The sequence below is a fragment of the Melanerpes formicivorus genome, unplaced genomic scaffold (assembly GCF_026170545.1).
Source record: "Melanerpes formicivorus ecotype bairdi unplaced genomic scaffold, bMelFor1.0.p_v2 SCAF_11, whole genome shotgun sequence".
NCBI lineage: Eukaryota > Metazoa > Chordata > Aves > Piciformes > Picidae > Melanerpes > Melanerpes formicivorus.
Window position 1 is genome coordinate 6,710,828 of NW_027142363.1, and position 144,179 is coordinate 6,855,006.

General features: G+C 40.3%; 2 protein-coding genes across 7 annotated transcripts; one reads left to right on the forward strand and one right to left on the reverse strand.

The window, feature by feature from the left end:
* The first annotated feature begins 1,255 nt into the window (after positions 1–1,255).
* Positions 1,256–31,197, forward strand: CHODL (chondrolectin). Of its 3 annotated transcripts, XM_068144827.1 has the most exons (8): positions 1,256–1,470; positions 18,214–18,526; positions 19,255–19,412; positions 24,162–24,209; positions 24,593–24,676; positions 27,042–27,144; positions 29,415–29,493; positions 31,033–31,112. In XM_068144827.1, the coding sequence occupies exons 1-8, from the start codon at positions 1,380–1,382 to the stop codon at positions 31,033–31,035; spliced, it is 879 nt and encodes a 292-aa protein (XP_068000928.1). In that variant the 5' UTR covers positions 1,256–1,379; the 3' UTR covers positions 31,036–31,112. The 3 variants fall into 3 exon arrangements, with proteins under 3 accessions (XP_068000928.1, XP_068000926.1, XP_068000929.1); XM_068144825.1 differs by lacking the exon at positions 29,415–29,493 and having other exon boundaries at positions 31,033–31,197; XM_068144828.1 differs by lacking the exons at positions 24,162–24,209; positions 29,415–29,493 and having other exon boundaries at positions 31,033–31,197.
* Positions 31,198–37,440: 6,243 nt separating this feature from the next.
* Positions 37,441–100,513, reverse strand: TMPRSS15 (transmembrane serine protease 15). Of its 4 annotated transcripts, none has more exons than XM_068144453.1 (28): positions 100,321–100,513; positions 97,203–97,333; positions 96,318–96,385; positions 94,439–94,480; positions 91,496–91,638; positions 89,744–89,785; positions 88,897–88,938; positions 88,492–88,533; positions 85,264–85,383; positions 80,892–81,000; positions 78,909–79,018; positions 76,103–76,240; positions 74,756–74,905; positions 72,926–73,028; positions 72,265–72,415; positions 70,287–70,428; positions 65,877–65,966; positions 64,489–64,614; positions 63,659–63,790; positions 59,781–59,891; positions 55,982–56,114; positions 49,129–49,224; positions 45,405–45,454; positions 44,096–44,270; positions 42,003–42,184; positions 41,659–41,754; positions 40,610–40,749; positions 37,441–38,835 (listed from the first exon to the last, which is right to left on the reverse strand). In XM_068144453.1, exons 1-28 carry the CDS (start codon positions 100,463–100,465, stop codon positions 38,680–38,682), a joined length of 3,165 nt encoding a protein of 1,054 aa, XP_068000554.1. In that variant the 5' UTR covers positions 100,466–100,513; the 3' UTR covers positions 37,441–38,679. The 4 variants fall into 4 exon arrangements, with proteins under 4 accessions (XP_068000554.1, XP_068000552.1, XP_068000553.1 ...); XM_068144451.1 differs by having other exon boundaries at positions 88,897–88,941; XM_068144452.1 differs by having other exon boundaries at positions 89,744–89,788.
* Positions 100,514–144,179: the final 43,666 nt, after the last annotated feature.

Consider the following 144,179-nt stretch of genomic DNA (forward strand, 5'->3'; position numbering starts at 1 on the left):
GTTTTAGATCCCAGCTCAACTTGCCTATAGATACGAAATTAAAGAAAAATAGTTATTGGCTTGGAAGCCCAAAATTGAGGTGGAAAAAAAATCTCTGTCAGTCAAATAAATAAATAACTCTGTTATTCAATCCAAAAAGTTGGTAACAAAACACGGAAGTGCTCGAAATAATTTTCCTTTGCTACTTAAAACTTCTAAGGGTTTTTTACTAAGAAACTGATAACGGGGTAGCTTTAAGGCAGCTAGGAAATCCATCAAGTGTTTTAAAATCCATAGTAATCTGAGATGTATTGACTTCAAAACCGGGTTATAAACATCCAAATGGAAAATGACTTACCAGTATGCCAGATATATATATCTACCTGAGTTCTGAGAAAGTTGACTGGCAAACCCTCAAATCATTTGCATACAAAGTGTCTTTTAAACCTATCTACAATGGTCTATCCCATTTAAAAGCAAAGTGTTCACAACTACACAAGTAATAAATCTACACACTGTGTTTGTAGAAAAAATCTTAACGTGACTCTGAAGAGAGTCTTTAAGTGTTTCTTTGAAGAACTCCAACGAATTAGCACATTGTGTTTGCAGTGACAGTAATAGAAATTTGAGTACAGTTATCTCCTAGGGCAGTGAGAAAGGGGAATTTTGCAGTATGTATACCTGCGTTTATGTATGTATACATTTTTAAGCTGGCAATAGCACTTTTATATTCTTGCTAGGGAAAACACAGAACAGAAAAGTCTGTAAAGACTTTGACCGGTATGGAATCCCCAAGGACCTGATCGTAATCACATTCACCAGCCGGCAGGACAGCTACTAACTCCGAGCGACCCGAGGGCGTTGGGTTCGACGGCAGCCCCCGCTCCGAGAGCCTCAGGCCCGGAGCAGGAAGCGACAGCCTCGACGGCAGCCAGCTGCCTTTGCGGTGCTCGCCCGGCTTGGCTGCGGCCGGCGAACAGGGGCGGGCATTCGCTGGACACCACTCCTCTGCACACCGGCAACTGGGTGGTTGCCCGGCGAGACTCACGGCCCCAAGCGTCCCCTCCTATCCCCCACCGCTCCCCGCGCAGCCAGTAATCCCGGGTGCTATGTCCCCATCCGTCCCACCCCCACGTTGGGGGTAGAGCTCTGGCACGGTCCAGCCGCCGTCGGGGCCTGCCAGGGGGCGGCGGGGGGCGGTGCGGGGGCGGTCCTGGCCGCCCGCCTGGGCCGGCCCTCGGCGAGGGGAGCAGATATAGACAGGGGCACGGCACGGAGGGAAGGCGGTGGTGGGTAGCAGCGTGAAGCTGCAGCGGCGGTGTTTTGTCGCTGGCAGGCATCAGCCTGCCCTGAGCGTCCGGGGTGCTTCTTGGAGGGGAGCCGGCAGCGCGACCGGCGCCATGGGGTCCGGAGGCGGGCTGAGGCTGGCGGCGGTATTGGCGGCTGCCGTACTGTGCGGACCCGGGGGGCTCGCTGGGCGCGTCCTCAGCGGTGAGTGCGCCGGCGAGGGAGGTGCGGGGCCGGATCATGTCAGCGCTAGTGCGGGTGCCGGTGTGGGAATCCAACGCTCACAGGAGCAGGAACTACGAAGGGGAAGACCTGGGACCAAACCCACTCCTTACACGACTCGCGTGTTAGAGCACGGGTTCCTTAGCGCGCCGCGCTCCAGCGCTCCGCCTGCTTCGGAGCTGTCCTGCGGCGCCGGCCGCTGTCAGCGGGTCCGGCCCGGGTGAGTCCAGCCCGGCGCCAGCGCACCTGTCAGAGCGGGGAGCAGCTACAGGCTTGGGTCTGCAGAGACTGAAAGTTAGGCTGTCAAACTTCTGCCGCGGTTTTAAGTAATCTCCTGCCAATCCAGTGTTGGTTTGTACAGGCAGGCTCTTAGATTTGGTTGACTGCCTGGGTAATGTAGCTCCCTTTTAGTTGTTTGGAAAGATAGTGCATGTACTTGCTGCAATTGTCTTTCTGAGCAACAGCTATACATTGAGATTTGTTTGCATCTGTACAGGAATATACCTTCTTTGTAATACAGTTAAGAGAAAAAAGGGAAACTTTTGAGAGTGTACAGCATAAATAGTTTTGTTGTGTGTGGGTATATCTGCAGCTCTCAAAGCTAAGAAGCCAATGCTTCAGAAATCTAAATGCAAATTTGAGCTTAGGTTTAAGAATTTTAAGATCATCTTGTGTATTTCCAGCACACAGGTGCATCTGCTCAGAAGCTGCTAGATCTAATGAAAAGGCTATTTTTAATTGCACTTTGGCTTCCAAGCTAAAGCTAACAGGCTGTTGGAGGCATGCTGTGTGTGAGCACATCCATGCTTTTGTCTTGAAACAAAGTTTTACACACTGGACTGTACTTGTGAAGTTACATGTAAATCTCTGTGTATGTAGGTAAGAACATATTTCTTTACAAACTGATTGTGGAACAATGCAAATTATTTTCATACAATTGCTTTGGAAGCTGTAAAGGGAGCACATTAAAAACATTTTTGGAGCTTTTTTGTAGCAAGCGTTTAGTTGCTGAATTCAGATAATTAGCTGCTGATGGAGTACAGTCATTTACTATCCTGGTGATGTTTTATTTGAAGCAAGTTCATGTGCAGACCTGAGATGTACTGTTGAGCTTTTGCTGAAACTCACCTTCCAGGAAACAATAGCTAAGTAGTAGTACAATTTTGAAATGGCTTGCCTGCCTGAAATGTACCCTGGAACATTTAATCTACCTTTGTTGTAAAGTTTAACAGTGTATGAATATTATGCTGCACTTTCATTATTTTCAAGAATAGTGAAAAATTACTCATCAGGAGATGCATCTCAGGACTTACTTGAGACAGTAGATTCAGTACAGATGTCTATGTGTGGCTGAGGAAACCTAGTCCCTTAAGCTTCTAGCTGAAGCTTCTGTATTCAAGTGATGTAGTAAACAGAGTAGAGGTCCATTTTTTCAAACAATGTTTAATATGTATATACTGCTTAGTCAAACTGTTCCCAGATGCATATAAGGCTTTGAGGTCCTTAGAGAATACAGACTCTACCCTGTATTTCTCAGAAGCATTTCAAAGCATGTGATGAGTCTTATGTCACTGTATTTTGCAGCTTATACTTGGCTGGTAGAATGCAGGAGAGGATTTGAAGCCACATACAGAAGGAACTATTTATGTGCAGTCAGGTATATTAGCTGAAGTAGTATTTATTAGATAAAGATTCTCTAGACAATAACAACCGAGTATATTTAATATGCTTATGCCAGAATACCCTCATGCACTGGCAGGGGAACTCTTTTTTGTTTTCCCTCTCAAGGACCACACCCCTATCCTGCAACATACACATGGATCCCCTATCCTGCCACAAACACATGGATAGGTCTAGTACCAGTAGTAGTTGGCATTTTTTGAAACAGGAAATAATGTTACTGAATTGTTGGGCAGTGTGTGCTGTGTGCCTGACTTCCATCTAGCTTACCTGTCTGTCTTATATAAGAACCAACAGGTTGGACTAAAACAGGCTTACATTTAGCATGGTTAAGTCTACATCTTAACCAGATCTGTTTCTGAAAAACTGGTAATTTATACTTAAATCATGGAAGCTTCACTGCTCTCATTCCACATAAATTAAATATCATTCCCATCACTTACATAGAAACTGTTCCTGAAACTGACGTGAGTGCTGGCTGGCCCCTGTGGAAAGATTCCCATAAAGTACAATAAGTTTGCAGTAGAACTAGCAATAACTACAAAATTGAGACTGTGTTGATCACAATGTCAAGATGTGAGAGAAGGCAGGGTCTGCATTTTCAAAATGCCATTTCATTAGGTGAGGGTTTTCTTCTGGCAAGTATGATAATTTTTTGGGGATGTAAATAGAATGATAGTTGGCATAAAACGATTCACATTTAGGTGTTATTTCTTGTCATCTTTAATATGGGAATTGTTGAAGAAAAGGGTCAGAAATGCTTTGCAAGTGTTTGGGGTAGTTAGACAGATGCTTTGTGACCAGTGCTCACAGACTCCCTATCAGAATATCTACTGTTGCCAGAGAATTGATTCTTGAGAAGAAAAAAAAATAATCAAAGCTAACTCACCAGAAACTGCTGAGTCTGCCTTGCTGTCCCATGACATCATGAACAACATGAAATGATGATAATGCAGTTTGCAAAGATGCAATTACTTTAAGTATCTACTGGGCAGGGAAGATGCAAGCTAATCTTATTGCTAATCATTTAACAGCCTATGTATTAATCATAGATGTTATAGTTTAATGACTACTCTTTGTTGTCTTTTTGCATTTTGCTGGCTTTTTTATTTTTACTCTGCTATTGCTATGCATCAATAGGAGATTAAATACTGATACAATATTTTAAAGCAATATGTATCTATTTTGTTGTAGAAGTATTTGGATGCATAAAACAACAAATGAAGGAAACTATTTGGTGGGGGATGAAATGAAGAGTTGTCCCCAGACTATAAGCTTGTTTGCACCAGATGCCTTTAAGGATATGGATATGTTCTTTTGCACAGCTTATGACTGGATTTCAATTGGTCATAAAATATTATAAAATAAGATAGTTAAGGAAGTATCTTCATTGGTAATAAATTGAATAGAGATAGCAGACCCTTTCTCAAAAGCCACAATTTAATTTCATTCAATTGGCTTGACCTGCTTATTACACCTGAGTTTTTCTGTCATAGTGTAAGTATTTTCTAGAGATGCAAACTTCAGCTTTTTTGTGATTGAGGGTATGAACTGTTGATTTTAAGCAACATTTGTAGTTTGAAATTTGAGAAAGTATTGCATTATCTACATACACAACAGTTGTTTATAGAACACAACATTTTCTTGTGAATGCCCAGCATTCAGTTCCATACTGCAAAAGCTTTTAATGGACATGCTTGCCCACATAGTAGAAGATCCTTCTGTTCACTTGTAGGTCTCAGAAATCACTAAAGCTATGACCCTGAGAACTTCAAGGGAAGCTGAGCACTTAACTCCCCTAGCCTCTGTTATTGTCCAAGTGCCGGGTTCTACACATTGGCCACAACAACGCCATTCAGCGCTGGGGTCAGAGTGGCTGGAGAGCTGCCAGGCAGAAAGGAACCTGGGGATACTGGATGTTAGGAATAAATTCTTCACAGAGAGAGTGATTGCCATTGGAATGTGCTGCCCAGGGAGGTGATGCAGTCACCATCACTGGAAGTGTTTAGGAAGAGACTGGGTGGGGTGCTTGGTGCCATGGTTTATTTGATTAGATGGGGTTGGATGATGGGTTGGACATGATAATCTTGAAGGTATCTTCCAACCTGGCCTGGTCTGGTCTGGTCTATTCTATTCTATTCTATTAATTCGTCTCCTTAGGCACCTATTCTGAGGACTGTTTTCTTGGGGATAAACTAATGATCTAGGTTCTCAAAGTGAAATGAAGTGATAACCCTTGAATGTAATACATGTTTTTACCTCCTTGCTCCTAACCAAGAATTTCTATCGTAACTTCTGGAAAACCATTTTATATTAGGTAAATTGCTATAACTTGAAGTTTTGATAACCTGGGATGTGATAGTGGACAAGCCCATCTGTAGCAGAGTCAAAACACTGAAGTACTTAAATCAGTTTCAGGAATCAGACTTCTGTATTAGAGTCTATCCATGTCTATCTACCCTGTAAAACTTCCATTGCCTGTGAGGGAGAGCTGTTCATGTTGGCAAGACTGTGGCTCTGCTCAGTGGCTAAGAAAAGAGTGATGAAAAATACAGTGTTTGTCTCAGGTGAGCACGCTGCTTTTTCAGTGTCTTGTGCAAAGGTGGAGGAAGGTATTAGAATTCTCAAACTCATCATTGCCGAACCCCAGTACCCCATTTGGCCAATGGGCCCAAATGACAAAATATCTAGCATGGAGGAAGCTGTGATAAGTAATATGTAGGACAGAATGGATGGTCTGTCTTTCACATGGTTTCTCTTGCTTGCATCAAGACAAGGTTAGTGTGCTATCCCAGTGCAGTGACTAGGTACGGAACAGTCTCTCGCTGTATTGAAGTCTCATTCTGTACCTTAACTTCGCTTCTTTTTAGTTAAGGTCTCATCCTGCGTAGACCAAACTTCATTTATGTTAAGATGTTTGCAGGAAAACATGCTTTGGTTTACAAAGCACTCTATACAGCACATTTTTTTTCAAACTAATTCTCATAACAATTTTTCTCCTGGATCAGAAAATAATGTCTAGTACTAATGTGAAATAAGTCAGATGAATCAATGACTTGATAGTAATTTCTACGTTGTAATCCCGTACTTACACCTGTCACTCACAGCAGTATGACCTTCAATTCCAAGCAATCTTAAAATACTGAGTCCTAACTAAGCAGTTGATGCATCTCTAAATCTAAATGTAACTTCAGTGTACAGTCAATCACTCTAGGCTTACTTTATAAGCAGTGAAGGAAAAAACCAACCCCAAACTAAACAACTAAATGAAGACCAACAGTATTTTTTCAGGGGAATTAACTTCCTTTTAACATAGATCTTGAAAATTCTGCAGATGCATGCCTGTTTCTTTCATTTGTCCACACAGGGAGGTCAGTGAGCCAGCTCAGCTATGGACAGGTACACTGTGGATAAACTGAAGTTTGGTGAGGTGAAGCTCACTGTATTTATCTCAACAGTTTCTTCCCATACAAGGTTGTATCGATTACACTGTTCCTCAATCTGACTTTATTATAAAGGACAATTTACCACAGGAGAAAAATATTCTAACTTATTTCTCCTCCCCTCAAATATCCCATTTAATTTTGCCATTAGTGAACTGTTATGAATTTCAGGGTCCCATATGGATTGGCCTTTCCTGTGTTTTTTCACAGAAGGTGAATGAGCAGAGACTTGTATCTGTGGCAAATACAGGTATCTTGGTAACAATCCATGAAAATACCATTTGGAAAAAAGCTGTCAGATTTCACTGAAAAAGAATGAGAAAATGACTGATGCTTGCTCTGGATAACGATTGATGAAGAGTATAATTTAATGGCTCAAGATTTATGAGCTATTTCCTTCTAGAGACCAAAAATAAGTGAGCAGTCAGCAGAAATTCTCAGAAGTGAGAAATCTTGTTGAGGGAGTCTGATGTATATAAAATTAGGTATGTGTGAAAATATCTGCTGGTTTGGAGCAGGAGAATATTCCCTGCTCCCTTAAGTAGTTCAGAGCCTAAATTTTTGTTGTCTGTTCCACAGAACGCTAGCAGCTTACTAGCTGCCATATTATGCTTGTCTTAGAAGTATCTGGGAAATCTATTCTGGTCTTTACAGCTACATACAAGACTATCAGTGAAGTGACTTAAGTTGACAGTCTTGTCAAGTCTTTTGTCAGTATTTATGCTGTTTTACACAACATCTGAAGTGATGGAACATTCTTGGTGTGTCTTTAGGCTGTGCTGTATAAAAAATATTGTGTGTGTGTGTAAAACTTTCCTCAAAAGTGGAAATGATCAAGCAAACCACTGCTAACAGCTCGAGCACCAAGTGAGGCTTGCTCACAATGACAGCATTGCTAGGCCTTTCAAATACAGCCAGAGGGGGAAACAGGTCTGACACCAATCTCAGTTACTTCTCAGCATGAGGAAAAGGGAGGACAACTTGTAATTTTTAAAGAGTTGTCTTAGCAGCTATATTAGCACTTTGCATGAACACCTAGGACAGTGCAGTTGTGCACTGGGCCATTATAGAAGCAAGTGGCTGTCTGCCATGATGAGCCCTGTGATATATACCCTGAAAGTTCACATGACCAGAAGAGAGTAGAACAGCTCTTACAGGAAAAGCTAAATGGATTTCAGGCTTTAAATTTGGGATGTGCTAGATATCTGAAACTGAACTGATGCCAAAATGTAGGTATGCCTCACTTGGAAGAAAGGAATACTGTCAGGGCTTTAATGATTTGACCTGGGTGGGGGAGAAAGTACATGGGGAAATACTTTATAGATATTTTTTTCTCTTTTGGACACTGACATGTAAGTTAAATCAGTGACTAAAACTGTTTCATAAAAATGGGTATTTATTTTCCAGTTGAAGACACTTACCCAGTATTGATTTACATAATTGTAATAGTATGTTTTCCTGCAAGGGTAATTATGGATGGTGAAGTGTTGATTAGCCTCTAATGTGATTTAGATCTCAAGCTACTTCTTCACAGCTCAATCACAGGCTATGTGAGCCAGGACTGAGAATCCACCATAAGAAAAAAATGTGTGTTGTTTTCTTTGTGAAATGAGGGAAGCCTATCATAGCTTGGTGAAGATGGCATCCTTTCATGCAGGCAGGTATTGCAGGTCTCAGTACATAAGAACAAGCCTGTCTGAAACACAGTATCTCTGATTCTGACAAACTCGTAGTCTTCTCTGGGGGAGAAAAATTCCCTAGCACTTTGTTCAACAGAAAGAAAACCTTTTCTGTGTGTTGCAGGAAAGAAATCCTTGTTTGTCTTTCCAGGACCTAAATAGTGCAGGTTCAGAGCATATAGAGGCTTTAACAAACCTCCCCCAAAATAACCTGTTTAGGTCAATAATTGTCATCAGTATTCACACATATATGTTTTTTTTTAACCACCTGTTTTCCAATTAGCTATCTTGCTGCATTATTCAGGGAAGTGATCAGGTTTCATTTTATTGCCTTTGTATTCAGACAGATGCTCAAAAGTAAGTGTTAGTGACAAGTACTATTCTTTAATATTCAAACTGACGCTTCCCAGTGCTCCTTTCTAAAGAGTCTGTTTCCTTTCAGTTGTGCAGTGTTGTAAAAGTGTGGCTATTATTGGTCTATTGAGAACAGTTGTTATTCAGAAATAACCAAGTCAACTCCTTGTGCCCAAAAGCACTTGGAAACACAACTGCATAACTAGTAAAGGCTGACATACGGGTGAAAACTCAATTTCATCAATGAATGAACTGAAAATCACTTCCCATGGCAGAAAAGAAAATAAAGATATTAAGGACTGGACTGAGACAAGTAGTTTTTGTGTAGCTTCATATTCTGCATAACTTTACTAACTATCTAAATGAGTAGTATAATACAGTACTTACTTTTTACAGAAAATTGCCATCATCCCCCCTTTTTTCTCTCCACAAGAGCTGCATTAATCCTAGAGGTAGCTGTTTAGCTGGTGCTTGAGGTGGTGCTTGTAATCTTTGCTAATTCAAGATGTGGGATGGTTAATGGCTAAACATCTGGTCTGTGTTTGAGAGAGAATAGAAGATTTGCTTTTTGCCTGTCGTTCTCTGCATGCTGTCTATACATCTATAATTTTTACAAGCTAATGCCTAAGAATTTAGCAAGAAAGGAACTCCACACCAAAGACTGACTACGATGTAAGAAGTATGGCAAATAGATGAGCCCTAGTTGAGAGGTTGGGGCCAGCCTTTATTAAGGCACCTTAGACATTGTCTACTATGTGATGCAATGTATACAAACTGTCTGCCTGTACACATATGTACATGATATATCTGTATCACAGTCTGTGTTTGAATGGCAGATTTGTGAGCACATGCAATTCCTTAAGCGGTTCAGGAGCGTGAGCTGAGCAACATCTGTGATTTGAATACTGACTCAACTAGAGAATGATGTCTCTTCAGTATTACAAACTTTGTGAGGCAAGATGGCAATTTGCTTTAATCATAAATGAAGAAAGAATGTAATTATGAAGTCTTATCACAGTAGTATTTGTTAAGAAAAGTAATATGAATCATCAAAAAACCAAATTGAATTTGGTAGATGGACGCAAATATGATGCAGCAAAACATCAACAGCAGTAACATGATATATCAAAACATGACCAGCAGCTGAACCCACTCAGACTCTGACTGGATGATAGAAAGGTCAGTTGACAAGATGCATAAGCTTTGAATCAAAATGTGATTAGGATGATTTAATACCTTTTAGTATTTTACTGACCACATTCTGAAGTGCATTACTGAGACTTGACACGGAGCATATTGAGACACAAGGGCAAGTGAAAACAAATTGTACCCAGCGTCCTGCATGCTTCTTAGCCAGCCTCTGACGTTAAGATGCTCCCTCAAGCTCAAGACTAGTTTTCATAATGCAAACAGAGGAATATTCTCTAGCCAGTGGAATCTTTTGGTTAATTTATGTGTATTTCTCTCTTGCTATTTCAGTATCATGTGGCTTAAGTCTTTGTGTCTTTGTTTGTTTTCAGAGGCCTTCATCAGCCTCATACTGACCTTGGGGCCTCTGGTTAGTGTTAAATATATCACGTTCCTTTGTGCCCAATGCTCCTCCGCATTTTCTGCTGAGTCCATTATGTTAGGAAGAAATAAGTCACAGTATGAAAACATAATTAACTTTCCTGCAGCATTGTACATTCCTTTGTTCTCTCCTCACATATGCTATGCTCATGAAAGTGCTGTTCCCTACAAATCTAAGTGAATGCTAATGGTAATGGACCCTGGACTTTTAGGAGTTTCGAGAGAAAGAGTGATGGGATTTACCAGCAGGGAGCTTATCTTCTGCTTGACATCTTCAAAACATCCATCTGATTCATGTGTGGTGTTCAAGATAACCTTTGTGGCCCTTAGGCCCATGGAGGTGTAGTTCGGACTGAGGCTGATACGCTTAGGGAGAAGAATCTTTGAGCTGGGTACGTTAGCAGTCACTTTGTTTCTAACTTCTGGCATGCTAGATCTAAAGGAACCTATTAGTCTTGTTTAATGAAGCATCCTTACTAAAACATAGTGGGGGCATTTGCTTATTTCTCCTTTTCTGGAAGGTTATATATATTGATTTTTTTCCATGCAGAATTATCTGTAGAAATGCTATAAGTATGAAGCACTTTAACAAAAAGCTAACTTTGTTTTAATGTTGATACCAGAACTGTCTGATCTGGAGCTGCTATGTGACACCTAAAGATGAAAACTGATCCATATGGATGCAAAGGGTAGTTAGTATTTTGAGGAAGTACTGTACATTTGCTCTCTTCAACCAAGAGGATGAGGAGACAAAGGGAATTTCAGGCACCTCACATTCTCTGCAGTAGGCGACTAGAGCTGCTAAGGCTCAGGTAACAGGGCCAGATCTATGTTGTATGGCTTGTATACACAGGAAGGGAAGAAAGAACAAACCTAGAGACATTTCTGTTGGGGAAACTGGAGACACCTAATCTTGTGGTTTTGCAGCTGGGAAAAAAAGAGAACCATTTTTGTCAGTTATTTGTTGCTTCGACACAGCACTCTTCACTCAAGAGCAATAAAGCAGTTGATGAAAGGATAAGGTATGGGTTCATGACACCAAGCCCAGTGCCTGTTTTACTTATTTCTGTGCTGACATCTGACCAGGTTCTGGGCTGTTGTGCTTAGGTAAGGGAAGATGGGTCAAGGATTAAGGAATTGATACACTCCATGAAAGGAAGAATATTAGCATTTCAGCTTCACATTTGCACGTAGTCAGCTGGATGGTTGGAGTCCTAACTTGCCTGGGAATTTGTAAGGGAAAACAGTAAGGATGAGTTCTTAAGTGTTAAATTATTTGGATCTTTGGTGTCATGCTGAAGGGAGGACTAAATGCAATAACATGCCTTTTTTGTTGTTCTTTGTTGTGATAAAGTTTTCTTTTGTGTTTTCTTCCATCTCTCAAGCAGCACAGGGAAGATTTTGTGGAAAGGTTGTAAAGACCTCACTTGCCTGTATTTATTCACATTATATAGTGTCTTAGCTTGATTGATTCCAATTAGCTTACAAACCTAATTTTTTTTCAATTGTGGCCAAAAGAAAAGGAATACAATTTATGGAGCTGAAATAACAAATGTTCCTGTAGAATTAACAGTGGACTCATATCTGCTACAAATATGGTAGAAGAAGGTAAAATAGTCCATAGTTGATGTTTCCATGTTTGTCTTGTCTACTGTACAATGCAGTCCATTCTGTCATTTTTCACTGGTAAACTATTCCAGCTTTGTAGTTCAGAAATCAGCAGTGAGAGAAAGCTGTAAAAAACGATGCTTGAAAACTTGACATCTGGGCATGTTCGGAGGAGAGCACTGAAATGTCAACTGATTAAGGCACAACTGCAGATTTCCATTAACACATTGCACGAGCTCTGCTGCAGCAGATGAAAGTCCCCTTCAAAAGAAGAAAGAAAAGATTCACAGCAGGTCATTGCCTAAACACAGGGACTAAATTAACTGAAAAAACAAAATATTCACAGCTTCTCTCCGAATGCTTGCTACTCTGCATGGCATATTTCATTCACACCAGATGGGTCTTAATGCCAAATATTTATGTCTTGGTTTCTTGTAGTTTTCTCTGTTTAGTTCTAGAAGTGTATCCTTGCATGAATGATCAGTTTGTGAGAAGGAAGTTTTCTTTTGCCACAAGTGCAGAAAGCAGCAAGTAAAAAAAGTACTTTAGGAGCTGGATTGTATGCAACTTTTCACTTTAGCATACTGATTTTTTTGAGTTATTTAACCCCACAGTAACAATGGTATCTTCAAAAATGATTGAGGAAAAAGTCATCACACAAAGCTTCAAGATTTTGATCCACTACACCTTTCAGATAAACCCTTGGGTATGGATTGGGCCTTCACATCTGTATTCTGTATGGCTTCAAGAGGGCTATCTGCTCTGAGTGCATAACTGGACATGTATTGGGGACTGCAGATTAGATAGGCTGCTGTTGAGCTGCTCTGCTGCTGTTGTGCATTACAAGTGTCTGTCCTCCCTGCTCTTTACAGTGCTGCCTGGTTTCCCTTTGCTTGGAGAGAGTGATAGAGCTGAGACTTAACACTGGTGCAGCTTCTGTGTTGGACCAGTATACAGAGTAACTTGTGTCTTATGGGCATGACCTCTATAGTGGCCTAGAAGCAGCACGTGCCATTTGACAGCATGAATCTCCAGGCAGCAGCTGACTGGGAGATGAGTACCGTGAAGAAACTTGGTTGGTTAGCCAGCAAGGACCCTTTTGTCTTATTGGAGGGGTCATTTGAATCAGATTTTGGGAGAGTCACAGAAGACCAGAGACTGTGCATAGGAACAGAAAATATGGGGCACTGCAGCAACCTGAGAAGTGCATGGGAAGGCAGAGTGAATAATGTGTTATGGATGGAAAGCTAGCTTTATTTCAGGAAAGGGAGTACAGCACAGGAACTGAGATCAGTAGTGTCCAGCACATTTGTTTCAGTGGATTGAATGTTTCTGCATAACTGAAATAATGATGGAGATATTTTGGTGCCTGTATTGCTCATAACTTGCTACAAAAGACTCCCCATAAATCATACATCTTGAATTAATGATTTTAATCCAGTGTTTAGTTACATGGAGAGGTGTGGTCTGTTTTCCTTGTAACTGCTCAATGTCCCAAGTAATTAAGTACTAGCATTTTGATGTTTGTGCTGTTATGTACATAAAACTCTGGTAAGAAGCTGTTGTCACTTGTGTAGTGGTGAGAATCAGAATGTTGGTCAGCTCCTCCTGCACTGGGCACTCTATCTTGTCAATGAGACAGAGCTCCTGAGGAAAATAAAATGGTGGTGGTGATGTTAGCAAAGCTTGAATTGTAGCATTATAGATGGAGGAAATGAGCTGTGATTTGATATGCAGTTTTCATTCTTGCCCTTCCCTCTTTTGAACGTTCAGGGTTACCACTTTGTCACTTCGGTAAGAGGGGTAATTTTTCTTTATGTTCAAAGAAGTACAAAGAAACTGATTGTTTTATATGTATCTCTAACAAAGGGTCTGCTCCTTGATTCTTTAGCATCATGGCCCAGCCAGGACTATGGCTATTACTACATTAATTGATAGCAAGAGTCTTAACCTATATGAATAAAAGAAAATGGCATGGAAGGAACAAGGACAGATGTAGGACTCTCAGGACATTATCAGAAGTCCCAATAGGTACTCTCTCCTGATCTCAGAGCCTGGCTTTTCCCACAGTTGTCTGTAGTACAATCTTGTCCTTACATTAGATTATTCTTGTTCCTCTGTTGTTTTGGCAGATTAACTGCTGATAATCAAGTGATTTTTCAGAAGTCATGTCTGCCAAGCCTGAGTAAGAATGAGTCTGCAAAGATACAGTCCTCCCAGATAAGCTTTGATAGGGTGTGATTAAGAAAATATTTGAAGTGATGTGTTTTGGGAGGGGAAAAGGTTACAAGAATCATGGGAAACACCAGAAAATCATGGAGTTGCCATCATTGGAGGTGTTTAGGAGGAGACTTGATGGGGTGCTTGGTTGCATGGTTTAGTTGATTAGATGGTGTTGGATGATGGGCTGGATGCGATGATCTTGAAGGTCTCTTCCAACCTGGTTTATTCCTATTCTATTCTATTCTTTCTATTCTATTCTATTCTATTATTTTTCAGTACTACCTCTATAATTTAGTTTTTCACAATAAACAGATCCCATTAATAACAGTTACTTTCAGATTTAGCTCAATGCCATGCGTTGTCCTGTTTTTATGTTCCTGTATTCATGCAGCTTTGATACACTGTGCTTCTACTCTGTGCAAATATAGAGGAGTCTTCAGACAGCTCACGTGCTGTATGCAATCTGCTATGGGAAGTATGCAACCTGTCATTAAATACAAAAACTAAAATAACAATAAAGCATGACAAAATAACTTCATTGTATCTTTTAGGCTAATTTATTCAGTTCTATGTTTATCCTTTGTGTGTAGAAAAACACTGTTGTAAAAAGCCCAAGTACAGTTAAAGGGTTATGTTGCTGTTTCCCAGTGACAAATGGCAATTTTGTGAGGTAAAAAAAGGATAAAGCCTGTTCAAATGTAAATGATTATTTACCTGAGTTGTATGTCTGGGTTTGCTTAAGAGTAGGAGTAAATACAAGATTTTAAAATGAAAAACTGAAATGGTGTAATGAAGTAGTGGCCTTGCTAAATTATCCAGTAAAATGATGAAAATTGTTTCCAAACAATCTAGTTAATGTCTGGTAGTTCCTTATTACTTTGGTATCCTTCTGTGTGAAGCTAGGTGCCTTTAAGAACCATGAAGTCACAGACCTCCCAGAGGTCCAGAGTGTCCAGGAGGTGGACTGGAAAGTGTGTTTCATTCCCGAAAGTTGTTCAGTCTGGAGAAGAGAAGGCTCTGAGGAGACCTTCTTGTGTCCTTCCAGTATCTGAAGGGGACCTACAAGAAAGCTGAGGAGGGACTTTTTAGGGTGTCAGGGAGTGATAGGACAAGGGGAAATGGAAAAAAACCTAGAAATGGGTAGATTCAGATTGAATGTTACGAAAAGTTCTTCCCCATGAGGGTGGTGAGACACTGGAACAGGTTGCCCAGGGAGGTTTTTAAGGCCAGGCTGGATGTGGCTGTAAGCAACCTGATCTAGTGTGGAGTGTCCCTGCCCATGGCAGGGGGTTTGGAACTAGATGATCCATGAGGTCCCTTCAAACCTTAACAATTCTATGATTCTCTCCTCCTTGGCGGACACCCAGGATGGTGTTTCTTGCAGGGGAGGCCTGGTGTCAGCCTTGGCAATGCTGCCAGTTAGTAATAGAGGCTTGGAGCTGCCAAGTTGAATTTCAGCTGGTTTGGAATGGGGGATAGAGAGGCATGGTAGCGGGGTGGGGCATGAAAGCCTGGGTTTGTTGGCCTGTTGAAGGGAGGTTTGTGTGGAGCTTTGGCTTAATGGGGTTCTGTGTTAAACCCAGGCTATGGATTTTGTGTATTTATATATATTGTACTGGTTTATCAAGTTATGAATAGCATTTCCATTTAAATCTTCCAAATCTATCCAATCCTTTGTGTGTTTTTCTTTTACCCCTTTTGGAAGAAGTAAAAGAGCATCTGTCTCACTCTAAACTAAGTCATTCGGTAATTCTTACTTGGTTAGCAAAATAAACTCTCCTACTTTTCTTCTCCAATGATGTATTTCCATACTGAAGAAACTTTCTTTTTTTTAAGAGATGATTAGCTTATTTCCTTATATTTACATTCCTTCTCCTGTTCCTAAGTAAACACACTGGAGCTCAGTTGCAGCTGATAAGTAGGCTTGTTCATTCCACTTCTTGTATATGTTGAATAAATTCTAGAGAATATCACTAGTTGAAGAGGATAATTATGTGTTTTTCTTGGCCAAAGAACTCCAGGGAATAAACACTTTTTTTTTCTTTTTAATTCTTTCTATAGACATAACTCTGAAGGGCAAGGGAAAACTGGGGTGACTGTAGAAGATCTAATGCTTTCTCAAAGTATCTTGGGGCATCTTTATGGTTTCTGGATAGTAGAATAGAATAGAATTATCCAGGTTGGAAAAGACCTTTGAAGTCATCAAGTCCAACCTATCACCCAACACTATCTCATCAACTAAACCATGGCACCAAGCACCCCATCAAGTCTCTTCTTAAACATCTCCAGTGATGGTGACTCCACCACCTCCCTGGGCAGCTAATACATGGAGATTCTGTTGGCTGTGTTCAGGGGTGTGAAGAATCTGACTTGTCCTCCAGCACCTGCAGTCCCTGGATGTGATCCTGCCTGCCTGCTGGTGCCCACCCTGGTCCTCAGGGCCTCACTCTGAGCTGAGGGATAGGGCTACTGCTTTTCCTTTTGCTAGTCCAACTGGTGGCAAAGCTGAGCATGCATCTCAGTGCCACACAGACAGGATGCTGACACAGCCAGGATTCTGACACAACCATCCCACAAACTGTCACAGACAAGATGCTGCTGTCAACAGCACCTGTGTGCAGGACCCATATCAATATACACAGCTAAATCTCCTCCCTCTGGGCAGCTGACAGAGACAGAAGATCTCTAGGGAAGGCACATATCCAGGCAAACACACTTTGTTTTACATGGAACCTATAGATGATGGAGATTGGAGTCAATACAGCTGACCAATATGATGGAGTATTGTTCCTTTATTGTTCCAGTATTGCAGGCCTATAGTGTGAGTATAGCACAGTAAAATGAAGCATAGAAGAAGAAGAGAAAGGAAAGGCAGAAGTGCATAGCAAGGGAAGTTCTACAACTTCTATAAACTTGGAGTGCCTTGTTGGCATGGCTTCATTGGTTCCCTATGAGTGACCACACTGCATTTTGATTATTGGTGCATTTTGATTATTGGTGCATTTTGATTATTGGTGCATTTTGATTATTGCAGTGACCACACTGCATAGATTATTGGTCCAACTACTAATGACACAACAAGGTTTGTTGATGCAGGTGCATGTCCTGTTGTCCCATGATAACTTTCTGTGTTTATAGCTACCAGTGCCCTGTTCTAGTTACATGCTGCAGGCACAGCACTGTTTTGCTACACTGCTAGCCACTTCTGCACTTATGCTGAGCATGGCCTACCACCATGTCAGGCCCTAGGCCTACACTGCCAGATTGCTCATACTACTCGTCGCTGGCATTGCTACAGGAACCTGCCCCTATTTTACCTCTTTCTTTCTATTCCCCCTTTTTTGCTCCCCATTTTCTGACCCTCCACTGTCCTTCATCAGATTGCATAGTCCCACCAACTGCTCCAACATCCTTATCCTGCTGCAGAATCCTGTTTGCCTGCAGTTTCTTGACAGCCCACCAGTTAGTGTGTCTGAAGAGCTTTGGGTTTTTTTTCTTGTTTATGTTTTCCTTTCAGGTTTATGTCTGTATTTTGATCCTTTTCTTAACATTTCTCCTTGCACTGGAAAAGTCATTGACCAGATACCCTTAAAGGGGCATTCTCTTTCCACACACTTACAAGTTGTACTTAGCATGTTATAGCAAAGACAAGCTATGACATCATTCTGAGTACTGCTTCTCAAGGTTATTAGGTAGCAGAATCAGAAACCTGCCCTAAAGAATGTTAATTTTTGGTTTTCAATTTTCTGATCAGATAGCTTTGATAGAAAAATAAGAGTGGAGCTGGTCCATGAGTATGAAACAGTTAAGAAAATACCCTTCAGATAAATCCTAGCTGTAACAGAGGGGCCTGATGGTGCAGCCATTAAAGCAGAGAACATTTTTCTAGAAGTTAGTGGGAGACTACAGCATCTTGGTGAGTTTCACAGGCCTTAGGAAGAAAGCCATGGAAGATTCCCATGAACTCTGTATTTGCAATTTGAATTAAAGCTAATGTTTTCAGCAGGGTCAGTGTATCACAATGAGCCCTTTCAGGTGGGGACAGAAGGGAACAAAACACACTGTCCCTTTCCATCTCTGCATGCATGCTGTGCTATATTTATTTATTTGATTTTTTACAGTCATATTTATTACTTTACTCTAAATATTCTCATTTTTCTGTTTTTCAGGTCAGAAAGTGTGCTATGGTGACTTCAAGCATTCTTGTTATAAGTTAGCTTATTTCCAGGACTTGTCTAGACGTGTGGGCTTTCAGGAGGCCCGCCAGGCTTGTGAAATTGATGGTGGGGCTTTACTAAGCTTGGAAAGTGAAGCTGAGCAGCAACTAATAGAAAACATGTTGCAAAACCTCACTAAGTCAGGATCTGGGATTTCTGATGGTGATTTCTGGATTGGGCTGTGGAGAAGTGGTGATGGACTAGCCACCTCAAGTGCCTGCCCTGACCTCTACCAGTGGGCTGATGGAAGTAATTCACCATTCAGGTAAGTCCATAGAACTGCTTACTGAGGGGGTTTCATGGAAAAAATACAGAGTGAAATGTCCAAAAAGTCTACTAGAATGAAGCTTGCTGCCCCATGAAGTTAGTAGCATTCCTTCTTCTACAGATACAGGGGAGATGGCAGCCAAGGTTATGAATTTGAAGCTGTAGAAGTGTGGTATAGTGTGGTTTCAGCCTAAAGTTTCCTTTACTCATCTGATGAGTTGGCAGTTTTGCATGTTTTTCTGCCCCACATAGAGTCTTCAGGATGCCAGGTGGAAGCAGGCAGACTAATTCTGCAAGGCTCAGGTCACCTCAAATCAGGGGACCAGCCACCAAGTAAATTAATGCATGTCAGTACAAATTATTCTGTTTCTACCATGTCTTTTGAAATGCCTTTAATTTCCTGATTAAACCAAAGCAGCAGCTCACAGGACTTGGGACAAAGGGATGGGTAGGAGTCAGATAGGCATGAAAACAGGTAGGGTCTTAGTAGTGTGGGCTGAGCAGTAGGGTGTTCTGCGAAAGTTCTTTGGTCAGAATTTTTTTTAAGATCCTGAGAAGTGGAGCCCAGGCCCTGAACTTATTTCACAAAGGAGCTGTGGGAAATGCAGCATATATTTGAAGAGGATGGAGTTGACATGTCTTCCCTGATGTAAACTCTTTTCTTTGTCATCCTGGTGAATCTTGCCATCAAAATCTGAAAGTTTATTTCTATGTGTGTGCTACTAGAAATTGGTATACAGATGAGCCTTCCTGTGGAAGTGAAGCCTGTGTTGTGATGTATCATCAACCAACTGCAAACCCTGGTCTGGGGGGGCCATACCTTTACCAGTGGAATGATGATAGATGCAATATGAAGCACAATTTTATCTGCAAGTATGGCCCAGGTAGGTAAAATTAAAGCTGTGTTTCAGAGGTGGGGCACTTTCTGAGAAAAACAATTGGCCTGTTTTGTGCAAGAATCAGCAAGTGTCTTGTGGCCTGGAATACTGATTCCTGTGGTGTGTGAGTGCCTAAGCTGGCATTAACAGGGGATGCAATATAGCAAATCTGGGGATAAATTAAATAAATCTGTCTGTATCCAGCAAGAATGTTCTCAAGGTTAGCTTCACTGTCATGCATTCTCAGGTTTACTTGGATTTGACTCATTCACCAGTTATTTTGCTCCCCACAAGGTGTTTTAAGTGGCCATTTTCTATTTCTCTTGTTCTCTATCTAGTAGGATGAACACGACATGTCTTGGCCCTGCTGCATAAATAATTACACTGCCCTTGTGGCTGTAGACCTCTGGCATTATATGCCAGCTTGTGTGATGGCTGTCTCAAAAAGTTTTGGCTTAAACAATGAAGGCCTATATAGCAGTAAGACAATTCTGCATTCATGCATGTAGATTTATAGATAGGAAAAGCAGATGCAGGCTAGTTCAGATGGTGATACAAAAAAACAGCTCACAGAACTTTGGCTGTACTTCCAGGTATGACATAGGTTCTGTATTTGTCAGTAGAGGCAACATGGATTATAAGCTGGGACTTTGTGCAAACATAGAAAGGACATGGAAAATAAACTTTCAAGTTGAGCCTGTAACATTTTCTGCCTTGGGTGGTACTTAATGATAAATGAAACCCAAGTGTTTCAGCAGGATCATGCAAATATTTTCATATAACTTATGATGTGTCAGCTTTTCCAAAACTACTGCCTATGAAATCCTACTCTTAACAGCTATTTGACCTACCTAATTCTGCAGTTTCCTACATACCTACCTTCTTAATGCTCATGATCTAATAATAATCACACCCCTCCTACAGATCTGTCTGTCTCTAGAGATCCCGGCTATTTTCTTCCTTCACTTTTGGTGGCTAATAGCATAGATTTCTCATGGTCTAATATTTTAATGGGGATATTAATAACAGTTAACATTGCAAGCAAATATTTGGAAGACTTGATAGACCCTAGTGTGGGCTAGTGTGGGGTGTCCCTGCCCATGGCAGGGGGGTTGGAACTAGATGATCCGTGTGGTCCCTTCCAACCCTGAATGAAACTATGAAACTATGACCCACATATTTTACCCTCACCACCAAAATCTGTTACTGCTTCTTAATTTAGAATAGAATAGAATAATCCAAGTTAGAAAAGACCTTCGAGATCATCAAGCCCAACCTATCATCCAACACCATCTAATCAACTAAACCATGGCACCAAATGCCTTATCCAGTCTCTCCCTAAACACCTCCAGTGATGGTGACTCCACCACCTCCCTGGGCAGCCCGTTCCAGTGGCCAATATCTCTTTCTGTGAAGAACTTCTTCCTAATATCCAGCCTAAATCTCTCCTGGTGCAGCTTGAGGCTATGTCCTCTCGTTCTGTTGATGGCTGCCTGGGAGAAAAGACCAGTCCCCACTTGGCTACAATCTCCTGGTACAGTTCTCAATGTAAGTCATCCTAACCCATCCCTACAAAGTAATTCTGTACATGAATGGCTAGTGATCAGGCAGTTTACAAAGCAGTGCATGCTTTTGTAACTTCTAGCTATTTGTAAGCTTGAAGTAGCAAAGAGAAATGGTAATATTTGCCATATAGCCAGGTGTGTAACCACATCTCAGTAAATATTGCCCTGTTTTAAAGCATTTGCTCTTGAAAGTAAATTGACTTCCTTCAGGTGTTGATCTGTTAGAGGGTAGGAGAGCTCTGCAGAGGGACCTTGACAGTCTGGACAGATGGGCACAGTCTAACAGCATGAGATTTAATACAGATCACTATTTTATGGTAATTGGTTATCATCTGGGTCACATAGGCTGTTCAAGGATCTATAATGTACAATTTTATCACTTTTACAACAGCTCACAATTCTTCTGAAATAGGAAACCAGAATAGCAATGTTTTAAATGGTTAAAATAACATTTGCATGTGAGAAAACGCAGGCTTGATTAAAAGGGCTCACTTTCAAGTCTATCTCATACTTTTAAAAGCAAATTCAATAGAAATAATTATTCTGTACTCCTGAACTGCTTTCCATTCCAGTTGAGATGTGATAAATAATTGTTTTTTTTCCTATTGCTTTCACCATCTTAAAAAAGGCTAAGTATTGTCAGCAAACAAAGTGATAACAGTAAGAAGGAAAATGAGTTTCTATTTCTTTCATTATGTAGAAATAGCTTGCTAGCATATAAGGAAGTGTATAATAAGGCAAACGATATGTAGGTATATTGTTATTGGGACTGCCATTGTTGTGCAGCTAAATACAGCACCACTGAATTGTAGCTATTTCTGTTTTTCCAAGCTGCTGGGATTGTGCTCTTCAGGAAAACAGGCCATTCTCCAGAAATGCATTTTTCTATCACATAAAGGAGTAGATGCATAAATGTATATAAATAGGTGCACGAATTTCTTTCACTGCCTGAAGAAAGTACCACAGCGTTAGACAGAAGATTACATTTTCTATCTGAAACCTAATGAGACTTACAAATTGCCTTCCCCCCACCCCCGCAAATCACTGCAATATATTCAACAGAAGCTGTTTGTATTTGCAGTGCAAAATAATGTATCCATTTTACCAGGAATATTAAAGTGCCACATGCATATTGAATTTCACTTTGTTATCTGGGCATATTGTTTTTCACGACTTTTCTGTCTGTTTTGAATATGTGGTGTATGATACCAGTCACAAGCCAAAACACAGGGGGTTGCAGGTGACCATGAAGAAGTTGCATCTAATTTTATCAGTAATAAGCTCAGGGCAGTGCTCATTAGGCAGTTCAGTTCAAGCAGCAGCTACATTCCTGGTAGCCACTTTCATTTTTCTAAGCCCTTTTCATAGTACCTCCCTTGGCAACATTTACTGTTGCAATGTGCAGTCTGGCTTTAGATCATATTGATCATTCAGTGATCTTAAATTTAATTATAGGTTGGCAATTGCAACCACATTTAGTTCCTGCCCAGCTCCTGGAGGTTTGATTATGCAATCAAATTAAAAACTCATCTCCTTTTCTGCTGTCTAGAGCTAACAACTCAGTTCTTTGTGGTATTCTGATATCTATCTATGGCCAAACATAGCCAGTTTTTACCAGAGAAGATGAAATAATTACTTTTGTTCTCGTAGGCTTTATGTCCTTGGTTTCTCCCAGCTCTTTGTGTTTGTCAGGACACCTGAAACTGCAGGGTAATGACACTATTATGTTAATAAATGTTGATGATCAAGGGGTGTAATTCAAGCAATCACACAGATTGTGCTGTTATGCCCAATATGAGGTAATTCATTCTGTAATCTTTGCAAACTTTTAGGAGTAACAATAGCCATAAGTAAACACTCCATCTTGAATCCATTAAATGATTCTCCAGTTTCTGATGCATTGCAAGAAATGCAATGCTATCATTCCTCTTTCAGTTATTTCACCTCCTTATGGGATGTAATAGAAAGCAGTGCCCGTGAATTGTATTTCAGAGTTGCCAAACTATGTGAATCATAGAATCAGTCAGGGCTGGAAGGGACCACAAGGATCATCCAGTTCCAAACCACCTGCCTTGGGCAGGGACACCCCACACTAGATCAGGCTGGCCAGAGCCTCATCCAGCCTGGGCTTAAACACCTCCAGGGATGGGGACTCAACCACCTCCCTGGACAACCCATTCCAGGGTTTCACCACTTTCACGGTGAGGAACTTCTTCCTCACGTCCAGCCTGAACCTCCCCACCTCCAGCTTCATTCCATTCTCCCTAGTCCTACCACTACCTGATATCCTAAGAAGTCCCTCCCCAGCCTTCTTGTAGGCCCCCTTCAGATACTGGAAGGCCACAATGAGGTCACCTTGAAGCCTTCTTTTCTCCAGACTGAACAGCCCCAACTCTTTCAGTCTGTCCTCATAGGAGAGGTGCTCCAGCCCTCTGATCATCCTCGTGGACCTCGTGAAGTTGACATCTAACCTTGTAAACTCATGCTGATTTGTTTTGCTTCATAGGAAGGATTCTGTAAGCATTATTTTGAAAATGTGAATAAGGTTGAGGTATCAATTGAGAATACTTCTTTGTTTAAATTGGTTTAGATGCATCTGCATGAATAAAAATTTGAATATGTTACAAGAAATTAAGGAATTTAGTGGTTTAGCCAGTAACTTAGCAGAGACCACTAAGAAATAGAACTAGAATAAACTATAGCCCTTTTCTAAGGAGCAAAACATATGAACTAGAAGTGATTTGACACCAGCTTGCAAATAGTCTTTTGTAAGAAGGTTCTAGCATGGGAGCGCAGCTAGAGGACACAGTCTCAAGCTGTGCCAGGGGAAGTTTAGGCTTGAGGTGAGGAGAAATTTCTTCACAGAGAGAGTTATTAGCCATTAGAATGGGTTGCCCAGGGAGGTGGTGGAGTCACCATCCCTGGAGGTGTTCAAAAAGGGATTGGACATGGCACTTGAAGCCATGGTTTAGTAGTCATGAGGTGTTGGGTGACAGGTTGGACTTGATGACCTTTGAGGTCTTTTCCAACTTTATTGATTCTATGATTCTAAATACTGAAGAATTTAGGAATTATTGTTTTGGAGTGTGTATCTATTTCTGTGATGTTGCCTGCAAAATAATGAAAACATCTGTTTTATTACACGCATTTTTCATTCTTCAACAATCATTTTCAAATATTGATTTAACAGATAATGTCTTAGAAAAAGAATTAGGAGCCAGAGCGGAGCCAGATTACGGTAAGACATTTTGAAATGTTAAATTGAGTTCCAGTGGTAAACACACAATTATAAGGATAGCTTACAAGAACCTCCATAATTCCTCAGGTTTATGACACATGATTTAGAACTGGAGCATAGGAAAAATGAGTCCTTTAGAAAGCAGTAGCTACAAATACATGGTTATTGCTCAGAATAGCACTGCTCAAAAATTTTGTTCCAGATGTAACCCAAATTTTGCAGCACAATCTTGTTTGCATGCTTATACCCAGCATTTTAATCAAACTTGAAAATGCTCATTCCTCCAATATCAATTAAGATGTAATTACTATTAATTTATTTTAAAGTATAACAGCCATACTTTTTCCTCAACATCTTGCTAACATGTCTAATACGATTTTCAGACATTTTACCAACAGTGCCGGCAGGAAATCCTTATGACACAAGCAAACCAGAAGATCAGTATCATATTATTGCTACTGAAACAGGTAATGTGTTCATATGAATGTAGTGGTCTGGTAAAAGTATTAACAGTGGTCTCAGTTAAATTAATCTTGAACAATTTCCATTATTGTCATTGGGAGGAAATAGTTTGTTTCCTCAGGAAGCGCCCTGAAAGCATATACTTTTGAATAACATTTGAAAAGTTTTAGTCACTCCTGTTTGTAGCTGTGGAGAACAAATTATTTCCATGTCTTCCCAAACTTTCATCCAAACTTAGTTTAGTATTCTGTGAAATCTTTACCACTGTCTCTGACCCTGGTGAATCTCTGTCAAGGTGCAAGATTTCACTGGTGTGAAATTGCTGTGAAGCATCTCCTAGGCTGTAATAACCAGTTCCTTGCCTTTCTTTATCTCCTTCCCACATCTTCTCCAAGACATGTAACAAACACGTGGGCATATATTATCTTTTATATTTGATACCAAAGGCTCACAAAAAAAAACCCAACAAAAGAATCTTTCCTGACAGCACATTCATTTTTCAGTTCTCTACAGAATAAGATGAATTTTTCAGTTACTTACACAACAAGAACTGTACTATTGCTCCCCCCAGGTACTCTCTTTTAAGGAACACCACATTCTAAGGGGAGTTAGTGTGCTTTGTTGAGATTTCTGGTAGAAATGGCACTTGATGTTTTGAAAATGGATGCCTCCTCCCTGGGAGCTTGCTGTAATGCCCCAGCTACTTCATTTATAATTTATGTCCTAAACAGTCCTGATGCCAGCCTGATCTAGTGTGGGGTGTCCCTGCCCATGGCAGGGGGGTTGGAACTTGATGATCCTTGTGGTCCCTTCTAACCTTGACTGATACTATGATAATTGTAACATGGCCTCGATTCAAGGAAATGAACATCTTTAGGGATTTCACAGGATTACGAAAAATGGGTGCTCCATTTCCACACTGATTAGCTGGATTTGAGCCAGTTTCCTAACTGATGTTCTCTAAAGAGAAACTGGAACTCCAGAGAAATGAATACACTGAGGACCTTACTGTTTTAAATCAATAATGCCACTTATATAAACCATGCAAAGACTCTCTGTTTAAAACTCATAAGTAAACCCAACCTGAACATTCACATTTATTCTTGCTAGTGAAAGTATGTTCAAAAAGAGCAATTTGTGAGAAGGGCCCCACATTTTGTATGTTGGATATACACTGTTATAAATCATGGGCATATAGTTACTGAAAAAAAATATCAAACTCTTCTGGAAGCTCTAGACCCCGTCCTTTATTGCAGGCAGGTAATAGTCCCAGCTTGGATGAACATGAGCCTGCAGTGTGCCCAGGCGGCCAGGAGGGCCAATGGCATCCTGGCCTGCATTAAGAACAGTGTGGCCAGCAGGAGCAGGGAGGTCATTCTGCCCCTGTACACTGCACTGGTTAGGCCACACCTCGAGTACTGTGTCCAGTGCTGGGCCCCTCTGCTCAGGAAGGAGGTTGACTTGCTGGAATGAGTCCAGAGAAGGGCAACGAAGTTAGTGAGGGGCTTGGAACACAAGCCCTATGAGGAGAGACTGAGGGAGCTGGGGCTGCTTAGCCTGGAGAGGAGGAGACTCAGGGGTGACCTTATTACTCTCTACAACTACCTGAAGGGAGGTTGTAAACAGGCAGAGGTTGGTCTCTTCTCCCAGGCAGCCAGCACCAGAACAAGAGGACACAGTCTCAGGCTGTGCCAGGGGAAGTTCAGGCTGGAGGTCAGGAGGAAGTTTTACACAGAGAGAGTGATTGCCCATTGGAATGGGCTGCTTGGGGAGGTGGTGGAGTCGCCATCACTGGAGGTGCTCAGGAGGAGACTTGACAGGGTGCTTGGTTACATGGGTTAGTTGATTAGGTGGTGTTGGATGATAGGTTGGATGCGATGACCTTGACGGTCTCTTCCAACCTGGTTTATTCTATTCTATTCTATTTCCCATTCCTTTTGTTCACAGACCTGTGGGGAGCAGCTCTATCTCTCTCTTGTTTAGTCAAGGAGAGTGTGCATTTTTCTTTTCAGGGGAGTGAGGAGACAAGAGGAGAGTTTCATTCCTCTTGTGGCCCTGCATGGGTGGGAATCCAACATGCAAGGACAACTGAATATGCAGGTTATGTGGACTGTAAAATTTATAGGCTGTGAAATATGCTCTGTTGAAACACTTAAATTTTCCATGCAAAGTTGAAATTCTTGCACTGATGATAGATAATATTAGAATTTAAGCTCTCAAGATATGTTTTGCATAGTCTTCTTATAGAAGGAATGCATGAATGTTCTGTTCTGTAAATTAATGCATTTCTGATTTTTGCTCCAGATTTTTACTCTCACACTTAAGTGTATTTCAACAAGGGAGATATTGATGGGAACTTTTGTCTTGTAGGTATAATTCCAAATCTAATCTATGTCATAATACCTACTATACCACTACTGCTGTTGATACTGGTGGCTTTTGGGACATGCTGTTTCCAGATGCTTCATAAAAGGTAAAATATACTAATCCATAATGGTCTCATAATGCAGAATTCATATTTCCATTGGCAAGCTGTTCATACTAGAAAGCTGCTTACATCTGTCCCTAAATATGCAAATAAACATTTTTTTCCATCTTAAAATTCAAGTAGTTTACAGCTGTTACAGCTTAATATTCACCTTCAGGCTTTTCCACAGCATGCTGAAAAATAGTCAGGCCTCGAAGTATATAGCCACTAGGACTTCAACAATCTCTGCTGACCATTTGATAGGCTGAGCTACAGTCAACACTTTCACATCACCTCTTCCAGCATAATTACCACTTATACAGCATCTGGGCTGTGGGAAATAATAGGGGGCTCCTCAGTGATAGAGGGTGAACTCAAGGACTCACCTCACTTTCTGATCAAAAGTGTAGTTTGTTCCAAGGATAAAACTAAGGGGCCAGCAGCTGTTTAATTCTGTTTCAGTGTAGATACCACAAAAGCAAAATGTGGGCCACCGGAGTGGATGAATTGAAAACAAAAGGCAAAAACCATGGGTTTAAAACCATACACCAGTGCAACTCCTTTGCACATCATGTGTCTGCCAGAGAAGATTCATTAACTAAATAATTTATGTGTACATAGCTGTAGTATCAAACAAATGTGCAAGTAGGAAGCACTGCAGCCAATGAAGCAGGATATGTTTTGATCCATGCCTTCAAACTATTTGGACTTTCTAGCTTTCTCAAAAGCTGGCATACCAATATATGACAACATAAAATACATTTATTTTTCCCCCTAAACTGATCTTTCTGAAACTTTCAAGGGTGTTTTTCATGTTGCAGGTTTTTGGGTTTTTTTCCTCAGAAAGTGCTCTCAAGTTAAGGTAATCCAGAAAAGTGTAACTGAAATATCCTTTATGAATCAACGCTGTATTGGTAAAATAACAAGTAATAAACAGATTCACAAGGTCTTGCTCTTCTTGAGGAGCAGGAATAGCAGTAAGGAATAAAAGATCACTGTTTGGGGAGATCAGGGGAAAAAAAAGAAATCTTCTCCTTACTTCTAGTCTTCTTTGGGTATTTTATTTAGCATTTCCTCCAAATAGCTAAATACCTTATTTAAAGTGCAAAACCACTCCAAATGTCACATCCATTTATATTGCTACAAGTGAGTGGTGATGTTCACAGCTCTCCTTAGTAATGTCTCACCGAAACAATCATCAACAAATGATGGGGTCTCCATCACAAGCTAGATTGAGTCCTTATTTGATGCACTTCCCTATAAAGAAATGGAAAGCGTGTGCTTTCCAACGTGTCTTGTGACAAGCGACTTCATGCTTGTGAAAGGTTACAACTAAACCTCAGTACTGCAGCTATAGAAGGGGGGAAAGTCAAAGCAAAAAGAGTAATGAAAGGATTATATAACTGCTATTTTTATACATATAAGTAATCTAAATCTGGAACCCTTATTACAATGGACTTGGATTTCTTGGTAAGTATGACATACTTGTTCAGATTTTTTCTGGCAGCTCTTTCTTTCCCCAGTAAAAGTTCAGCTCTTAAATACTCCTGGGAAAACAGTGAGAGATACATGGCCCGCTGAAATCAATAGAAACCTTAGTGTTGACTTCAGTGGGCTTTGATCAGGCCTTTGATGCTGTATCAGCTCACTCACAAGTAGTTAATCTGAACTTCCAAGACTTCAAAATTGCATGATACAGAGATGCAGATTCAGCTTGGAAGACTTTTTTTTACCTCCTGTAATATTCATTTTGGGTTGCACCAAAACTTTAATGGATATTCTGGTATCACAAAAAAATAGTAGTATTTTTTTATCTGCTGAAATAGAGCTTTGTTTTTAAACAATGTTTGCCCACTTGTTTTCAGTTACTTCTCCACATATGACCCACCTTGTGAATCATTTTGGTTCATCACAAATGCACAGTTCATAGACAAAATGCAAAGCCAAAAAAGAGGCAACCACTTGAATTGGTCAGCTGGACACTCTAGAGCTTTAGGAAAAGGATTCTGTCCTGCTGGGGAAGGAGGGATCCCCAACTTTCCAAATGAACCTGACTTCTCATTCTTTTTTAGGCTTCCACAACATGGTGACCTTTCCTCTGAAAGCCACAATCCATGGCCAACCAGGACATGTCTAGCTTGAAAGGTCATGACTAATTTTGCCTGGCATTGGGCTCTTAAAGGGTAGTAATAAGGCAAATCAAAACATCTTCCCTGTAGCTAGTAGAAATGGTCAGCTCATTCATGCTTAGATGCTCTCCCTTTCATTTCTTCCAGGGAAGCAAGGAGAAACTGCTTCAAAGACCCATCTCCATTATCATCTGAATGCCTTGCAGAAAGTTTAATTTCCAACCTGGTATATTTCTGAGTTTCTATGATTTCATTTGGTGGTCAAAGCAGCGATATGCTCAAGCTTTTTTGTATCTTCCTTACATTTCTTACTAAAACCTGTTTCCTGAACCAGTTCTATAGCTGATGAAAATCAGCATAGGTTCACTGAGGATAAACTCATTTTATACAGCTCAGGTTCTGATCTGAGGTATTTAGAAATTGAAAGCTTTTAATCATTAATTTACAAAATATGATTGATTTTGCTGTATTAATCTGTAGGGAAGTAGTGAATCAGTTTCTTAAAGAAGTGCTGAAACTGCTTGATTCATTGCAAATGATTTGTTTGTGTCATTGTGGCCTGATCTAAAGTCCACTGAAACCAATGAGAAACTTTTCAATTACTCCAATGGGCTCAGGTACTTAGTGTATTACATTCTAGGACTTCAGAGGTATGTCTGGAGGGATTTAAATCTACTGCACCCTCCAGCTCCCTCAAAGTGCATTTTAAATCAACTCAGATGCATTTACACATACACACCAGGGAAAGGGTAAAACTGAATGCATAAGACTGTTGAGATCTTGACTCTGAGGTTTCCAACTTACAGAATTGTGTGGGGCTACTTCTCCTCCTCTGATTTTACTTAATTGGAGAAAATTATAAAATCAGCATGAAATGTGGCCAAAGACTAAAACATTTTGATAGAAATACAGCTGCACTGCTTCATGAAGTGCCTCTTCTGTTCAGCAGAATGCAGTACACTGTCATCTGCATCGTTCTTTAAGTGAGAGAAAGTGGTGTTATTATGGCAAAGCAGAGATGCTAGCCATGGAAAGACTGGCCTCAACATATGTGGTACTTTAGGGCTCACTGTAAAGATTAGAGTGAACATTTTTACAGTACTGCAGAGCTTTTGGAACCAGTTTTATTACCAAAAAGAACCCCAACAAAACAAACAAACAAACCCCACAAAAAAACCTCCACAAAAACTACTATTGACAGTTTTGAATGAAAAATAGGCCTAAGGAAGCTTTCTACCAGTCATTCATTGCTAGAGTCTGATTCATGCACCATTACTTCATTAGAAGTTAGATCAATCCCTGATGGGAAGAGGCTTTCTGGTGTACCAGTGCAAACTGGCATCTGTTAGTGTACTGTGATGACAGCGGTGCAGCTCCAGGATGTGCATGGGCAGGGTTCCAATAGCTCCCCCTGGGGTGGATTAAGCACATTGGACACGCCAATACGTTTCCCCAGACAAGGGAAGCGCCTAGCCTCCTACCACCCAGTGTCCACACCCATCTCTGAAAAGGCCAGATGTTATGAGTAGGTATGGTTGAATGTGAACTGAAAAGTAACATAAAAAGCATGAGCCAGGTCAGTTCAGTTCCCGGGAGAAGCGCTGCTCCGCTTTGGTAAGAATTGCTTCCCGAGACCCGCCACTGCCGCGGAACCTGTGCTATCAAAGCAAGAAAGATAGCCTTCAAATAGGGGATTGATTGCAAACCTGAACCAGGCCTGCAAAGGATCACATGCACTGAAATAGTCTATATTTTTATTTTTCAGTAAAGGAAGAACAAAAACCAGTCCAAACCAGTCCACACTATGGATTTCAAAAACGCCTAGGAAGGACAGTAGCATGGAGGTATAATGAGTTACTGACTGAAAACAAAGGGAAAAACAATACCCTTTTGCAGTCAGGCTGTATTATAATGTCGTCAAAGAACATGAGCTTGGAATGGCTTGAAAAATGCAAAGGATCTACAAGAATGAACTGTAAGCTCCCCCTTGAGGCAAATGTTCAGATAATTTTTATATCATGTTGGATTATTAATTCAGTAACAAAATATGCCATGCTAAATAAAGGGTATGTGTTTATTTTGCTAAGAGATGTAAGTCAGCTAGTTGTGAGCAATGAAATGGAGAGAGCCTTTGAAATTTTTATGGGGAGATATCTGCAATGTATACCAGTTTTAAGACTGTTTGTAGTTAAATTCTCTTTGTTTCCTTTAGTCTATTGTGCATTGTAACCTAGTTGATGTACTGTAAATGGAACCGACAATTTTACAGTGTAACTATTTATCTTTGCATAAATGTTTTCTACAAAACATTTGTTTAGTATTTATTTGCACACGACACAGTGTTTGATCCTCAGACACACAGATTGCTTTGTTAAATATTAACCAGGCTGCTGGCAGAGTTAGCCATCACGTTGTGACCTTCTGATGGGGAAAAATCCAAGGATTCATAAAACTCACGTGATGTCATAAAAAGAATCCACTTGGCCGAGGAATAACTATAACTTTTTGACATATCAGTCCAAGGTCAGGGTAAATAACTTGGCAAGTGACACCTCATTAATGAGCAGTCTTTTGAAGGCAGCCATTAGCTGTTATTTAAGTAAAATACTTTTTCTGAGGAAAAAAATCACAGTAGGCAAGAGTTTAAACTCGCTTGTTTCGGTAAATCTATGTAAAAACCTTAAGGATAATTTAAATATAGCTAATGGTTTGTTAGGAATAATGTACTGGTGGATCAAATAGAAGATGAATAGCTCTTCTTGGAAGTTGCACTAATAGGTTCCCAACATTACTCAGGCTGTTAGCTGGTAAAGCATTAATTGTGTTAATCGATAGATTTCAAGGTAACTCAAATGTCTTATTTTAGCATTATCACTAACACCATTAAAGTCCATTCTCTTTTGTTCTATAAGAGCTTTACCATAAGAAAGGTTTTGCCAGTCATTAGGAGCAGGTCTTGGGGTGGTAGCAGTAGCACTCTAGCTGATTTGTTGGTGACAGGTGCTGCAGCAGAAAGTTAAGGGGGTTTGCTGCAGTGGCAGTGGGAGGTGAAGAGCATGAGTTCAAGGTAGTTGGTTTTACTTTAACACAGATTAAAGACTGCCAATGGGAGGGAGGTGGTGAGAGGCAGAAGCAAAACTACAGTGTGCTAGCTGATGTTATCCACAGCTTTGAGTCTAGAGACAAAGGTGTATCAATTTTTCTGAGTAAAGAAAAAGCATTTAAAACTTCAATACCACTAATGCTAGTTGTACAATGCTATTGCTGAAGCATTCTTGCAACCATCTTAAGGTTGCTCTTATGCCATATTTTTACTTCCTCTTTGAACAGTCCTCTTTCTGTAGTTCAGGTTAAATACTGCTGGTGCTACTTAAAATATTCTCTATTTTTTCTAGTCAGTCCCAACTTCTTTGCTTAAACCCTTACTTCAATATCCTTTGTGGTGCTTTTAAAAAAGAAAAGGCTATGATTCTGTGTGATCACAAAAAAACAGAAATGTTTTTCATCTGACTCAATCAAGGGCAAGATACTCTTCTTTTGTTGGAACAGTTGTGGTCAAAAGAATGTAGTTCTTTTTTATGGTGTTGAAGAATTAGCTCCCTTTAGCTTAATCTAGGGATCCACTATTTCTTCATACTCTGTGCTTCCAAAGGAAATGTAAAGATATAGGAATCAATAAATTAGTAATGCAGCAGAAGTGATTTCCATGCAGCATGTAGGAGAATGCATATACCTTCAGATGTGTCTTATGGAGTGAAGGTGATTGCTTGGGTGAGCAATGGATGACTTAAACTCTGCATGAATGAAGAACAGGAAGTGGCATACAATATTTTTATTATAATGTACTCAGATTCTGTATGTAAATATGAAATATTGATTACTGGGACAACATATTTCCATAACATAGCACATCACCTGCTTAGGAGAGGGAAATACTTTCTCTCCCTGTATTTCCTTAGCTTGGGATGTTATTCCTAGATACTAGGTAACATCTAAATACACCTAAGAATAGTATGTAGAAGACTGCTAAGAGTGCACAGATCAAATTTATAGTCTTATGGGTCCTACCTTTAAACAGATGATTCTTTTCCATGCAGAACATACAAATCACACACACACAAATTCTTTCATCTTTATTTCCCTTATTTCCACACACAAAAGGGAGATAGGAGTAAGGGGGGAGAGGGAAAGGTATGTGTTGCACACTTGCAGAGAGAATATATAGAAGTCAGACTTTATGCTGGTTTTTCCTTTGGATTTTGTGGAGCACTAAAGAATCCAGAGTTGTATAACGTGCTCTGTTAGGGGCAACAGAATTTCTAATTCAAAACAACAACAACAACAACAACAAAAATCAACAAAACCCCCCAGCACTCTTCATATTAATTTCCAAATCTACAGAATGGAAGAAGGTAAATTATTTCCTATTTCAGATGACAGATTTCATCAGCTATAGCCACTTTGAATAAATTTACTAGATTGAAGCTGTAGCACAAGCTCTATGAAGAGAGGCTGAGGGAGCTAGGGTTGCTTAGCCTGGAGAAGAGGAGGCTCAGGGGAGGCCTTATTGCTGTCTACAACTACCTGAAGGGAGGCTGTAGCCAAGTGGGGTTTGGTCTCCACCAACAGAACGAGAGGACACAATCTCAAGCTGTGCCAGGGGAGGTTTGGGCTGGATGTTAGGAAGAAATCCTTCATAGAAAGAGTTATTTGCCATTGGAATGGGCTGCCCAGGGAGGCAGTGGAGTCAGCATCACTGGAGGTGTTTAGGAATAGACTGGATGGGGTGCTTGGTGCCATGGTTTAGTTGATTAGATGGTGTTGGATGATAGGTTGGACTCGATCTTGAAGGTCTCTTCCAACCTGGTCTGGTCTATTCTATTCTATTCTATTCTATTCTATTCTATTCTATTCTATTCTATTCTTTCCTATTTCTATTTCTATTTCTATTTCTATTTCTATTTCTATTTCTATTTCTATTTCTATTTCTATTTCTATTTCTATTTCTATTTCTATTGTATTTCTATTCCATTCTTTTCACTGCCTGTCTAGCTCTCTTCCAATTGGCAGCAGAAGGTGAGGCAAAGTACTGAAGGATGAGCAGTAAACCTTAGCTGGTCATCAGAAAGATGTCATGGCTTCAGTTTGGCATGTTAAAAAAATTATACTCCTATCACTTTTTTTTTTCCCTGTAGTGATCCTGGCCTTTTGCAAGTGAGAAGCATCTGAGAGAGAAAGCTCTTGTTTCTCTCATTAATCTTTTAATCTTTTTTGGGTACAATCAAGTGTAAGCATAAAGCTTCCACCCTCTCATCATCTTGGAACTGTGACTCAATTGAAACTAATCCACGCTGCCCACATGTTTTGATGCAGTAACTACTGCTTTCTCAAAGGGTCTGTATGCAGGTAATTGAAGTAAAGGATACTGAATTGAAGGGTAGAATGTGGTCAACTAAAGTTATGCTGGTTTTATCTAGACATAAATGGATTGACATAAAATGTTTATTTCTCATTATATTACGCTACATTACGTATATGTTTCTATACCAGAGTGTATAATAGGAATTTTTTAGTCTGATGCAGTGATTTATTAATGTCTACCCCAAAAAATCCATCAGCGCTTTACATTTTGGGAAGCAAAAAATACATGTAAATAAAAACACATTACTGCATTTTGGGGAAGCACATTTTCCAGTGACTGGATCTGTTTTGAGTTGCCTCTTGTATTTCATTAGCAGACTGAAATACAATTTACAGTAGTGATGTATGGTAAATAATGCAGAAATTGTGCCATGTTTTAATTAACCATTTTAACATGATTGCTTCATCCAAATCAATTTATACTGATAGCAGAATGTGCTTTATTTTCAGTGGCTGTTTTCAAGTGAAGGAGAGTAACAGAAGAAACAGTAGTCCACTGTGAACCATAGAAATAGCAAGTTTTAATGTTAGAAAACATCTATTTTATATGAAAGAACGTGTCTAAAATGCCTTTAATCTTCTCTTTGCCTTAACATCTGTCAACGTTTCTTGTGGTCACAGACACATTGATAAAGCTAACTACTTCGGTATGGACCTAGTCCTCTAATAATTATGAAGACCTGAAAACAGTTTAAGACTTAGTAGTTTTTATCAGTGACTGCTAGCCTGTAGGCCCATGTGATAAAGCCTTCAATCTCTGTTGCTGTGGCAGCATTTATAGAGAAAACTTTGTTTGTAAGGTAGCTTTGTATTTGTGAGAACTTTATAGCCGCATTTAGCAATTTAAGCACCAACTGTGGAAGCTCCTCACAAATCATAGTATCAGTCAGGTGGGAAAAGACCTCGAAGATCATCAAGTCCAACCTGTCACCCAAGACCTCATGACTACTAAAGCATGGCACCAAGTGCCATGTCCTCTTGAACACCTCCATGGATGGTGAATCCACCACCTCCCTGGGCAGCACATTCCAATGGCTAACAACTCTCTCTGTGAAGATTTTTCTCCTCACCTGTGACCATGCAACCCTACGACATCACCTCAAGCCTAAACTTCCCTTGAATCAGCTTGAGACTGTGTCCTCTTGTTCTGGTGCTGGTTGCCTGGGAGAAGAGACCAACCCCCTCCTGGCTGCAATCATCCTTCAGGTAGTTGTAGAGAGCAATAAAGTCTCCCCTGAGCCTCCTCTTCTCCAGGCTAAACAATCCCAGCTGCCTCAGCCTCTCCTCACAGGGCTGTGCTCAAGGCCTCTCCCCAGCCTTGTTGCCCTTCTCTGGACATGTTCAGGTGTCTCAATGTCCTTCTTAAATTGAGGGGCTCAGAACTGGACCCCTCTATGTGTGTATGTGTAGATACACACACAGATTAAATTAGAATGCATTTTGTATTTTCATACAGTACTCTGGAATTAAAAATACATTACATCCCTACACTGGCTGAAAACTGAAATAACAGAAATGCACCATATTACACCAACATTAAAACATCATTGACTTTAAGGCATTTCAAGAAGTAGATAATTCTGTTTAAATAGAAACCTATTTAGAGAAGAGCTCAAGAAGATAAAAGCCACTTCTTTTCTTCATATTCTTTTCCCCATTTGTGTTCAGGAGGAGACTTGACAGGGTGCTTGGTTACATGGGTTAGTTGATTGGGTGGTGTTGGGTGATAGGTTGGACGTGATGATCTTGAAGGTCTCTTCCAACCTGGTTTATTCTATTCTATTCTATTCTATCTAATGGGCTATCACGATAGGTTTTATACAAAGCACAAAATCAGTATTTAAAGTCATTTTACACCTTCTACTGTTAGGCAAGGATGCTCAGGGTCCCAGCCAGCGTGGCTTTCAACATTTCCAGGCTTGGAGGCTCCACAGCTTCTCTGGGTGGACTGTTCCAGTGCCTCACCGGCCTGAAGAATTGTTTCCTAATGTCTCATCCAGCTCTCTCCTCTTGCATTTTAAAGCCATTACCCCTTGTCCTAGCACTGCATGCTCTCTAACCTGATTTTCTGCAGGCTGCTGGCAGTCATGATGTGGAGGTTACTTAGCCTGGAGAAGAAGAGGCTCAGGGGAGATCTTATTGCCATCTTACAGCTGCCTGAGGGGAGGTTGTAGCCAGGTGGGGGTTGGTCTCTTCTCCCAGGTGACCAGTGACAGAACAGGAGGACATGGTCTCAGTCTGTTCCAGGGGAGGTTCAGGCTGGGTGTTAGGAAGAAGTTCTTCACAGAAAGAGTGATTGGCCATTGGAATGGGCTGCCCAGAGAGGTGGTGGAGTCACCATCACTGGAGGCATTTAGGGAGAGACCGGATGAGGCACTTGGTGTCATGGTTTAGTTGATTAGATGGTGTTGGGTGATTTGGACTCGATGATCTCGAAAGTCTCTTCCAACCTGGTTAATTCTGTATTCTGTATCAGTATAGAAAAAAATATGTAGTATATCAAAGGAAGCCTTTTACTTTTTATTCACCAGGAATAACTGATACTCATTGCTGTCAGGTATTTTTAACAAACATTACCTTTTTTTGAGTGGAAGTTGCAGTATTGTGAGTCTCTGCTTGAGTGTGCATGAGTGCATATCTGTAATGACTTGAATAATTGCCAAGCCACTTAACTTAAAAATGGAAACTACAAAGCTGTATTCAATCTTTATTTAACTCTATTAATTCCAAACAAATGACACAAGGGGGAAGCTTTGGCTTACATTCAGTTTATTCATTAGAAAGCAACATGATACATGATCAGCCTTTGTGCACAATCCATAAACCTCATTCCAGAGCTTTTTTTAGTAGACAGCATAAAAGAACTCCCATGAAGCCAGTTTAAACAGGTATCATAAACCTTCATTTTGATATGTGGTGAGATGACTGTGCATTGACAAGAAAATGAGTGCTGAAAAATACAGTTAAAACCCAAAAACCAGGTAATGTTTGGCCTGAAATTCATAATTTTTAATAATTTTCAATAAAGAATTTGCAGTTTGCAAAGTTGTTTTGTTTTGTTTTTGCTGCCCATGCTTTGTAAAACCCTCTGCCATCCATGTAGTGAACCTGCATTCAAAGAAGCTGCTTCTTCATGGTCTCATAGAAAAGTAAAATAATGAAACTATTTGTTAGTGTGACCACAGCAATTTTTTATCTATTGCTATCAGTTGGTAGTGGAGGTCTCAATTATAAATATTATCCTCCTCAACATTTAAATATTCATTCAGTTTGTGTAGCTGTGAGATGGAAATGGTAGTTTGATTTATATCATCATGCTTGCTTTCAACCTTTGGCCAAGAAGGCCAATGGCATCCTGGCCAGTATCAGGAACAGTGTGGCCAGCAGGAGCAGGGAGGTCATTCTGCCCCTGTACTCAGCACTGGTTAGGCCACACCTTGAGTCCTGTGTCCAGTTCTGGGCCCCTCAGTTTAGGAAAGATGTTGAGTTGCTGGAAGGTGTCCAGAGAAGGGCAACAAAGCTGGTGAGGGGTTTGGAACACAAACCCTATGAGGAGAGGCTGAGGGAGCTGGGGTTGCTTAGCCTGGAGAACAGGAGGCTCAGAGGAGACCTTCTTGCTGTCTACAACTACCTGAAGGGAGGTTGTAGCCAGGTGGGGGTTGGTCTCTTCTCCCAGACAACCAGCACCAGAACAAGAGGACCCAGTCTCAAGATGCACCAGGGGAGGTTTAAGCTGGATGTTAGGAAGTAGTTCTTCATAGAGTGAGTGATTGGCCATTGGAATGGGCTGCCCAGGGAGGTGGTGGAGTCAGCATCACTGGAGGTGTTTAGGAAGAGACTGGATGGGGCGCTTGGTGCCATGGTTTATTTGATCAGATAGTGTTAGATGATAGGCTGCACATAATGATCTCAGAGGTCTCTTCCAACCTGATTAATTCTATTCTATTCTTTCAACCTTTAAACTGTATTTCTATCGTTAAAAAATATTCACCTAATAGATTATTTGTTTGATCCAGTCCACAAACATGGCGACTTGAACATACACTGTTGGTCTTTCGGGCAATGCACACTGATAGCCAAATGATGTTACACCAACCAAAAAATTCTTGTTACCATCTTCACATGTCAGAGGGCCCCCTGAATCTCCCTGCAAGATGAAATCAAAAAGTTAAAAGTGAACACTGTCAGCTCTGAAGGAGAGCCTGTTCATGATGTTTTGCTTATGTTGATTCTTAATCACAGGCATTTTATCTTAGTAGTGTTGGCTTAACAGTTGAACTTGCTGATCCTGCAGGTCTCTTCCAACCACAACGATTCTGTGATTCTAGCCCTGGATTTCTTTGGTAGCACAAGTGAGATCAGTATGAATTCTATAAGGAAAATGTCTTGACATAACATGTGTTGCTGGTTTTGGGGGTTTTGGTTTGGTTTGTTTTTTTCCTTCCAAAGGATGCAACCTTAAGCTCTTACAAGTTTTTTGGTACAGAACTGGGTTTCAAATACTTTTTTGCTTATTATTATCATGTTTAGTCCTTCATCTTTCACAAAGCCTGGGTAAATGTGTAGGATTATTTTTTACTTGTCTCTATTCAGTCAAAATGCAGCTGTATGTTTGGTCACCCCAGAGTTTCTGCAGTTTCAGGTTTAGAGAAAAAGATGGCAGTGTTGGCAGAAGAAGAGGTATCCTTTTCTCACACCTCCTTCTGAACAGTTTAGCAGGTGTAGCATTGCAGAAGAGTGTGGGAGACCAAATTTGATTCATCCCAGAGCTCAGTGGAGGATGAGTCAGCCATGAGTGTCTCTTTTCTGGTTGTTTGGTTTTTTTTTAATGAGAAAGAAAACAATTATTTTTTGTTGTCTGTTGAGTTAGTTGAACCAGGACTATTTTTATCATCTCATACCACTGTGAATGGAGCTTGATGGGAGAGTTCTGTGAGGACTTGGCCACTAAAATACCTCTGCCCACAACTCTAGGGCATCCACAAATGTTCAAAGGCTGTGACAGTGGCCTAAAGGGTGAAGTGCTCTCAGGACTCACTTGTTCATCTTTGCTTATGGTTGAGTGGTCACTGATCACAGCACTGGTCACTTGTATTCTATATCAGCCTGTGGTGCTCAACTGCTTTTTTTTTTCAGTATGTGGTTCAGCAGGCAAAAAGGAAAGACAAAAGCCACAGAGGCTGAAGGAATGGTAAGTGAAATAAGGCTGGCATATATTCCTACACTAAACTGTTCAAAGTCATTGCACCTGATGAAGGCTTAGCTCATGAGGGCAAGGCAAAAGCAATGAGAGTGCTCCTCATCAAACTTAAGGAGAACCAGCCAGTCTCCATGCTGTATACTCTGTGTTGCTAGAATAAAAGTTATGTGACAGCCAAGTCTCACTGCATCCTCAAAGGAGAAGCATTATGTTGTAAGAAGAGCAAGAATGGATAAAAAATAGATTCTCAGGAAGCAGCATATGAGATGAATGCAGAAAGGCATCCTCTCCAAAATACTGTGGAATCCACTTACAAAAGGTTTCCAGAGTCTACAGATTCCAGGGAAAAGCTTCATTACTCTGTCTTGTTCCCTGCATGAAGCATTTCTGGGACTTCAGTCTGTTTGGTATTTATTTCACTGTACTCTTCCCTAAGCACATTCCTCTTTCATTCATGAAATTACTCAGCAGTAATTGTTCAAAGCTTAGTACAGAAAATTTATCTCCCTGTATGATTGTTTATGGCAAGATGATGCAGAATGCATTTTTAGCTTTGCAAATTTTATCCTGATAAAATCTTAATTGAACAAAATGCAGTGAATAGAAATTACATTCATGGATAGTCAATGTCATGATTTTAATGATTGGAGGATCAGGGAGCATTTTATTCGTAATTAGATGTGGTATATGCTAGCAGTAGAAATGAGTTGCTTCTTGTTACCTGACAGGCATCTATTCCTCCTATGTCATATCCTGCACAGATCATATTCTCAGTAATGCTATATTCTGGCATCCATTCCTGGCATTTTTCATTTGAAATGAGAGGGACCTCTGCTTCTTGCAATATGTTTGAAGTGGGACCTGGTGAAAATAAAAGCACATTTACTTAGTGTAATAAGTATTTATATCATGCTCAGAACAGTGGTGGGTTTGTTCCTGTTCAGTATGCTGGGCATGCCATCAGGCAGCAGGAAAACTTCCTTTGCTGCTATGCTGTTCAGGCTTATACTACTGTAACACACTCACTGATTAAACAGCACTCATTAACTCAATTCTGTCTTTCATTTGTGTAGTGGAACTGAATTTGGTTATTATTAAATCAAGATTACTAAAATAAATGACTATAAACTCCCTGTGGGAAGATCTAAGGCATAATTAAGGGCTTAAGTGCTTGAACTGTTCAATGTTTCCTCAATATTCATTGTGTAACTTTGATTATTTCAGGTTTTCTTCTACTAATTCCTACCCAATATATAAGATGCAATTTTATTCTGAAAATGTAGAAGCAAATGCATATGAGCAGCTGTGGAGGGGAAATGGCATGTTTGTTATTTCACAGACACTCCAAAATCTGGAGCACGGGATGTGCAGACAGAACATACGTTTCACACTACAGTCAGTATGCTTGACTAGTCTCTGGGGAAACCCATTTCTACATCAGAAAGAAGAATCCCACTCAGTATCTGAAAATAAAAGATGTGTATTTTGTGTTTAGAAAAGTAGTCATCATAACTTACAAGTTTGTTTGTGTCTTTGTTTCTTAATGATAAAAGATAGGTATCTTTTTTTGCTGTTATAATATATATGTTATATATAACTATATATAACTGTTGCTTTAGAGAAGGAAGAGTGGAGTGTGATAGTTCCCAGATTTTCATATGGAGGAGTGTTTTTCTAAACTATGTGACCTCAGCAACCCCTTTGGAATCAGGAGCAAGCTTTCCCTTGTGGCTTCGTGCCTGTCATGATTTTCCAAGCAGATAAACCCACCTTGGTTCAGAATACTACCCCAGCCAGCAATGGAGCAGTTCATTCCTGGTAAAAACTCTTGATTTTTTTCTGGTAAGCAGATAGGTTGTATGTAATCTGTGAATGAGAAACAAGCAGTTAATTTCAATCTCTTCCCCGTGTTCATGTTCCTGTGAAGTCACATGAGGAAAATGTTCATTAATTCAAACCTGCTTTTTAGGCAAGATATCAAGGAAGTACTGGACTGACTCCATAATGACTGCACTGTGAAAAATGTACAGCCTCTCCATCACCTTCATATGCTTGGCATAGTTAGAGTTTTGCATGACAGAGTAAGTCTAGTTTATGGGAAAATAACAGCTCACCTGTGTATTGCACTTTGGATTCAAGATGCATGAGCGCAATATCACTGTCTTTTGTGCTTCTCATGTAATGAGGGTTTATAATGATTTGATCGATGTTTTGAACTACTACTGAAGGATGTGTCACATCTGATTGATCATACAAGCCAAGAACTGCTTTCCATTGAGATGGATTTAATTGCCTCCTAGAAGTTGCAAGGAATATTCACGATTATGAATGATTAATTGAAGGTTTGAAAAACACGGTAGTTAAAATGCTAATCTTTAACTTCACGGTACTTCAGAGCATTTGCATGCTTTGTCAAAATAATGTAGCAGATGTGCTTACAATTTTGTGATACTAATATGATCTTAAACATCCACACTGTAGAAATACATGGTTGGCTTTTTTTTATATACAGCTTATAATGCATTATTTATAAAGAATTAATCACACAGTGGTGCAAAGGAGGGAAATAATATATTAACTAAATTACTGTGGCTTTTTAAACACTGTGAAGAATACTCCTGCCTTCCCACCAGGCAACTGATACTGGTCTCAGTTAGAAGATTATTGTAGAGTATCCAAAAAATTATAGGTCCACAAAGTTACTCTAAGTGCTGCAGCTTATAGACTTAGAAAATTGGGCTCTCCACTTTTTAATCTGTATCAGAAAATACATGCCAGAACAAAATGTGACATAATCTGCACGCTGTGCTAAGCAATGCTTGCTGGTTTGAGGCTGTATTTAAGTCAGAGAATTTAACTGCTTGCTATTTCTTTAATCAACCAGTTGCAAAAATACGTTTTCAGACCAATTATTGTACTGAACTGGTTTCTGCTGATCTTTTGGTTTGAGCTTGAGAGGTTATCTTGTCTTAAACTAGGGCATAAAAAGTTGAATGTTCAGAAATAAGGTGTGAAACTGCAAGGAAAATTCCAGCAAAGTTAAGATGCTAAAATGAGATTTAGGTGAAAATAGAAAGGTGATTTAGGTGAAAAGGAAGTAACAAGATAGGTGTGCATGTTCTGTGTGGAAACTGAGAGACCTTGATCCTTCTCATTTCAGTGTCTTCTTGTGGAATATAGCTCCCATCAGGCAGTGAGCAGCATTAAGTATTGGCACAGCCTCCACTGCCAGCTTAGCTTAGCTATTTACAATGAGAGCTCTGCTGCAGTTCTGAATATTAATGCTTCTTTTTTCCCCCCCTATTCCAGTTTCTAAGTGTCTTCTTATTTTTATTATAGATGTTATGGAAGCAAATCCTAGGAAATACTTAACTATACACCACATCATTGAATGGTGCAAATATCACCATCTAGAGGATATTGAGTGTTGCCTAATCAATGGACATAAATCAAGATTCTCTACAATGATGTGCAGTAAATCTTAATCAATCTATGATAACATACAGGAAGAATAGGCACCATAGAGTTTAGCTTTATAAGATATGATGTCATTTATAGCTCTGATGAAAAGATTTAACTAATTAATGGAGGCCCACATTAATTATGGGTTAAATACTAATGCTGGGTATTAATAACATATATTTTAAGTGCAGTTATTCATTGTTCAGAAAATGCTGCTTAGTTTCCATGATTCTGCTTTAAAGTAAGAACTGAGGTTTTACCAGAAAGTAAAGGAGCCCTTAGCTACAACCACAAGTGAGTCAAAACACAGCAACTGAACAGTGAGCTAGTTGTTAATTTTTTATATCAGTGTCACAAATTATTTATATTCTGATGCCTCCTTAGAGAACTGCCACATAAAACAAATGTTTCATCACCATTAAAATAAAAAGGAAAAGACACTGCATGGATGTCACATAGCCATCTCAGCTAGTTAGAAAGCTGCCTTGGAGTCAGCAGAGGGGAAAAAGCACTTGTGAATTTATATTAATTTGATTCTAAAGTAAACATCAATAAAGCTTCTAAAAGTACCACTCCTCAGCAATTTCAGCTTGATCCTTTGAAAGTGTGGTTTGCTCTCTACAGGCCTGATCGATGGCTCATGTCATACTTCAACCCAACTTTACTGATGTGTGTCCACTATTTGGATACTTGCATATTGTGGGAGCTTCAGAATGTGTTAGCTTTTCAGTGCAATGAACATTACCCATATACACAGTGTGCTGCTGTCACCAGCCATTCATCACTGACAAGGGAAGCTCCACAAAGAGGTCTGGAATTGAAATGGATTGAAACTATCCATGGCCAAGCTTCTCTTCTGGCATCGCTTCCACCTACAATCCTTGTTCCACTCTTCTGAGGGGCCAGATGTTTTCCACAAGCTAAAATAAAATGATAATAACAAACCAAAACCAACAACCAAAGCCACAACAAAAAATATTTGTACTCTTTTAGGGGGATATAACATATTTAGAATAGAATAGAAGAATAGAATAGAATAGAATAGAATAGAATAGAATAGAATAGAATAGAATAGAATAGAATAGAATAGAATAGAATAGAATAGAAAGAATAGACCAGACCAGGTTGGAAGAGACCTTTGAGATCATTGTGTCCAACCCATCATCCAACAGCATCTAATCAACTAAACCTTGGCACCAAGCACCCCATCCAGTCTCTTCCTAAACACCTCCAGTGATGGTGACTCCACCACCTCCCTGGGCAGCCCATTCCAATGACAAATGACTCTCTCAGTGAAGAACTTTCTCCTCACCTCGAGCCTACACTTCCCCTGGCAAAGTATGAACAACTTCTTCTTAACATCCAGCCTAAACCTCCCCTGGCACAGCTTGAGACTGTGTCCTCTTGTTCTAGTGCTGCTTGCCTTGGAGAAGAGATCAACCCCCTCCTGGCTACAACCTCCCTTCAGGTAGCTGTAGACAGCAATAAGGTCTCCTCTGAGCCTCCTCTTCTCCAGGCTAAGCAACCCCAGCTCCCACAGCCTCATAGGGCTTGTGCTCCAAACCCCTCACCAGCTTTTATGCCCTTCTCTGGACACATTCCATCTTCCCTAAACTGAGGGGCCTAGAACTGGACACAGTACTCAAGGTGTGTCCTAACCAGTGCTGAGTACAGGGGCAGAATGACCTCCCTGCTCTTAATATTCTTGGAAAACCAGGCAGAACTACTGTTCAAGAATACTATTACTGTGGAAAAACATTTGGGATTTTATAGCCAAGATCGAGATGCAGCTTTATAACTTGGATTTTAATGTGTTCTTTCCTGTATATTTTATGTAGGTGTTTTCAGTATGGACCCATCTCTGGTGTACACTAAACTCTGAAAACAAGCAAAGACTGTAAGCTTTCCTGTGTTTTTATCATTATGAGTACAGCTTTTACAGTCCATTCCCTAACCTTTCAATTCAAACTGCAAACATTCAGCTTTATGGCCTGAACAATTTGATTTCTGTGTGAAATACTGCCAGGGTACTTGTACTTACGTTGTGTACTTACGTTTAGTGTTACATTGCAGATGAATCACTAGGTTGTTCAAACAGTTTTCTCTAGAATGAAAGTGCAATTAAATCACAGGTATTAGAAGTACATAGAAGTACATTCATGTATCAGTATCAGACTGTTAAATACAGCATTTTATCATACATGTTTTATTTATATTTTAATTAGAAACATACAACATTCTATATAGTATTAAATGTACATATTCCTCTTCAATGGGCACTTACATGGTGTATGTTATGGATATATAAGTAGTCTCCCCATTGTGGTTTAGGGCAATGAGTCATCTGCCTGTGACAGAGTCTCAATAAAATGAACTGTGTGTTTTATTCTTTCTACCTTTTGAAATGTTTTCAATGCCTTACCACTAGAGATCAGTGTGACCAAAGAATTTAACATGGTAGCTTGGTATCCCTGCATCTTTTTACTAAGGCTATAATGCACTGTGAAATCTAGAGCTGCATCTACAGGGTTAGAAGTTATTTATCAGAGATATAAAGCCAGAGTCTGAAGAGCACAAGATCACAGATCAAAATTACTCAAGCATTTCTGATACCCAGAGGTTTTCAGATTATCTTCATAGCTTGCAATGAATCTGAACACCGGAGAAAGCGTGTGTGGCAGCAATGTAAATCTGATAGACAGAGAAATATATCAGAGTGAAAAAAGAAGGCCAATGGCTAATTCACAGTATGCATTTCCACACCATCCTTAAATGGAATAAGGGAAGGATGCATTAAATGTGGCATTAGGTACACCTCACAATGCATCTGCTGTGAGGGAAATAATGCACATCACCCAAAGTTTTCACACAAGTGCAACTCCCCCATTAAATCTTCACTACGGAGTGGGTAAGCATGAGATACGCCTCCAGCCCTCAATAGCCTCACATATCCATTTTCCTCTTCAAGACAGATGCATGATTTAAAAGCTGTAATTTATAAAGTGGAAACAAAATTTTGTGATTTGTATTCAAATATGCATGGATTTCATAAAGGTGTCCCCTGGTAGTGAAACAAACATCAAGGACGACTAGGAATACATAACCCCACAGGAAAACAGTACTGTCTTCTGTGTAAACATCCGAGCAACTAAATACTCTTGTCCAAGCTCCCTCCACAGATTTCAAAAAGCAGTCAGTTGTACTGTGGATTAGCTCTTTTACCTGAACCTACCCTTTCTGCAACATGTCAGATTTGGTCTTGTTTTTTTCACATTGAACCACTGGGTCCCTTATAATGAGGGCCTTTGTCCCACCATCAGTATCTGTTGGTTGCTTTAGAAGAAATCATTCTTGGGCCCTGAATTTTTCTTCGTTCTGCAGCTAGCTCCCAGTATGAAAACCACTCCTTTGCTTGCCTTCAATTCACCAGCTGCCTCTTGGTCAGCACTGAAGAGTCCAGAAGATAACAGAGGCATTGCATGTGATGAATACCCCGTGTGCATCTTTGACTGCCATCTATGAAGCAGCTTGCCAGGCAGAAATCTGTAGTAGCTGAGACATCTGTGAATATGATCTTCACTTAGGACTGGCAAAAGCAATTATGCTTGTGGAATCTGCTCACATATATCTCCAGGGCAGGATTTTTCCCTGTTAGAAAGCTGTCCTGCCAAGAAATATATTACCTAAGGGCATCAGAGCAGAGTTTTGCTGTCTCTGCCAACATAGCTTTCAAGTCCTATTATATGTGCCCTCCTTTGCTGCAGTGTTTCTTACACTTGAATAAAGACCAAATGAAATGTGAGAGATAGCTTTTGTAATTTGATTACCAGGTAATGATTTTTATTTTTTCAGTTATAAAATATGTGTGATCTCTCTGTCATTCATCATATGGACAAAAGAAGTGTGCAAGCCTGCAAGGGTGTCACCCTTTAAAATGATTGCTATCAGTTGTCCAGGTGAAATATGGCAGACACCTATTTCTGCAACAGAAATATAACCAAGATGAATGAACTCATTCCATTTCCTCCTGCTTTAATCACTTTCTAGTGTTTAACAGACATTAACAAAAGGCATCTTTAAATCATTACTATTCTTTAAGATCTCTCATGGCAATGCTGGTTTAGGCATTCACTCAAGAAAGAGAAAGAAAAATACTTTGCAATGCAATTCCATTCCTTTAAGATGCTTTCACCACCAGTGAGAATGATAAATGCTTGGATTTAGCATGAACTGGGTATTTTTTATACTTTCCACTGTAGACAAATTACAGTGCAGAATCCTCTCCTGCGTTGCTGCTACGTGGCATGTTTGTAAAGGGAACCTGAAAGAATATGGTCACAGCATGGTTTCAGCATTTTAGCAATTAGACAGTAATTTTCTGCCTGAGTACTTTTGGAAGCATTCCAGAAAGTGTGTATAATAAGCCTTCCTAGAAGCAGAAAGACAGTAATTGAAGTCATGATATATTTGTTAAATTTGATGATGGCAAGCCTTTCTCTTTTTTTGGAGGCATACTGTAAATCCCAGAGTTTCCTGAAAATGTGATCCTGTGCTCATGTTGGATTTTCATTGGATCTATAAGGGACTCTACTGGTCTGTAGGATTCTTCAGGCTCACTTCAGCTGTTGTTGGGAGAGAGGAGGATTAAAATATAATTAAATGTATTCCAAGGACCATCTCATCTAATAATTCACTTTGAAATGTGGAGACAAATCCAGAAGTATTTTTTTAATGGGAGTAATTTGTCTAAATATAGACACTTGTGGATTGCTTACTTTAACAATGCCCTCACTTCAGGAAGTATTGATATCGAGGTGATGAAGCAGTTTCAGAGCAGACTGACAAGACTGGTGAGGGGGCTGAAGGGAAAATCATCTGAGGAAAGGCTGAGGGAGCTGAGGTTGTTCAGCCTGGAGAAGAAGAGACTTAGAGGGGACCTTATCACTCTCTACACTACCTAAAAGGAAGCTCTAGTCAGGTGGGGATCAGGCTCTTCTCCCAGGTAACTAGTGACAGGACAAGAGGGCATGGTATGAAGCTGTGCCCTATGAGGAGAGGCTGAGGGAGCTGGGATTGCTTGGCCTGGAGAAGAGGAAGCTCAGAGGAGACCTTATTGCTGTCTACAACTACCTGAAGGGAGGTTGTAGCCAGCTGGGGTTGCTCTCTTCTCCCAGGCAACCAGCACCAGAACAAGAGGACATGGTCTCAAGCTGTGCCAGGGGAGGTTTAGGCTGGATGTTAGGAAGAAATTCTTCACAGAAAGAGTGATTGGCCATTGGAATGGGCTGCCCAGGGAGGTGGTGGAGTCACCATCACTGGTGGTGTTTAGGAAGAGACCGGATGAGGCACTTGGTGCCATGGCTTAGTTGATTAGATGGTGTTGGATGATAGGGTGGACTTGATGATCTCGAAGGTCTTTTCCAACCTGCTTAATTTCTATTCTATTCTATTCTATTCTATTCTATTCTATTCTATTCTATTCTATTCTATTCTATTCTATTCTATTCCATTCCATTCCATTCCATTCCATTCCATTCCATTCCATTCCATTCCATTCCATTCCATTCGTACAGGAATGGAGGGAGAAGAGTGAATTGCCAAATGTTACATAGAATTCAGCAGTAGACAGAGAATAATATCTAGATATGTTTGTAGGGCAGAGCTCATAAGGAATCATGTTACCTCTCACATAAACTTGAGATAGAAATTACTGTATAAATGACCACCACCGTATTGTAAGTTATCCTTTGTATGAGGAAGAAACCTCACTCCACTCACCTTTTTGTAAATATCAGGCTGTGGTTTGTTGCTTTGGTGATGTTGACAAAGGGGCCATCTCCAGTGAATAATACAGCTGATGACATATTTGCATCCCTGGAAGGAAAAGACACGTGTGCATTTTTAGATATTGATCCTGTTCCACCAGGGGAGGAATGTTCAGGAATTTTTTATGCTGGTGGAATATATTGCATTTTTTTTTTTCCTGAAATAATGACTATTTTTCCAGATATTTTTAAAGTTGAAACTCAGGTAGATTACAGTGCAACTTGCCTGTTTTCACACTTACACCATATTCTAAGAGAGAGGCTGAGGGAGCTGGGGGTGCTTAGCCTGGAAAAGAGGAGGCTCAGGGAAGACTTTATTGCTGCCTACAACTGCCTGAAGGGAGGTTGTAGCCTGGTAGGTGTTGATCTCTTCTCCCAGGCAACCAGCACCAGAACAAGGGGACACAGTCTCAAGCTGTGCCAGGGGAGGTTTAGGTTGGATGTTAGAAAGAAGTTCTTCACAGAAAGAATGATTGGCCATTGGAATGTGCTGCCCAGGGAGGTGTTGGAGTCACCATCATTGGAGGTGTTTAGGAAGGATGGGGCGCTTGGTGCCATGGTTTAGTTGATTAGATAGTGTTGGGTGATAGGTTGCACTCAATGATCTCAAAGGTCTTTTCCAACCTGGTTAATTCTATTCTATTCTCAAAGGGCCTGTAAGAGGCTAGCACAGATGCTCAGAAAACATCATTCTGTTCAACCTGCTCACTAGGCAAATCTTATAGAAAACCTTGACAACAGTCTCAAAGAAGTTTCTTACATGCAGATGTAGAAAGATATCTATGCACTAAATTCCTTAGCTGATATTGGTCATCATGTACATAAATACTCCATGGATCACTGTGATTTCACATCTGTCTCAGATGTGCTCACTAGCAATATGCTGTAGGCAAATGTTGAGAAAGATTCAGATGATGTGGTGCCATGCTGAAAAATATTCATGTTTAGTTTTCAGGCTGAGATGTTTGCATCTTGTTTAATTTGTGTTTAAAACACAGGGCAGTGTTTGAAGAACAAAGAAGAGGAGTGGCATGTTACAAATAGTGAATTCTTTTTGGCATAACAAAAACTTGTTCACTTGTGGATTCATATGAAGAGCTGCAGCTTTGTAAGTGCTTGTGTGCACAGTATTTTTAATATGAAGTTTGGTGAATTATAAATCAAAGTAGCCACTCTATACTTTCTGAGTTTGAAATGGAGATTCTTAAGCAATGGATTTATGCCAGTCTGTGTCTGACACTAAATGAAGCAGTCAACCTACAAATGAATAAACAAACAAACAAACAAACAAACAATCATTGAGGCTTCTCCCCTGGTTTTCACATTATAGTCCATATTATTATTTGGTGACAACTGGCATGAAACTCATACTACAATCAACTTATTAGGACTGTCCTGATTCTGGTCCTCAATGCTTTAAAAAACAGCCTGAACACACATTCTTACATCCAGCATGACTCTCATTGGCTCTACAGCAGAGTAAGGGCATGCTGTTTATGAGGACAGACTGAAGGAGTTGGGGCTGTTCAGTCTGCAGAAGAGAAGGCTCCGAGGTGACCTAATTGTGGCCTTCCAGTATCTGAAGGGGGCCTACAGGAAGGCTGGGGAAGGACTTCTCAGGATCTCAGGCAGTGATAGGACTAGGGGGAATGGAATGAAGCTGGAGGTGGGGAGATTCAGGTTAGATGTGAGGAGGAGGTTCTTCACCATGAGAGTGGTGAAACCCTGGAATGGGTTGTCCAGGGAGGTGGTCGAGGTCCCGTCCCTGGGGGTGTTTAAGAGTAGGCTGGATGAGGCTCTGGGCAGCCTGATCTAGTGTGGGGTGTCCCTGCCCATGGCAGGGGGGTTGGAACTAGATGATCCTTGTGGTCCCTTCCAACCCTGAATGAAACTATGAAACTATGAAACTATCCTGGACCCCTTTATTATTAAGGGCTTTATCCCTAGGAACCCTCTGAATTAGTTCCTTAAGTAACCCGAAGTCTGCCCTCCGGAAGTCCAGAGTGGAGGTCTTCTTGCAGCCCCTCTTAGCTTGACCAAAACCCGAGAATTCAATTATCTCGTGAACTATGAAACTATGAAACTATCTTTATCCACCAGAAATTCTGGGGGATCATTTCCACCCCTTTCAAGTGGTGTGCTATATATGAGCACGCTGGAGAACCTGGGTCTGACAGTCAAAGACAGGGTTTTCTGATGTGTCTCAAAGAGCTAGGCATGTTGCTACTACTGACCATATGTGAGTGGGCACCATGAGTAACAAAATCACAGAATGTTAGGAGCTGGAAGGGACCTCAAGAGGCCATCTAGTCCAACCCCCCTGCCAGAGCAGGATCACCTATACCAGATCACACAGGAATGCATCCTAGCGGGTCTTGAATATCTCCCAAGAGGGGGACTCCACAACCCTCCTGGGCAGCCTGTTCCAGTGTTCTGTCACCCTCACAGTGAAAAAATTATTCCTCATATTTCCATGGAACTTCCTATGCCTCAATTTCTACCCGTTGTCCATTTGTCCTATAACTGGGCAACACTGAAAAGAGCCTGACTCCATCCTCTTGGCACACACGCTTTACATCTTTATAAACATTAATGAGATCACCCCTTAGGCTCCTTCTGTCCAAACTGAAGAGCCCCAGCTCCCTCAGTCTCGCCTTATAAGGAAGATGTTCTACTCCCTTAATCACTGCACTGGACTCTTTCAAGCAGTTCCCTGTCCTTCTGGAACTGAGGGGCCCAGAACTGGGCCTCCATTCTTTCCAGAGATGGAGGTGAGGCTGACCAATCTCTAGTTACCTGGGTCTTCCTTCTTACCCTTTTTGAAGATTGGAGTGACATTTGCCTTTCCTCCAGTTGCCAGCCACCTGCCCTGTTCACCATAATCTACCAAAGATGACGGCGAGTGGTCTGGCAGTGACCTCTGCCGGCTCCCTCAGCACCTGCAGGTGCATGCCGTCAGGACCCATGGATTTATGGATGTCCAGGTTGCTTAACTGTTCCTTAGCACACAACACTATCAGTGATGCTAACCTGCCCCTTAATCCACACCCACAAACTCTCAACTTGTCCCTCATCCACCCCTGAGCAGAACTCAACATATTGTAGTTACTCTCTCACATGAAGAGCAACTCCACCACCTTGCTTTGTTGACCTGTCTTTCCTAAAAGGGACATAGCCATCCATGACCACTTTCCAGTCATGTGAGATGTCCCACCATGTCCCTGTAATTGCCACCAGACCATAACCCCTTGACTGCACACAGATTTCTAACTCCTCCTGTTTATTGCCCATGCTACATGCATTGGTGTATAGGCATTTCAGGGAGCAAGATGAGCAGCCAATTCTACCCTGGTGTGGTAGAAGACTCTGTGAGACTTTGACCATGCTGCTGTGTCCCCAGCATACTTCAGGGCAATGGGATGATGGCCTTTACTAGCCCACATCCCTCCAACCCTGGTGTCTTGTCCCACAGCTTGTCACATGAAGGCCTGGTGATATCGTTATCCTCCCTCACCTTTGCATCTACTTGATCATCCCCAGGTTCTACAGTGAGTCCTAGCTCACTGACAGGCCTTGCATCTTCACCAGCACATCGCTCATTGTGCCCTAGCTCCCCTGAGACAGCGGTGGAGCTGGCACACCATCACACAGACATCTCAAGATTGTTTCCAGTGAGCCTGGTTTTTCCCCTTTCTCCCTTTGAATCTAGTTTAAAGCTCGATTAATGAGCCCAGACAACTCTTGTGATAAAAACCTCCCTCCCCTTTGAGAGAGATGCACCCCATCTGCCACCAGCAGACCTGGCATCATGTGAGATGACCCATGGTCAAACACTCCAGTGTCCAGCTGGTGGCACCAGGCTTGAAGCCAATAACTGATTTGATGGGCCTTCTTCAATGAAAACCTAATTGACCTAGAAATCTCAAAAAAAAAAAAAAAGGACATTCTATTCCAATGAACTTATTTCCTTCTCTAAGATTTTGTGAAGTCATGCAAAAAATTAAACTGCAGGGTTCAGAGCAAGGCCTAAACTCTCAGTTGTTATTTGGACTTCTGGGCATGGGAAAATTGCAAGGTCTACCCCCATCCCTGGGTATGATTCAGTAAAGATCCAGCTGGCTCTGGTCCCAGAGAAACAAGTCTATTTCACACCAGAAGGATGATGAAAAGGTGCAGGATGTTTTTGTTACTTCAAGCAAAAGTGATGCTAACACTACTCAGATTTTAACAGTGTTGTCAGATGCATGCACTTACGAGTGCAAGCTGCTCAAAGGATCTTGCTCAGGTTTCTCAAACGCATCAGATGTGCACCTTGCACTCCAGACTCATTAAGATTATTTGTAAAGGATTTGCCTAAGCTGTGTTTTGTAGATTTACACATAGCCATGCCTCCAGATTTGCTTCCTGTTAGAATAGAATAGAATTAGAATGGAACGGAACAGAACAGAGCAGAACAGAACAAAATGGAACGGAACGGAACAGAATAGAATAGAATAGAATAGAATAGAATAGAGTAGAGTAGAGTAGAGTAGAGTAGAGTAGAGTAGAGTAGAGTAGAGTAGAGTAGAGTAGAATAGAATAGAATAGAATAGAATAGAATAGAATAGAATAGAATAGAATAGAATAGAATAGAATAAGCCGGGTTGGAAGAGACCTTTGATATCATCGAGTCCAACCTATCATCCAACACTAGCTAATCAACTAAACCATGGCACCAAGCACCCCAACCAGTCTTTTCTTAAACACCTCCAGTGATGGTGACTCCACCATCTCCCTGGGCAGCACATTCCAAGGGCCAGTCTCTCTTTTTGTGAAGAACTTCTTCCTGACATCCAGCCTAAACCTCCCCTGGTGCAGCTTGAGACTGTGTCCTCTTGTTCTGGTGCTGGTTGACTGGGAGAAGAGAGCAACCCCCACGTGCCTGCAACCTCCCTTCAGGTAGTTGTTGAGAGCAATAAGGTCTCCCCTGAGCCTCCTTTTCTCCAGGCTAAGCAACCCCAGCTCCCTCAGTCTCTCCTCACAGGGCTTATGCTCCAAACCCCTCACTTGGTGCACATCACAAATGCAACAGTCACATGTTTGAAAAAATAGCAGGAAAAGAATTAATACTTAGGATTTATTAGAATCTGTGTACAACATTGCACTTTATAGCCCAGCTACATAAATAATCAGGATGTGCTACAGGACTCCCACCCTTTCAGGCTTTTAATAAATTAAACTGTAAATGTATGAGCAATGTAACAGCAAAAGTAAATTGTCCTAGATGAACCTTAGCCTCCTGCTCTAATAAAGCATGATTCTAGGTAATTATTCAGTATAGGAGCATGAGCTATAGCCTGCTCAAGATTCCCTTCATAAACATTCATTTAGTAACAAATATGGTGCCACTTATGAGCGCATACACAATTATGGGGCAAATAATGGAAGGTGGAAATAGCATGATGCTTACAGGAGCTAAGCAACTGAAATAAAAATAGTTACTAGGAAACTTAATAGCCATTTTCTTAGCAAGGCTGACTAGTTTATAGAGGCATGCTGAAGCATATTGCCACAGAACATTAAGGAGGCAAAACCATAAGTAATTTTTATGAGGTAATACTGTGAAAGACAAAGTTCACTGAAGCCTATCTGACATAAAAATGTAAATGAAATCAACAGACCACGAAAAGACTAGTGTCCAGAAGTTACAGAGAAAAAAGAAATGGGGGAGGGGTGGAAATAATCAGCAGAAGGCAGCTGCTGGACACTGTAAAGGACCAAGTACTTGTATGCTCTTGCATGCATGTATAAGTGAGATAACATAAATTACAGTCAGGATTTGTGCATGCATGTATCTGGTATTTATGCAATTGTGGTACCTGCCCCAAAGGGAAAGAAGTAAAAAGCCAAATCCAACAATTAAAAGTATTTTCAAGTACATTTGAATATTTTTCTGTGTCCTAACTCTGTGATTTCTACAATTAATTTATCAGAAGGGCATTTGCAGGCATCCTAATTTGGACAGACACCAACATAATGAATTGCAAGTTTAGAATTTAATTTGATTATTACTTGGGTGAGTGACATTCCCTAAAAGCCTCAGCACTGTAAGAAAGCTGTTTATTAATCAGTGGATGGCAGTAAAGCTGCACAGTGTAAGGCAGGCCAGAATTTAGGCCATAAATTTTACCACAGACTGAAAAATAGATCACTTCTGCATTCACCCCTCCTCAACTTTTCCCTGGAAATTCTGCTCAACAGTGACTGAAGCCAAATGCATTTTTTTTTTCCACTCATATACTTCCCTCCTCCTTTCTTCATCTAACTATACATCAAGAGAAATAGTTTTCTCTCTCAACAGCTCAGCTCTAATGACAGATATGAAATGAATTTGAAGCCATGTAGCAGAATACCCAAGAGATTATCTTGAGTTTACCTGAAATGAACACTGTATGATAGCAAAGCAATCAAGATGGCTGTTTCCTCCAGCTTTACTCTTGAGCCATCCTCATAAAAGTGAAGAAGTAAATGATGACACAAAATGATAAAAAGACTAATGCCTCTATATCAGCCTCCCAATATTCTCCAATATGTGTCCTCATGCCTAAGCTGCCATATTCCATCATCAGTCCTGTAATGAATGCCATCAAAACAGGCTTCTCAATACTTCAAATTGTGTTGGCATGCCAAGCACTTCACTTGCCACATAAAAATACATTTGCCCTTTTTTTTTGGATGATAAAGACACCAGTAAAAAAGGATGATGAAGACACCAACATACAGACTCAAGAACAAGTTACAAGGACAATGAATATTTTTTTACTCACCCTAACCCCAGCAGCTGGCAAACACTGTCTGAAATCTGTTCATTCCAATCATCTGCACATGCCAGATGCCATGTTTCCCCAATCCTGGCCTGTACCAGCCCTTCAGTGCTTAAAGAACCATTAACCAATCTCACTGTAGAACAAAATTGACAGAGAGATGTTAGATAGGTGGCAAACCACCCTCCCCCCCCCCACAAAGCAGACAAAATGTAATATAAACAAAACAGATTTATGATTGCCAGCAAAGAACAACAACAAAATTGAAATACATCACAGCAGTAACAAACACAGCGTCTACAGGATGCTGTATTCCCACAGGAAGGAAATGTTATTGTTATCTCCTTCTACATTTCTGCCACAGGAGAGTTTCATAACCTGTAATCTGTGAATGACTCATGAATAGACAATAAACTACATTTTCCATCAACTCTAACCAGTGTTTTTTTCTTAGCCAGCATTACATAATTGATTGACAGCCTATTGACAGTCACCTAAACATGAGCCAGCAGTGTGCCCAGGTGGCCAAGAAGGCCAATGGCAGCCTGGCCTGCATCAGAAATAGTGTGGCCAGCAGCAGCAGGGAAGTCATTGTGCCCCTGTACTCTGCATTGGTTAGGCCACACCTTGAGTACTGTGTCCAGTTCCGGGCCCCTCAGTTTAAGAAGGACATCGAGACACTTGAACGTGTCCAGAGAAGGGCAACAAGGCTGGGGAGAGGCTGAGGGAGCTGGGATTGTTTAGCCTGGAGAAGAGGAGGCTCAGGGGTGACCTCATTGCCCTCTACAACTACCTGAAAGGTGGTTGTAGCCAGGAAGGGGTTTGTCTCTTCTCCCAGGCAACCAGCACCAGAACATGAGGACACAGTCTCAAGCTGCGCCAGGGGAAGTTTAAGCTTGAGGTGAGGAGACAGATCTTCACTGATAGAGTCTTTAGTTATTGGAATGTGCTGCCCAGGGAGGTGGTGGAGTCGCCATCCCTGGAGGTGTTCAAGAGGAGATTGGACGTGGCACTTGGTGCCATGGTCATGGGGTCTGTGGTGACAGGTTGGACAAGATGATCCTCGAGGTCTCTTCCAACCTTAGTGACACTGTGATACTGTGATAATATCCAGATGCTGTATAAAGCTTTGGCCACATGATGCTCAGTAACACTGATTGGAGATAAGGTTAAACCCAAAGCTAACAGAAAAAGTGAGGTTTCCAGTTTAAATCACTGTGACATTTTTCACTGTTTTCTTTGTCTCTTTAGGTAAAACACACACACAAATAATGAAAGCTCCTTGAAAATCTAACTCTCTATGTAAACTTCCCAAAATAAAATATTCTGGAGAAAAGAATCAGAAACACCTTAAGCATTTGGTGAAAAATATGCTGCTGACACAGTGACTGAGAAAGTTGGATCCCAAGGTTCAAGGTCAGTAGAACCCCATGTATATCTCAGGAGCTACGATCATGGCAATAATGAAGTAGGGAAAAAACACACAAGGCTTATGAAATTTACTAGTTGCCAAACATATTTTTAAGGTCATATTTTTTTCTCTTTTTCCCAAAGAAACTACTTCCACCACAGAGTAAAAGCTTAGTTACTATAGTGAGAACAAACAAAACCAATCAAACTTGATTTTTAGGAATGACTCTGACAGGCAGAGTGCATGAATGAAAGAAGCGATGTACAGTGATTTATCACTGTTATAAGAAACTTCTGAGCAGTCTTGGAACATGTCAGAATTGTTTGCACTGCCAGACTTCTCCAAAATGCTTTTGACATGTCTTTTCCTTTACTTGAGCTATAATTTCCTTATCTGTTTTTTTCATCATCAGGTCCGTGGTCTTCTCAAAGCATACTTTGGATAAGGAATAAGAGAATCATTGAGCTCTCTGCTCAATTCAAATTTCATGTATTTTAGTACTCCACAAAGAGTTGCTCTGTGCTTTTTCTTTATGGTCTCTGGGAAATTTCAGAAGTGGGATTATTTGAAAATGAAAGATTGTCTCTCTCAAATTCCCACCTCTGACAAGAAATTGAAATTGGTTTCAGGAAAATGCACAAGACTTTTTGGACGCTGAAAAGACTCAATGTGAGGATACCTAATTGAATTTTGTGCTGATTTTAAAGCTTAGATTGATTCAGCCACTGTTTGGATTAAATGGGGTTTTGGAAACAATTCTCCCAGTCCTCTAATGTGAGGTAATTTGTTATCACAGTATCACAGTATAACTTAGGTTGGAAAGGACCTCGAGGATCATCGAGTCCAACCTATCAGCACAGACCTCATGACTAGACCATGGCACCAAGTGCCACGTCCAATCTCCTCTTGAACGCCTCCAGGGTCGATGACTCCACCACCTCCCCAGGCAACCCGTTCCAATGACGAATGACTCGCTCAGTGAAGAACTTCCTCCTCACCTCGAGTCTAAACCTCCCCTGGCACAGCTTGAGACTGTGTCCCCTTGTTCTGGTGCTGGTTGCCTGGGAGAAGAGACCAACCCCCTCCCGGCTACAACCATCTTTCAGGTAGTTGTAGAGGGCAATGAGGTCACCCCTGAGCCTCCTCTTCTCCAGGCTAAACAATCCCAGCTCCCTCAGCCTCTCCTCATAGGGCTTGTGTTCAAGGCCTCTCACCAGCCCTGTTGCCCTTCTCTGGACGCGTTCAAGTGTTCAAGTGTTTCGATGTTATGAAGTAGTAGCCAATCTATGGCAAAATAAATCTCTGAGGAAAGGTAAATCAAATTAATGCAGGTGATGGTTATCTTGTTCAGATCTTCTTTAGCAAGAACTGGAAAAACACATTAAAGTCTTTTCTCAAGAAAAAGCTGGAATTAATGTTATTCTCTGCATTTTAAAGGAAGAATATATTAAAAAAAGAGGCAATTACAGTAATGTGAAAAATGAACCTGTGCCTTTGAGTATGTATATATATAATAGTACTTATATATGTCATGTATATGAATATATATATAATGAATATATACATATATATATATATATATATGCATGTAAAAGACACTGAAATCAATGAGAACTGCCAGCACACATTCAAGGACTTATCTGATTCCTAGCAGTTCTGTTTAAATCATGGGAAGATGATGTTGTACTGAGCTTAAAAGCCCACTTTCAACTCTTCCATTAGTTCTCCATAACAGACTGTCAGAACAACACATTGCCAGAAACAGCAATCTAATTTCTATGCTAGGCCCAACATGGTTCTGCGTTCTCAAGAATGTTTAGAGAATGCTGTTTCCATGTTATGTGAAATAAACCCACATACTGAGCAGCTGCATTTTGGAAATAACCATTTTACCAGAAGAATAAGCAATAGCAGCTCTTGGTCTCCTAGTTGTAGGAACATGCACATAATACTGTAAGCAATGGATGCTGTGCCATCCCTTTACCTTACGGTGTTGCCTCCATATAATGGAAGCCAGCCAGCCAAAAAGTACTAGAATTTGGGAATATAAAATGGATACAGAAGGAAAGCATGTGAAGAGCTTTCATTTAATTAAGTGGCTATTATCAGCAGCCACAGTTTTAAGCACAAAGGAATTTTGCACCTTTTCCAGGGATCTTCTCCAGTTTACATACATTATTAAAGAGCTGAATTTGTTGTTTGGTTTTGGTTAGTCTTTTTGCTTTGTTTTTTTCTGTGCTGACAAACTCAGCAAGACACTGCTGTGTAAATCATCATGGCCTTCACGCAGCTTGCAGTACTTTATGCTAGCTGAGGTTTTGTGGCAGTTTTCCTAAGTGATTCCTACCAAATATGCATTCAATACTTCTCTGTGTATGAAGGAAACCTTACCGCACTTTGCTTCGTCAGAGCCATCTTCACACTGAGGTATGTGGTCACAGAGGTTCTGCAGCGGTATACATTCCCCACTACCACATTGATGCTCATCAATTGCACAAGCCCCTAGAGGAAAACACAAAAGTAAATCTGTAATTATAAAGAAGGTTATATTCACTGGAGATCATACAGTTCACCTGAAAAAAATAAAGATGAAAGTACACAGTACCTTTAATCTCATTTTCTTTTTCTATCCTATCCTATCCTATCCTATCCTATCCTATCCTATCCTATCCTATCCTATCCTATCCTATTCTATCCTATCCTATCCTATCCCATCCCATCCTATCCTATCCTATCCCATTATATCCCAACTATTTTTTTCCCCAAAAATAAAGATTATTCAGATAAAGAGAAGCTAATTAAGAAATAAATCTGTGCTGTTTTATCTTATAGTTTCTGCTGTCATTAGCATTGCTTAGTTACAAGTGTGCCTCAAGTATGCCTCTGTTATATGTAATAAACTTTGGATGGACAAGGAGAGTCAAATGCTGGTCAAACCCTGTCTAAAGTGACTAATTATTTCCAGTTTCAGATATTCAGCACTTTCACAACATTTTAGACTTTGAAGTATGCAAGGTCAAAGATACAAGTAAAGAATTACTGAAAGCCAAGAGCCTCCTTTCGAAATCTTCCTGGGGGTGAAAGTGGAAGAGACAAAAGTGGGGAAAAAAAAAAAAAGAAATCAGGAAAGCATTCCCAAGAGTAGGGTTAAGCTAATTCAGTATCAGCTATGTAACAAAAGCAGGTAGAGAGTAAATATAACATTATAGTTCTTTCTATGGCCAAAATATATTTTTGATGGAATCCTTTTATATATTTACAAGAAATCTACTTAAATTCTATTGAAACTTTCCTTTTTTTTTGTTTTTTTTTTTTTTTTTTTTAATATCTTACTGACACAAGCATCTGCTGTTATCTGAAGGCAAGAAAACAGTTTTCTTTCTGACTTTTTCATGTCAGATGATAAGATGATTCCTTCATTAAGGTTCTACACATTGGCCACAACGATCCCATGCAGTGCTACAGGCTGGGGTCAGAGGGGCTGGAGAGCATCCAGGCAGAAAGGAACCAGGGAGTACTGGTTGGTGGTAGGCTGAACATGAGCCAGCAGTGTGCCCAGGTGGCCAAGAAGGTCAATGGCATCCTGGCCTGTATCAGGAACAGTGTGGCCAGCAGAAGCAGGGAGGTCATTCTGCCCCTGTACTCAGCGCTAGTCAGGCCACACCTTGAGTCCTGTGTCCAGTTCTGGGCCCCTCAGTTTAGGAAAGATGCTGAGATGATGCGATGTGTCCAGAGAAGGGCAAGAAAGCTGGTGAGGGGTTTGGAGCACAAGCCCTATGAAGAGTGGCTGAGGGAGCCAGTTTGCTTAGCCTGGAGAAGAGGAGGCTCAGGGGAGACCTTATTGCTGTCTACAACTACCTGAAGGAAGGTTGTAGCCAGCTGGGGTTGCTCTCTTCTCCCAGGCAACCAGCACCAGAACAAGAGGACATGGCCTCAAGCTGTGCCAGGGGAGGTTTAGGCTGGATGTTAGGAAGAAATTCTTCACAGAAAGAGTGATTTGCTTTGGAATGTGTTGCCCACGAAGGTGGTGGAGTCACCATCACTGGAGGTGTTTAGGAAGAGACTGGATGGGGTGCTTGGTGCTGTGGTTTGGTTGATAAGATAGTGTTGGATGATAGGTTGACTGAATGATCTCAAAGGTCTCTTCCAACCTGGTTAATTCTATTCTATTCTGTTGTCTTTCATTGTTATCAATGTCTCACAGTGTCAAGTCAGTATGATCTGTTATACAATATGGAAGCAAAAGGATATGACTTATAAAAGGCCAGAACCAGATTTTTACACAAAGAGATTTTTCACAAAACTCAGTTCTCAGTTTGACAGGTTCTTTTATTCTATTACATACTGCCATAAAATATTTCTTTTAAAATTATCCTTCCTTTTCAAAACCTCAATATTTAATGGAAAAATAAAATGCAAAGAGTTTTTTTTTCTTGTAAAATTAATTTCTTTACTGACACTCCTTTTATCCTTGGACCTTCATGCTAATCATATTAGTCTCTTTCTTTTGGCTGGAAGGATCATGAGTAAGCATAATTATTTTGCAAATGGAACCATTTTAATGCATCTAACCAGAAATGGCAACGGCCACTTTGAGAACTCTGCCTTGCTTTTTATTTTACAGCAAAATGTGGGCAAAGCTGGCTCAGCAAAGATGCTGAACAAGCCAAAAAAAACCGCCACAGCTTCACTGGACAGAAAAAATATGATGGAGTAGGCAGAACAAGAAGCAGCAAAACAGTTATATGTCCCTATAAACCTCTAAACTTTACACAATGGGACTAAAGAGATTTTACAGTAGTAAATCAATGGTTAGCATTTTTTTTTTTAATGATTAAGGAAATTATTCTTATTGCTGTTAATCCATAAAAATCCTGCAGCTAAACTGGGAGGCACTTGCCTTTTATCATCTTTAAAATAAGAAAAAGGGCATAGATTCTTGCAGGCTTTCTGTTTGTGCAAACTAATACACGTCACATCTCTGAACAGACACTGCTTTTTAGCTGTCATTTTTCCTGCTGTCAGACTTTCACAGAAATATTATAAATCCTTTAATTAATTCTGTCAGGATTTGGCCTAGAGTTAGTGTAAGTATTTGTCCTGGTAAGCATAGTGCTGTTCCTTCTCCTTTAGAAATTGTCTTAGTTTTGTGTGGTTTGGAGAGCTGATTGCTGAATTACCACCATATCACAGTATCACTAAGGTTGGAAGAGACCTCAAAGATCATCGAGTCCAACCTGTCACCACAGACCTCTTGACTAAACTATGGCACCAAGTGCCACGTCCAATCTCCTCTTGAACACCTCCAGGGAGGGTGACTCCACCACCTCCCTGAGCAGCACATTCCAATGATTAACAACTCCCTCTGTGAAGAACTTTCTCTTCACCTCGAGCCTAAACCTCCCCTGGTGCAGCTTGAGACTGTGTCCCCTTGTTCTGGTGCTGGTTGCCTGGGAGAAGAGACCAACCCCTTTCTGGCTACAACCTCCTTTCAGGTAGTTGTAGAGAGCAATGAGGTCTCCCCTGAGCCTCCTCTTTTCCAGGCTAAACAATCCCAGCTCCCTCAGCCTCTCCTCACAGGGCAAAATTACAGGGGAGAGCACAAATGCTGTCCCCCACTACCACAAATTATGCAGTCGAGTTTCCCGCATTTGGGGAATTACTTCTGTGAACAACAAATCTCATTGTAGTCATTGACAAAAGCCATAATCTTTCCAAAGGTGACTGTCTGGGACCAGAAACACTGCTGCCCAAACATTTAAAAGACTAATTCTTCCTAGATTCTTCATGCACTCAGGACAAATTTGTTGAAGATGTAAGGACTGTATTGCGAGCACTAACTAGATTTATTGTATATATTTCTCTTACAGTGCATGTGATTAATAATAAATGTTTTACAAATGCATGCAAATGTACATTAATGACACCCTCAAATAAGTCATGAAGTCATATTTTCTGAGGCTTTTGTAAGTAATAGTTTGCTTTTACCCTCCTAGTATCTGAATAGTTTTTGGTCAAAATACTGAGTCAGTTTTCCACATAATTTCACAGAGAATTGCAGGTGATGCAGACACTGGTCCAATTAAACTCCATCAGAAAAAAAACATCATTTTTTCATGCTAGAAAACACTAAAGTATAGATGAGTAATCACTAGGCATTTTCTCTTATATTTTTCATATTTCAGTTGATCAAGGGCTGATAGTTCCCTTCCACTCTCCATGTGGACCAGCAGTGTAACCTCTTAAAAACAAAGGATTTATATGCTTACCTAGACGGTAGCCTGTAGTGAAGTTTGCAAGAAATCCCTGCTTTGTTACAGACTCGTCTGTAAGGAGGATTACTGTCATCTGCTCCGCTGTAGAGAAAACATCTGGCAAGGGGTCTTGTCCTGTATAGACAGCTGCTCTCCAGGAGAACATGAACACATTTAAGCTACATTTTTCTTAGGCATTTCCAATTGTTTTAGTTCCAAAAGCAAGTACTGCTACCACAATGAATACTTATTCCCCTAAATTTGACTGCTATCAGACTTCAATGATCAAAACTCAACTCCAAATTTCTACTATCAGTATAGATGATTAAGGTTCAATTAAGAGATTATGCTTCTGTCTCTGCACATAATGAGCAGCCCTACTTATTGACAAGTTACAGAACCACAGAATTAACCAGTTTGTAAAAGACCTTGAAGATCATCAAGTCCAAAAAAGTCATTAATTTAAATTACATGGAAAGTTGAGTGTATGCAAATACTTGTGAAATTTGATGTCACATACAGGATGCTTTCTCAAGATTTCTCCCAAATTTCTGAGACTCAAAAAAATCATAGAGAGAATCAATAAGGTTGGAAGAGACCTCAAAGATCATCAAGTCCAACCTCTCACCCAACACCTCATGACTACTAAACGATGGCACCAAGTGCCTCGTCCAATCCCCTCTTCACAGTATGAACACCTCCAGGGATGGTGACTCCACCATCTCCCTGGGCAAAATGTGAAGAGATGTAGAATGAAATCAGAATGGATTTCCTTCGCATTATGTCTATCAGTCTACACCAATTGTCTGCCCATATTCATTTTAGTACCCAATTCTGTTACTTGCCCAAAAGTAAGGAATTTGGTCCTCTGCCATCTCTGACTTCAACCACATCTACAATATTTTCCAGATCAAAAACCTGAAAATGAAGCTGAATGTTTTTTCCCTTTTCAGCATTTAGGTACCACACACCTGAAAAGTAACACACAAAAATTCACTTTTTCAGTGGTTGCATTTACTGTGTTATTTTCATGATGAAAGGTGTTTGGAACACAAATAAATAAATAAATGACAAACTGTTAAGAGTAACCCAAGAGACTTAAAGTCTAAGTCTCATCTTTAAAAGCAACTAATGCTGTCAAGATCCAAAGTTCAATTGACTGTCATTCCTTAAAACAAGTTTGAGAACTGAACAGAGGCTCCGAAGCCACACACAGAGAGGCAGTTTTTACCACTGATGACAACTGTGAGTTTCCCAAAAGTAGCAAAACTCATTCTTTTTTAACAGTGAAAATGTGGCAGATAGCCTTGTCATTTATTTGATAGTATGATCATTTCTATAATCAGTGACAGAAGCCTGTCTTTCAAGTTGGATGTCTTTTCGAGACGCATTTGCTTCTGTTTAGCTTATGCTTTATCATATTTACTCTGTGTAAGTGTGGACACTATGTAAATCTTACAAAGAAAGTTAAATGAATCCATTCACAGAATGAAAATTATTTTCTCACTAACAGAAATCTCATTTGGAAACTTGAGAAATTAATACGTGGAAATGAGAGCCATAGCTCAAGCGGGACAGAAACACACCTGCCAAAAATCTCAGCTCTTGTGATTACCATCCCAACACAGTTCTCCAGTTAAAGGTGAAGTCATAAATCATGAAAATTTAATTAAGAAACAATGAAAAAATTCTCTTCCTTGCTCCTTCCATCAACAGCACATAGTGAACCACATTGTAGCAGTTTCACTTCTGCTGTCTGTAGCTTAATCTAAGTCAAGTCACATGAGCAAAATAATTATGTTTATTTCACTAGGATGTTAAGAAAGGTTGAATGAAGATCCCTTGCACAATGAATGCACATATTCTTTGCCTCTAGAAAAGGTTAATTCTTTAACAGAAGAGGGAATGCTTTGAACCTGGCAAATACACTGAGGTGCAATGGTAAAATGGGAATTTTCAGCACCTCATCTGCTGCATTGACATACAAATATTTGACATAATAGGTATTAAGAAATTGGCCTCTGAACCCACTCAAAGGGATTATGCTTGTCTTCACTTTTTAACCAACTGGCACATTCTTCCTTAGCTTCTCCTAGATTCTATATAGACTTCAGTTAAAAGATCCCACTTAGATCATTTTTGATGGCTAGCATCTTACTTGGGAAGGCAGATTTAGTATCTCTGCTTTTATACAGTTAAACTTTTCCTGAAGACTTGAAGATGAATGACTTACAAGAAGCTTGATTAGGGTAGTTATTTGGGAAGTTTGCAGAGCTGAATGTACTGTTTGTCTCCCAGAGTTCAACTGGCCCTCCACAGTCAGCTGAAAAAAAAATATTGAAAACATAGTTAATCTATTGTTTGACTTTTGCAATCTGTTGTAACACAGATCATTTGGAAAAACTAATCTTAGGAGGAGGATATTCAAGATAACTTCATCACTATAAGGGTTCAGTTATGGCGCTGTTAACATGGAGATTGAACAATGAGTTGTGAGTAAGGGCAGAGCTTTGAGGAAATAAGGAATGTAAGAAATTAATTATCCCTATTAGTTACAGTGTCTAAATCGGACATCATAGTGCTGACTACAACTATACTTCATATAAAAGGTTCATATATATAGTTCATGAAGTGCTAGGGCCCAAGTGCACAAACTTCCTAAACTGAGGGGCCCAGAAATGGACACAGTACTCGAGGTGAATCTACAAGTCCTACTGAGTTTGCTGTTTGAATCCCACTGAGACAAAGCTCCACTGAATACAAGGAAGCTTTGAACCTTCTTACAACATTCATCTTCTAGAACTTTGTATTTCACCAAATCACTCTTGTCAATAAAAGTTTGACTTTCTAAAAGGAGAAAGAACTGTCAACAATCACACGCTGACTATCAAATGTGTAATGGCCCCTCAGTTTAGGAGGGATGTTGACTTGCTGTAACGAGTCCAGAGAAGGGCAACGAAGTTGGTGAGGGGTTTGGAACACAAGCCCTGTGAGGAGAGACTGAGGGAGCTGGGATTGCTTAGACTGGAGAAGAGGAGAATAGAAGAATAGAATAGAATAGAATAGAATAGAATAGAATAGAATAGAATAGAATAGAATAGAATAGAATAGACCAGACCAGACCAGACCAGACCAGGTTGGAAGAGACCTTCAAGATCATCGCGTCCAACCTATCACCCAACACCACCTAATCAACTAAACCATCTAACCAAGCACCCTGTCAAGTTTCCTCCTGAACACCTCCAGTGACGGCGACTCCACCACCTCCCTGGGCAGGTCTCAGGGGAGACCTTATTACTCTCTACAACTACCTGAAGGGAAGTTGTAGACAGGCGGATGATGGTCTCTTCTCCCAGGCAGCCAGCACCAGAACAAGAGGACACAGTCTCAGGCTGTGCCAGGGGAGGTTTAGGCTGGATGTTAGGAAGAAGTTCTATACAGAGAGAGTGATTGCCCATTGGAATGGGCTGCCTGGGGAGGTGGTGGAGTCACCATCACTGGATGTGTTCAGGTGGAGACTTGATGGGGTGCTTGGTGCCATGGGTTAGTTGTTTAGGTGGGTTGGATTGGTTGATGGGTTGGATGTGATGATCTTGAAGGTCTCTTCTAACCTGGTTTATCCTATCTATTCTATGTATTCTATGTATAATGTTTCAGCCTTATGGCTCACAGTGAGGACTATTTTCTGTAAATACCATTAACAACAAATTGAAATTACACTCTTTTTTCCTTTTTCTTTCTTTCTTTCTTTTTTTTTTTTTCTTTTTAATGGAACATTGCTGCACATACAAAGAGACATGCAACTACTGTTAATTTGCATGAAGAAATGCATGGCTCTTTACTAGTATCATCCGGTGATATGAGCAGAGCAAACCCAACTTTCTTAGCAGAACAGGAGCGACTTAGAATGAAATCTAATCTGATGCTGACTGCATGTAAGACATATTGATAGAGATCTTCTCTCTCTCTTGCATGGAAAAATGATAGAAGTAGCTGATTTTACTTATGTCTTGAAAAAAATGGTTTAACATTTTCCAGTTGTAGTTATTCACACAGCTGTCACTCACTGGAGAACCAAGCAGCAATCAGCACCAATAATCTTTGTCCTTTCATTGAGCATAATAGACTATTTCCCCAACACTGTAGAAAATTATATATGATCTACTCATAAAAACATTCCCCTGTGATTTAGCCCGAACTTTAATTTATATTGACATATACATCCTAAGTGTGGAATTTACACTGCAAAAGACAGGTTATAAATGAACATGAAGATGAAAGCAGTCTTTGTTTTAGATGAAAGCATAAGCTGACAGTCTTGTGTAAAAGACAAAAGCAAATCTGGCTTCTCTATCCCACTATCAGGTTTTTTTTCTTTGACTTTTCAGTGAGCTTTTGTGGCACTGTGAATAATGCCAGTGTCTGTTACTGAAGCTCTAAGTCTAGCGAAAGAAATTGGCTCAGCTCAAATTCTTTCATCTCTTGTTTGTAGACATGACATTTTGTAGAGAAACCATTAATGTTAGTAAGCTTGCACCACATCCATCAAAGTAATTTCGTACTTCTTTGAAGATGACTGATAACACTCACTATCTGTTGTCAGGTTACAGGCAGTGTCTATGTAGCATGCCTCAACAAATTTATGCAAACAAGTTAACTTTGCCCAAGCAATACCTGGGACTATGCTTTTGTGTAATTTTCAAGGACAGCATGGGTCCTCTCTAATGTGTTTGATCAGGAGCTATAAGCTGTTGTTAGATAGATGTCCTAATCACCCAGAGCAATGCTTCCAGGACAAGATGTAAGCAGGTGAAGAAGTTTATTACGTTCTACAGTAAAGTTATATATTATATCAGAAGGCACATGTGTCACATCTTAATAGGTCATTTTCTACTGGCATGCATGTAATTAGAGGCATACAATAGGTCAAAATAACAAAACAATATTTTAACACATCCAACCAAATTCTGCCCAGTTTCTCTCCTTCAGCTACAAGGTGTTTACATGCCCCACAGAGTCAAAGACAAATCTTTCTTCATAGCTTTCTCTAATTCAAGCAAAGGCAAATCTTCCCTATAGCCTTCCAAAGCTATCCAAAAATAACCTCTTCCCACAATGAGCCACATGACCACTTCCTTTTTTTGAATATTAAAACTTTATTGTACTTTGGGTAGAGATTGCTGGTCTGAATGACATTTCTTTGGTGTTTTGACAGCAGCACTCATGTCCTTTTAATCACAGGGTCATTCTACCGCTAACCATTAGACTGATGCTACCATGTGAAGGTGTGTTTACCCACAGCACCTGAAAGGTGGGTTGAGGTGGAAGATACCAGCAGCCCTCCACAGTATTACTTTTATGAATACTGCAATCAAATGACAAATGCATTTTGGTATAACAGAAATTACTTGTGTTATTAAAATTTACTTTTACTGGCATCTGTTGAACTTCACCTTCTTGTTTCTCAGGATGAGGTTCTATACCTGAATTTTCCTCTGGTATTTAGAAGGTATGGTTTGCTTACCTGTCCTGATGCAATAGATTTAAAGGTGATAGGTTTGATAGAATGATGATATTAGCAAACAGCACTTCGACATGAATACAATGCAATGAGACATTCTTTCCGTTACTTTAATTTTAGACCACGTTTATTTACTCTGCGCTGTCAAAAAAGCAACAAGCTGTTCGATGTGAGTGACAATAAATCTAACAGGAGGCAGTCCTGGAACATATTCACTGTTTATTTTAAAGATTTCAAGGCAGTTTTTAATAGGTCTTCTGCAGAAATCTTTTCTTCAAAAGACAGTTCATGCCTCTTTCACAATGAACTAGCACTAACAAAGTGGCTGTTTAGCCATGGCAACACCCCCTTAGATACCTTAAAAAGCTCTGTTCATCTTTGTACCACTTTTTTTTTCACTTTGAATGTGAGTGGAACTGGTTAGATACAACCTTTCTTCATTCTTTGGTATACATTTTTCAGATTTATAATGATGGTTATAGATTTTTTTTTTTCTGTATTTTGTCTCACTGAGATTCTTCTAACTAGCTCTGTGAAACTAGAATATTGCAGGAAGCTTAAATCTTTCTGCTTTCCTCTAAAAGATTGACTATGATGGTCTGGATCAGGCCTTAGGTATAGGTAGCTATAGATATACTATAGACAGAAATGTTTCATGCTTATTAACATCTACTTGACTTTAGAATAGAATAAACCAGGTTGGAGGAGACCTTCAAGATCATCGTGTCCAACCTATCACCCAACACCACCTAATCAACTAAACCATGCAACCAAGCACCCTATCAAAGTCTCCTCCTAAACTTGGAGAAGATGTCAAAAATATGCAAGCAAAACCAGCTCTCTCGTGGTTTCTCACTGAATCAGGCATTCAGAAGAGGTGACAAGAAAATAGCAGGATGAAATGAGATGCCCTATCCATTAATACTAGAGAGAGAACTCACTCATCAATCCTGCCTTTCTACAAAGAGCAGAGCTTAAAAAGGAAACATCAATGACATAAGGCTTACAGTTTTGCAGTGATGAAGAGAGATTTTTGTAATATTGGAAGATTAAATTCTTTATCAATTTTACACAAATACAGTAACAGGGAGTAGAAATCAATGTGTTTTAGTGTTTACTTACTAGGAACTGAAGGTTCAGTAGTGGGAGTTGGAATTGGAGTTGGTTCTGCATAATCACTTTCATCACACTCTCCCTTCGTCAGGCCAATATCATCCACGGCAATGTCGCTGGGACTACTCTTTTTGAATGCATCAAAAATAACCTTGAGTTCATGAGAAAACAAAGTTAAATAGCATTTTGTAATTTAAGAAAACATTTTTCAGTTTCCTGTACCAAACCACTCTGTCTTCTTTCATGGTTGCTCTTATTTCCATTGTAGTTTACACGGGATGAGACAGGATTCCTGGTAAAACAAACCAGCACAACATAAAACATCCTAAGGAATGCAGGAACTTCATGATGAGCATGGTTTAAAACTACCCAATAACTTTAGTTTTCATACACAAATTAATGTAATTTTTGAAGCACAAATTCTCTATCACACATCAATTCAAACCTCTTTTGATCTAATGGTGCATCTCCATGAAAAAATGGAATTAATCTGACTTGTTTGTTACTTTGTTTGACTATCCACATATTGTAGGTAAGATTGCTACTAAGAACTTGATTGCTACTAAGAAATTGCTACTAAGAACAAGAGGACACAGTCTCAGGCTGTGCCAGGGGAGGTTCAGGTTGGACATTAGGAAGAAGTTCGATACAGAAAGAGTGATTGCCCATTGGAATGGGTTGCCCAGGGAGGTGGTGGAGTCGCCGTCATTGGAGGTGTTCAGGAGACTTGATGTGGTGCTTGGTGCCATGGATTAGCTGTTTGGGTGGGTTGGATTGGTTGATGGGTTGGACGTGATGATCTTGAAGGTCTCTTCCAACCTGGTTTGGTTTATTCTAAATAAAGGTTTATTCTAAACTTTGTGATGGGGAAATGCAGCTAGTTCTAGCACTCTTCCTGAGATTGTAAAGCACACATTGGTGGAAATCTGGTGCAGCCAGGTCACAGATGCATTTACTTCTTCAGATGTTAAATGCATCTTTATGGCAGTGCTTTTGCATCAATCAAAACCACTATAGCAGAACAAGCCACCTCAAATAGCTGTAAAAAGAAATTGTTTTCAGTAGAGAGTTGCTGATGAAATTGCCTAGCATACGTCTCCTCCTTTTGTTTACAGATAAGTCAGGCTGGTTATTAACCCTGTGGCACCAAATACGTTTCTGTCCGGAAAATACTTTCAGTGAATTATTCTGTAATTAATAAATGAAAACACTACTTCAGAATCTGAAGTTATTTAACTGAATTCTTCCCATGGCTAAGTGCTTCATATCACACTCTCTGTCAAGATTTTTCAACTCCACATCAGATTTTGATAGGCTTTTAACACCCTAATTTTGTGGAAAGCTCTCTGAGAGAGTTGGGGCTATTCAGTCTGGAGAACAGAAGGCTCTAAGGAGAACTTATTGTTGCTTTTCAGTATCTTAAGGGGTGCTACAAGAAAGCTGGTGAGGGACTTTTTAGGATGTCAGGTAATGATATGACTAGGGGAAATGGAACAAAAACTAGAAATGGGTAGATTCAGATTGGATGTTCAGAAGAAATTCTTCATCTTGAGGGTGGTGAGACACTGGAACAGATTTCTCAGGGAGATGGTGGAAGCCTCATGCCTGGAGGTTTTTAAGGCCAGGCTGGATGTGGCTCTGAGCAACCTGCTCTAGTGCGAGGTGTCCAGGCCCATGGCAGGGGGGGTTGGAACTAGATGATCCTTGAGGTCCCTTCCAACCCTAACAATTCTATGATTCTATGATAACTTTTGTTGTCTAGAGACAGTATCAAGGTTTTCTATTTTCTACAGTAATAATACTTTACATTCCAGAGTAGGGAAGAGAAGAGGACGAAAAGTGGGAACTCCAGCCTTCTGCATGCTAACATCAATTTGATGAAATACATTAGCAAATAGTCTTTGGAGCTGTGGAGTTCATTTGGCAGAAATCTCTGATATGAGTTTGGCTAAGGTGAATTTTTAAAAGAACTAGCAGTTCAACAAACCTTAAAAGCAGATGTTTCATTTAATGTTACTTGTCCATAATTCCAATAGTTTCCATAGTTTCCTTCTTTCTGGAAAACGATCTTTTCCAAACCGTGTTCATCACTTATGCTAACTCTTAAACGGTAAATGTTGGGACTGTACATGAAATACCTAGAGGGGGAAGAACAATTATTTTTTGTACTCATTAGTATAACAAAGCAAAATATAATAAAAAAAAAAGCAACCCACTTTTATTAGATAAATGTTTTTATGGAATTAGGACTAATTTGCAGGGAACATGAACGTAAAACGTATTGTATGTTTGTATTGCACCCCAAAGTTTCATTTAGGGTTTTGCTATGTTTTCTGCAGAAGCCTAGCTAAACTTCATAAAAAAAAAAAAAAAACAAAACAATATTTCAGGGATTCTTCCTTTGATTTCTGTATGGAAATGAATATTGGATGCAGGGTGAAAAAGAAACTATATTAAAGCAAACCGCAAGGATCAGATCTTTAAAGGAGGCAGAGTTTCAGGCCTGGAATTGAAACCGATTGTGGAAATTCAAACAGAAGCAAGCTTTTATTGCTGAAATATTTACTTGGATTAGTATTATATATGAAAGAAAGCTATTTGATTTTCTTATTAAACAAAATATATGTATAGGAATTATGTAAGAATACCAAAAGCTTAAACAAGACAAGTCTGACGAGACCAAAGGCAGACTCAGAATTCGGACTCTCTCTTCTACGAATCCAGGTGCTACAGGTGTTGAAATATAATATCCTGCAAGATAACGTGCATGTTTTAGTTGGCATAGAATCAGCTTTGTTGTTGTTGTTGTTTGGTTGGTTTGTTGGTGTAAAAAATAATATCAATAATATCAAATGCAGATAGTGTTACATGACTTGGATGATTCCTGACACAATAAATGTGAATGATTATCCCAAGTTATATTCATCAACAAATGACATATTAAAGTGAGCTTTTAAGCTTGTCAGACACTCTCCAGAACTAGACATGAAGTGAAACCAGTACTTTAAAGTCAGTGGGAGAGCTGTTTTTTATTTAGTGAAGGCAGGGAGAGTGATTGACCATTGGAATGGGCTGTCCAGGGAGGTGGTGGAGTCGGCATCACTGGAGGTGTTTAGGAAGAGACTGGATGGGGTGCTTGGTGCCATGGTTTAGTTGATTAGATAGTGCTGGACGATAGGTTGGACTGGATGATCTCAAAGGTCTTTTCCAACCAGGTCTATTCTATTCTATTCTATTCTATTCTATTCTATTCTATTCTATTCTATTCTATTCTATTCTATTCTATTCTATTCTATTCTATCAAAACAAAACCAGTGTGTCTCACCAAATATATACAATAGCTAGATATTAACGATGCAGCTCACATTTTTACCTCAAACACAGGCTGTATAAATCTGAATATTCAATACCAACATTACATATAACAATATTACACATGTCAGCTTAGATCTAGCACAATGAAGCAGAGAGCACTGAAAATAAATTAGAGAGCTAGAAATAATTTTCAAATGTGCTGTTAAACATATTTTACATTCTTTAATCTGATTCGTATTCCAGGAGTCAAGTGGGAAGATAAAACAGTTTTCTGAAGATTGTTTAGGAAATGTGCATTTACTCAGACAGAAATGAATAATTTATATCAAATAATATGCTGAATAATATTTTTCTTTTCCTAGGAGCGATTTCTTCCAGAATAATTTGCAATTTTTCCTGTTATCTGTCACTCATTAAGTCTTGTATAGAATACATACAACCACAGCAAAATACAAATTATGTTAATTAGTTTTAGCTAGACTGACGACTCGGCTGAGGAGAAGATTGTTTGGCTTTCCTGCAGAAGCAGAAAAACACTTTTGGAGTATGATTCTGGGATAAACATTCAGATACACATTCTAAAGCTGAATTTTTGTTGGTATTGTCTCATCAATTAAAGCACACATTTGATAGGACTACCCCTCTAAATAAGCTGTTTTGGCACAGCAGTTGCTGGAGTGTTTCTGTGCTTTGTGCACACTAGTGTGCCTGGTGCACAGGACAAAGCAAAATTATTCCACGGCAACCAGAATGCTGACAGTAGACAGGGAGGAAATAGAAGTGATTTCTCTAAAATGTAACTATATTATACTTGTTTATTACCTTAAGGTAAACATGCAATTATTTGACCTATAATTACTTAATAGAAGTTAATTTCTTAGAGAAAGCACTTTGGCATATTAATAGTACTGAAACTTTTCAATACTTTGAATACTTTCAATACTTTAATCACTTTATATATCCCTTCATTTCTTGTTTTATTGTACTTCCAGAGGATGGCAATCAGTAGCATCAAATATTTTGTCTGGCAGGCCTGACTCATTTTTTAAGACAGAATAAAATTACATCTCAATTATGCCACTGCTGTACCATTGTACCGTGGTATAATACAAGCTAAATTGACCTTTGCCTTTAATCTGCAAGCAGCTTGTGTTTGCCCTTACCTGATATGTTACCAAACGTATGATCAAATTCAGGACCACTCAGTAAGGGAAAGGTAGGACCCTGAATTCTCTCCCAATCTGAATCATCATCTAAATCTTGTATCCAGTAACAAAAGCCATCTTCAAATGTGCAATTGACTTTCTCATAATCTGTGAATAAGAACCTCTAGTAAGTAAAAATGACAGAGACATAAGAAGGAGTGACAAACCGTGTAAATGTTTGAGAACTGGAGCCTGTGTTGACTCAATTCCCTCTTCTATGCAATACAAAATAATTAATCAAATAGATGTTTTGTTTATATTTGTTAACAAAACACTACTGCTGTAGGTAGCTCCAGATGCTCTTGCACTCATGCACTAATCTGCTTTTTTGGTTCTTCAACAGTCATGTGGTGGCAGAATGAGAGAGGACCCCTTGCACAGATAACTCTGAGTTAACCATGTTCTTGTCCTCCTTTCTTCGCCAAGGCCTGGTTTGCTCCAGTTGAAAGGGCTTACCAGTAGAACTGAATGTTCCGAAGGTTAAGTGTTGCGCTCCACACACCACGGATTTCCCTTTCTTTAACCTTCTCCTTTGCACCTTCTTTGCTCACATTTATTTGCTGCAATATCCTCATCACCTTTCCTCCCATGAAATTTTGCGTAGTGTCTTTGCATAGTGCCTTGAAGTTCAGGTTAGCCCCTAGCAAAGGCTTCCACATGACAAGAGTTTTCTAGTACTCTGGATGCTGCCTGTAGCACATCCCTTTCCAGTCACAACCCCAGTAAACATCATGCTCAAAATTAAGCAGCTGAAGAAGCTTTTCCCCCAACTACTAGAGAATACCAATGCATGAATCATATTGCTGCATTTTGTTGTCACTTTTGATTTACTGTATTTGGACTTTTCCCCATGCCTATTTGTTTAAACAAGCATTTTCCTGCATACTAATTTTACTATTTAGGACCACTACTTGTGGAAATGTCCAGAAACTCTGGACATCAGGTACTGTCAGGTGACCACAGAATAATGCTTAGTGTCATTGATTCAGCAGTGTTCATTAGTGAACAAATTGGCTGAAAGGAATTTGATGAAGACATAGCCAGAGATTTACTCTTATTTAAACAGACTAAGTTTGTAAGACATCACCCTACTGCTAGACACAGACCTGTATACCTGTGGAGAGTGTTCTTGAAATCAATGATTGAATCTTTAAGATAGTGTGAAATTTCTTAAAGTGGATACAGTTAGTAGACTGAGGTTATAAAATACTGATTCTCTTTTGGTCTGCAGGTTGTCAAACTGAAGATACAGTTCCACCAAACTTACAGAATAACACACACAGACACAAACACCCCAACACTTACCCTGTAGTTCACTTGCATTAAATGCTGTGTACGTTGCATTAAAGCCATTGTAATTTTCAGCATAATCTGATGTAAACTCTGCTGTAGCCTCATGAGAAAAAATGTAAATTGTCTGAGAATCAGTCCCTGACAGAGAAGCTGAGAAGAAATAAAGAATAATATAGTCACAGTTAACACAACCCCATGTGCATTAAAATCCCCAGTGCTGTCATAAGTATACAGTGGATTAGCTTTTCAAATCTTGAAGAATACTTTCCCTCTTGTACTGTGATCCTACGAACAATAGCTTAAAAACCCTAAAGACATTTGTCTGTTTGGCTGCCATATCCCATTCTGCATATTCCATTTCTTATATATATCAATATGGATAGTAGCTAGTGGAGAAATGTAGACAAATTCAGCAGTATAATCTCTATGCCTGTTATGCTGTAAGTGTTGTCAAAATTAGTGGATATGCACTCTGAAACTCCAGAATCCTAGCACTAATTGTGTATTTTTATTATGTATATTTACTCTCAAAGTTCTAAAATTAGCACATACACTTACAGATACTCAAAGAGCAAGGAAAAATGTGAATTACATGGGAAATCAATTTTCTGATATATGAATGAAGGCATTTAGTGCAGGAGAAATCACAATGGTCCAAGAAGTGACCAGGCAGGGTGCTAGATAATCTCATGCAGGCTCCCTTTTCTGTGAAAGGTTGGACCAGAAGATGTTTCAAGTGCCCTTCCAACCTGGGCAGTTCTGAGATTCTATGGTAAACTGTATCTCAAAGTCGACTTCAAATTCTAAATTAATTTAAATTCACTCATTTAAACATCATATGTGTGAAATGAAAGGATTGATACAAACTATCATACAGTAACATGGCTGTTTCTCCCTCTAAAGCTGATATAATGCAGGGCAATAATGGTTAGCCTAGTAACTATATTCAGGACAAAGGAAATCCTGAATTTCTCAATGTTCTGTGAGAGTTTTTGCCTTCACTTTTTATCTTCTGAAGTGCTAGCCCAATTTTACAGAGACAGAGAGACTTATTTTTCTGATGAGGAGTTATTTACTAGTAATATTATATATATATATATATATATAAAAAATAGTGCCACATTATTAAAGAAAGAAAAGGAGCATCCCCTTTCACACATATATGCTCATTATTTTCCTTCCTCCTTCTCAAATTCTTGTACTTACTAGAGTGGAGAGTCTTAATTTGGCAATGTCTTGTGGTCCTTTCCTCTACATTTGCAGCCTCTCAAACAACAAAGCTTTAGGCAGTCCACTGAAGGACAGTCTTCAACATTATCTTTATGTCTTTATGTCATCCTAGGTCATGCCCATAGTGGTCTTTAAACCCATGCAAGTTAATGATTGCTGCAGAGAATGTTATGGAAGCAATCTCTTACATCTAAATTGCAATTCCAAAGCAAGGGACAAATTCAAAGCAGTAGAATTACATAGAATTACATAGAATAAACCAGGTTGGAAGAGACCTTCAAGATCATCGCGTCCAACCCATCAACCAATCCAACCCACCTAAACAACTAACCCATGGCACCAAGCACCCCATCAAGTCTCCTCCTGAACACCTCCAATGATGGTGACTCCACCACCTCCCCAGGCAGCCCATTCCAATGGGCAATCACTCTCTCTGTATAGAACTTCTTCCTAACATCCAACCTAAACCTCCCCTGGTGCAGCCTGAGACTGTGTCCTCTCTCAGTCCTTCAGTACTGAAAAGGAAATAATTCCTCCATTTCCTAAACTTAATGTCTTTCACTATTTCTCATTCCTATTCTCTCCTTGTTTCCAAAAATAAGGATAATTAATAATATATTTTACTGACTTTTTTATATGTATTTATCTTCAATTACAGATATTTCACTTCTGATGGAATTTAGCTGGACAGACTGAGGCTTGTGACTCCCAGTTTTTCCAGAATAGCATATAGAAACAGATGTAAGGTATCATCAGTATTTCAAGGTATAGTTTCATAGTTTCATAGTTTCATTCAGGGTTGGAAGGGACCACAAGGATCATCTACTTCCAACCCCCCTGCCATGGGCAGGGACACCCCACACTAGATCAGGCTGGACAGAGCCTCATCCAGCCTGCTCTTAAACACCCTCAGGGACGGGGCCTCGACCACCTCCCTGGACAACCCATTCCAGAGTTTCACCACTCTCATGGTGAAGAACCTCCTCCTCACATCTAGCCTGAATCTCCCCACCTCCAGCTTCATTCCATTCCCCCTAGTCCTATCACTGCCTGACATCCTGAGAAGTCCTTCCCCAGCCTTCCTGTAGGCCCCCTTCAGATACTGGAAGGCCACAATTAGGTCTCCTCAGAGCCTTCTCTTCTGCAGACTGAACAGCCCCAACTCCTTCAGTCTGTCCTCATAGGAGAGGTGCTTCAGCCCTCTGATCATCCTTGTGGCCCTTCTCTGGACACGTTCCAGCACCTCCACATCCCTCTTGTAATAGGGGCTCCAGAACTGGACACAGTACTCCAGGTGGGGTCTCACCAGGGCTGAGTAGAGGGGGAGGATCACCTCCCTCGACCTGCTAGCCACACTTCTCCTGATGAGGAAAGCAATGCCATGCTTGTAATGAATTTCAAGGAGTATCATAGCACTTTGCCCAATAGTTTCTGTTTAGATCACTTGTCTGTCAGGTTAATTGTACACACATGCATTCTTCCACTGAAGCATACACATGCAATTATTTTTTTTTCCACTTTAAAACACTTATTTTAGCACTGAAATTTTATCAAAGGAGAAGTAATGTTAACTGGAAAATAATCTTACCTCTTAAAATCTTGTTTTGTCCTATACCTTCAAAAATGTTTAAGGTGTCCTGAAATTGTTGTGTTTCGAAAGAAGTGAAGTTCAGTTTAATGGATAACCCTTGAGGCACTCTAAGATAACACAAGAAAAAGAAGTCTTACAGCTGAAAGTTATGTTCTACTAATTTATGTCTTTTTTTTAGTAGTAAATCCATTGCATGCTTGAATGGTGTTAAATTCAGAAACAATACAAGCACATTAATCAAGATTCTTGATCAAGATGACCTATTTGGTTAACTTTTAGTTTGTGAAATTAGCAAAGGAATAGGGCAAAACTCTTTTGTGACAGTACAAGTGGTGATTTAGTCACTGAAATTAGGTGTATTTTATGAATTAAACTGTCTAAACACTACAGTGTGATATTCAGCTGAATAGCAATCTATATTTAGGTACTTCTCCCATTGCCTTTCTACTAAACATATATGGTACTCTACATTCTAAAACTCCACTATCACGATTAACTTAGCCTCCTCTACCACCATTTGTTGTTTCCTGGCATTGAGAGACACAACGAAGGTAGCTTTTTAGAAGCAATTTGCTGGTGCTTATCAGTACCAATTAGTAGAGAAGCATGAAGTAAATCTTTGAATATTTTCATTTGCATTTCCTTTCAGGGAGATGTTGAGTATACTCTTTGTTCTTGCACAGGGAGAGGAAACTGTATCTTCTTTTGGGAAGGAGTTAAATGGGGTGAAAATGTAAAAGCTTTTCCTGAAGGTAATGGGGAAATCTCTCTAGACAAAGGCAGTTGAGAAATCAAATCTTGGATGTATTATAAGGTGACTTTTAACATATTTTTATAGGGATAATAACAATAAGAAGAGAAAATGTCTTACATTGGTTACAAGAAAACTCAAAATATTCCCTCATAGAAACAATTCTGTTATCCAGGCTAATATTCTGAAGGATACAGTCTTTTTCTGTGACACACCTACATTTTAAAACCAAGTTAATATTGCTGAAGATGAGAAAAAACAAATGCACTAGACAGAAGGAAAATCGTGACTCTTAAGTATCAGGGTGAAGACAAAAGTCCAACAAACTTAAAGGATAGCACCTTCAAAGAAGCTTTGGGAATAAGAAGTCCAAACCTTATCCAATTTTAAAGGCATTTTCTCAAAGAACAGCCATTATTACAAAGCCATAGTAAGAACTTCTGCCTTTCAAAGCAGTAGTTTCTGAGCTGGCAGTCACTGTAGAGTTTCTTAGGAGCTTCCAATCTGCAATGATCTAATTTATTTCAAATGTGTGTATTAGAATGAGATTTATCACATATGGCTGTTTTCTTCTTGCTGGCCTATGAAGTGCACTTAGAGCGTCAAAGTCAAGTAACTGTCCCTCCCTGTAGGTATGTATCCCTGATTAAACAACTTCCACTTCTTGTGTGTAGAGCTTAAAAAGCATTTTGGTGCTATTATGTCAAATGATACTCGTGTGCTCTTAAAACATATTCCTAAATGAGTTAGCAGTAGAGGTGCCATTAACTCCCAGATGAAATGTGTTCCCATGGCAAGGGAGCTCTTGCAAGTGTTAGTAACAGCTCTATCAATAAAGCTATTACCTAAAGACTAGTATTTACTATAACACTTTGAAATAAATATCTTTGTAATTATTTTGAGGTATGCAATTTATTGTGAGTTTGTAAGTATGTTCTTGTGCCTGGATGAAATAAACAAGATTTCTCAAAATCATAGCTAAGAATTTTCTTTTCATGTGGGAAAATTATTGCCATAGTTAGGAGCTTGAGATATTCAAGTTTAAAAAGAAAGTTATGTAAATACAATGGAGAAAATTGTCTGACATATTTTCCAGGCTAGGCTATTTGGGAAGAAAAAAACCCTAAATCTTATAAGGCTGATGTGCATGAAACAATATCACCTCATAATAATAATAATAATAACTAAAAGAAAAACAAAGGAGAGAAAATCATTGGGAAATGGCTTACAGTATAATCCATTGGCAAATGATGTTTGCATTATATGGTTTTGGATAATTCATAGAATGAAAAAACCCAGAGGAATCAGTCAACATAAATTTTCCATCACAAACTGTATCTGTAAAGATATAATGAAGAACATTTGTCAAAATGCCATGTGAAAAACAGAATTGGAGCCAAAATGAGGGCAATTTTAGATATTAGCTTGCATGAGTTAGCTTGGAAATGCTTTGTAAGCAAGAGTGGGAAAACAAAATAAAACACTTTACCAACTTACTCCCACTTCTAATTCCTATGAGTATTTGACCTTAAAGTACTATAAGAAGAAAAGCAGTAGAGAGGAAAAGCTTTTAAGTTAGAGACAATCCAACTAATTCAAACTAGTCTAAACCAATCTAAATAATTGAAATCTACAGCTGGATTCAACTAATCCAACTTGCTTGCTCTTACTTTATTTTACAGATCTGTAAGGAGACAGAACCTGGCCTTTACAGATCTTATCTACAGCTACTTTGAATCAGGAAACTGTTTGTGCTACCAGAAACAACCTGGTACCATGTGAATAAAACCAAGATGGGATAAGATTGACGATCACTATCTCTTCTTTTACGACCCTCCTGGTTTCTTGTCTTACCTACTTCTAAACACTCAAAAGAGATGATTGGATAACCCATTTCCTGCCAGCAATCAAATTCATTCATCTGAGGGAAACATCATCCATCATCATATATTTCCCCCCCCCACCCCTTGGTGCTACTGTTCTATTCTATGCATGTTTTTCAGTTTAAAAATTAGTTGTTTTAAAGAAAAATAAATTTTAATCCCCAGGAAGATTGGAAATGTTAATTCATGTAGAGTTACATGATTTCAGCAGACACTGAAGCACTGTTGAAGCTTTGGCTGCATCTCTTGAGCATTATCTTCGGAATCTGATAATGATTTCTCCTCATTTTATTTTATTTTTTTTTTTTGAGGAAGAATCATAGAGATTTCAAATAGGGATAAAAATTATGCAAGATTATCTGGAGAGGTAAGGATAAGTTCATCAATTTGAGGCAGATAGTCAGAAATAGAGCTTTTCATTAACATCCGAAATCTAAGTATATGCATAACTGCACTCAAAATTATGAATAATCAATCAATCATATTGAAAATTACATGGAAATTTTATTGATCATATTACCTCTGGGAAAAGACATATAAAATGATAAATTGCAGTTCCTTGTCTGTTCATTGTATAAGTGTAAAATTCGTTCTGACTACCACTGTAGCAATGGCAACATAAAAACTAAGCTTTGTTTCAGTCAGGCTCAGGCATGCCCTGTGGATAAAGGCTGTACAGAATGAATTTCACTAGTGATCATAAGTGTAATGTATCAGCTGGAACAGAAACATGTTCCCTTTTGTAATCTTCATAGCCTTTGAGGGGAAAAAAACTATATTTAATAAGATATAGAGGAAAACGGTCCTGAAAGGAACTTACTGTTTTATTTAACCTTTCTATCAGAATAAGCTACACTTTAGAGCTAGGTATTAGTATAAAAGTACTTTTCCTCTCCATTTTAATTCATGTTTACAGTCATAGAAATGTGTAGAATCATAGAATGTTTTAAGTTGCAAGGGGCTTTCCAATGGCCTAATATTTACAACCATTCCCACTGAGAATAGGATCATTGTGAGAAGTGCCTACAGTATTATTAATGTAGTGTGTAAAAGAGTGGCACTGTTAACAGGTGATTAGCAAGACACATCATGACCTAAAGAAGAGTTTATAACACTGTCAGTAATAAAGAGATATAACATATTGGTCTAATGAAATGAATGAGAAAAGTTTGCTTTTGTCAATGACTCATTTGTGATCTTGTTTCCTTTTATGTTTCTTCACAGACAGTAGGTAATTAAACAGGACAGAAAGATTTTAGTTCATTCTGGAGGTCATCTCTAAGCACCCCTTATTGAAGGGAGGATGATCAAAATGGGCAAGCTCATTACATTGCTGCCTTCTCTTGGAGCCCTCAGAAAAACCTCCGTTTGCCTTATGCTACAGGAGACATCTTTTGTGGGAACTACTTTCACTGCTTCCCCAACATGAATGTTGCTGTCTGCTTCTATTTATTTTTGCTGCATACAGGGCACATTAGTAGGGTTTAATCCTACAATCATTGAATTTCAGGAAGAAGCTCCCCAAACTGGTCAGATCAAGCTCACATATTTCAAGTGACAGAACGTTTCCCTGCCAAGGGCAGTACATTACTTGCTTACATCTGATTAAGGACAGTAAGTTACTGGTTTGTATATGATTAATCTCTCTCAATACTGTAGTGATTCTGTGAGGTAGGCAATCACAAAGTGTTAGCCTAGACATAAAATAACTGCAAAGGGAGTCTGCAGAGAGAAATACCTCCTGGGATCAGCCTCCAGTCTCCTTTTCCTTACACTTATGTGGTACATGGCTGCTTTTCAGCAATGCCAGCCATTATTAATAGATGCTGCTCAGACTTTCACATTTCTCTAGAGACCCTTTCATTGAAATTGCTAACTGCAATGCCTTTTGTTACTGCACTGCATTGCAGAGCCAGGAAAAACCTTTCAAGTTAATTTTAATCAATAAAGTTTAAAAATAGTGTTCAGTTGCCTAAATCTCTGCTGAGAATTTGAGATTTTACTGAATTCTCTCTAATGCAGGAAGGAACTATTAAAATTAACCCTCCTACCCTATATTTTAAACCCACTAAAATATTCCTAAATCAGAAGTACGAGAAGGAATAGTAAGATGAAAACCAAACAAAGTTGTGTAAAGGGCAACAATTTCATTGCGTATAAACTACTTCTGGTAGAAATTATGAATTGGCTATAAATCTCCTTGTGAAACTCTGAAGCACTTCTGAAAAGCTTGACAGTTTCAGTTCTTATAGGACAGTGTTAAGCTATCCTAGAGATGGGACATAAGTGAAAAATCAAAGAGGTGGGAAAAATGGCAGGTATCCCAAACATGCACACAGTTTAATATTCTCATTCCACTGTTTCTGCAAAGTCTGCTAAGAAACCTAAATATATACATTCAAAAAAGCTCTGGGGTTTTGGATGGAAAATGTAAGACTGAAGATGTAACATAAAAGTCATGGAGCAGCAATTTGTGCTTCAGCCAAAATTGTGTTTCTGGAAGGCTACGAGCTGAAACTGGTGAACTAAAGGTAACTGAATGAGTTGTTTGGAAGTACAAGGCACCAGTGAAGAGGAACATGGTTAAGTCATCCAGCTCCGTGAAGTGTGTAACTGTAGCTAGTTTCCTTATGGCATTCTGAAAAATTTTCACTTGTATGCACATGCCTGAAATTTTCAGCTTAGCTGGGCTTACTTTTTTGGTGACTGTTAAAATGCTGATTAAGAAACAGTATCTTCATTAACAAAGGGACAGAGCATTCACAGCTTACATTTGGTAGAGATTCAGGGAGAGATGCAAATCATACCCAAAAGCCATGTGCATAAGAAGCTGTGAAAAACTCTTCCAAGAACAATTCACAACTTAAACCTCTGTACAGTCTCCAGGGCACATCTGAACCATGTCTATCTACATAGCTTTGACTGCAAGAAGGTGAGCTTAGTATGGTGCCTACAGCAGAACAAAGGTTTAACTGGGGCTAGTTTAAGACCAGATTTCTTCAGCTGTAGAAGTTCCTCCTCAGAGTCCATCATCATTATGAGCTAGCTGGATGCAGCAGTTATGCTACATAGACATTTAAATGGGTTCCAGTGGATATACTACTGCAGTATTTTGATGCCTATTTCCCCCCCAAATTCATCTAAATACTCCCTTCTGAACTGACTGAACTCAGAAAAATGGAGGTAATGTGTAGATCTGCAATTTATCTTTTATGTTGCAGGGGGTTAAATTTCAACTCCTGGCAGAAGGAGCCAGCATACCACCAGCCTTCAGAAGCAGGCTTGGAAATTCTTCTTTTAAAATGGTTTGGTCTTTTACTTGGCTGTTTTGGGTTTGGTTTGGTTTGGTTTTGTGTGGGGGTTGTTTGTTTTTTGTTTTTTATACCAGAGCCTGATACATACATGTTCCTGGATGTTCAGACCAGACTGCCTCCCCTGTTATTCTCAGGAAAGGTCAGAAGGCTGTTCTGACAGCAGAAAAGAAACACGCTTTCCCAACTTCTAGCACTAAATTCTATATTCACAACCAAACCAAACCAAACCAAACAAACCAAAGAAGCAGGGAACTAATTCCCCCAACTTCTCCTAGAACATTTACAAAGTTTTCTTTGGACTTCACTGTGTAGATGATTGCCTATAAGCTGATTACCAAACTACTGAAATGTTTAAGTACATTTTTTGGGGAAAATAAATGATTTACTGGGGTGCATATTCTTACCACATCTCTCTTGAGATTCATCGGAACTATCCGGGCAGTCCAAGACTCCATCACAAAATAAATATTTTCCAAGGCAGGTTACACCATCATCACATAGTTCAGCAGGTGGCAAACACTCAGCTGAAATAAGGACAGTAGCAATAAAAGGACAGCAGTAATACAGTTTCACTATAAAGGGAAATTGACTTGCTTCTGGTTATTTAGCACACAACAAACCATTCTCTATTGTGTTCTACAGAACCGCATTCTTAGAAGCTTTGAATGAAATATCACATAGTAAATAAATAAATTTGGCTCAGAATGTAGGAAGGTCTCAGAAGTGCTGCATTTTTTTTAAACTAAACTTGTAATTAAGTGCCTACAGCATCATGAAGGAGCACTTGATGGTGAAAGAATCCAGGTAAAGGAAGCTACCCCATGCAGTGCTACAGGCTGGGGTTGGAGTGGCTGGAGAGCAGCCAAACAGAAAGGGACCTAGGGGTACTGATTGACAGCCAGCTGAACACGAGCCAGCAGTGTGCCCAGCTGGCCAAGAAGGCCAATGGCATCCTGGTCTGCATCAGAAATACTGTGGCTAGCAGGAGCAGGGAAGTAATTTTGCCCCTGTACTCAGCACTGGTTAGGCCACACCTTGAGTCCTGTGTCCAGTTCTGGGCCCCTCAATTTAAGAAGGACATTCAGACTCTTGAACGTGTCCAGAGAAGGACAATGAGGCTGGGGAGAGGCCTCAAGCACAAGCCCTATGAGGAGAGGCTGAGGGAGATGGGATTGTTTATCCTGGAGAAGAGGAGGCCCAGGGGAGACCTTATTGCTCTCTACAACTACCGGAAGGAAGGTTTTAGCCAGGAGGGGGTTGATCTCTTCTCCCAGGCAACCAGCACCAGAACAACGGGACACAGTCTCAAACTGCACCAGGGGAGGTTTAGGCTCGAGGTGAGGAGAAAGTTCTTCACAGAGAGAGTTGTTAGCCATTGGAATGTGCTGCCCAGGGAGGTGGTGGAGTCACCATCCCTGAAGGTGTTCAAGGGGGGATTGGACATGGCACTTGGTGGCATGGTTTAGCCATGAGGTCTGTGGTGACAGGCTGGACTTGATGATCTTTGAGGTCTTTTCCAACCTTATTGAGTCTGTGAGTCTATGATTGAAGTAGGGCTGGAATAAAATTTCCATGAATTTCTGCTTCCTCCTTCAACTCAAATACACTGCTTTATACAATATATTGAATGACATTTTCCCAATTTCTTATGCTTGCCTAAGATGAAAAATACTGTATTTTGGTCTAAATAACTGGAAATGTTTTGGTTTAGTTGAATACAGTCTAATTTCTTCACCTCAACGTAACACAATGCTGTACTTCATTATGTTTTTAAACAGCATATCTTGAAAACAAAACCCTTTAAGACTGGATTTTGAAATACCAGGACTATCAGAAACCTTATTCTTTTCAGATTTGCAAATTAAAGTTCTCAGTTAAGAGCAAAGTTCTGCATAAAATAATACATAGGCAAATCCTTGAAAATGTGGAATCTCACTTAGAGTGTTTTCTTACAGCATCCACTGCAAAGGTGCTCTTTTATATATTAGGTGGGTTTGGTCTTGGACATCTGTAGAATTTAAGTAGGTTCCATTAAAGGGAATGAAAATATGCAGCTAAAAGAAGCATTGGATAACTGCTAATTTAAATTTCTTGAAAATGACATTGGATTCTATGGAAACTATTCAGCTAGCACTATTCACATATTTCCAAAGAATCACAGAATCACCTAGGTTGGAAGAGACCTCAAAGATCACCAAGTCCAACCTGTCACCACAGACCTCATGATTAAACCATGGCACCATGTGCCACATCCAATCCCTTCTTGAACACCTCCAGGGATGGTGACGCCACCACCTCCCTGGGCAGCACATTCCAATGACTAACAACTCTCTCTGTGAAGAACTTTCTCTTCACCTTGAGCCTAAACTTCCCCTGGTGCAGCTTGAGACTGTGTCCTCTTGTTCTGGTGCTGGCTGCCTGGGAGAAGAGACCAACCCCCTCCTGGCTACAACCACCCTTCAGGTAGGTGGAGACAGCAATAAGATCTCCCCTGAGCCTCCCCTTCTCCAGGCTAAACAATCCCAGCTCCCTCAGCTTTTCTTTCAATAAATGTTTATGGGAAAAGGTAAACATTTCTTATGCAAGAAAGATAAACATTAATTTGTAAAGCTGGTCGTACAGCCTCTAACTATTTTAAGTTGATTTACATTTACATAACACTGTTAGCTTTGTAATCAGATTAAATAAATGCTTGTCAAACATTTTATTATGCATCAGGGTAACAAAAACTAAACTTGGTTTGGATGTGTCACAGCATTTCAAAGTGCTCTACAAAAACACTTTCATGTCAGCAACGCAGACAGTGGAAAACAAAAGAGTTGTCATTTTGTGCTCAGTTGATAATTGAAGCAAACCAAACATGCTTCAGTCAAGCTTTGGAGGTGATTCAGTACCAATGAATGAATTGCCACAGATGAGCAGGGGGCAAAACTGTGCATTATAGGCCTAGGGCAAAAGCTCAATCAATAATCGAAGAATATATAATACAAGTCCAGTATGCAAGAAAATGTTTTCATTTATTTTAAGTCTTTTTGTTCTTCACTCATAAAACTAAACAGCACTGCCACCTACTGGATAAAAAGAAATTAACATGTTCTAGTGAAACTTGGACTTTCTCCTCCCTCCCAGTCCCCCCTTTTTAAAATAGAAAATTACCCTAAATTACACTGTGATTGCTATACTCAAAATAAAACACGGAAGTAAATACACTAGACTTATTTGAAAAGGCATATAAATATCTCATATGTTTCATCATTTAATAAGGCTAGGGGAGGTTTGCAAAGATTCAAACACCTTTGGCTTTCTGTCCATTGGAAGTCATGTGAAAGTTTGCTAACATTTTTATGCTTTCTGTGTGTACAAAAAGTCCCCAAAATAAAGTAACAAAAAGTAGCAGTTGGTATGAGTGTCAATATGTGAATTACTATACTCTCTTTGTATTGTCTTATAAGTCCTTTCTCTTTGAAGAGGTTTCTTTAGTCAAATGAAAATGAAAGGTCAGTTCACACACTGTGTATTTGCAGGAATGGAATATGAGAACTGAATGAAGTGAGACGAGGCTGTATGTAATTCTGAGATCTCAAACTGTTTTATATAATCTTCTTGCTTCTCCCCATACTTTAGTTACTTACCTAAGGTTGTTGAGGGCTTGCTTGTGGTGACTAGCTCTGAACCTGGGGAAACACAACACAAAGTTGGAACTCTGCTTGCACTCCAGGAGCACTCATGCAGTTTCTTGGGCAGAACTAAGCAACAGCTACTCTGCTTCTGTAGCTGCATTTTTTGCTGTATCCCCAAACACCAGTTTAAGTAATATGATATCATAACATCAGCTTGAGTGTGCTGATCCTAAAGGTCAAACGCTGCAACAAACATAAAAACAATAAGGTGGAACCCAAGTATATTTCAAATCTCATTCTTTCAGCTCTACTCACACTCTTTACAATGACTTCAAAAGATTTTGTTGTTGTATTTATTTCCCCATTAAAATAATAACAGCAATATTTAGTTTTCCCATGGTATGTAAAGACTCTGACCTGAAGTTGGTGTCGGGGAGCTTGTAATCTGACTCATGGGATCTGCTGAAACCAGACAAGTTACAACAACTTTAATATTGGTACTAAAACATCTATGTACATTTTCTTATAAATAACATTGCTCAGTAAATCAGTTATCTCAGTGAGAGGAGAGGAGCCTCAAACTTATCTAGTATTTGTGTATTTACTTACAGGCATGTGTACATGTATGCGCATTTAATAGTTTCATAGTTTCATTCAGGGTTGGAAGGGACCACAAGGATCATCTAGTTCCAACCCCCCTGCCATGGGCAGGGACACCCCACACTAGATCAGGCTGGCCAGAGCCTCATCCAGCCTGGGCTTAAACACCCTCAGGGACAGGGCCTCGACCACCTCCCTGGACAACCCATTCCAGAGTCTCACCACTCTCATGGTGAAGAACCTCCTCCTCACATCTAGCCTGAATCTCCCCACCTCCAGCTTCATTGCATTCCCCCTAGTCCTATCACTACCTGAGATCCTGAGTAGTCCTTCCCCAGCCTTCCTGTAGGCCCCCTTCAGATATTGGAAGGCCACGATTAGGTCACCTCAGAGCCTTCTCTTCTGCAGACTGAACAGCCCCAACTCCTTCAGTCTGTCCTCATAGGAGAGGTGCTCCACCCCCCTGATCATCCTTGTGGCCCTTCTCTGGACACATTTATACATTGTACTGGTGACAGTAAACTGCAAAGCATTCTGCAAGTACAGAATGCTTATTTTTGATTGCTAAAACACCACTTCCACTTAGTGGTGCTTTTAGTATCAGTCAAGAAGGACATCGAGACTGGTAACAAAAAATGGTTTCTATTTTAAGAAAGATACTGACCTGATGAAGTTAAAGGCATTGTTGTAGTAAGATTTTCATCAGCTACTGGAAGAAAACAAGTTCATTATCAACTCCTTTTACAGCATATAGTGTCTCCTTTTATGCAACTCAGAAAAAGTTTAAAATGTTAAAAAAAACCCCAAAACCAAACCCAACAAAGCCAGCTGTGATTCTTTACCTTTGAATCACTACCTATAGTGTCTATCCTTCTTTCCTTCTTTTTGACCAAGTCACCCTGTTCCTAGAAGTTTCTTATACTCTATGATATTTTTAAGAAGGACAGCTCTATATATTAATTATTTTCAATCCTCAATGTCTATTCATTATATTACATATAAAATGCCTTAAAATGGGCAATCTCTGCCTTGAAACTTTTTGTCCTATGGAGATTTTCATAGCACCTGTGATTTATAGAACAGTATTTAGATAAGCTAAAGTAGTTAAAATTAACCTGGGATAATTTGCCAGAAAATTACTTTTAATCACTGTGAAAATCGTGATTTCAAGCAAGTCACACCTGTGCTGCAGTTCCCTCCCTCTCTGAAATGGGAATAAGACTTCTCTTGGAGAACATGCTGAGATATAGGAAGCAGAGGTGCCATATATAATCATGATTCTTAATTAGATACAGTTGCTATTTTATTAAAGCACTAAAGATAGAATGAACAGATGATAGCTCATGTGAAAAAAAAGATATTTCAATGGCCCATAGCAAGAAAGGTTTGACTCCTTCAAAGTTCATCAATAGATATATAACTTTTTATAAAGCTCTCCATAATTTTATTTGGCGGAAGTTTTGAAGTATAATGAGCAATCACTTTTCACAGTGATGTGCAGTTATTTAGAACAACTTCTTATATGTTGTACAAGTGCTAAAGAGAACATATGTCAAGACTCTGAATTTAGCCTTTGAATACCTAAATGCATCTTTTGGGTTCAAGATGGAGACATTGCACATCAGATGCCCCACTCCTCTTAAAGCAAGCAGTTGCTACTTAAAAGTATCTCCAGCAAGTCTTCAAATGTCAACTAATCAACATCCAATTCAAGAGATTCAAATTGCTTTTTATCCTCATCCTCACTGAATGTCTGTTTTGAAGCTTTTTGAGGTAAAAAACATTGATTCTTGGGCTTCCACTTAAGCTTTCATACATCTTCTACACAAACCCCACTATATTTATGGATTTGCAGAATTAAAAGCTACCTAGTCTTCAAAGCCACATTTCTTTCTTTCCATTTACACTTTACTTAAGCTTTAAAGGAGTATAAAGTCAGTTCCTTGAGCATACTTCTCCATAATTCCCACTCTATATTCAGTTTGTTGTTCTTACCGACATCTTGTGAATAAACAAGTCTCCACTCACTGCGAGGCTGGGCCCTTATTCTTTAGCAAAACAAAATGATAATCGCATTTACTTATGAAACAGTTGGGGCTTAATTGGTTTAACTTGAGAGGTAATGAAATTATAGATGTTGAGCTACATAAAAGAGATAAAATGGAGTGTTTTCCATGAGCAATCACTGTCCTTCACTCTGTCCTTAGTGAACATGCACACAATGTTGACTCATACTTTCTAGCTAACAAGGGTTTACATGGTTCTTGCTGCTGATGCTACTGAGAAGTCTGTAAGGGGAAGGAGGGCACCCATGAGCATAAGTAACAATTCCTTCGCTGTTTGGAAGCCAGTTTTCATTCGTGCTACCTGGAGTTCTTCAGGATTTATAAGAAAGAAACATTTTTACTAGCATTACCTGTGACTTGTATGCTGTTCACATCAACTTTCAAAGTCTGGGTAAGACTAGTTTTATTTGCACTGATACCCCAAACCAGCTCATCCTTTACTTTATCAGCTTCTATTAGCGGACTAAAATAAAGGTAGAAAATCACAATGACACTAGAAAGACAAAACAGAGAAAATTATTAGTTATGCAAGTTAATTAAACACATCTGCTATGTGCTCTATGTGCTATAGACAATATTTGATTCCAACATGGGTTTCATTTGCAAAATCAGAGTATTTTTAAGTGTTAGGTGGCAACAATGACACATAAAGTGGGGGCTGCTCTCTTCTCCCAGGCAAGCAGAACCAGAATAAGAGGACACAGTCTCAAGCTGCACCAGGGGAGGTTTAGGTTGGATGTTAGGAAGAAGTTCTTCATAGAAAGAGTGATTGCCCATTGGAATGGGCTGCCCAGGGAGGTGGTGGAGTCACCATCACTGGAGGTGTTTAGGAAGAGACTTGATGGGGCACTGGGTGCCATGGTTTAGTTGATTAGATGGTGTTGGATGATAGGTTGGACTCAATGACCTTGAAGGTCTTTTCCAACCTGTTTAATTCTATTCTATTCTATTCTATTCTATTCTATTCTATTCTATTCTATTCTATTCTATTCTATTCTATTCTATTCTATTCTAACATCTCTTAATTGTCAGGTGGGTTTGAACTGTAGAGAGGCAAGTTTGTGGGGTTTTTCATCACTGTTTACTTTTATTTTAATTGGAAAAAAACAAAAAACAACAACCAACACTCATATTAATTGTTGCAATGGAGATAAATTTGAATAAAGAAGTAGGTTTGTTGTTATTTGACTGATCTTCCTAGTTTATGTCTTAGAATATTGATGGTGAACTTTGAAGAGTTATGAGAATTATATATTGTTCCTGTTACAAAAATACAATACAAGGTGACCATTTCTATAAAGGAAACATCATCTGTAGGTTTTGCACATGTGAGGATCAGTGTGACTGCCTGGATCCTCATAAGAAAAGAGCAATGGTTGAAATCACAGGTATTTTGAAATAAGTAGTGAACCTACATTTAAAATCCACAGGGCCTGAAATTCATTCAAAGTGCTTTATCTTTTCTCTCTGCTTTCCTTTCTAGATATTAAGTCTTATATTTGTAGCCAGATTAAGGTATTGTTAAAATACAATACTTGCTAAAGTTTCTTTCTATTTACTTACACTTTAGGCAGAAACTCTTTTATTCTTAAGCATTAATACTACCCAACTGCAGCTGACTCAGTAATGCTTTTGGATAAGGGTTGATTAATCATGCAATTTTGCTGAGCGTAGTTTGCAATAGAGGGAGAAACTGCCCTGCATAATTTCTTACGTTTCTGATAACCTCTAGGCCATGCTGAGCAAACATGAGAATTTATTGCTATCCCTGTGAGTCAGCAGAGTTTCAAGGGTGAAATAACAAGGAGGTTGACCAAAAAGGCAAACACTTTTTAAGTTAAGAGTCAAACAGAATAATTTCTGAGACAAAGCAAAATTCCAAGTATTGTTTCCAAATGGAAATGAAGACATATCTTGACTGATGTATTAAAAACCCAGCTCCAACTTTCACTGACATCAGATTTTCTGTGATTTCTCTGGTGTTTGTGTCAAGATACAGGAGTGGAATTGGTTTGACCAAATACAGATGTTCACAGTGCAGATATCTAGATTCCCATTGTAGTTGCTATAAAGAAATAGACTCTTCTTTGGTATAATCGATCTCCTCCCAAAAAAGGCTTCTAAACTGACCAGATCAGAAAACTCTATAAACCCATGACTTACAAAGAGTCTTGAACAACTAGCTCAGAGATGTCTCCATCTTTGATACCCAAATTTTTAGGAGAATAATTCCATTGTCATGTATTGGATGTACCTTCACAGGGATAAAAACTGGGAATGACATACCACTGTGCACTCCATTCCACTGATGTCGTAAAATCCTTCATAAAGGGTTCATCCTCCCAAATTTCCAGCTAATTAGGTTGATACCCTCCCTATTCCAATTAGGTTTATACCCTCCCTATTCCAATCAAAAGATCTCTCTAATCCAAATCTGGTTCCAGTTTTCAACAGTCACTCAAACGAGCTGTCTCCTCTGAAAGTTTATCCACATAACATATTTATGGGAAACATGTATATCACAAGAACAGCTGGTACCACAGAATCTCATCATCTGTCATCATGTAATGTGCCCTTCAATTTTGTGGTCTCAGTTTCATAATTAAGGCAGCCGATTTTATAATTAATTTTTCATAGTCTTCCAGATCTGCCAAGGCCTTAATCTTTTATTCTCTGTTTTGTTCTTGCTTTTCAAAGTGTTCCATCAGCCCTTTACTTTAAAAAAAACACCTTAAGTTACTTAGGGTTCCACAAGAAAGATGAGCACAAACTGATATCCTTTCCTTCTAGCTAATTTCCTACCTGCATCACTGTCCTTATCTTTCTAAATGCACATTTTCAGAGACTATTACTTCTTTTCCCCTTCTTCTTTTTTTTCCCCCTCATAATCCAAATGGATGTTTTTGGAGGAAAGATTTGTCTTGAAGCTTTCAGGCTAGATGTGAGGAGGAGGTTCTTCACCATGAGAGTGGTGAAACCCTGGAATGTGTTGTCAAGGGAGGTGGTCGAGGCCCCGTCCCTGGAGGTGTTTAAGCCCAGGCTGGATGAGGCTCTGTCCAGCCTGATCTAGTGTGGGGTGTCCCTGCCCATGGCAGGGGGGTTGGAACTAGATGATCCGTGTGGTCCCTTCCAACCCTGAATGAAACTATGAAACTATGAAACTATGAAACTATGATCTTTACAGGGCCTTATCCAATCTCCAAACATATATTTTTTTCATCTATTCACTGTTCATGGAAGAACATTCTAAACAGCAACATCATTGCCCATATTTTATGAAAAGATGTAACTACCGATTCTCTGACTTGGAAATTTCATGACTATCTTCAGATATCCTGTAAAAAAAAGAAAAAAAAAGGAAAAAAATCAAAACACAACACAAAAGCATTTGATTCCCCTTCAGTTTATGCAGTGTGCCCAGGTGACCAAGAAGGTTAATGGCATCCTGGCCTATGTCAGGAACAGTGTGGCCAGCAGGAGCAGGGAAGTCATTCTCCCCCTGTACTCAGCACTGGTTAGGCCACATTTTGAGTCCTGTGTCCAGTTCTGGGTCCCTAAGTTTAGGAAAGATGTTGAACTTGCTGGAACATGTCCAGAGAAGGGCAACAAAGACGGTGAGGGGTTTGGAGCACAAGCCCTATGAGGAGAGGCTGAGGGAGCTGGGGTTACTTAGCCTGGAGAAGAGAAGGCTCAGGGCAGACCTTCTTGCTGTCTATAGCTACCTGAAGGGAGGTTGTAGCCAGGTGGGGGTTGCTCTCTTCTCCCAGGCAATCAGCACCAGAACAACAGGACACAGTCTGAAGCTGCACCAAGGGAGATTTAGGCTGGATGTTAGGAAGAAGTTCCTCACAGAAAGAGAGGCTGGCCAGGGAGGTGGTGGAGTCACCATCACTGGAGGTGTTCAAGAAGAGACTGGATGGGGCACTTGGTTCCGTGGTTTAGTTGATTAGGTGGTGTTGGATGATAGGTTGGACTTGATGATCTCAAAGGTCTCTTCCAACCTGGTTAATTCTATTCTAGTCTATTTTCTTTTTTTAGGATAGGATGGAAGCATGTGCTGAAACTGTTTCATAATGAGAGAATCAGGATCTTAGTAAGAACAGTGCACATGGAATTAACACTTCAGAGCCCACTGGACTTTTTTGCCAGTTGTCCTGCAATAGGCCGAGCACCGTAATAGAATATTGAAAAATGAGGTCAAACAAATTTAATAAATAAAGCAGCTCTTACTGTATCTATTTTATGGACTCTTTAGGACACACAGGGTGCAATTTTACCTGGTGTCAAATAACAACTGCACTTCCTGTCCATAGACTCACAGTATCACTTAGGTTGGAAAGGACCTCGGGGATCATCGAGTCCAACCTATCAACACAAATCCCATGACTAGACCATAGCACCAAGTGCCATGTCCAATCTCCCCCTGAACGCCTCCAGGGTCGATGACTCAACCACCTCCCTGGGCAACCCGTTCCAATGCCGAATGACTTGCTCAGTGAAGAACTTCCTCCTCACCTCGAGTCTGAACCTCCCCTGGTGCAGCTTGAGACTGTGTCCCCTTGTTCTGGTGCTGGTTGCCTGGGAGAAGAGGCCAACCCCCTCCTGGCTACAACCACCCTTCAGGTAGTTGTAGAGGGCAATGAGGTCACCCCTGAGCCTCCTCTTCTCCAGGCTAAACAATCCCAGCTCCCTCAGCCTCTCCTCAAAGACTCATAGAAGTATATTTCCATTCATCTGAGCTTATGCCAGCAAATCTCTAATTACACTTTCTTCTAGATGACAAGTGCCAGCACCCCTGCAGACACAGTACAACTACCAGACTCGAGGCAGGGGTGGGGCAGGGGGAGCACAGGAGAGGAGGGGGCAGGGGAGGGGGATGGGGAAGAGATTTTAGCAGTTCATTAAAATATAGATCTTATATGGGTTGGGCTCAGTGTCACTGGTTTGATCATGTGATGAACATAAAGGAGTCCAAGAAGGCAGTTTGCCCAAAGGAAACATATTGGCATCAAACTCCCAACAGCAGCACTTAGAAGATGTAAGATGTGAAAGAAATAATATTGGGTGTGTCAGAGAATCTCATGAATAGCAAAGTATTGGTGAGCACTCCTGAGAGAAGTGTAGTGAGGACTCTTAGCTTCTATTTGTGGAGTTTAATCTAACTGTACTCACTTGAACTGGGAAATTTCACATCTTTGAAATTCCTTTTTCAGACCACTTGCTTGAAAAACTTCTCGTATCTACACAGAAAAGAAAGATAATGAATGAATACCATAATTAAAATATATGAAATAATTAATATATTTAATATTAAATAATAAATAGAATGCGAAGTAATTTTTCTTTCCCAAATCTGGGCTATAAAAGCAAACTTGTTCTTTGATGTTTCACTGATTTTCACAAATAAGGAATACATTGAGCTTTGACCAGGCTTAAGACCTGAAATGCCTCATTTTGAAGAGAGGAAAAAGACATCAACCGCAGAAAAGGGCAACAAAGCTGGTGAGGGGTTTGGAACACAAGCCCTATGAGGAGAGGCTGAGGGAGCTGGGGTTGCTTAGCCTGGAGAAGAGGAGGCTCAGAGCAGATCTTACTGCTCTCTACAACTACCTGAAGGGAGGTTGTGGACAGGTGGGGGCGTTGCTTTCTTCTCCCAAGCAAGCAGCACCAGAATATGAGGGCACTGTCTCAAGCTGCACCAGGGGAGGTTTAGGCTTGAGGTGAGGAAAATATTCTTCGTAGCAAGAGTGATTGGCCATTGAAACGGGCTGCCCAGGGAGGTGGTGGAGTCAACATCACTGGAGGTGTTTAGGAAGAGACTGGATGGGGTGCTAGATGCCATGTTTATTTGATTAGATGGTGTTGGGTGATAGGTTGGACTTGATGATCTCAAAGGTCTTTTCCAACCTGGTCTATTCTATTCTATTCTATTCTATTCTATTCTATTCTATTCTATTCTATTCTATTCTATTCTATTCTATTCTATTCTATTCATGTTATGAAATTAACATAGCTATGAAATACTCTTCAATTAAACAGACACTAATCGTTTCTTACCAGTTGTTCAACATCATAGGCAAGGACTTTGAAATCAGCTGATGATCTGTTTTCTAAAGCAGGAGTGAATGGTGTCCCAGAGAGTATTTGAAATGTCCCTGTGTAGCTGTGAGTACTCTCAGATGCTTCAGCTAGATAATTAAAAATTAAATTCAATGCTTGGAATTATATAGAAATAAATTAAAAACATTGCATTAGATTTGATTCCACAGAGATCATCAACAGAAGAGCTTTCAGCCTTTTGGTTTGCTTTGAAATCAGAGGTGCTGATTTTATACAAGTCATAAACATTTTTCAGTGTTCATAAGATTTAGAGCTACATAAACATATCTGAATGAATATTATATATCTTTGATTTTCAGTACTTTTAATTCTGTTTGAAGTGCTACTTTCCAGCAGCACTGTGAACGAATGAAAGGGACAATGAACACCTCTCCTACGAGGACAGACTGAGGGAGCTGGGGCTGTTCAGCCCTGAGGAGAGAGACTTGGGGGTGCTGGTGGACAAGAAGCTCCACATGAGCTCTCAATGTGCACTTGCAGCCCGCAAAGCCAATCAGATCCTGGGCTGCATCAGGAGAAGTGTAGCTAGCAGGTCGAGGGAGGTGATCCTCCCCCTCTACTCAGCCCTGGTGAGACCCCACCTGGAGTACTGTCTCCAGTTCTGGAGCCCCTATTACAAGAGGGATGTGGAGGTGCTGGAACGTGTCCAGAGAAGGGCCAGGAGGATGATCAGAGGGCTGGAGCACCTCTCCTATGAGGTCAGACTGAAGGAGTTGGGACTGTTCAGTCTGGAGAAGAGAAGGCTCTGAGGTGACCTAATTGTGGCCTTCCAGTATCTGAAGGGGGCCTACAGGAAGGCTGGGGAAGGACTTCTCAGGATCTCAGGTAGTGATAGGACTAGGGGGAATGGAATGAAGCTGGAGGTGGGGAGATTCAGGCTGGATGTGAGGAGGAGGTTCTTCACCATGCGAGTGGTGAAACCCTGGAATGGGTTGTCCAGGGAGGTGGTTGGGGCGCCGTCCCTGGAGATGTTTAAGAGCAGGCTGGATGAGGCTCTGGCCAGCCTGATCTAGTGTGGGGTGTCCCTGCCCATGGCAGGGGGGTTGGAACTGGATGATCCTTGTGGTCCCTTCCAACCCTGACTGATACTATGATACTATGATAATGATGTGGCTGCTTGTGTCTAACACAAGGGACAAAAATAAACAAGAAGAATAATTACAAATGAATGATGAATTTTTATGTGTTCTGGATTAAAAACATTATATGAAATACATGTTTAAAATGTATTATAATTATTATTTGAATGTGATTAAATTCTTGCTTATCAATCTTCTGAATCATAAGTCATTAATTTCAAGTCTGTATCTAGATGAAATAATATACCATCACTACTTTTAAGGGAAATTTCATTTTCCTGGAATGTAACTGTATTCTGTAAAAGGGGAATAGATTCAGTAGGGAGAACAAGTTTTAAAATCTGAAATGAAAATGGGAACTAAAGAAATACACATGAATACTCTGACAAAGAAGTTAAAAAAAAAGAAAGTATGTCTCACAGGTAGTTTAGTCTTCCTGTGCTTCTGTATGAAATACTATGGAGTTTTGGTGATGGAGGCACCAAACAGAATTATTTCGATATCTTTATTGATGATCTGGATGAGGGGATTGTGTCAGTCATCAGTAAATGTGCAGATGGCACCAAGTTGGGGGCAGGTGTTGATCTGTTACAGGAAGGAGGGCTCTTCAGAGGGACCTTGACAGGCTGGACAGATGGGCAGAGTCCAACATGATGGCATTCAAGTCCAAGTGCCAGGTGCTGCACATTGGCCACAACAACCCCATGCAGTGCTACAGGCTGGGGTCAGAGTGGCTGAGAGCAGCCAGACAGAAAGGGAGCTGGGGGTGCTGGTTGACAGCTAGCTGAATATTAGCCAGCAGAGTGCCCAGCTGGCCAAGAAGGCCAATGGCATCCTGACCTGCATCAGGAATAGTGTGGCCAGAAGGAGCAGGGAAGTCATTCTGCCCTGTGCTCAGCATTGGTTAGGTCACACCTTGAGTACTGTGTCTGGTTCTGGGCTCCTCAATTTAAGAAGGACATTGAGACTCTTGAATGTGTCCAGAGAAGGACAATGAGGCTGGGGAGAGGCCTCCAGCACAAGCCCTGTGAGGAGAGGCTGAGGGAGCTGGGATTGTTTAGCCTGGAGAAGAGGAGGCTCAGGGGAGACCTTATTGGACTTGATAATCTTTGAGGTCTTTTCCAACCTTATTGATTTTATGATTCTATTTTTTGAACTACAAAATCACTAGAATGAAAACAAAAAAAATGTATTTCCTGAAACTTTTGCCTAACCTACTTCCTTCACTCCATTTCAAAATATGTTTTTCCCATTAGCTCTGAGGGTTCCATAAACCTAAATACAATTTGTTCCAAATGAAAATCAGGATGTTCTGGGGACCATAGAATTGGACACAACACTCCAGGTTTGGCCTCATCGAAGCACAATTCCACAAGATCTTTAAAATTCAGTTTACTTTGAGTAGCAGCAACTTGGTTTATCACATTCTTCTGAGCTAAATATTTTTAATTACTTTACCTTAATGTTATACAGCAGGGGCAGCTGACTGTCTAATGCAGGGTCTCTCTCATCCCAATATAGATTTTTTTGGTAATAAAAACATTTCAAGATATAGAACACACAAAGCTCCCCACAAACTTCAGAGTATTATTGATGTCTTTCTGAGTGAAACCTCATACATGGAGAAAAAAGGAAAAAAAATCACAGTCTGCCATTTTGCTTCATCTATTTGATGAATACAATTGAATAACCAAAGCTTTGTAGCTTGGATTGCATTTCAGAGACATCTCCCAAAGTCTAAGCCATGAAAATTAATTTATATGGCTTCAGGACATGCTTCAGGTGCCTGTAGTTTTGCCTGGTTTGTTCATATCATTTTCCAGGGGAGGAAAAGAAATAAAACCCCTCAACCATTGACTTTATCATTAAAAACATAGCATGAAATATGAAATATAATTGCAAGGATAACACCATTGGTTTCAAAGTCTGAACATCTACTGAAGAACTCCTGGAAAGGTTAAAAGCTGGCTACTTACCTCGTTCTAACTCTTGAATTGATAGCCACGAAAGTACAATCAGTCCAACACAAACACACACAAAAGCTGCGAGCAGAAGACCAAACAAAACTTCATAGTTACTAACAGGAACATATTCCTTATTAGACGGTTTTTTCACCTTCATGTTTCTCTTCAAAGCTTGTATGAATTAAGCACTGACAAAAGACAGAACCTGAAAAGAAGCATAATAATCCACATGAACAGATATTTATGGGAGGCGCTTGTAAATTAATTACATCATAAAACTTCATCGATAGGTTTTTACAACATTCCCAAGCAGTCACATCCATGCACAAGATATGCAAATATGAAGAACATAAATATCTTTAGAAAGGAAGCACTTACATTCCTGTGTCAGTTAACAAATAAGCAAACCCATGGAAAGGAAAGGTTGGTCATTGTGTTAGCACTATTTTTTGCAATTTGATATTTTAAAGTGATGAAGAATATAAAATACTGCTCTCTGGTTTATTGCTCATCCAGGGGTTCTGGCAATTCTTCACAACTGCAGTTGTGAGGGCAATGGTGAAAACCATATATCTCATCATTCTGCTTAAAATGTTTCTTTAAAAGTTTTATATATATATACACACACACACATGTATGAAATATGGGCAAATGTATTGTTTAGCACTGGGCAATAGTTCATCAGTGAGTTCAGTGCTGGAGAAAGTTCTTCACCGAGCGAGTCGTTTGTCATTGGAATATGCTGCCCAGGGAGGTGGTGGAGTCGCCGTCCCTGGAGGAGTTCAAGAGGAGATTGGACGTGGCACTTGGTGCCATGGTCTAGTCATGAGGTCTGTGTTGATAGGTTGGACTGATGATCCTCGAGGTCTCTTCCAACCTTAGTTATACTGTGATACTGTGAACCTGTGAACAGCAATTCAGCAGAACAAATCTAATCTGCATAAGGTGTGGCTCTTTGCATATCTGGAGAAGTAACCAAAGGCATTATGAAATATAGGGTTGTTTTGTATTCTCTTTACAGCACAGATTTGCTTGAAAAAGTATTGTGAATAGCCAGTGGGCAGAGTCCAATGGGATGGCATTCAACAAATCCAAGTGCCGAGTGCTGCACTTTGGCTATGGCAATCCCATGCAGAGCTACAGGCTGGGGTCGGAGTGGCTGGAGAGCTCCCAAACGGAGTGGGCCCTGGGGCTGCTGATCGACAGCCACCTGAATATGAGCCAACAGTGTACCCAGGTGGCCAAGAGGGCCAATGGCATCCTGGCCTGCATTAGGAATAGCGTGGCCAGCAGGAGCAGGGAAGTCATTGTGCCCCTGTACTCTGCATTGGTTAGGCTGCACCTTGAGTACTGTGTCCAGTTCTGGGCCCCTCAGTTTAAGAAGGACATTGAAACATTTGAACGTGTCCAGAGAAGGGCAACAAGGCTGGGGAGAGGCCTTGAACACAAGCCCTATGAGGAGATGCTGAGGGAGCTGGGATTGTTTAGCCTGGAGAAGACATGGCTCAGGGGTGACCTCATTGCCCTCTACAACTACCTGAAAGGTGGTTGTAGCCAGGAGGGGGTTGGTCTCTTCTCCCAGGCAACCAGCACCAGAACAAGGGGACACAGGCTCAAGCTGCGCCAGGGGAGGTTTAGACTCAAAGTGAGGAGAAAGTTCTTTACCAAGAGTCATTTGTCATTGGAAGGTGCTGCCCAGGGAGGTGGTTGAGTCACCGTCCCTGGAGGCGTTCAAGAGGAGATTGGACGTGGCACTTGGTGCCATGGTCTAGTCATGGGGCCTGTGTTTATAGGTTGGACTCGATGATCCTCAAGGTCTCTTCCAACCTTAGTTATACTGTGATACTATGATACTGTAATCAGGTTTGACTGATTTTATATGCTTTGAAAGAAAATCAAGTAAACAAACAAATAAATATATTAAAAAGATAAAAAATATTGATGCTCTTTTATGCAAGACTGAAACTTAGCAAAAGTAAAAAAAACAACCAAACAAAAGAAAAACCCCAAGCCAAAATACCCAAACCCTCCAAACTCTTCTAGTAACTGACCAAACACCAATGCTCCCAAAAATCAGACCTTAATGAAATCCCTGTGGATGAAACCGATATTTCAGTTTTCACATTATATTATTTCCCTCATGGGAAGAGAGGGACAAAGAATAGGAAGGGGACACTTTAGTATAGTTCAACAAGAAAGAATTTTAAAGTCTACAAATATATCAGCATTTGAGCTTGTATTTATCTATCTTTCACTACAACAGTAAGTAAGAGGTTCAGCCATTTCTAGGTAATAGATATGTCTATTATTACAATAGAAATGCCAAAACCCTGTAATCGTTGTACTGCCTATAAACACCCTGATTTTTCCAAGCTTTGCATAAGCAACCCATTTAGAATCAATTTACCTTTAAAAACCTGTCTTATTAAGTACTAGTACTGCAAATGGGTTTGAAATCTCCGTTCTTTTCCATTTACATATAAAAGCGATAAAAGATTACGGCAACGGAATGGAGAGGTAATATGCTGTTGATAAAGAAGGGTGTAATAACCTCTCTCATACTTTTGTCAATTCTTTAAAATGTAAGTGGAAAATTAAACTATTTTCTGTCACAAAATTATTGCCTTCATATTTACAATTCAGAAATTAGATTGAGTCGTACACATATTCTAAGGTATGACTATTAGGGTACAAATATATTGCAAGGTTTTCCCATTACTATAAAGTGTGAAAAAAACATCTTTATATATTTAGGGCTTATTTGAATTGTTGTCTTGAGGACAAAATGACTTCAGTGGCATCCTGGCCTGTATCAGGAACAGCGTGGTCAGCAGGAGGGGGGAGGTCATTCTGGCCCTGTACACTGCACTGGTTAGGCCACACCTTGAGTACTGTGTCCAGCTCTGGGCCCCTCAATTTAGGAAAGATGTTGACTTGCTGCGCCAGGGGAGGTTCAGACTGGATGTTAGGAAGAAATTCTACACAGAAAGAGTGATTGCCCATTGGAATGTGCTGCCCAGGGAGGTGGTGGAGTCTCCATCATTGGAGATGTTTAGAAGGAGCCTTGATAGGGTGCTTGGTTGCATGGTTTAGTTGATTAGGTAGTGTTGGATGATAGGTTTGACACAGTGATCTTGAAGGTCTCTTCCAATCTGATCTATTCTATTCTATTCTATTCTATTCTATTCTATTCTATTCTATTCTATTCTATTCTATTCTATTCTATTCTATTCTATTCTATTCTATTCTAAATATTCTCCTACATTGTAACAAATATATCTGCAATAAGCTTACAGGTATTTTGGGGGCACTAATGTCCTGCTTGTACCTTCTTGACCCAGGCAATATACCAATTTTCAAAATAGTTTAGCAAGATGCCACCTGAAGAAGTATTAAAGAAGCTAAGTTGCCACAGAAGTGATGGATAGGTGCCTTAATGGGGACCCATAAAGCTGGTTTATGTACAGAAAGGAAAGAGAGCTTAGTTCTCAGTTTTCAGGGTAGGGAAGAAACTGCAGCAGAGTCTGTGTGACTTGTTTCTAGCTGGCTTCTTCAGCACTGACCTCAGCAAAGTGAGGTCCAAGTGAAATATCCAGTGAAATATCCAGTGAAATGTCCAAGTTTGCTGCTAAAGTTAAGCTTTGGTAACAGTTGGATGCATTAAAGACAGTTTAGCTAGAAGTTTCTCTTGTACCTGAGTTAATGACTAAAAATGATGGAATATGAACTTCAATGTAGATAAATGTGAAGATTATATATCTAGGGGATAAGATAATATATAAAATACAACTACATGATGTTTAAATGAAAGTAGCAGTTTCAACTCAGGAAAAAGATCCTGGCAGAATGGTTAACAGACATCTGAAATTTTCAATTCAGTGCACGAGGGCAGCCAGGAAAGCAAAGAAAATATTGAGGATGCTATTAAGAGAGCTAATGGTAACAATAAAGAAGACATCATTAAAATTTACTTAAAATGCTATGTAAAATCCTTGGGGCACTTTCACTTTGAGCATAGCTTCTGCTGAATGGGCAGTTTCTATTCTCTGGATCTGAAGAATACCAGAGTAGATTTGAAGAGGGTACAGATGAGGGCAATTAAAGTTATTAGGCTGGGGAGTGCTCAGGTTTGTGTGTGCTTCCTGAGTGACATCTCCCATTGAGAAGGAGAACATCCCATTGAGATTATCTGGATAGATGGACCATCAACCTGGCAAACTTGTTCAAGCCTCATGTTTTTTTAAAAGCCTACTTTATATAGATATATTGTGTTGCTTTATATTCTTTTTTAATACGAGTTCCATAATTGCCCCAAGTTCACACATTTAGTGAATCTTCAGTGGACTATCCTAACTTGATGAAGAGAGAAACACGTTCACCTCTAAATTTTTGTATAGAAAACTTGATGCAACTGCTATCAGAACACTACATTTGTGTGCAATGTTCTAGGGATCTGGTCCCTTCTTAGCTCAGGAGTGATCTGCTGCCAAAAAGGTGCTCAAAATATCCCTTCCTAAACATGGCTTTCTTGAAATTAATTCCGTCTCTGCAATACAGTTGGATATGAGCAAACGCATCCACACCCAGCAGCTTGTCCTGAAACACAGAGATTCCATTGCTCTTTTGCTGACACCTGCACTTCCAAACAGTAGCAAAGAATTGCAAAGGTTCAAGGATATCTCCCCAGTATGATTAGCCACAAGCATTTACAGTATTTGTTTATTGCTAAGCATGATGTAATTAATATGGTATGGAATGCTCTTCTAGCCATCTTGTATCAGCTGACCATCCACTGCTTAACTTCTTACTCACCCTCCTCTGACTCATTGCTGAGTCAGAATGGGGGAAAAGAGAAAACCTTGGCCCTGTGCAAGCACTGTTTAGAAACAGTCAAAATACTAGTGAGTTACAAACATTGCCTTAGCCACAAATACAAAACACAGAACTACACAGGCTGTTAATGAAGAAAGTCAACTGCACCCTAGCTGGACCCAGTGCAATAGTCACAAAGAACATTAGTTAATACAATGATATGAAGCATACACGTTGGTGATGGTGATGTTGTGGGTACAAAGTGCAAAGGGAAAAAAGGGGGAAAAGTAAGAGATAAAGATTTTAACAGTTATTACTGCTTAGCTAGTAGTGAATTTTACTCTCCTGTGAAGAAAGACTTAACAGTTCAGAAAAGTTTCAAGAGGCTAAGAACTCCTGCATTAACAGATCTCACAATCACACCCATACCCTCACACCAGATGTTCATTTTAAACACTAATGTAAAGCTACCAAAATCTACATAGAATATCATGTAAGTTTACAGGCTGTGAATTATGAGATACTTTGCAGTCAGGCTATTTATTCTGACCTTTTTTATCTATGGAGAGTTCCAGTTCACCTCTTTCTGATGTCTCTAGTATTTCCTGCTTGTCTTACTTCCAGTTAGCCTAACCTAATAGCTTGCTGGCACAAGATGTCTATTGGGTACTTAATATTGTGGCACTTACCTGTGTTACTCTACTATTCATCTACTTCCTTATTCTGTTCTACAGTATTTTTATAGAAGATAACAAAGAATGTGGAATAACAATCATAATGCTTGAAGACTATATTTATCTTGTAAAACTATGATCACGTGAGAGATTTTCTACTACTTTATAGCCTACTATAGGCCCGTAGGTAAAAATGTTGGCCTACAACTATATCACAGGTGATTTAAGTCCAGACTTTTTATTATTTTCTTTTCAGAGCATTAGGTTTGATGTCTGAAAAAATGAAATAAGATGTCTTTTGAATGCAACTTCCCCTTATTTCTTCATCTGAATGGGGTCAAAATCAGTTCTGTAATGTGCCGCAAAAGGTAATACAGATGAAATAACCAAGCATCACCCAATACCAGTAACTGAAGTGCTTCACTTACTCTTCATTTGCAAAATGTATTTATTTTAATGAGTATGTCTGATTCTTAGTCTATAGACCCTGTCAGGCTTGATATTCTGTGAAAATATATGATGGTGCTACTTAAAGTTATTTCACCTTCAAAAAGCTCTGACATTTTTAAAGACATTTTTTAAGACCCTCTGTAGAAAAATACCAGTTTCTGAAGTACATTTCCTCTGTCACTTTTCATTTGTCTCTAGGCTTTCTTCTTCTAGCCTTTTTTTCCCCATTTTTTTTTACTCTGTCATAGGGACAGTGGGCAGAATGTGGGAAAGAAAATCAAACACCCGAAATAATCCTTTCCTAAATTCAAATTCAAAGGTGTGGTTTTCTACAGTGAAAAAGACTAATAGCATATTATTGTGTTCACAATCCATTTAATTCCACTGCTTCATATTTGAAGTACTTCTTTTGTTAAGTCAATGTTAATAATATTTTCTTTTTCCAAAGAAACAGCTAGGCATAAAGACATCTAACAAAGACAGTAGAGGGTTGGGTGATTAAAAAATGTAGACATGCTCAAGTGAAATATTTGGAGAAAGAAGGAACATAAGGAGAGGAAGGAAGAAAAACACTAAAAAAACCTTATTTGAATATGAGTCCATATGCTCTCCTTTTGGGAGAGGAAAAGCTCAGAAATCTGTGAATCTTAATATTGGGGATATAGGAAGAATCTCTTTTCTTCCTGATCTCTACAAGAATCCAGAAATTTGGTCCACCTAAAGCTCTCTGTGGCTGTGTGTGAAGAAGTGTTTTTAACAATTCTGAATGGAATTAGCTTTTGACATGTATACAGTTTCATCTGGATAAAGAAACCACATCGCAGTACTTTGAAGAGGTGAAAGAAAGGAAGGAGCACAAAATCTACCTAATCCTATTTCTGGTAAGTCTATACAAGAACAGAAGAAAAAAAAACCAACCAAACCCAAACTCTTTCTTTTACTTGCTTTATAGAATAAGGTATATGGTAGAATAAAAGATACTGCAACTTGCCCATAGAATTGAAGCATAGAATAGAAGCAAAGAATTGTTTTAGTTGGAAAAGATGTCTAAGATTCAATCCAACCACCAAACACCACCATGCCACTAAACCTCATCCTAAAGTGCCGTGTACACACATGTACCACCTCCTTGGGCAATCAATTCCAACATCTGACCCTACTTTTCCTACAGTAATTTTTCCTAATATCCAATCTAAACCTCCCCTGGTGCAACTTGAGGCTGTTTCCTCTCATCCTATCATTCAATACTGCAGAGAAGAGACTGGCTCCCACTCACTACAATCTCCTTTCAGGTAGTTATAGAGAGCAATAAAGACTCCCCTCAGCCTCCTCTTCTCAAGACTAAAAATCACAGTTCCCTCAGTCATTCCTTATAAGATTTCTTCTCTATACCCTTCACCAGCTTTGTTTCCCTTCTCTGGATGCTCCAGAGAGCAATATACTTACCAGTTTTGAAGACAAAAAAGCTGTAGCACATCAACTGTATTTAATCTGTTATAAAAAATAAAACAGCACCAAAACCAAACAACAGAAAGGCTTTGTATTTTGTATCACACTGCTACCAAAGACAACTTAATATGCTTAAATGGCATTATGTAATGGTCAAACACTGTATTTCCCCTGAGACTAAAATCAGATTCTGCTGAACGGTAGTTCAGCAAAGAGAGGCAGGTCTTGCTCACAGTTTTGGATAGTAACTGGCTTATAACTGGTTGCATTTAACAACACATTCCATGATACCACAGGCTGTTTAGGAGGCTTAGCAAGGACTTTCAGGCTGTCTCTTTATATGATATTGTAATACAAAAATGAGTTTCAGCCTCTGAAGACAAATGAACTCCAACAGAAGGCTATATCATCCTGCTATCACTCAGGAAAATGGAATGAAGCCAAATATTTCTTGTCTGGATGTGTCAGAGTGGGAATCTGAGGAGGAGATACCTATGGCCTTAAACATTCCTAACACCATGCTCACTTTTATTAATGTGAAATCAACATGTCTCAAGCTATTTTAATTGCTAAGCTCAAAGTCTATTATCTGGAAAGTCATAGGCTAAAGTGTTAACTTCTCCATCAGGACCCTATTAAAAACAAACAACCAAACACCTATAACCTCAACACCAATTGCTCAAATGAAAACCGAAAGAGGGTAGTTAAAAATCTTTTGCACAGGCTAGTATGTGAGCTGCAGAAGTGAAGATAGCTTTAGGTAGCAGAATATTTGCAACAAGGAGCATTCTTACATTAAAACAACTGGTAAAGACCAAAAATCACTTTCATGGCTTTCTGTTAACATGATGATAGCAGCAGTTGGTAACTGAGCACAGTGGAGGTAGAAGCTAATAATTAATGGCATTATTATAGCAGCAAATCTTATGCTTAGGGACTTCTGTTTGGTTTTTTGCTATTTAGGGAGCCTTTTGGAAATAACCTTTATTTGAGATGGGAGTTGAAGGGAGTAGGAGACTGAGGAAAATAACTTCTACAAAGAGTGGACAGAGTAGAGAATAGCAAGCCAGGTGGAAGAAATGCTCCTCTCAGAGAGGTGAGCCACAAGAGAGCAGATCACAGTGCTGCTCTCTTTAATGAGTGCTTTTAGTTTAGAATTCCTTCCTAAGTTTGCAGCTTTCAGCACACTTTCTTTTATCAAGGGGTCATAATAGTTCTTATTCCATTGGAAAACAAAAAAGCAAGGCTATTGCAAACTCTGACTTTAAGACTGTATTCCCATTACTGCACTCAAGGAAGAATAATATCCCCTCTCTTATTAAAGCAAAACTAAATGTTGCAAGAATTTGCTGTAGTATTTGACAGCTTCATCTCATGTGGCAGTTTTTCTCTCTAGTGGCCCTTCTCTTGCGTAGAAAGGAATATTTTTTTATTGTACTGCACATTCTTCTGGGGGAAAATGAGGTCGTTTCAGCACATTTAGTGGAGAAAATAGACTGGATTTGTGTGTATGTGTGTGTTTATTTCACAAAGTAGAAGTTACCTCTTTTTTTATTTCCATTCCCCTTTATGTGTCTCACTTCAGACAGGAATTTGATTAAGTCACTCTCTGTCATTATGAGCGGACCATTGAAAAGGTTTAAGAGTACAGTTTTAGCAATCTTAGCCTTAGGGTTTGTTTTGTTTAACCCATCGACTCTGTTTATTCACCTGGATGTGTTTACCTCCTTTCCTAAGTAATAATCAGCTGTCACCTGAAGGGAGGTTGCAGCCAGGAGGTGGTTGGTCTCTTCTCCCAGTCAACCTGCACCAGAACAAGAGGACGCAGTCTCAGGCTGCACCAGGGGAAGTTTAGCCTCGAGGTCAGAAGAAAGTTCTTCACTGAGAGAGTTGTTAGCCTTTGGAATGAGCTGCCAGGGAGGTGGTGGAGTTACCATCCCTGGAGGTGTTCAAAAGGGGATTGGATGTGGCACTTGGTGCCATGGTTTAGTGGTCATGAGAATAACCTTTATTAGAATAAACCAAACCAGGTTGGAAGAGACCTTCAAGATCATCGTGTCCAACCCATCAACCAATCCAACCCACCCAAACAGCTAACCCATAGCACCAAGCACCCCGTCAAGTCTCCTTCTGAACACCTTCAATGACGGCGACTCCACCACCTCCCCGGGCAACCCGTTCCATAGCGCAATCACTCTTTCTGTATAGAACTTCTTCCTAACATCCAACCTGAACCTTCCCTGGCGCAGCTTGAGACTGTGTCCTCTTGTTCTGGTACTGGGTGCCTGGGAGAAGAGACCATCATCAGCCTGTCTACAACCTCCCTTCAGGTAGTTGTAGAGAGTGATAAGGTCACCCCTAAGTCTCCTCTTCTCCAGGCTAAGCAGCCCCAGCTCCCTCAGCCTCTCCTCATAGGGCTTGTGTTCCAAACCCTTCACCAACTTTGTTGCTCTTCTCTGGACTCGTTCCAGCAAGTCAACATCCTTCCTAAACTGAGGGGCCCAGAACTGGACACAGTACTCGAGGTGTGGCCTAACCAGTGCAGTGTACAGGGGCAGAATGACCTCCCTGCTCCTGCTGGCCACACTGTTCTTGATGCAGGCCAGGATGCCATTGGCCCTCTTGGCTGCCTGGGCACACTGCAGGCTCATGTTAAGCCTACCATCAACCAGCACCCCCAGATCCCTCTCTGCCTGGCTGCTCTCTAGCCACTCTGACCCCAGCCTGTAGCACTGCATGGGGTTGTTGTGGCCAATGTGCAGAACCCGGCATTTGGATGTGTTAAATCTCATGCCGTTGGATTCTGCCCATCTGTCCAGCCTGTCCAGGTCTCTCTGCAGAGCCTCTCTACCCTCCAGCAGATCAACTCTTGCCCCCAGCTTGGTGTCGTCAGCAAATTTACTGATGATGGACTCAATGCCCTCATCCAGATCATCAATAAAGATGTTAAAGAGCACAGGGCCCAGCACTGACCCCTGGGGCACACCACTAGTGACTGGTTGCCAGCTGGATGTGGCACCATTCACCACCACTCTCTGGGCTCGGCCCTCCAGCCAGTTCCTAACCCATCGCAGTGTGCTCCCGTCCAAGCCATGGGCTGACAGCTTGGCCAGCAGTTTGCTATGGGGGACGGTGTCAAAGGCCTTGCTGAGGTCCAGGTAGACTACATCAACAGGCCTCCCCACATCCACCAGGCGGGTCACCTGATCATAGAAGGAGATCAGGTTGGTCAGGCAGGACCTGCCCTTCCTAAATCCATGCTGGCTAGGCCTGATCCCTTGGCCATCCTGTAAGTGTTGTGTTATTGAACTCAGGATGACCTGTTCCATGATCTTGCCTGGCACTGAGGTCAGGCTGACAGGCCTGTAATTCCCTGGCTCATCCAACCGGCCCTTCTTATGGATGGGCACCACGTTGGCCAGCTTCCAGTCCTCTGGAGGTATTGGGTGACAGGTTGGACTCCATGATCTTTGAGAGCTATTCCAACCTTGGTGATTCGGTGATTCTGTGTGAGGACACCTATTTTTTTTAAAGTGCATTTAAGTCAGTCTAGGCTAAGGTTATTTTAAAGTTATCTTCTGTATCCTCAGATTCTCTTGCTATAAACCCTGAATTTGAAGTGTTTATAATTTAAACTTAGTGCATGTGTAATTTAAAGCTACCTTTAAGTGCTAACCACAACTAGGAAAAAACTTTCTCAATGAATACAACGTTAAAAGCCACTAGAATTTTCTGACTGGATGCATACTGGAGTGAGAGAGCAGAGACAGCTACAGCTCCCTTAGGTTTTCTTGAAAGATTCCTATGCCACATTGTGGGATAGGATGCACATTTAGAATCACAGAATTGTTAGGGGGTTGGAAGGGACCTCAAGGATCATCTAGTTCCAACCCCTCTGCCATGGCCAGGGACACCTCACACTAGATCAGGTTGCTCAGAACCACATCCAGCCTGGCTGCAAAAACCTCTAGGGATGAGGCTTCCACCATGTCCCTGGGCAATCTGTTCCAGTGTCTCACCACCCTCAAGATGAAGAACTTCTTGTTTACATTCAATCTGAATCTACCCATTTCTACTTTTGTTCCATTCCCCCTAATCCTATCATTGCCTGACACCCTAAAAAAGTTCCTCCCCAGCTTTCTTGTAGGCCCCCTTATGATACTGGAAGGCCACAATAAGGTCACCTTGGAGCCTTCTCTTCTCCAGACTGAACAGCCCCAACTCTCAGTCTGTCGTCATAGGAGAGGTGCTCCACCCTTCTAATCATCCTTGTGCCCTTCTCTGGACATGCTCCACTGATTTCTTAATAAATAGCTTATTAACATGCACTGTTGGGTAGTAAATACTTGAGGAGGTTTTGTGTGAATATTTGTAGATAGGTACCTAACACAAGTAAATAATTAAAACTGCATATATTTCAAAGAATGAAAAAACAACTTAAGACTACTCTTGAAAAGTCTTTTCAAGTACAATTTTGCTTATCAATCTAGTATCTACTCAAACATACCTGCTATTAATTAGGACTGCAGAAACACCTCTTTTTAAGTGTATGCATGCAATTTCTAATGACTTAAGAGCAGTTATCTGCCTACAGATGTGCACATTCTGCATTCAATATAATTTTTCAGCAAATAGTTTAGGAAAAACCTTTGCTTTGAGGTGACAGTTGAGAGGTCATGGTAACAACGTTACACACCCTCACAGATCTGATTGTTAAAGCAGAGACTAAGACCCCGATTTAGAAGAGTGCATGGGCTCACACCTGCCTGCAAATGTGTCCTTAAGTGTCACTAACACTCTCAAGAGCTGAATAGAAATAATTCTGTGACCTTGAGCATCACAACAAACACAGCATTTTGCAAGATAGCTCCTAATTCATAAGGTCTTTAGACATTAACATAATACAAGCAAACAAGAGTGAATTCAGACAATGGGTAGCAATTGCTTAGCTACGATCTAACTTTCTTGTTCAGGATGCAATTTGCTCTGCAAAAAAACACATACAGGAAAATGAAAAGAAGCCTTCTGCACCTTTGCACCTTCTTAGTAGTGAATGTTTGTTGTTTTGGATAATTTTTCAGGTTATACAACATAGAGAAGGTATGGACACTCCTGAATACAAATCATAAATTTTAGTGAGAGAGATGAGAACAAAAAATAGATATTTGAGCAAAACTCAGCTATGGATTTTACCAACAAAACCAGCTAAAGCAAGGGAAAGGAAAGGGACAAAGGAAAGGGGTTCAGGTCATAGAAGAAATTGCACAGTTCAGGTCTTGCACTGTAAGAGACATCATTACCTGCAGAGGAAAGAGAAATGCTAGATAAAGGTGACTGGATAGCTCAACATGAGAAAACACCCAATGTTGTATGAGGAAAATATGCTCAGTTACTTAGGGCTGATTTTGACATCATAAACCAAAGCAAAGAAGAAAATAGAATAGGATAGGATAGGATAGGGCAGGACAGGACAGGACAGGATAGGATAGGATAGGGCAGGACAGGACAGGACAGGATAGGACAGGACAGGATAGGACAGGACAGGATAGGACAAATAGGATAGGATGGGATGGGATGGGATGGAATGGAATGGAATGGAAAGGAATAGAATGGACCAGACCAGGTTGGAAGAGACCTTCAAGATCATTGCATCCAACCTATCAACCAATCCAACCCACCTAATAAACTAAACCATGACACCAAGCACCCCATCAAGTCTCCTCATGAACACCTCCAATGATGGTGACTCCACCACCTCCCCAGGCAGCCCATTCCAATGGGCAATCACTCTCTCTGTATAGAACTTCTTCCTAACATCCAGCCTAAACCTCCCTTGGCGCAGCCTGAGAAAGAAGTAGACAGAGATGTAATGAAAAGGCCATGTAGGTTTCATGTTCTATATTTTCTCTTTTAAAATCACCAGATTTTAATAAGTAAAACACTTGTGAAGTTAGCCTTAGTTTAGACAATGATTGGAAAGGCACTGAGGCATTTTACTGTACAACCAGGGAACAAATTTAATAATCATTTAAAAAAGCAAGATACACACCATATCTCTTGAAAAATGATCCATTGCAGTTCTGTATGATATGAGTCAGCAGCAGCATACAGACATGAGTGAGTTTTGCAGTATTAAAATGACACTGTCTTGGTTTTGTTTAAGTTTGTGTGAGGTAAGAAGGCATTTCTTTTTAGCTATATGAAAGTTTGTTTATAATAACATGAGTTTGTAATGGATTTGTAACACAAGGATAAAGCTCTAACTTTTACTACAAAACACAAAGAGTACAGTCTCTCTACTGTTCTTCCTCAATTCCTTAGTCCAGATAGAATAGAATAGAATTAGCCAGGTTGGAAAAGACCTTTGAGATCATCGAGTCCAACCTATCATCCAACACCACCTAATCAACTAAACCATGGCACCAAGTGCCCCATCCAGTCTCTTCCTAAACACCTCCAGTGATGGTGACTCCACCACTTCCCTGGGCAGCACATTCCAATGGCCAGTCACTCTTTCTGTGACGAACTTCTTCCTAACATCCAGCTTAAATCTCCCCTGGTGCAGCTTGAGACTGTGTCCTCTTGTTCTGGTGCTGGCTGCCCCCACCTCCCTTCAGGTAGCTGTAGAGAGCAATAAGGTCTGCCCTGAGCCTCCTCTTCTGCAGGCTAAGCAACCCCAGCTCCTTCAGCCTCTCCTCATAGGGCTGTGCTCCAAACCCCTCCCCATCTTTGTTGCCCTTGTCTGGACACATTCCAGCAAGTCAACACCTTTCCTAAACTGAGGGGCCCAGAACTGGACACAAGTACTCAAGGTGTGGACACAGTACTCAAGGGCTTGTCCAGAAGGACTCTGGTGGACAGCAGCGATATGTTAAGGGTTACTGATTCATCTCTGAATGCCCACATGGAGAGGCAGCTAAGGTCCCCCTGCTGAAAAACCTAAGCATTATAGTTGGTAGCCTTACATATGGTCTCAGTAGTGAGTGGATGAGGAGGAGGTCCTACAGTGAGTAGGATGAGCAAGCAGGTGTTCACCCTGTCTTTTTTTCAAAAAGAAGCTACCTCTTCAGCCTCTGAAAATAGGGAGGAAAATGTATTTTTCTGAGGGAAATCTAGAGCTTGGATTAACATAAGAACATACCTGAAGCACAGCCAACTACACCTGCCATGTGTTAGTGACTTTGTAGGAGAAAAAAATTACTAAAATCAACCCCCAGGCAAAACTCCTTCTCTTTAAGACTTTTAGAACTCACTTCACAGAACTGGAGCCACAATGATGGCCCACTTGTTCACTCTAAAACTTCATGCTTCATGAAAATTGTAGGTTCAGATCCTGACAGCTGAAGAGACCAGAAATACATTAAGTTGTGTAGGATGCAAATGAGGGAGGAAAATTTGGCTAACAGTTAATTGTGCTCCAGTCGTCCTTTGATAGGCTACAATCCCTTTGGATCTGAAGCAGCAGACTATGCTATATTAATCTAACAGCATAACCTGTTTTCAGACTTCACACAGATCCTAACATATGTTGTATTCACACTTGAAAGATTAAGCTTTTCTGAAAACTGAGCCTTATGCCCAAAATGTGGTCTTCTAAAAATACCAGATGAGGATTCAGGACCAGAGGTTTTGTACAGAATAGCAAATAAAAGCTGAAAATGCCATAAACAGTGCAGCTTTGCACAAAGCTTCTAGTTATTTGTGGCATGTTTTTATCCAGTGAATTCAGAGCCAAAAAGACACAGAGTGGTCATTTCCACAAGTTCAAGGAAGTCACCTCTCAGATCTATTCCTGATGGATATTTGTGTCTGTGATTTGGATGGTTCAGCAGCCATGTGCATTTATTCTAGCAATTGGCAGGTATTTGTGCACATATGTGTACACAAATTCTTCTAGAGAGTCTGCACACTTTGAACTTTCATTAAGGAAACTGGAACTGATTGAATGTTGAGTACTGTGTGAACTTTTGCCTCCTAAGATGATAATTTTTGGACTTTGTACAGATTTTATTTCTTTGAATATAAAATTACAGCCTTTACCTTTTCCAAGAGTGAATTGTATCCTGATATGCATAAAAAGAAGTGTGGCAAGCTGGTGGAAGGACACAATCCTCCACAATACTCTGTGCTGTCCTACTCTCATTTGACCTTACCTGGAGTAGTGCATGCAGTTCTGGGATTCTCAGCTGTGGCAGTTTCAGGCTATGCCTAGGAAAAACTTCCACAGATCTTGAACAGAAAGTGGTAGAATTTAAATAAATCACCATTGAATTTAAAAGGGAAAATAATGATGAAGTCTAAGTAATCTTGTTGGTCTGATAACTAACATAAACCTAGTTGTGTACACTAACTCTCTTTTTGGGTTTCCTTGCTCTAGCAGGGGCTTCTGTTAGCTTGCTGACCTTGTCTGTTCCTTTGTTGTGGCTAAGTACTAACAACTACTCTCTGCTCTTCTTTCTCTTGTCCCATGCACAGGGGGAAGGGTGCTTGGTTGCATGCTTTGGTTGAATAGGTGGGTTGGATGATAGGTTGGATACAATGATCTTGGAGGTCTCTTCCTACCTGCTCTGCTTCTATTCTATTCTATTCTATTCTATTCTATTCTATTCTATTCTATTCTATTCTATTCTATTCTATTCTATTCTATTCTATTCCTTCTGTTTAACTTTCATAGTGATGCTTCATCACACAGGGAATTTAATATTACAGATTTTAAACAGTCACTTGGCTGTAGCTCTTATGCTGTGCTCACTATGAACATTGTTTCAGCAGTGATAACTTAGGAACCTGCCTGACAGCAGTTGGTTTTCAGGCACCTTATGATGTGTCTTTCTAAAAGGCCTCTTTTATATTAAGTGGTTCATCTACATAGATTTTTAGGGACCTGGTATGTGAAAGGAACTTCTCCAAGAACTAAAAGTTTCTGAACATTTCTCTGCACTCCATGTTGATTAGATAGTGTTGGATGATAGGTTGGACTCAATGATCTCAAAGGTCTTTTCCAACCTGGTTAATTCTCTTCTCTCCTCTCTTCTCTCCCCTCCTCTCCCCTCCTCTCCCCTCTCCTCCCCTCCACTCCCCTCCCCTCCCTTCCTCTCCCCTCCCCTCCCCTCCCCTCCTCTCCTCTCCGAACCTCTCCTCTCCGAACCTCTCCTCTCTGAACCTCTCCGAACCTCTCTCTCTTCTTCTCTTCTCTTCTCTTCTCTTCTCTTCTCTTCTCTTCTCTTCTCTTCTCTTCTCCTCTCTTCTCTTCTCTTCTCTTCTCTTCTCTTCTCTTCTCTTCTCTTCTCTTCTCTTCTCTTCGCTTCGCTTCGCTTCGCTTCGCTTCGCTTCGCTTCGCTTCGCTTCGCTTCGCTTCGCTTCTTCCTATCCTACCCTACCCTATCCTACCCTAAAAACTAAGAGAATTTTCCAAGAAAAATACATATCAGAACGCTTCAAGTGTTCTTAAATTTTCTGTATGCAAATTTTACTTTCTCATTTTCTATTTTTTCTTATTCCAGCCCTAATTATTTTAGTCCAGTTCATAATTGCACCATTACTTCAGTGATATTATGCTTTTTCTGTCGAATATTAGCTCATAGTTCAAAATAATCAAATATTATCTATTTCCAATCAATTAATTCATTTTTCAAAGTACTTTATACATGCTGTGGTTATTGTAGTTTAACTGGACATGAACTTAAAAGAAAATTCTTAAATAAATAGAAAATGATGAACATAAAATTAAATGGTAATGAAAACTGTTGTAAATCTAATAGACTAATTTTTCCTGTATCACAATTCTTGGCATAATTTTTCATTCTATAACATAAGCACAACCCAAGGATAATAAGTAACAGAATATTAAGCTGCTTCTCAGTGTAAGTGGGAAGAGCTTGTTTTTAGTTTTACCAAGACCACATATGACATCCTTCCACTACTCATAAGAGTTTCAGTATAGTTTTAGGTAAAGCCCACATGAGCTGCAGCCCAGACATTAGGCTGCATCAACTTAAAATTCTGCTCTTTGCAGTGTCTCAGCTATGCCAGAAATGGCTGAAGAGGACTCAGAAAGCATAAGTACCTATCAGGTAGTGATAGGACTAGGGGGAATGGAATGAAGCTGGAGGTGGGGAGATTCAGGCTGGATGTGAGGAGGAAGTTCTTCACCATGAGAGTGGTGAAGCCCTGGAATGGGTTGTTCAGGGAGGTGGTTGGGGCGCTGCCCCTAGAGGTATTTAAGGCCAGGCTGGATGAGGCTCTGGCCAGCCTGCTCTGGTGTGGGGTGTCCCTGCCCATGGCAGGGTGGTTGGAATTGGGTGATCCTTGTGGTCCCTTCCAACCCTGACTGATACTGTGATACTAAGTCTGAGTTGCTGACAGAACAAAGTACATAGATTCCTCATACTGCCTACCAACCATCAGTATATCCAGGAAAATGATCCAGGGGGTTCTGGTGCTGATGAAAGATACATATGTTAAGAAGCATAGCTAAAGGAGCCAAATTTATGGCCTCTATTCAGGATCCATACAGTGGACTATATAGGGAACCAGAGTCTTGCAGCTCTGCAGTCACACTGAATCATTCATTGTTTCCTTGGCCTTAGACATCACTGTATGTAAATTGACTAAACCAATCATAGAGGGTATTCTCCATCCACAGTAAAGGAAGCCTTCAAATTTTGATTGCCAAGTAAAGTGTTTTCAGAGAAAGTCTGTCTTTCCCTCTTTGCAGAGTCAATGTTAAATTCCAGCTAAATGAAAAGCTGAGGAAAAAACAACATTGCTGAATTTTTTGCCTCATTTAGGCTTGGCTTTTTGCCTGGTCATTTCTTGGTGTCTGATGGGAAACATGAAGGAGACTGATGCACCAGCTTTCACTATCTGCAAACTAAAAAGAAAAAAAAGGAGACCAATTTCACAGCACAAAATGCCTAAAGTGATAGTGAAGGCAAAAGGTTCCAAATGCCTTTACCTGCTGTCAGAAATGGATCTCAAAAAGCAGATAAAAGCTGATTATGTCCCCAAAGTAAAATAAACCAAGGGATGACAGGAAAAGATATTTATCGTGAATAAATGGAAAATGCTTTGCTTTGGAATCAGGCCATAAGGGAAACTGCAGCTAAGGATAATTCATTTTACAATCTTCCTCAGGATGTATCAGTCCTCTTGCAATTTTGCAGAATAACAGAACTAAAATGTTCTTTCCTGGAGCTGTGGATTCAGTTTGATTAGGTTTGCTTTTCTGGTTTTGTTTTGGTTTGTTTTTCTTGTTTGTTCAGTTGTTTGGTGGTTTTGGATTTGCTTTGTTACACCTTTTTTTTTTTATCTACACTGATATTTAGATAGCAAAGACATACGACCCTTATATCATTCAAAATGTACAGATATAGACTGTTTGACTAGTTCAAAGAATCACAGAATGGTTCGGATTGGAAGCTCCAACTTCCCTGCCATGAACTGGGACACTTCCCACTATACCAGGTTGCTCAGAGCCCCATCCAATCTGGCTTTGAACACTTCCAGGTTTGGAGCCTCCACAAGTTCTCTGGGCAAACTGTTCCAGTTCCTCACAGATTGCATTGGGCTGGAAAAGATCCTGGAGGGTCATCTTGTACAACCCTCCCTTGCAGTGAGCAGAGACATCTCCAGCAGAGACAGGGCTTCAATCACATCCTTGGGTGCCCTATTCCAATATTTTACCACTCTCATTGTAAAGAACTTCCTCTTAATGTCCAACCTAAATCTACCCTGATCCAGTTTAAAACCATTGCCCCTTTTCCTGTCACTACAAGTTCTTCTAAGCAGTCCTTCTCCAGCCTTCTTGTAGGTCCCCTTCAGATATTGAAATGTAGCTATAAGGTCTCCCTGGAGCCTTCTTTTTTCCAGGCTGAACAGCCCTAACTCTTTCAGTCTGTCTTCACAGAAGAGGTGCTCTGGACCTCTGATCATCTTTGTGGTCCACCAGTTCTAGTATTTGGAAGGATTAGCTAATCTTAGGGGTGCAATGCATTCATTTCTTTAGGAATAACCTACTAACTCTTTCAAATGCAGTCAGGATTGGAAATTGTTGCTAATAGGCATGATCGAAAGCCCACTCCAATGGGAAGACTCTCACTGACATCACCATTACCACCATCACTGATGTCAGCTGGTTGTGAAGCAAGCCTTATGAGGTCACAGAGAGATTACAGGTGATAGTATTGTGAAAAATACATTTGCATCTAAATCTCACTGTGTTACCTGTATAGATTAATCGAAATCAAAGTTCTAATACTCCAGATTTCAGTGGTATTTTAAACCTATATCCAAATGCATTTTCTTAAATAACTATCTAATTATGAAAACATGTTTAGAAGCAATCTTGCAAGAAACTGTAGAGCATATTGCCCAGTTACAGTATTCATAAAGGTGTCAGCTTATTTTTGAACTCCTGTCAATATTTGACAAGAAGCTAACCCACATTAAAAGCCTCTACAGTATTTCAAAGAGTCAGTCTACTTAAACAGTGACATTCAGCCCCAACACTTACAAAAGTGGTTAGGTGGGATGAGGTGGTGATCAGCTTGAGAATGCATTGCAAGTTCATGAATACTAAACAAATTAGTTGTTGAGGGGAACACATTGCCACAACATTTGGAAAATCATCAGGGGAGAATTAAACTTGATTCACAACTTCAGCTTTGATTCAGTAAAGTATGGAAACGTATGCCTAAAGCTAAGTATGTTCTATCACACTTTGCTTAATCCTTTCTGTAATGTACTGCCAACATGAACAAGTAAATTAAAAACAGAGAACATGCTAGGAAAAGAAATTATGAGAAGATGGGCAGGGGATGTGGAAATCTGTTAAATAAACTAAGGTACTATGAGACAATTAACAATTAAGGCAGACTTGAAAGATCCATCTGAAAATTAATATCATATACAATGTGTTTATCTTTCTTAATGTAAGACAGATGGCACATGGGCAGACAGTGAGGAGTGCTATACTTTCAAATATTGCAATAGGTGTGGTAAAATCAAGTCATGGAGTGAAGAGTAAAAAAATAAGTAAAAAAAATCTTCCCTCTGAGGAACTTCTGTTCTTCCAGGAAGAAAACACAAGGGTAAAACATTATGTTAGAGCATGAAAAATACACTTATAAGGGAGGCATGCCAATGAAAAGAGGAAAAGAGTAAATATTACTCCTTTATTAGAGACTTCAGCCATGTTCATGTGGCTAAAGAAGTGAATCTTAACAAGAGTGGGTCAAGGCCTCAGCCTGAAATCTGGAGGAAGAAGCAGGTCAGAGACTAGTTTAGATAAATGTTTTCAGCTAACTCGATCTGAGAAAATTTTACTTAAGGTTCTTAAAATAAACCAAAACATCTCTCTAAAGGTATCTTAAAACACAGATGCTACATGACTGCAGAAGAACTACTGTGTAATATATTTACTAAAAGAAAGAACTGACTGAAAACCACAGATTTGCCAGTGCAGGTTCGATCCCCAGGGCAAACGTCCAACAAAATCTGGGGAAATACTCTAGCTATAAGCATCCTAAGTGAAACAGAGATGCTAGGAAAATAGGGAAGTTTCAACATGGACATTTAAAGAACAATTCTCAGAACAATCTATTTTATCCTTTTATTTTGTTTTTTTTTTTTTTAGAATAAAATAGACCAGGTTAGAAGAGACCTACGAGATCATCGTGTTCAACCTATCATCCAACACTATCTAATCAACTAAACCATGGCACCAAGCACCCCATCCAGACTCTTCCTAAACACCTCAAGTGATGGCAACTCCACCACCTCCCCAGGTAGCCCATTCCAATTGGCAACCACTCTCTCTATGAAGAATTTCATTCTAATATCCAGCCTAAACCTCCCCTGGCACAGCTTGAGACTGTGTCCTCTTGTTCAGGTGCTGGCTGCCAGGGAGAATAGACCAACCCCCACCTAGCTACAACCTCCCTTCAGGTGGTTGTAGACAGCAAGAAGGTCTCCTGTGAGCCTCCTCTTGTCCAGGCTAAGCAATCCCAGCTCCCTCAGCCTCTCCTCACAGGGATTGTGCTCCAAACCCCTCACCAGCTTTGTTGCCCTCCACTGGACACATTCTAGCAACTCAACATCTTTCCTAACCTGAGAGGCCCAGAACTGGACACAATACTCAAGGTGTAGCCTAACCTGTGCTGAGTACAGGGGGAGAATTTTTCCCCCGAGGATAGCAGAGGCTGTAGGTTGGGTCTGTCAGGTGTTCTGACTTAACCAGACTTCTAATTCTGCTTTATGTGAAATTTCTCATATGGACATTTTGCAAGGTGTATGCAACATTCTCGAAAATGAATTCTCAGAAAGCTGCCACAAGTCATCTGACAACTGTAAGAGTATCTGTGAAAAGGTTTCATGAGGATTACATTTAAGCAAAAGCTATTGCTTGACAATATCGTTTCTGTGTGCATATGCTCATTTACATACAAAATTTAAATATACATATTTTTATTCTCCTGCTTCTTTCTCATTAGCTTCAAATAGTTATATTGTTGCTGTTTATCTGAGCTACTGTCTACTGTGTATTGTCCAGTAACTAAAAGATTAAGATATCAAAATGCTGAATATTTTATCTAAACAGATTAATAGCAGGTACTCACAGGATCACAGAACGTTAGGAGTTGGAAGGGACCTCTGGAGATCGAGTCCAAACCCCATTACTCATTAAATACTGCATCTCTGCCTTAAAAATTCATGAGACAGTGAATGAGACATGAAGCAAGTGAACTCATCTTTACTGACACTAGTGTTTATAGGTTATCAAAGGCAAATTTACTTCACTATTATTTTGCAGTGATTTCTAACCATGCATAGAAATATTTTACAGGCATGTAAAAAAAACCAACAACAACAAAAGATGGAGGCTTTATTATTCCTAATCAAACTCTAACTTGAAAGTTTCGATCTCATGCATATATGTTTTGCTGGTAGCATAATTCCAGGTTCACTGCTTTTAAATTAAACCTCTTCTATGTGCGGGAAAAAAAACGCCTTAGCTCTGTGAAGGATTAATCTGGCCACCGGAGGGCAGTGCTGCTCTTTACCAAGCTCATATCTTCCCTCTGCTTTTCGGAATTAAAACCTGACAAGCAATAACAAAACTGGGTTTCAAGGTGCAACTCTGAAACGGGTGCTTTTACTGTTGTTACCTACTGTTGCACTGACAGTTTAGAACAGAGAAAATGCAGAGAAACATTCCTACAGTAAGCTGTGTCCTCAGGCTGTTGATGTCTGTCGTCTACCTGGACTTCAGCAAGGCCTTTGATACCGTCCCCCACAGCAAACTCCTGGCCAAGCTGTCAGCCCGTGGCTTGGACAACACTGTGCGCTGGGTTAGGAACTGGCTGGAGGGCTGAGCCCAGAGAGTGGTGGTGAATGGTGCCACATCCAGCTGGCAGCCAGTCACTAGTGGTGTCCCTCAGGGATCAGTATTGTGCCCCATCCTGTTTAATATCTTTATTGATGACCTGGATGAGGGGATTCAGTCCATCATCACTAAGTTTGCAGATGACACCAAGCTGGGGGCAGGTGTTAATCTGTCAGAGGGTAGGAGGGCTCTGCAGAGGGACCTTGACAGGCTGGACAGATGGGCAGAGTCCAAATTGGAGATGGCTACATGAACTCTATGGGTATGAATCTTTCAGTAATGAATGCACTTAGATATTTACAAGATTGGAACTCCACGGGTGCGAATCTTTCACTACCACATGCACTTATAGATCTACAAGATTCACTTTTAATTCAAATTCTTGAACACCAAACAGCGTACCAACAAAAAAAAAGAAAAATGATTCAGATTTTGTCAAACACATTCAGGCTAAGAAAGACACAACAAGGAGTAAAAGCCAGTGCACTGTTTTATTTAGAGAAACTCAGCTACTTTTTTTTCAGCCTTAATTTTCACCTTCAGTACTGCACATTAAGATGTGACAAGCATATGTTAGGGTTCTGCTTTACTGTTGCATGTGCAAATATTGCCATTTTATCAACTTCAAATGTGTGGAGGGAAGTCAAAGGATTATAAATCACTTAGCCTTTCCAATACTGGAAAAGTAAGGTGTCAAATTTGTACTTTACAAAACTCAGAAATATCCCAAAAGGCTTTCTAAGGTGGTAAGATCCCCAGCACAGTAGGGGTTTCATGGATGATTTACTGCACTCTTCTCTCCAGGATTTTTGACAAAGGCCAAGAAAGTGCATTGACAGTGCTAGATGGGAAATAAGGTTGAATACACCAAGGAGACTTCTATGCAGATCATTATTCCTGTGACACTGGACACAAGAGATTGAGAATTTTCCTGGGCAATGAGTTATGGTCCTGAAACTCTGGTCTAGTCAGACAGGTTTCAGAAAAAGGGTATTAATTACAAGAATAATGATGACATGTTTGTGAACTGATAGATCTAGATTATTGATGGGCAGAGTCCAAGGGCATGGGATTTAACATATCTAAGTGCCAGGTTCCACACATTGGCCACAATAACCCCACAAAGTGCTACAGGCTGGGGTCAGAGGGGCTGGAGACCAGCCCGGCAGAAAGGGACCTGGGGGCACTGGTCGATAGCAGGCTGAACAGGAGCCAGCAGCGTGTCCAGATGGCCAAGAAGGCCACTGGCATCCTGGTCTGTATCAGGAACAGGGTGGCCAGCAAGAGCAGGGAGGTCATTCTGCCCCTGTACTCAGCACTGGTCAGGACACACCTTGAGTCCTGTGTCCAGTTCTGGGCCTCTCAATTTAGGAAAGATGTTGAGTTGCTGGAAGGTGTCCAGAGAAGGGCAACAAAGCTGGGGAGGGGTTTGGAGCACAAGCCCTATAAGGAGAGGCTGAGGGAGCTGGGGTTGCTTAGCCTGGACAAGAGGAGGCTCACGGGAGACCTTATTGCTGTCTACAACTACCTGAAGGGAGGTTGTCGCCAGGTGTGGGTTGGTTTCTTCTGCCAGGCAACCAGCACCAGAACAAGAGGACCCAGTCTCAAGCTGTGCCAGGGGAGGTTTAGGCTGATGTTAGGGAAAGGTTCTTCACAGAAAGAGTGATTTGCCATTGGAATGTGCTGCCCAGGGAGGTGGTGGAGTCAGCATCACTGGAGGTGTTTAGGAAGAGACTGGATAGAGTGCTTGGTGCCATGGTTTAGTTGATTAGATAGTGTTGGATGATAGGTTGGTCTCTATGATCTCGAAGGTCTTTTCCAACCTGGTTAATTCTATTCTGGGTGTTAGACATCAATGGTGACACAGTTATTTTAAAGCAGAGGGATGCTAGGTGACATCAGCATCCCAAATTTTTCTCAGGAAACTGATGCTGTTAGTGGATATTCTTTTCCTCACCAACTCTCTTTCCCTCTTCCCAAGAAGGGAGTGAAAACTGTCCTTCATCTCCTTCCCTTAGCATCCCTGGGGACATTTGTCTAAGACAGGCAGCCTAGGGCTGGCAGCCCCTTTCCTGCAGCACTCACAGAGATGGATCTTAAGACAGGCCAGGCAATGGATCCTTGATCATAAGGTGCATGGTAAACCCAGTTTAGCCCTTAAAGAGTGGGGCAGTGAAAATTGCACCCATAAGAAAAAGATACTACTTACAGTGCTAAATAGGCTAATGTGAAGTTGTCTTAAGGCTCACTACTTAATGACTATTGTATATTTTGGAATAACACGATCAGGGGTCATTTTAAAAGAATTTTTTCATTGGCTACAGTAAGAAAATTCTCTGCTCCCAATCTAGGTTAATTACTGGAGTAGTCAGTACAACACCAACTCACTCACATTTTGTAGAAGCTGAAATAACATCAGAGATACTTGATTCTATATCAGAAAGCTGATTTTTGCTACAGTTAATAGCTAGAAGTAGAATAAAGAAATATCTTTTAACCCCACTATAATTAGTTACCTTTTGCAAAGCAGCAGTAACAGCTTTTCTTCCACAGTCAGGCTATTCACATCAGTGAACTCAGAAGATGTACATATAGAAAGTTATACCTTTTATTATGTTTTTTATTAAAGTCTTTGGAAGACAAGGTTTGGCACATACACTCAGTAATTAATAGAGAAGGGTAAATTAGCTCAGACTGGAACATTACTTTCTGTTTCTCTTTCTTAAGTGACACTATTTGACTTGAGAAAACTTCCTCTTCCTGATATGACTTCTGGAAAAGGTCAATCATATCTTCATATTCACTCAGGGTTTTGGTGTAATAAGACCCTGGATTGTGTATACAAGTCTTCCATTAAGTATTTTTAGTTTTCAAAGACTTTCCACTACTTCTGTTTCCATTAAAATTCAAGATGATTCTCTCAAGGAAATGCAGTCCTCTTTATTGTGACTAATACTGTTTTTAGGTCAGTCTTTTTTCCTGACTGAATCTTCTTGCTCTCTACATGACTTAGACATTACATTGCATTAGATTGCATTCAATACAACTTGTGAACACTACAAATTCTTTCTTTCCAAGATCTGGGCTGCTGAAACACTTCACAAGTGCAGAACTCTTGACTGTTCACTTGACTCCTGCTTCAGTTTTGGCTTAACACACAGCTCCTGTTAAGACCTCATGTAGTCTGTGTGTAGCATCATTAAGTCACAGCCAGAGCAACGTGTTGAATGGTGGACTGGCTGTAGTGGAAAGGAAGGGTCATATGCAGTCATACTTAACAGCAACTTACTGTCTCCTACAGATGTCACCTCTGGCATTCTTGCATAGTAAATTGTCTGGAATTTTCTTAGAATCCAACTAACTAATGGATATGGTATAAACTAAACCTCCATGCTGGAAGGTATAAATACATCAGTTTACCCTTAAAAATTCTTGAAGCAGATCCAACAGCAGCCAGACTGCAGAGACTTTTATGCTTCCTGAAGCGATGAAGCGGAGGAGGAAGAATGAACACTCTCACTGTCGGGTAGGGAGCCATTTTGCTCATAAACATGCAACTTAGCAATTGCAGAGTTAAAGAAGTAATGAATTAGTGAATTCACATGTTAGACTAGTCTGCATAAAGGGAGCAGAGACACTGTTCATCTCATTTGGTTTTATTTTTGCTAATGAGTTCATAAAATACAGCTTAATTTACAGAGTGCATTATCCTGTAAATTTGAGATACTCAAACGGACCACAGCAATAATGCTCTCTAAAATAGGACCACATATTCCCCTGGTACATAGATGGCATTGTGTTTAGAACAAATAATAATACTATGAATAATAATATTAACTTTATTATTAGTAGTAAGAACCATGGGGTCAGTAAAGTTAATGACTGCTGCATTCATAGTCCAGGTGGAAAGGCAAGATAAGGAGCCCTGGTGCAGCTGCATCCAGGCTGGTATTGCACAAATTTGAGCAAAGGTTGGCATATTGTGTTAGGAATGTCAGATGGTTCCCAAGCAACCTGTTAAACATGCTTATAATGCACTGTGCTCCATACTGCCTGTAGAGTAAATAAATCTGTCCTTGGCCTAGCGGGCAATTTCTTTTTTACTTTTCCTGATCATTTACTCAGCCTTAGACCCTGCATCACAGATGACAATCCCTTGCAGCCTTAGACCTTCCCCAGCAGTCCCAGCCCTCACTTCAGAAGCTGGTTAATATTCAGTGGGCTCATCTCCTCTGTCAGGTTTGGGAAGGTCAGTTTTGAAGATTAGCTCTGAAACGAGACCTTCCGCAAGTCATCAGCATTTCTGTTCCCTAATGCTGCGAGCTGTCCTGAAAAAGAAGCCTGAGCAAATCACACCTCCTCCACCTTTCACAAGCTGTTTTCCGTCAAGACCAGCAGCACAGAGTGAATTTGATGTTTTCAGCTGGGCCTGAAATATGCATTATTTATAGATATGTTAGCCAAGAATTTCTAAAGTGTCTAAGTTTAAAAATAATGCTTGAGCCTCCCCTCAGTACACAAGTTATTAATGGGATTTCAGAAAAGAGCATGACCTCTCATCACATCAATATTTGATCAGGCAATGAATGTGACTTGCTCAGAAACTGAAGGCTGGCAGAATTCTCAATAGCTATGTTCTGTATGTTAAAATGACAGCAAACCATCTTATGTGTGTACTGGCGATGAAACAGAAGCTATACTGTTGTCCTAGTCCTTATACATTCTTCTATAGAACATAATATCTGAGTATCTCAGTATCATAGTATCAATAAGGTTGGAAGAGACCTCAAAGATCATTGAGTCCAACCTGTCACCACAGACCTCATGACTAGACCATGGCACCAAGTGCCACATCCAATCCCCTCTTGAACACCTCCAGGGATGGTGACTCCACCACCTCCCTGGGCAGCACATTCCAATGACGAATGACTCTCTCAGTGAAGAACTTTCTCTTCACCTCAAGCCTAAACTTCCCATGGCCTCAGACCACCTCTGATTTGTCTTGTACCTACAAACAGTTACATTTTTCTTTCTAGCCTTCCCTTGTGATCCCAGAAGAGGTACCTGATTCTACCTCTTCGGGGACTTGATGGGGTGCTTGGTGCCATGGGTTAGTTGTTTAGGTGGGTTGGATTGGTTGATGGGTTGGACGTGATGATCTTGAAGATCTCTTCCAACCTGGTTTATTCTATTAGGGCTAACAGTCACCTGTATTGCTATAGTTTTTTGTGTCATTAATTATGGACCAAGATCCCACTGTAGTCAACACTCTGCAAATACAGAAAAAGAGTTCTCAGGCTACAAAAAGCTCCAGGCTAAGTGTGAAACTGACAGGCGTAGGAAAAAGAGAAAATGAGACGTTTTGGTCTGCCTAACACATGTTGATGGCAGCACAATAAGATCTTAATACTACTGAACAGAGCTGTTTGCAGAGTTGAGTGTCAAAGAATAAGGCTGCAGAGGGTGTAGAAACAATCAGGGGGTTATTAGTCTAATAAGTAAGCACTACAGAAATTTTTCAAGGGCAAAAAAAAAAAAAAGCTGAAAAATATCTGAAGGCCAGAAAAAACACTAAACATTGCTGAAAGTTTTGTTTCTTCACAGTCTGGGATTATTCTCCATTTTATGCAGTGAATTTAATAGACATTAACAGCAGAAACAAAGAACTCCCATTATTCTAGAACTTACTCTCCATGAGAAATGAGGCAAGGAGAGTAATCCTTGAAGTGCTGCTTTGTTTAAGCACTGACCTATGCAATGGTGACCAGCAGTCTGACAAACTGAAAAAACAAAAGCAAAAACAAAAGCATAGATTTCTGGGTCACACTTTGCAGGGAGGATATTCTGCCATACTGCTCTGTACAAAAAGATTAGGGGACCAATACTAATTTTTTTTCTGCATTCTTTAAGTCATCTTTTGCTAATAAACAAATCTGAAACTACTACTCCAGCAGGAGCAGGGAAGTCACTGTGCCCCTGTACTCTGCATAGGTTAGGCCACACCTTGAGTCCTGTGTCCAGTTCTGGGCCCCTCAGTTTAAGAAGGACATTGAGACACTTGAAGGTGTCCAGAGAAGGGCAACAAGGCTGGGGAGAGGCCTTGAGCACAGCCCTGTGAGGAGAGGCTGAGGGAGCTGGGGTTGTTTAGCCTGGAGAAGATGAGGCTCAGGGGTGACCTCATTGCTCTCTACAACTACCTGAAAGGTGGTTGTAGCCAGGAAGGGGTTGGTCTCTTCTCCCAGGCAACCAGCACCAGAACAAGGGGACACAGTCTCAAGCTGCACCAGGGGAAGTTTAGGCTCAAGGTGAGGAGAAAGTTCTTCACCGAGAAAGTCATTTGTCATTGGAATGTGCTGCCCAGGGAGGTGGTGGAGTCATTGTCCCTGGAGGTGTTCAAGGGGAGATTGGACGTGGCACTTGGTGCATGGTCTAGTCATGAGGTCTGTGGTGACAGGTTGGACTTGATGATCTTTGAGGTCTCTTCCAACCTTAGTGATACTGTGATACTATGATACTCCTGCAGTTTCATCTAGGAATCAGACCATCTTGGTACTGTATGCTTGGATCATTCCTAATATCTATATTTATACATGCATGTACAGTTGCACTTAAGCAATCTTATCCCATTCAACTTTACTTTCAGATGAGAGTGCAGGAGGTTAATCAATCATGGAAGATTTGTCCTGCAATGTATACTGTTGTAGCTGAAATGCTTTTTGGCCTTCACCTTCCCTGGCTTAGATTTCGCAAAAATATTTTAATCAAATCAATTCCACTCCCTACTCCAAAAAAACCCACCAGAATTATACCTGGGTCAAAATCACTTCTGTTTTGAAATCTTTTGGAACATATTTCATAGACTGGAAACAAAAATCCAATGCACTTGAATTCAGCACTCAAAGAGAATACAGTACGGGGGAAATTCAGACAGTAGAGAGATAATTACACTTACTGCATTAGCAATTGTACTAAGATAAAGTACATTCAAGGTCAAAGAAATGAAGGAACAGCTTCAGAAAGGACTGACTTGAGGTAATTCATCATTTTTTCATATCTGTTCTTTCAGAGCAGTACACAGCCTTGCGGTAAGCAGAAATAGGAGAGGTAGTAAAGCAGACAAATATACACAGAGGGAATGAAAGGAAGCATGTTCAGAGCAAGTTGGTAAAACATAATAGGCATAGAAAACAGTAGTGGGGAAAGAGAACAGAGAAAAGACAAGAAAACAAGGAGATAATAGGGAGACCGTGAGCAGGTGTTGATCTCCCATATCATTGCAAATGATAGCAGAAGGCTCATGAAAATTTCAGAACTATGGTACAAACGCCTTTAATGGTACAACACCCTTCCAAATAATTTATGACTTCCCCACCAGTGCCTGATATGGCCACTGTGGCTACTAACACTGGCCAAAAATATCACAAAGATTCACGTCAATTTTTCTCTCATGTTGAAAACATAATGTAGTTTAAAGTAATTTCTGGACCCACACTATGAAAATATTCAAGGAAATATTAACTTACAGGTATTTGGAAAGATTCTGCACAGTTACCTTTTAAAACACGTTCCATTCTACTTGCAGGTTTCCCTTCTGGAGATGAGTAGAATAGAATAGAATAGAATAGAATAGAATAGAATAGAATAGAATAGAATAGAATAGAATAGAATAGAATAGGCCAGGTTGTAAAAGACCTTTGAGATCATCGAGTCCAACCTATCACCCAACACCATCTAATCAACTAAACCACGGCACCAAGCGCCCCATCCAGTCTCTTCCTAAAGACCTCCAGTGATGGTGACTCCACCACCTCCCTGGGCAGTCCATTCCAATGGCAAATCACTCTTTTTTTTCCTTCCACATTTCCATCCTACAACACTCCCAATTTAAGCAGTTACCTCACAGAACATAACCTCGGTTTGGAAATGTATTATTTTTATACACTGTCATCTTAGCTAGATAACCCAGACCTACAGAAGTTAATGGACTTAATAGCCAGTGAACTTTCTCTGGGCAAAGGGATATTCCTCTAGTGGTTTCAACAAATACAGAAGCAGTACATTCTCTATCCATATCATAGAACAGGTTTTGGCTGAAAATAGTGTTGATAATATAAGGAAGCCTTAACTATTGCTGAGTGTCAGGTATGTGGCCCAGATGCCATAGCCAAGAAGTGATTGCATGGAGTCAAAGTATTTTCTGCTTATTATACTACCCCACTGGTGAGTAGGCTGGTGAGTAGTTGAGAAGTTGAGAGGGGACTCAATCTTAAACCCTGCATCAAAGATGACAATCCCTTGCAGCCTTAGACTTTCCCGAACACTCCCAGCCCTCACTTCAGAAACTGGCTAATATTTGTTGGGCCCATCTCCTCTGTCAGGTCTGGGATGGGGCCTCTACCACCTCCCTGGGCAATTTGTGCCAGTGCTCCACCACCCTCATACTAAGGAGCTGCTTCTTATGTCCAGTCTAAATCCACCCTTCCTACCTGCTCCAGCGAGGGGTCCTCCATGGGCTGCAAATGGGGTCCTACTGTAGCCTGTGGATGCTCAGTCTGCCATTTCACCATGGGATGAAGGACAGTAGCTGTTCTGGTGTGCCTTCCCAGCTCCTTCCTTACTGACCTAGATGTCCATGTAGCTGTATCTCAGTTCTTACCCTTCTCCCAAGCAAAAGACCTTCCAAACTTCTTAAATATATTATTGCAGAAGCACAGAATGGCTTGTCTTTGGTCAAGACAGGTCCACCTTGGAGCTAGGAAAGCTTCTCAAAGCTTCTGACAGGGCTCATGCCAGTAGACCCCTCCCCCAGTACCAAAACCCTGTCACATCCAGCTGGCGGCCAGTCAGTAGTGGAGTCCCCCAGGGATCAGTGCTGGGCCCCATCCTCTTTAACATCTTTATTGATGATCTGGATGAGGGCATTGAGTCCATCATCAGTAAATTTGCTGACGACACCAAAATGGGGGCAGGAGTTGATCTGCTAGAGGGTAGAGAGGCTCTGCAGAGAGACCTCGACAGGCTGGACAGATGGGCAGAGTCCAACGGCATGAGAGTTAACACATCCAAGTGCCAGGTTCTGCACATTGGCCACAACAACCCCATGCAGTGCTACAGGCTGGGGTCAGAGTGGCTGGAGAGCAGCCAGGCAGAGAGGGACCTGGGGGTGCTGGTTGATGGTAGGATGAACATGAGCCTGCAGTGTGCCCAGGCAGCCAAGAGGGCCGATGGCATCCTGGCCTGCATCAGGAACAGTGTGGCCAGTAGGAGCAGGGAGGTCATTCTGCCTCTGTACACTGCACCGGTTAGGCCACACCTCGAGTCCTGTGTCCAGTTCTGGGCCCCTCTGTTTAGGAAGGAGGTTGACTTGCTGGAACGAGTCCAGAGAAGGGTAACAAAGTTGGTGAGGGGCTTGGAACACAAGCCCTATGAGGAGAGGCTGAGGGAGCTGGGGCTGCTTAGCCTGGAGAAGAGGAGACTCAGGGGTGACCTTATCACTCTCTACAACTACCTGAAGGGGGGTTGTAAACAGGCAGAGGTTGGTCTCTTCTCCCAGGCAGCCAGCACCAGAACAAGAGGACACAGTCTCAGGCTGTGCCAGGGGAGGTTCAGGCTGGAGGTCAGGAGGAAGTTTTACACAGAGAGAGTGATTGCCCATTGGAATGGGCTGCCTGGGGAGGTGGTGGAGTCACCATCACTGGAGGTATTCAGGAGGAGACTTGACAGGGTGCTTGGTTGCATGGGTTAGTTGATTAGGTGGTGTTGGATGATAGGTTGGACACCATGATCTTGAAGGTCTCTTCCTGGTTTATTCTATTCTATCTATTCTATCCACACCCAGTACCTGAGGTTAAATCACAACAGACAGCCTTCGAAATAAAAGGTTTCACAGCTAAGTTATTTTGGTAGGAGAATAAACTTAATTTTTAACAGTTTATGAGGCAAATAAGTTAGGAACTGTTTAAAGTTCTAAATAATATTTTTGCCTGTCAAGTGATTTCAACAGAAAGGGTAAGATTAGCTAAGAGAGAGGTTTTTCTGTTTAGTTGAAATGTAAATGATACAGTGATATCAAAAGTAAATTACTGACTTTTAAAATGTATTTGTTTTTTTAACTATTTTTCTCCTGACATCAACATCAAAGAAATTAAGCAGCAAAAACTATGAATTTCATCCTGTGGGTGGCACTCCTGGACTGTCAGAAAACTAGTGACCTTAGAGAACTCTGCCTTTGATGAAATTTTAAAGGAAAACTCAGGTTTGTTTATTCCATCCCACAATATATTCAGAAGGCAAGGCTTGAATAGCCAAGATACTCTTAAAATGATTGCAAATGCTCTTTATTTAGTGCAGGTAAGCAGTTTCTATAACCTCAGCACCCAGTCGAACTGTCACAGGTAAGTCCAACAAATACAGTATTTCATTTGATGAATGTAAGAACTAAATCTGCTGGGGAAGCAGTGGACAGATACTATTACAATTTCAGAATGCTTAATGCTGTATGTGATTAAAGCAGGAGTCCTTGAGCCAGCTTCTGCTCCAGAAGGCAAAGTGAATACATTGCCCTATTGAAGGGTAACTTTTGACCATGTTTCTTGCTTTCTCTTTCTGGACATCCTGAGACAAGTCTCTGTCGCTGAGGGTATCACAGTATCACAGTATAACTTAGGTTGGAAAGGACCTCGAGGATCATCGAGGGGGGAGAATGATGATGAAACAAAGCTTTGGGGTTAATATTCAGTGATGCATCTTCTATGATGCAGAGGGAGAGACAAAGCGTACAAGAAAGAATACATGTGGATGGCAAAATATTTACCCTTTTGCCTTGTCTAGAATAAAATACTCTCTTTGCAAGTGGCCAGGATCCCTAACCTCTCTTTTGATGCTGAAAGAGGAGTACATAAGCTAGGCAAAATGAAAAGAAAGAGACGTTTCCATGAACTAAACTAAGTAATGTCAGAGGGTTGTGAGAGTAAATAGAGAGGTTACAGAGAAAAATGTTTGAATAGAATAGTTTGATACTGACCAGCAAGTAGGATGTAGTGACTTCATCCCTAGCTATATTAGTCAGGATGATGCACAAAGCAAGGAGTGTAGAAAATACTGGCCACCAAGGAAAACTCAATATGTAATTCACGAGAACATAATTCTCTTACCTCCTGTGCTTTTAAAATCCTTGACAAAGCACTATGAGAGCTAAAGGAAATCACATTTAAAGACTGGACTTCACATTTTTCTTCACATATACTCACAATTCCTCTTCCCCATTTTTTCTGATACAAGCAACAACATATTAAACAGCTACTGGATATTACTGCTGTTGCCACAGACATTCAGGGACAGCAAAAGTAGGTGTATGTGGTTTTTAAATATGTTTTGCTATGGAAAACATGCAGCATCCAGAGGTTACATCCCCCCAGCTCAATTTAACTGCTGTGACAAATAGGATCATTTACAGGACAGTAAACGACCATACACTTGTGGCTATTTGGTGTGTCTAAGTAATAAATTTTAATGCCCTAAACAGAGATAGTCTATAATCTATATAAGCAACCTGTAAATCAAGATAATGAGTAGCCAAATAGTCCTTTGGTGAAAAATGTCTTGAGGAAAAGGAATGCAGAGAAAGTAATGTGTCTTCCCTGAAAGGAATAGTGTAAAACATTCCAATAATTAAGACCGCAAGGTCATGCCGGTGGCAATTGATCAAGAGTTACATTTCTGTGAGAGCACTGTGAATGAGTATGGTAAATTTCCTTGCTGCACAAGCCAAATGGAGCTCTTGTCGAGAGTTCAAACTCAAAATGCTATGCCTCCTAGGTGATACTCCAGGGAAATCCATATTCAGATTCACTGCAAGTACCAGCCACATAGCAGTGACTGTTCATTTGCTTTAGGTAAGTATCAGTTTGTAGGAATGACTAGGTTCATTGTATGTGCAACAATATTTCCTCCAAATAAGGAGGAGCAGTCAAGTTTCAAATACCTGTGCCGTACTGCATATTAATACTTCAAATATAACAACTTTAAATTATTATTATGTATCACAATTTCAACAAAACTTATTCCTTACTCTTCAAAATTCAATTAAGTCAATTGCACTGAAGAATAGATCTCAATAGGCAAGACATTTGTCAAGAACATAAAGTAACATTTTCTTCAAGGAGACATTTTTTTCTTCACAGCCAGCCTAGCAACCAATTTAAATATATATCACTCAGCAGGAATTGCTTTACTTAACCATCAAGCTCCATTTTACAAGACATTAATGACATCATGTAAGACTATTTTCCCTCAATGCTTCTGAAAAATTTTCAACATATTTCCATGCTACTGCCTGCTTCAAACAGCTCTTTACTAAAGCATTTTAGGTACCCTCAGAGGTGCACCAGAAGTATGATTTTCTTGCAGGAAACTTTTACTAAAGCCCTATTAACTTCAGTGTCTCACCTACTGTGAGTCATTTCAGATCAGAAACACTTGTCCTTTGAATGTATGATACCAAGTACCTTGAATGTCAGTCTCCTATTCTAACACTCAATAGTAGAAGGGCCAGACCAAGCTCTTTTAAGTAATGACAGTGAGTATTTCAAAGCATCACAGTGAATACACACTGCAGAAGCTACAAGACACCTCTCACATGAAGGTAACCATATCTATTTGGCAGTATCTGACTGTGACTATTTGAGGCTCTTCAATTGCATTTCAAATAGAATAGAATAGACCAGACCAGACCAGACCAGGTTGGAAGAGACCTTCAAGATCATCGCATCCAACCCATCAACCAATCCAACCCACCTAAACAACTAAACTATGGCACCAAGCACCCCATCAAGTCAAGATACCAAATTCTGGGTGAGACTCAGCTGCTTCAATATTGTAAATATGGTTTAAAGCACTGAACACCTTCTTCTTGATCAAGCAGGAGTTTGTCCCTTGTTAAACATCACCACCCTTAGGAGTAATGGAAGCTGTCTTGCCACTATTTTCTATATAGCATAAAAAGAGTACATAGTAGTGCATGCAATACATGCTTTTTTCTTTGAAAGGTCTTCCTCAAAACTGAGGTCATGCTAAGAGGTGCTCCCTCTGCCAGTGCTGAAGTGAGGGCAGTCAATCACTTTTGTACTTTCTCAGGACTGACAGAAACACTTTCCAGTGTCAGGTTTATTTTCCATAGCCCACAGTTATAATTTCCAACTCACACCAGGAAAAATGTGGATCCAGTCAATGCCTTTAGGAAGCATGTGCAGTATGAGGAGATCTGTCAAGAAAAGAAGACTATGTGAAGTAGAGAAAATCACTGTATTAGGTTTGGCTGAGCTGGAGTTAATTCTCCACACAGCATCCTTTGTAGTGCTGTGTTTTGCAGTGATGTAGCTGGGTGTTGATAACACACCCGTGCTTTGGCTACTACTGAGCCAGGCACCAAGGCTGTGTTTTTCAAGCATTTCCTCCCCAACAGTAGGCTGTGGGATGGGCAACATCTTGGGCTGGAACACAGCCAGGCCAGCTGACCCAAACTGACCAAAGGTGTATTCCTTACCATATGACATCAGCTCAGATATAAATGCTAAGTGAAAGAAGAAAGTGTGGGGACATACGTTGGTGGAACCTGTCCTCCTGAGCAACCACTATGTATACTGAAGCCCTCCTTCCCTGGGAGTGACCAAGACATTGTCTGCTGATATGAAATAGAGAACAATAACTTTTTTTGCTTTGACTTCTGTGCATGGCTTTTGCTCTGCTTTTCATCCTATTACATTGCTTCTATCTTGACTCACAGGCCTTTGGTTATACTTTCCCCTTCCCTTGTCCACCTAAGAGAAGGAGCAATAGAGCAGCTTTGGTAAGCATCTGACTCCCAGCCAGGGCCAAATCACCACAATCACTGTCATTACTATGAACATGGAGCTTGTATTTACCAGCCTTTTCTTAGAAAAAGCCTTGCTCTCACTTCAAAGGTAACAGATACATTCTATACAGCATGTTCAGGCTAGAGCCAGCCCAAAGAAAATGGATTCACAGAACCTGAAGATTCTTTTTTTGAGAAAGAAAGGCCAGATGAAAGGCACATCTAGCTAACAGTGCTGGGAGTATGACATGAAAGCAGCCAAGTATATGGTAACCAGAAGCAAATTCTGTGTTTCACTAGAGATAGGGAATTTACTTCCGTGTGATGAATTGTAAATATCTTAATCCCTTAAAGGTTTGAGGATGTTTGAGAGAGAGTACCAAATAGGCTTGTGATACATCACAGCAGTAATGGAAGCTACTGAGACTTTTTTGGAATCATGTGAAAAGCAAGTGCTTACTCTTTTTTTCCAGGAAGACAGATACAATTTTCCCAGAGCAGCCCAGGCAACACAAATTTTGAGATGTTAATGCCCTTCAAAAATTAATGTTTCTTTATCAAACCACGTTGCTACTTTTATTCAGACTGAACTGTGCTGTCAGCGGGATGACAAAATATTCTGTGATACCCATATGGCTAGGTCATTTTTACTGATGCTATCTAAGCACATTGAGCTGTTAAAGGAGAATGGTGGTGCTATGCCATTCAGCTCCATTTCTCTTAAACTGATCCATATTACGGGCTGTCCACAGTATGCTACGTTATGACCAGTCGGACGGAACAGTGAATTGTCATGATTAATCTTCCTAAAATCAAGATTTTTCCTTCTTCATTGTCTCATCCATTTGAAGTGGGTAACATTTCTTGGTCACTTCTCTATATTTTGGCCAACTATTTCTACTTCTCTTTTTAGTACAGGCTTCATAATTTATTTTGATGCTGCTTTTCTGGCTGCTACTGAATGGAAACCTATTTTTGTGCCAGATGTCTTCTGAATTTTGAATGAAATAAATCCTTAAAGGCAGATAAGTTCCACATTCAGATGTCCCAAAATGAAATAGTATAACATTCACTCCCACCCCAAAAAGCTTGATACCAGACCCTGACCCAGAAGTTTAATTAATTTATTTCAAGGAATATGACTACTGCAGTGCTTTGGAACCAGTGAGAAGCTACTGTTCATGCTGTGGTCTCCTGAATCTCTATAAAACGTCCAGAAATACACATTAGGTTGACTGCATATAGCAGCAGTGTCTGCACAAATATTTGACCAAAGAGGACAACATTCTTGTGATGAAACCAGTGACCCACCAAAATTATTCTTTCATTTAGTTTAATCACTTAACTAGCCTCAGATCGTCATCCTCAAATGAAAATAACTGAATGTGGATAGCTAAATAATGGCATTTCAGCCATGACCTTGCATGCCTAGCAACAGCCATTGTATTACAATGCAATGTAAACCAGAAAAGGACTCTGTTCTGAAGCATTTCACTGCTAACAATGACCATTAGTAGAGAAAAGTCAATTATGAGTGTAGGAAGAGTTTTAAGTGGCAAGTTGTAAAAATGGACTGTTTATTGTTTGCATTATCCACGTAAAAGTACAATATGTTTGACACTGGTTTTGAGTCAAATGGTGGTCAGCCAGTCCCTCCTTTTCCTGACTCTTTCAGTTTATTTCTGAATCCTTTTGTCCTTTCATACTGAAGGAAGAGGAGACAAAAGGAAACATCCTTTTGAAATCAAAAAGGAAGACCAAAATCCCAAACAAACAGACCAAAACAAAGAAAAACCCCAAACCACTACCAAAACCAAACAAAACCCCAGAACAACCAACAAACACACACAACCCCCCCCCAAAAAACCCCAAACAAAAAAGATTGCCTGCTCTTTAAAAGCAAAACTTGTCCCCAGACACAAGCACAGGCAATGTAGACATTCTTAATTACATTTTACATTTCTTCCTTTTGTTCTTTGCAGCTTCAATGGTGTTGTAAGGAGAAATATCTTTTGGAAATGCTTTGAACTACACTGCCAATAGAGCCTTAAAATGAGAGGGGGAAAAAAAAAGAAGAATCATTTTCCAAACCAAGAGATTACCCATAAATCTGGAAATATTGTTTCATATGTATTCATTATGAGAAATGAAAAGAAGGCAGGACAACAATCAGATAAAAATAGTGTCAGCAAGTGCTGGAGCCAGAAAAATAAACACAGTAGGCATAAAATTTGTGTCGGGACATAAGCTAACACTTCTTCCACTGTCTTGGGGTTTTGTTGTTGGTACTCAGGTTTTTCTTTAAGTCTGTTTATAGGGGAAAATGGAAATTAGTTCTGTTTTCTGATCAAAGCAAACCCTATCAAGTTGAAATAGGAACAGCATTTAAAGGAAAAAAAACCACAAACAGGTTAAGAGGTGAGAATCTAGTCAAATGAAAATTCCTCTTTTACACCATTGTACGGAGCATGCAACTATCCAGGGATTACAGCTGTTACTAGAATGGTCAAAACATGGAGAAGAGAGTTCAAGGCAGACAACAACTGAACAACAGAGGAAAATGTTACTATTGTACTAAATGTTACTACTCGGAGGTGTTCAGGAGGAGACTGGAGGTGTTCAGGAGGAGACTTGACAGGGTGCTTGGTTGCATAGTTTAGTTGGCTGGGTGGTGTTGGATGATAGGTTGGACACGATGATCTTGAAGGTCTCTTCCAACCTGGTCTGGTCTGGTCTGGTCTGGTCTGGTCTATTCTATTCTATTCTATTCTATTCTATTCTATTCTATTCTTCAATACCAAGAAAGCTACCATGACACAATGTACTGAAAAAATCATGGACATTAGAGTCAGGGATAATTGTCCAGAGCTTCCCCATAATCAGAAAAAAATGTGATAGCTGTCACTCAAAATTTATCTCTGAAGTGTGTCCAAAGTATCCCATGAAGACAGTGTGCAATGCAAAAAAAAACCATAGACATTTCGTCTTTCTTTGAAACACCTGGAAGTCTGATTTATTCCCATTGCAAAAACCAAAAATGAAGGCACAGGACATGCAAATAAACAAATATTTTATATTGAGACAGATATTCCCAGAGTATTGCAAGCTACATTAAGAAAAACTAAATAAATTTTCACTCCACAAAAACCTTCATTTCAGCTGTGTCTGTAGAGACAGGCTCTATTTATTTCCATGGTATCAGCACTACCTGGAAGTCATTTAATTACAACTACAAATCTTCAGCAAAATAAACAGTAAGATGGCAGTCACAAGCAACTCATCATCCACCCTGTTTTCAACTAAATTGAAAACTGCATTCTTCTGAATTTAAACCTTGTCTCTTTTGGTTTTCAGTCCTGTTTGAGCTGTTCAGATATTGGCTCATCTAATAGTTACAATTGCAGAGAACAGAACAGACCAGGTTGGAAGAGACCTTCAAGATCATTGCATCCAACCCATCATCCAGCACCATCTAATCAACTAAACCATGGCAGCAAGCACCTCATCAAGTCTCCTTCTGAACACCTCCAATGATGGTGAGTCCACCACCTCCCTGGGCAGCACATTCCAATGGACAATCACTCTCTCTATGAAGAATTTCTTCCTAACATCCAGCCTAAACCTCCCCTGGTGAAGCTTGAAACTGTGTCCTCTTGTTCTGGAGGGGTTGCCTGGCAAAAGAGACCAGCCTCTCTTTGGGTAGCTGTAGAGAGCAATAAAGTCTCCCCTGAGCCTCCTCTTCTCCAGGCTAAGCAGCCCCAACTCCCTCAGCATCTCCTCGCAGGGCTTGTGCTCCAAACCCCTCCCCAGCTTTGTTGCCCTTTTCTGCCTCCTTTCTAATAATCTATATTTAAACATCCCAAAGTAATGGCAGGGAGCTGACAAGGAAAGAAGATTAGGATTTAATGCTAATAATCAGATATAGCTCTTATTTCAAGCTTTATGATGATTAAGGGAAATGTCTGAAACTAAAAGTACATTACCTTTTGTTTGGCATACGAATACAGCAACAGTGACAGTGGACCAGCATAGTTTTTATTACGTTTCACAGAAATAATTGTTACTTTGCTTCTTTGTGATTCTTTCCCCCACTAGATCATAGTCTAATTTTTGCTTAAAAGAATAAAAGATAATACAAAGGTTTCCCAAATCTTTGCAGTAGAAATTCTTGCCTCCAGAGCCATTACAGCCCATGAGGTAAACAGCTGCCAAGTCTTTACCTCTACTTACCTGTAGGAGCTTTGACTCATACATTAAAAACAACCCAACTTTTAATAACCTGCATGTTGTAAAATGAATGTGAGAACAAAGGCTGAAGGGAAGTTTAAGCCTGATCTGTCAAACTCCTGCATCTCCAAAATACCTCAAAGCTCAGATTCTTCCCATCTGCTAGCAGTTCCTCCAGGAGGAGTATTTTTATTTATGATTATTAGGATCTTTCTCCTGTTATCATCACTCCCATTTTTCTGGAGCAGCTCTCTCCTGTGCCCTCACAAAGCAGCATTTTCACAGTTTGCAACATCAGCTAGAACAGGAGTGATAACTTTCAGCAGAGAGCTGACAATCAACATTTTTTTCTGGAAGAGGTGTAATCTACTCTGTACAAAGCTGCCTAGAAATCTTTAAAAAATGAAACATCTCATGCCTAAGGAGGTATTGCATATCAAGGTCTGCTTACTGTCTCAGCCTGTAAGTAGGCGAGCTAGTATACCCCCATGATTGTTGCGGTTCATGGCTACCCCACAAAACCACTCATAAAATCACCCCAGAGCACCTGTGGGGTGGGGAGGAGAGTGGAGAGAAAAAGGCAAAACCCTATGGTTTGAAAAAAGCAGAGGCTAACAGAACAGCAGAAAGACATAGAAACAATTATGAAGATCAGTACTACTTTGAAATAATATATACAGTGAGTGATTTGAAAGGCAGCTCCAACCATGATGGCATAACCTGCCCACCTGATCCTGGTTCAGCTGCCTGCTTTGGCTGTGGCCTCTCCCAGATGCATGTGAAGAGAAAAATACCCCAACAAATACAAACCAAAAACTTAACCCTATCCTAGCTGAACCCAGGACAATGGTTTACAGCCTGAATGTCTTTCAGCCACTGTCAATTGTTGCAGGATCTAGCCTGTAAGCCTCACTGTGCAGAGTATGCTGAGACACCTCACTGTGTTACTCTTCCATACAGGCGACTCTTTCATACAGTTGTCTGTCAATATCCTTAGTGCTAGACAATAACAAATGGTTCTACTTAAGAGTTTCACAGGTTTTCCCTTTATTTCCCTTATATGGAATGGAATGGACCAGATTGGAAGAGACCTTCGAGAACATCGCATCCAACCCATCATCCAACAGCAGCTCATCAACTAAACCATGGCACCAAGCACCCCATCCAGTCTCTTCCTAAACACCTCCAGTGATGGTGACTCCACCACCTCCCTGGGCAGCCCATTCCAATGGCCAATCACTCTTTCTGTGAAGAACTTCTTCCTAATATCCAGCTTAAACCTCCCCTGGCACAGCTTCTTTACAGGGGCTTTCCTTTATATTCTGTGTTTCAGACAGATATTCAGGCTGCTTACAATCACCTACAAAACTGAATCTCAACTTAAAGGTTTCATTTTGATGGTTGAAAGAATTTAATCTGCCTGACAGTGAAGGTTTCTCTCTATTCAAAATGAGTGGTGGATGACTGTGGTGGATCACTGTTGTTATCAATAAAGCTTTCCTTGTGCAGAGAAATGCCCTTGAGAATGAAATGAGAGGCATCTGAGACATCATTCTCTTGACCTCTCTTTTTAACAAATTGTTAATTTCTTGGGTTGGGAGACAGAGGCTCATGTTAGTCATAAGGAAAATTAATGTGCTACTGCCTTTAATGGTCTACAAGGTATTGTCAAGAAGTTATTTGGAAGTTTCTTTATGCTCACTATAAGACTTTTTACCATATCCTTAGGGAAGAAAGAAAAATACCTTCCATTTTGTCAGCAGATTTCTTGTTAGGTCAGGAGGAAGGAAAATCAAACAGAAAGAGTAAAGCATACACTTGTTATTTAGCTAACTAGAAAAGGCATCTAATGCAGTGGCATGGCTCATTCATTATTTTTATTGGCCTCGGAATCACTGAAATTTGTTTCCTTTATATATTTTCATAGAAATAGCTCTACTTGCCTTTTAAAGTGCTAGATGCTAATATACTTCCACTCCCATCGGGCTTGAAATAAAATACCCAATAACACAACTAACATTTGTGGCACCAAGACAAAGGCTGCACTGTTCCCCAGATCTGCAGCATTTGACTCAGAGTGTGGAGCTGAAAGTGAAAGAATTCACTAGCCCTAGTGGACAAACACATTTGTTTCTTAAGAGGACATATAATTTATTTACTTATGGCATTTCTCTAGACCTTGTTCCTGAATAAAGGGTTTCCCCATTGAAAGCATACTCCAGTTTTGTTCCTTTTCCTCGAGGGATCCTTTGACTGTTTTACTGCCATCATTTACAGTGGTAGTGCTGTCACTGTAGTGACGTGTGAACCTCAATACATTTGATGGTCTTAAGCATTTATACTTAAACATTTGTATCACATTGCTCTAGGAACTCTTTCAATTTTTTTTCCCCTTCAGTTCTTGAGCTTTTATGAAGTCTCATCACTGCAAAAAAATGATGGCACATAGATGAATGAGAAGTTTTAGTACCCCAAACCATGCCAGGCAGCATCATATAGCTACCTCATATGATTCTCACCCATGCATACAGAGTTGAGTTGTCTTGTGAACACAACTCAGATTCAAAATCCACACTTGTGGAGCTCATCTGTAATAAATCCAGTGTTTCTAGACATGCCACACTTGTACAACAGTAGATCAATGTGCACATTATGGAGAAAACTGAAAATCTCATAAGGATATCAAGATGAACTGCACAGAAAGTATCATACAGATAGAAATTTCTAATCACTGCGTGATGTACTCCCACATGCATTTTTCTGTGAGAAAGTAATTTGAGGGATTTAGACAAATTGGAGCCTTGTGATACTTAAAAATCATAAAGAGGGCTGCAATTAATATTACCTTCAACTGAATTCAAATATAAGGACACTGAAAGAATAGCAGGTAACAGTATGCTGTGTGCAAGCATTTTACGTGTGAGAGCAATGTGACTAGGTGTTTAAGACCAGGCTGGATGAGGCTCTGGGCAGCCTGATCTAGTGTAGGGTGTCCCTGCCCATGGCAGGGGGGTTGGAACTA

Excerpts from the sequence above, each read along its gene's own strand:
- TMPRSS15 (XM_068144450.1), bottom strand. The coding sequence starts at position 100,465 with ATGAAGGTGAAAAAACCGTCTAATAAGGAATATGTTCCTGTTAGTAAC. Across the intron at positions 45,455-49,128 it reads AGCCTGATATTTACAAAAAG|AGAAAACTGTTTGAACAACC; the intron begins GTGAGTGGAGTG and ends CTTTCATTCTAG. Across the intron at positions 42,185-44,095 it reads GCAGCACACTGTGTATATGG|GAGGCAATTAAATCCATCTC; the intron begins GTAATGTTCATT and ends TGCAACTTCTAG.
- CHODL (XM_068144825.1), top strand. The coding sequence starts at position 1,380 with ATGGGGTCCGGAGGCGGGCTGAGGCTGGCGGCGGTATTGGCGGCTGCC. Across the intron at positions 1,471-18,213 it reads CGCTGGGCGCGTCCTCAGCG|GTCAGAAAGTGTGCTATGGT; the intron begins GTGAGTGCGCCG and ends TCTGTTTTTCAG. Across the intron at positions 18,527-19,254 it reads GGAAGTAATTCACCATTCAG|AAATTGGTATACAGATGAGC; the intron begins GTAAGTCCATAG and ends GTGTGCTACTAG.